This window comes from Saccopteryx leptura, chromosome 4, assembly GCF_036850995.1.
Source record: "Saccopteryx leptura isolate mSacLep1 chromosome 4, mSacLep1_pri_phased_curated, whole genome shotgun sequence".
NCBI lineage: Eukaryota > Metazoa > Chordata > Mammalia > Chiroptera > Emballonuridae > Saccopteryx > Saccopteryx leptura.
Window position 1 is genome coordinate 100,598,019 of NC_089506.1, and position 144,179 is coordinate 100,742,197.

General features: G+C 40.9%; 1 protein-coding gene and 1 pseudogene across 1 annotated transcript; both read left to right on the top strand.

Annotated features, from left to right (window-relative positions):
* Positions 1–17,704: 17,704 nt before the first annotated feature.
* Positions 17,705–86,270, top strand: DNAJC15 (DnaJ heat shock protein family (Hsp40) member C15). Its single transcript, XM_066380844.1, has 6 exons — positions 17,705–18,096; positions 44,239–44,290; positions 46,874–46,947; positions 63,189–63,265; positions 69,406–69,476; positions 86,051–86,270. The coding sequence occupies exons 1-6, from the start codon at positions 17,992–17,994 to the stop codon at positions 86,119–86,121; spliced, it is 450 nt and encodes a 149-aa protein (XP_066236941.1). The 5' UTR covers positions 17,705–17,991; the 3' UTR covers positions 86,122–86,270.
* Positions 86,271–123,756: 37,486 nt separating this feature from the next.
* Positions 123,757–125,687, top strand: LOC136404205 (Y-box-binding protein 1 pseudogene; annotated as a pseudogene).
* Positions 125,688–144,179: the final 18,492 nt, after the last annotated feature.

Sequence of the window (144,179 nt, forward strand, 5' to 3'; positions counted from 1 at the left end):
CAGAATTGGTTTGGTTGTAATGAATTCGTTCAGTTTTTGTTTTGTTTTGTTTTGTTTTTTTGTCTGGGAAGCTTTTTATTTCTCCTTCAATTTTAAATGATAGCCTTGCGAGATAAAGTAGTCTTGGTTTTAGGTTCTTGTTCTGCATTACTTTGAATATTTCTTGCCATTTTCTTCTGGCCTTAAGTGTTTCTGTTGAGAAGTCGGATGTCATTCTTATGGGGCTCCTTTGTAGGTGATAGCCTTTTTTTCTCTAACAGCTTTTAATATTTTCTCTTAATCACTTAGCTTTGGTATTGCTATTATGATGTATCTTGGTGTAGATTTCTTTGGGTTTCTTTTTAAGGGAATTCTCTGTGCTTCTTGAACTTGTGAGAGTTTTTCTGCATTAATTTAAGGAAGCATTCAGCTATCATATGATTGAACAAAGTCTCTATCCTTTGTTCTTTCTCTTCTTCTTCAGGAACCCCTATGATGCAGATGTTATTTCTCTTCATATTTTCACAGAGCTCTCTTGGAGTTTCCTCAGACTTTTTGAGTCTCTTTTCTTTTTACTACTCTGCTTCCATGGCTTTGTTCAACTTGTCCTCCAACTCGCTGATTTGATCCTTAGCTTCATCCATCCTGTTTTGAATTCCTTCCATTGTGATCTTCATTTCTGATATTGTATTTGTCATATGCGACTGATTCTTTTTTAATATTTCAATGTCCTTTTTTATACTTGCTATTTCTTTATTTAGGTGTTCATAATGACCATCCATTGTTGTTCTAAGATCCCTAAGCATCCTAACAATCATTATTTTAAACTCTGAGTCCAGAAGTTTGGTTATTTCCATATCACTCAGTTCATTTTCTGGAGATTTCTCTTGTGGTTTTATTTGGATTGCAATTCTCTGTCTTCTCATTATGTCTGTGTGTTTGGGTGTATTGTTTGTAGAGCTGGTTGAGTCTAGGCTTGGTGTTGTCTACCTCCAATTTTTAGTTGTGTTATTTCTAGGTCTTCTTGGGTTGGCCTCAGCTGTTATTTGTAATCCACTGTCGGATTTGGCTTTTCTAGTAGAGCTGCTTTGAAGTCTTGATTTGTTTGTTTTCTTCTCAGATTTCTTAACCAGTGGTAGTCTTGTTTACTGATCTCAGCAGGGGGCTTATTTGAAACTGTATCCAGGGATGCAGTGGGTGTAACCTGAGACTCTGAAGGCCTGATCTGCCAGTTCCTCTCTTCGGGGGCGTGGTGTTTTCTCCACTTCAGTAGGAGGAGGTGTATCTCAGATCTCCATGGAGACCTGAGTTACTTCCCCTTCTCCCCATTTCTTGTTTTCAGCTGTGTCTTGTTGCACTGTTTGGAGCTGGAGAGATGTCTGGAGATGGGTCACCTGGAACTACTTTAGTCTTGTATTGTATGGAAGGATCAACCCCTCTCCCAGCTATGGCCACCTCCAGCACTGGATGAGTCAGCTTCTCAGGTCATCCTATGTATTTCTTTGCCCCTCACTGTCTGTCTCTTTCTGTCCCCTTTCCTTTTGGAACAATAGCCAGCCCTTTCAATACACTTCATTCCCAGGTCCACAGGCAAGTGGCTGTGAGCGATATTTTCTGCTCTTTTTTTTGGTGTGAGAGCCCTTCTGTGCTCTCAGCCTCACCCCCCACTCCATTCCTGTAAGTAGGGAAGACCCACCACTCCTTGGAGCTCCCTACCAGGCTTGGTGTTGCTTCTTCTTTGCTCCTTGGTTTTTGAGAGCTGTTTTTGTAGTCCACAGTTGGTTTTTCATGCTGATTATTCCTAAATTAATTTGTAATCCAGTTTGGTGGTGTGAGCTGGGAGTCCGTGCATCTGCCTACTCCCCTGCCATCTTCCAAATGTCTGTTGTGGTGTCTTTATGAGGAAGATGGCTTGGTGGTTCTGATCTCCAGGCCATCTGAGTTGCTTGCTTTAGGAATGCTTCTTGACAGTGGTATTTGCCCTCCTGTTGTATGTGAGTATTGAATGAGTTTGGTCCTTTCATGGGTATGGTTATCCCTTCTGAGTGGCTGGTTCTACAGGTCAACCTTGATCATGTGTACTAGACACTGTGCAGTCTATTCTGTTGGGCATATTTATTCTCCACAGTGTCTGGTGCCTGCTGGATTCCTCCTTTGTTGGACATTTTCTCAAGATTCAACTAAAGCTATGCATTTTGGCAGAAATATCACAGCAGAGATGCTCTGGTTTTCTCAGTGCAGTATATTGGGGAGCATATGATAGCAGTTTGTCCCATCATTGGCAATACTGATTATTATCACTTGGTTAAGATGGTACATGCTGAGTTTCTCCACTGCAGAGTTAATGAATAATTAATAAGCAACCGATATGCAATATGTGGGGAGATACTTTGAAGCTATATAAATATTCTCATTTTCATCAAACTTTTACCCACTGGATTTAGAATTCATTGATGTTCTTTTCCTGAATCATTTATGATTGCAAAATAGTGATTTCTAACTCCATCAATCCTTCGACATTTATTAGCTGACATTATGCTTTAAGGAAGAACTTTCCCTTTTTTCTTATGTATTCAGCTATACAAATAAGACTCGTGGATATTTATTTTATTCAGAGGGTTCTAATCCAATACTTTCAGTATTTATTTTGGTTGTCACATCTGGCCAGTGAGAGCCCCTTCATGCTAGCCCCTGTATCCTTTTTGGCATGTCTTCATCATTTTTTGAGCACTTCCTTACATTCTGGTTGTAAAGCCAGTGTCCAGGGCCACCATCATAGCAGCCGCCTGGCCCATGCAGGTTCGCATTGGATTCTGTAAAACCAGTAGCCAGGGCTGCCACTATCAAAGCAGCCCGGCTCATGCAGGTTCGCATTGGATTCAGAGAGTCGGTAAAGAAACAAGGGAGCCAAAAACTGATGCACCATCTTCTTTAATCCTAGCTTGCACCCGGTGGGCAAGTAAAAACACACACTGGGCTCTAAAACCCACTCACATTCAGTTCTTACAAAGCTACTGACTTATCCGAGTTTCCTAAAATCAAAGGTTTGTACCTCACCAGCCTTATTCACCTCTGTTCCCCATCTCCTTCCTTCTCCCTGCACAAACTCTGCACAAACTGACTTCTCACTCAACACTCCACCATCTTGTCTGCTTCTCCTGGCCTCCTCCATGTGGCCTTTCTCTGCTCTCTGCTCTCTCCTGTCTAATGCTAATCTCAGGAACTAAGAGCTCAAGCTCCTGTTCTGCCCTCATTTTATAGTGTAGAAATCAAAACCTTTAATCCAATATACAAAATAAGGAAGTCTCTAATACAAAGTCACCCATCAGAGACATGATGGGATTGTACCACCCCACATCAAAAAGGGTGGGAAAGGCTTAATCCCAAAACCAAGCCCCAGGCTACAAGGATTCTGCCTGTCCACAGCCTGCCCCCAACACACATTAATATCACCTGGGTGATGCCTCCACATGGGCAGTGCCATCTTTAACAAAGGGAGCATAATACATTTTATCTGCCCAACATTTCATCTGCCCAACAGATTCGAACAGTCAGTAAAGAAACAACAGAGCCAAAAACTGATGGGCCGTCATCTTTAATCCTAGCTTGCACCTGGCGGGCAAGTAAACACAAACACTGGGCTCCAAAACCCACTCACATTCAGTGCTCACAAAGCTACTGACTTATCCGAGTTTCCTAGAATCAAAGGTTTCTAGCTCACCAGACTTAATCACCTCTGTTCCCCATCTCTTTCCTTCTCCCTGGACAAACTGCACAAACTGGCTCCTCACTCAACACTCCGCCATCTTGGCCGCTTCTCCTGGCCTCCTCCACGTTGCCTTTCTCTGCTCTCTGCTTTCTGCTGTCTCCTCTAATGCTAATCTCAGGAACCAAGAGAGCAAGCTCCCGTTCTGCCCCCATTTTATAGTGTAGAAATCAAAACCTTTAATCCAATATACAAAATAGGGAAGTCTCTAATACAAAGTCAGTAATCTAGGGCATGATGGGATTGTACCACCCCACATCAAAAAGGGTGGGAAAGGCTTAGTCCTAAAACCAAGCCCCAGGGTACAAGGATCCTATCTGCCCACAACCTGCCCCCAACACCCTGGGCGATGGCTTCCATGTGGGCAGTGCCATCTTTAACAAAGTGAGCATAATATATTTTATCTGCCCAACACTGGTACAACAAGATGTTCCAGGCTTATCTTGTAGGTTTCCTGCTTCACCCATGGACTTGTCCATTTCTCTAAAAAGCCTTGTTTCATTTTAGTGGGGACTGGTATTTACAAATCAACATTTGGGTATGAGATATGCTCATTTTTACTGAGATATCACTGCTTCTAAGCTTTCTAAAAACACATATAAGAAATATATACAGATACATACTTCTATTTCTATCTTTATTCAGGTAGATATCTATTAATCCACTGATAAATAAATAGCATAGTGAACAGAATTCTGAAAGTAGCTTCCTTAAGATGCTTGGTTCTCTTTTAGTCAATCAAATATTAATGTATGTACTGCTGTGAAGGGATTTTGCAGATGTAATTAAAGTTCTAAATCATTTGACCTAAAAATAAGATTATTCATGTAAGCCTAGCTTACCTGAGTCATTTAAGAGCAGAGTTTTCTCCAGCTGGAAGCAGAAGGGAAGTCCGAGATGTGAAACACCACATTTGACATGCTCTGACTGACTTGGAGATGGAAGGGCAGTATGTTGAAAAAATGTAGGTGGGCTCAAGTAGCTAAGGATGACCAGGCTAACAGCCAGAAAGGAAACAGGGACTTCAGCCATGCATTGCAAGCAACCTAAACTAAACAGATTCTTTCCCGGAACCTCCAGATAAAAAGCCCAGGCTGACCAACACCTTGATTTGTGAGACGGTGAGGGTAGAACCCAGATTAGCTCTCCTGGGATTTATTTGCTTATCTATTTTAAGTGAGAGAGAAACAGACTGACAGGAAGAGAGATAAGAAGCATCAGTTCTTTGCTGCATCACTTTAATTGTTCATTGATTGCTTTCTCATATGTGCCTTGACAGGGGAGAGGCTGGAGGGGGATTCTAACAGAGCAAGTGACTCCTTGCTCAAGCCAGCAACCTTGGGCTTCAAGTCAGCAACCTTTGGCCTCCAGCCAGCGACCATGAGGTCCTGTCTATGACCCCATGCATAAGCTGGTGACCCCACACTCAAGCTTGTGAACCTGCATTCAAGCTGAATGAGCCCATGCTCAATCCAGTGACCTCAGGGTTTTGAACCTGGATCCTCAGCATCTCAGACTGATGCTCTATCCACTAAAGTGCCATATGGTCAGGCTTGTTATTATTTTTTAAATATGACCCATTTACTTCCCATTGGAAGTTATTAAGAATAGTTTCTATAACAGCCAGCTAAACTATTGAGAGTTTTAGTTTAATGTTTAGCTGGGGTGCCTGAGCTTTAAAATACAGTGTCCTAAGTTACATTTTCTATCTAAAAGTTTCCAAAGCTCAGGTGGATCATAAGAGTCTCATAGGTGTTTGGCCTGGGCTTCTGCACCTATTAAAGTTGCTATTTGTTTTATAGCAATCTCAGGTTCCACTTATATTAACATGGGTAGCAGACCTGTTGAATTAAGGTACAGGCATTAATTAGGAAATCAAATGTAGTTGGTAAAAGGCAATCAGACTTAGACTACGTCATCTTGTTCCAAATGGATATGCAAGCAATTTATGGGTAGCAGAAAAAGAGTTCAAATCATTCTGAATTGAAAGGAGGTAGGGACTGATAGATCACTTCAGTTCTTTGTGCCACCATAATTTTAGTACAAGCAGCTGATTCAAGCAGTGGGAAAGACAATAGACTATGATTTTGAACGCTAGAAAAAAAAGTCAGCAAACCTACCAATGACATGATAAATAATCCCTAACAGATGAAAACAAAATTCCTAATCCTGAACAAATCATGCAGTGGTTCATCATTTCTTAATTCTTGTAGCCATTCAGCTTGTTGAGTGACCTTTTCTAATTGAGTCTCTCTACTCCTGAGGTGCTTAAATATGTGCAACAAATAGGTAGTGTGAGGAAAATATAAGCTCCACCTTGCTCCAACCTTCTAATCACTTAGTTTTTGTAGCCCACAGCCCCATCCCGAGGCTACCTAGAGACCCTGCTCTAAAGCACTAATGGGCATAAACACAGACTGTGCTCAGGAGTATTTATGAATAACAAAAGACACTCATATCACTCTGGAAATTCCAAGGATTTCAGGACCTTTGTGCCAAGAACCAGGGGCAAAAACCAAATATATTTCTTATTATACTATGATTAGGAACATATCTTTGACACATTTTCATCCTTTGGGGACAGGGAGAGAAAGGGGAGGACAGGATTTGGGAAATTATAAAATATAAATTTTAATTATATTAAGCAGGTAGCATACAGAACTTACTTTGCTATCTAGTGAACAGGCCTTCTTTCAACTGTAAAGTTGGCTGCGAAACAAGGACAAAATCATTACATATTCGCCTCAGTCTTTCAATAAAGGCAGAGAGAGCTTTCCATTTCAAATTTGTTTTGTTTTGTACCACATGTGGGTTAATTAGATAAAACCATGTCATGTGCCAGATTCAATCAGGCTGAAAATAATCAGAAAACCGGGTTTGGCGTTGTTTATGCTGTTTTGGCTCAGAGAGACAAAAGCGCAAAATGTAAATTGGCTCCGGAAAATCACACGTGTGTACCGGTGCCAGCTTTCCTTTCATGGGATTATCTCTAGCTGGCACCCTGGCAGCCGACACTGCTCTGGATGACCATTAGACAGATCTACATAATGTAGAGACCCACTTTCCATGACAACCTCATGAATGGCACTCATTCGACTGCCTTTGACACGGACCAAAGCCGGCTTGCCAGCTATTGGCAGTCAGGCAACTGCAACTGCAAATACATGTTGATGTTAAACTTGAAAACACTTTTTTTTTTTGGCTTATCCCCTAGTAACTTCCTTTCAGTTCCTTTCTTTGTCTATTAATTCCCCTGTAAGATTAGAAGTAAGTCCTGCCTGAAACTACTCCTCAGCTGTATTTCCTTATTGGAGGTAGTGTAGTGACATATTAAGGGAAAAAAGTCTGAGCACATTGCTACTATCTTTCTATTTTAAGTTCCAAGGGCTGAATGAACATTTTACTGAATATCCAACAGGGATGTCAGAGTAAGAAATTTTTATGAGTTTAGCTGAGCTAAACTGACGATAGCTGCTGGGGAGCAAAATCTCAGTGGATTGAGAAAATGCTCCAGAGAACAGCAGTTTTACACCTTATTTTATACATTATGTCAAAGAAGGAGGCATAAAGGGCTACATGAAACCCATTGGTGGTAGATTAGGGAGGCTGGAGAAAGCAAAGTAGGTAAATTTCTGGGGTTAGATAAAAAGTAGACACATACTTCTTTTACACTGGTGGGTATAGGATAGTTACTATTAACAACATGGTAACAACAAAGAGGAGTTTTGTGCTCTCTGCTGTGGCGCAGTGAGGGCTGGGGGTGGGGAAAAGGAAATTAATCTGACATTCCAAAAGTATGTTCTCATAGCTGCAAAAAGATAGACTTAGTCAACGTAAAGATTAACCTTTATCAGGAAAGAAAGCCTAGGACAGGCATGGCCAACATGAGGCCCACGATTAAATTTTTAATATTCTCCGCTACTTTAAAATCTCAGCTACACAGAAGCAGAAGCGTCTTTGATTATTGGAAATTGAGATATTTAAGAAGATAGTGATACGTGGAAAAGAATTCCACGTGTGACTAATCTAGAGTTAACTTCCAATAATTGGTCGAATGGATTTGTGATACTTTGTATTTTTTAAAAAATTCCATTATAAGGATTTACAACTTTTGTACTCGTCTGTACTCGATATGAACTGTTTGATGTTTAGCGACGATGTGAAACCCACATTCTTTTAGGCAGAGTTTGCTAGTGTGCACCCAAGGTCAAACAATTCGTTATTTTTGTGGTCAAGTGTGCTGAATCAAGTGGCATTGTAGCATAGACAATAGCTGCAGTTGATAACTGAAAACGTGTCCAGCTGTTTGTAAAACAAAATAATTGTTTTATTTGCGATATAACCCCTTCAAGCTCATTCTAATGATTAAATATTGTTTCAATTGATTGTGATACAGTTTGGATATTTATATGGTATGTAATTATATTTTTATTAAAATAATATTGTATATTAAAATGTTTTTCACTCACATTTATTCATAAACAAATTACATAATAAAATTTTGTTTACTTAAACAAATCATTTTTGTATTTAACATTTTTTAATTTTAATATTTCATCCGGCCCGTGAAAAAAGTTTTCTTTCTAATCTGGCCCAGGGGCAAAAACTTGGCCACACCTGGCCTAGGACATCGCTAACTGTCATGACTCACTTTTGGCTACAGGGTTTTAATATCAGACCTTCCTATGTGGTTACTTTAGGTCTCTGAATGCAGGCCTTCTACTAAAGTATCTGGCCCCATTTTCATTCACAGTGAGAAATAGTCATTTTCAAAATCTAATTGTTAGTGTAGGCAACTAGGAGTTAACAAAAGAGAAGGGAACTAGACTGGTTGGGCCTGACTGAGTCTGGAAGTTACAGTTTTTAGCACTCCCAGGGGACAGCCCAATCCCCACCTAGGGATTAACACCTGTCCATTCCCTAAGTAGGAAGAAAGGACTGGCTTGTCCATCTCCCCAGGGGCCTGAAAGGAGGAATAAACAATAAAGGGGAAATTCTTTTGCTAGGCATATGTGCAATGGAAGCCAAGATGATTCATGAAGAGGCCCTTCTACTTTGAGGCAAGCATAGTAAGAGCCAAGACGGTGACATAAAGGGGCAGAGTCTAGCGTGGAAAACCTGGAGAAAAAGACCAGATTGGGTAGGTGGAGAACCCGAACCCAGCACAAGCCTGGGAAGTATCAGGAAAGAGATTGGCTAGTTTGAAAGAAAGCTTACTGCTTCCCAAGGCAATGTAATCAAAAGCTTATTAAAGTTTCTCTGGGTAGTATGCACCATTCATTTGTTTGCTTGTTCATTCATCTGTTCTCTTCCTATTGCAGCTGTGAGGGCACAAGTTTGGGTGGGTTCCAAACCCGGGCCTGGGTGCAGTGTTGTAAGGTACCAGAAAGCTGAAAAATTAACATTGATATTCTAGGGGGAAATATTAATATTTTGTCTGGCACGTGATTTGGGCTTCCAGAGTGCCCCATGAAAGCTATATGCGGCCGGCATATTTAATAAATCTCCTCCTTTAATAAAACTCTTCAAAATTCATCTGAACTTGGTGTCTCTAAGTAAACCCACAGAAGTGAGGAGCGGGTACTTTACAACAGCAGCAGTGCAGTATCAGAGTACAGCCAGAAGCAGAAACTCAACTAGCCAGTCAGGGTCAGAGACTGAGCTGGACTAAGCTTTGGCATGGACTAAACTGGACAACGGCAGCTTCAGATGCCCTGCCAATGCTGGGTAATGCACAGCATCTCTGGACCCTGGCCCTTCTTCTGGGCTTGGTGAAGACAAGATTGGACTTCTTCCACAGCAGTATGGACATAGGCCACCTGGTCATGGATGAGACACCAGGCACTTGGAGACAGCCTTTTGTTTTTACTTCAATAAATCTCACCACTATACCACATTCTCCCATGAGTGGATCCCCAAAATGTTTATCACACGACTCTCTGGAAGAGTCCTATTTCCACCAGCAATGTAATCATCTGATAGATGATAAAATCAAATTCAACTAGTTTTTCCTTCTCTGCCTGCTACATAAACTCTCTCATATCTATACATGGAGAAACAGAAGTACATATTGCTCTCTTAATATGTTTTTAAAAAGGACATATTCTAGAATGTGGATTGAGTGAGGATCAATATGTCCCTAGTATTTTGTTTTGTTTTTTTATTTTTCTTTGTTTTTTCCTTTTTTCTCTTTCCTTTGTTTTTAAACTCTTTTAAATTAATTAATTAATTAGTTTGGTATTTTTGTTCTTCTCTTGCTGGTTTGTTTGTTTTTTTCTGTTTCCCTAGTATTGATGAAACTCCTTTTGCTCAGGTTACCAGTGATCACCTACTTGCCAAATTCAGTGAGAATATCCTATCCTTATCTTATTTGATTTATTTGAAAATTTCCAGGTATTTGGCATTTTTCACTATTCTGTTTTTCTTGAATTTCCTTGGTTTTCATGACCACACTCTCCTGACTTCTATCTCTTCTCTGTCTCTAGAATGCTTTGTTTGCAAATACAGAAAACCCAACTAAAACCTAGCTTAAATATCGGGTGGCAGTTTCTTCAACAAGTCAGTGGCATGAAAAAGTGTGAGATTTTTGTGATTAAATGAGACTGCTGTCACATAAATATCAACTACTATTGTGGACTTTAGATCCTTATGTGAACAAACCAGCTATTTAAGTGTTTCTTTGTTTTTGTTTTTTGTAACAATCAGGAAAATTTGCATAAGAACTGAATATTAGAAGAAACAAAAAGTTATTAATAATTTTTGTAAGATGTGTTACAAAGAAAACCCACAGGCCCAAATGGCATCATTTGTCCTAAAAGCCCATGATATCAAAACCTACCTGCAGTTTCTGCCTCTCCCAGGAGTGGAACTTTAAACCAGCCAGTCTGTAATTTCCTGATGCATGAAAATGAAGTAACTAACCTGCCTGATAAGACCCCCTGCCTTCTCCTAATGGAAGGTGTTCTTACCAGAAATAATTCACGTTTTTAGCTTCAATCACCTCTGTCTACAAAACCTTCCTTTTTGTTGTTGTTGTTTTTATGTTTTTCTTTTTCTTTTTTCTTTCTTTCTTTTTCAAACCTCCCATTTTGTATGCCCTTTCAGCACACCCACCTAGTTTCAGACGGGATGCTTCCCAATTCATTAACCATTTAATAATGCCAGTTAGATCTTCACATTTACTCAGTTGAATTTTTTTTGTTTTATTTTTATATTTTTTGTTTTTATTGAATTTATTGGGGGACATTGGTTAATAATATTATATGTCTCAGTTGTACAATCCTACCATACATCAATGTATACTGTATTGCATGTCCACCAGCTGAAGTGCAGTCTCCTTCCTTCTGCATTTATCCAACCCTTTTACCCTCATCTACCTCCCTGCACCCCTCTCTCCCTCTGGTAATCATAACACTGTTGTCTGTGTCTGTACTTTTTTATTTTTTTGGCTTAATCCCTTCACCTTTTTCACCAAGCCTTATAATATCCCCTCTAAATTTTGTATTTTACTTGTTCGTTTCTTCTTTGGTTTTGAATTTTTTTCATAGGTGTATCACAGTGCTGTAATATGTTAGAAAATGTACATATTTAGTAGGAACACATTCTGAAATATTCAGAGTGAAATGACATTGTTACCACGAACAGTCAGGGAGCACCAGGGAGTCTTCTCCATTGGCCAAAATACTGCAGGGGGTGGTTCTTACACTGAGCATACCAAAGACTAGAAAGATGAATGGGCCCTAGCATGCCAAGAGCTAGCAAGATAATTGGATAGAGAAAAAGGGCCTCCCCTCCTTATTGCTCTAAGGACCTCAGACAGGGAGATGGTCTTTCAGACCGGAGTCCGTTATTTTCTCAGTTTGCGGCACCTGAATAAACTTTGCACCAGCACTTGTCTCATGAGTCTTTTTGTTGTTGTTGTTGCAGCAAGCAGCCAAACCCATTTGTGTGGTTACAACATAGTATCTTTTTAAAAATTATTATTATTGATTTTAGAGAGAGAGGAAAGGAACAAGAGTGAAAGAGAGAGAAAAACATCAATTTGTTGTTCCACTTATTTATGCATTTAATGGTTACTTTTGGTATGTGTGTGTTTGTGTGGGGATCAAACCTGAAACCTTGGTGTATCAGCATAGTGCTCCAACCAACTGAGCTACCTGGTCAGGACACAGCATATCTTGATTTGTTTTAAAATACTCATTGAAAAACAGGAAATAGTAGAATTACGAGTAGAAACTCGACAATTGTTGAATCTGGATTTTGGCGTGTGAGGATTCATTATATTATTCTTTCTACTTTTAAAATGCTTCCAGTTTTAAATGTAAAATTAAAGAGAAATTAAAATAAAGTGAAGTTTTACCTCATAGTTTCTTTTTTAATCTCTTCATGACTTTCCATAGTGTTTGCTTCATCTGAGGCCATTTTCTCTACTGGCAGAGCCCCACATATCCTGGTTTGCTAAGGCAGTCCCAGTCACATCTTTTGCCCTAATATTATTTATAGCTCCATTTCATTTAAATGTGTCCTAGCTGTGGATAATAAATTATATAGTCACTTTAGCTCATGGTTGTCAGATGATTGCCAACCACAATTAGGGCTTCACACTTCTCTGTTCATGTTCAGCTTTCCCAGGAGACATAGAAAACCTCCCCTAGCCTGACCTGTGGTGGCGCAGTGGATAAAGCATCGACCTGGAAATGCTGAGATCGCTGGTTCGAAACCCTGGGCTTGCCTGGTCAAGGCACATATGGGAGTTGATGCTTCCAGCTCCTCCCCCCTTCTCTCTCTCTGTTTCTCTCTCTCCTCTCTAAAAATGAATAAATAAAAAAATTAAAAAAAAAATAAATTAAAAAAAACCAAAAAAAAACCTCCCCTAGACACCCAGTTCTCCAGAGGGCTATGTGCCCATCCATAAAACAAACGCCATGGCTGGAATGATGGGATGTATTGGTTGGCTTGTATCAACTTGTGCTTACCTTGAGAGTAGGGGACAAAGTCAATCCTTGGTTCCTTGTTGGGTGAGCCAAGAGAAATCGAAGGTGGCGAGGAAACCAATAAAGGTGACTACACCCCTCTTGGCCATGCCCCTGCCACTGCCCTAGTTTAGGCCTCAGCACCTCTTACTCAGATGTAATGTGCAGAAATCTTATTTTATTTAATCTGGCCTTTTATTTTTACTTTTTTCCCCTTTGACTCAAACTGGCCTCACCCAGAGTCCTGACTTACTCACTTCCCTCTCCCTTGCTTAATCATGAAGTCCTCCAGACCAAGAGGTTCTGGTCACTTTCCAGTAGTCTTAGGAATACAGTCCTGGGTGTATTGACTACAGAGACAAAGTTTTCAATCAAACTGAAGATAACATCTTGGCCTTAGCTGTGTTTTAGCTCCAAATCCAAGAAGGCATTAACAATCCCACAGAACAAATCCTTGAGAACTTGAGCAGAAAGACTACATGGCTGACATCAGGGCCAGATGCAATGATCAATTACTCCCTACCTTAGCACCAACCAATCAGTAGAGACCACGACCCTAACTTCTTTAGTCACTTGATTTAATGATTTTTTCCGCTATGTAATCCAGCCCCTAGAAGCCACTGGGGAACCAGGTCTTTGAGCATCAGTTCAACTTCAACCTAGGAATGGTACCATCTCTTCAATTAAGTCCTTATCTTTTGGCTGGAAACTCCTGTTTATTTGGACTTTGCAACATGCAGGTAAACTGACCCCTTCAGTTTGTTAACACAGAGAACTGCAATAACTTTCTTACTGATCCTCTTTTGATGCATTGTTCCCATTTCACTACTGCAATGACCTTTCTAGCATGTAGATCTGATCAAGTCACCACCACATTCAACATTTTTTTATGTCTTACCTTCATCTATAAGATAAATTGTAAATATCTTTGCTTATTAAATAAAGCTGTTCAATATCTGGCCTTTGTCTGATTAATGTATACTCTTACCCATCTTCATTGTCTTTTTTATATATATTTTTTTAATTTTATTTTTTTATTTTGACAGAGACAGAGAGAGAGAGGGATAGACAGGGACAGACAGACAGGAATGGAGACAGATGAGAAGCATCAATCACTAGTTTTTTGTTGTGCGTTGCAACTTCTTAGTTGTTCATTGATTGCTTTCTCATATGTGCCTTGACTGCGGGCTTTCAGCAGACTGAGTAACCCCTTGCTGGAGCCAGCGACCCTGGATCCAAGCTGGTAAGTTTTTGCTCAAGCCAGATGAGCCAATGCTCAAGCTGGCGACCTCGGGGTCTTGAACCTGGGTCTTTCAACATCCCAGTCCAACGCTCTATCCACTGCGCTACCGCCTGTTCAGGCCTTTTTTATATTTTAAGCTTTAGCAAAACTGAGTTGCTTATAGTACTGTTTGTGTACAATGACTTCTCATACCTCGTTCCCCTCAGCCTACCTCACTCTTACCGATCCAGCAAGTTTGTATTCATCCTTCCACGGTCAGCCTGAGTACTGTCTTCTCTGACTCCTTCCTTGGCCTCTTCAGGACCCTCCTCCTTTGTGTCCTCTGCACTGTGTCATACAGTAGAGCTCTCTTTTCTGACCAAAGATAGTGGTTGATGAATTGATTGAAAAAAATTAAATCTGGGATCAAAACAATACAATAATACATACTTTAAACATTATTTTTTAAAACATCACTTAAAAACTTCTGTTTTTCAATCTGTTCTTTATTTTCTTCCCTAGGAAGCTTTGTTAGACTTTTTCTTTTCTTCTAATGACACCATCTCTCTCACCCTTTATGAAATTTTAATACCACAACAGACATACATGACGGCTATTCATGGACTCTCTGCATGTCTGCAGGGCCAAGGGCCTTTTATGTGGGTATGGGTCTTCTGATTCATTCCGCCTCGATTATTTCCACACTAATAATCTATCCTTTATGATGCCTAATTTGGGTTTGTTTAAAATAAAGGGGAAACAAAATATTTTAAAAGCAAATTGAGGCCCTGGCTGGTTGGCTCAGTGGTAGAGCGCCGGCCCGGCATGTGGATGTCCCAGTTTTGATTCCAGGTCAGAGCATACAGCAGTGACCATCTGCTTCTCCACCCCTCCCCTTCTCCCTCTGTCTCTCCATCTCTCTCTTCCTCTCTGCAGCCATGGCTCAGTGAGAGCAAGTTGGCCCTGGGCACTGAAAATGGCTCCATGGCCTCCCCTCAGCCACTAAAATAGGTCGGTTGCTCAGCAACCCAGCAATGGCCCCAGATGAGCAGAGTATCCCCAGGTAGGGAGCTTATGGGGTAGATCCTGGTCGCACATATGCGGGAGTCTGTCTCTCTGTCTCCCTGCTTCTCACTTAAGAAAAATTAAAAAATAAATATATAAAAAAGTAAAAGCAAATAGTATAGAATCACACTGAATTTTTACGATTCTTTTCCCATGCCCATCATTTGACAGCTCTTTTTTAGACTTGCTTTAGTTCTTTCCAAAGCATTTAATTTAATTTTTATAAAACAACTCTTTTCTCCCACACTTATACTTTATTACTATCTAATAAATTTAACTATTATCATTTCAAAGATAAGTCAACCACATAACTATTAGGGGAGAAGCAAGAAGAAACATACATGGAAACAAATAAGTGAAAGATCTAATATAAAGACAATAGTAACTAACACTTTTGTAGAACTTACTGGGCATCCAGCCCTGTTCTAACCTGTTCTAAGAGCCCTGCAAAAATCAACTCATTTAGGCCCTGGCCGGTTGGCTCAGTGGTAGAGCATCGGCCTGGCGTGCGGGGGTCCCGGGTTCAATTCCCGGCCAGGGCACACAGGAGAGGCGCCCATCTGCTTCTCCAACCCCCCCCCCCCTCTCTGTCTTTCTCTTCCCCTCCCGCAGCCGAGGCTCCATTGGAGCAAAGATAGCCCGGGCGCTGGGGATGGCTCCTTGGCCTCTGCCCCAGGCGCTAGAGTGGCTCTGGTTGTGACAGAGCGATGCCCCGGAGGGGCAGAGCATCACCCCCTGGTGGGCAGAGCATCGCCCCCTGATGGGCGTGCCGGGTGGATCCCGGTCGGGCGCATGCGGGAGTCTGTCTGACTGTCTCTCCCCGTTCCTAGCTTCAGAAAAATACAAAATAAATAAATAAATAAATAAGCTCATTTAATTCTCACAAGGGAGGGGCTATTGTTACTGCCAACCTCACTGATGAAGAAACTGAAGCACAAAGAGGTTGATTTCTTTTTTTCTGCCAAAAGTCTTTCTTAAACAAATGTTTAAAACTTTTTTTTTTTTACTGAGATATTTCAGGTAACTTTACAATGTCTGCTTTTCTTTTACAAACTCTATTAAACATAATGTAATCAGTCTTTGAAGTAGTATAACTAAAAAATGGAAACCAGTGAAAATGTATTGTGACCTCCCTTTTGGATTTCTCAAAAAGCATTTCTCTTCTTTCTCAGGGAAGCCAGGGAGGTGAATATAATTAATTCGGGAAGAGATCCTATGGGGAGATGTAGGACTTAACTGCTCTTGTTTCTGTCCTTTCTTTCCTGGTGAGGGTGACCTTTGCAAAGAACCAAAGGTTGAGAACTAAGTAGTCTTTGTTGAAGATTTTTCTTTAAAACCAGCTACTGCTATAGGAGTAGGGGCCCAAAGCAGCGGTAGAACAGGGATCAAGTCTACCAGGAGCCAGCACACTGCTCTGAATAGGTTGGGGTCTAAGCCGAGGAGCAACCCTGCTGAGCCTAGCTCCCCTCCAACTTGCTATCCTCTCCCTGGCCCAGTTCTCCTTCCTCCCCTTTGTGTGACTTCTGCTCCAGAAGCTTCCTTTCTTGCTCAGGCACATCAGCTGCTGTAGAAGGAGGTGCAGCTGACTTGGGTCTTGCTGTAGTTGCTCCAGACTTTTAGCCTGTACCTGTGAGGGCCCAGCTGCTAGGTAGAGTACACTGTAGCCAATGCATAGACTGTGAACTCCAAAGACTCTGAGATCTTATTTGTTTTCCTGAAACTTTAAGCCCTCCTAGTTCAGTTCTCTCTATACCGCTGTACAATGCATGCCGGTGTTCTGGCATGGACTGTTACCACTCTATGTCAGTGTGATCTCCCCTACCAAACTAAATTCTTAGAGACCCTAAGTTCTTGGGCTTGCTAATCACAGTAACTAAATTAATAAGTTAATAGACCCTCAAAACTTGAAATTCAGGGGAAAAAAAGAAAAACTTCTCTTCTTCTAAGCTGCTTTTGCAATTGGTATAAAGGGCAAAAATGCTGCCAAGTTGCTATACAGGAGTTGAAAAGCACTATGCAGGCTTCATTTGCTGGTAATTTTTGCTCTAAAAGGCTTGACTTAAAAAAATAATAATAAAGCTGGTCTTCCTATATCCAAATTAGCAGAGACAGAGACCTTTGCAATTTCATCTTAAATATAGCCATATAGCTTGACCAGGCGGTGGCGCAGTGGATAGAGCATCGGACCGGGACGCAGAGGACGCAGGTTCAAAACCCCCAGGTCGCAGCTTGAGCACAGGCTCACCAGCTGGAGTCTCTGGCTTGAGAGTGGGATCATAGACATGACCCCATGGTCACTGGCTTGAAGCCCAAGGTCGCTGGCTTGAGCAAGTGGTCACTCACTCTGCTGTAGCTACCCCCTCCCCTCAAGGCATATATGAGGAAGCAATCAATGAACAAGGAAGGTGCCACAATGAACAATTGATGCTTCTCATCTCTCTTACTTCCTGTCTGTCCTTCTCTCTGTCTCTCTCTCTGTCACAAATATATATATAGTCATACTGGGAGATCAGAAAATTGCTAGTAACATTTCTTTTATGGATGGGAGAAATGTGGCATTAAAAAGAAGTCTGATCAGAGGTCGGGGTTACGGAGAAAGGTCTGGTGTGGAACCTTCAGGCACTGCAGTGTGAAGAGACCAACATCAGACTTTAGGCTTAAACCCAGGCCCTTGGGCTAGTTGGGGAGCTGCCCAGGTCCACCTTACATTGCCCCAGGAGGCTAGTGTTGGCTTTGGACCCACGTATCTGAAACAAACAATACACCTTCCACGTCCCAGGGGGCTCAGCTGCGAATCTGACCCTTGGCTTTAGCGTAAGAAGTTGGCCTAAGTCTGCGTGAGACGATCTCCCGGTGACCCGCCCTATACCAGCGCAGTAGCTGCGACCTTGGGAGAACCCGCGAAGCAATCCGCCGTAACTAGTTTGTCCCCGCGGCCGTCTCGTAGGCCGCGCGAGGAGCACGGCGTCTCCCTCGGCCGTATTGCCATGGCTGCCTTTGGCGGCGTGGCCCCCTCGGGTGAGGGCCTGCGCTACGCGGAGTACTCGCGGCCGGCGACCAAACGGCCAGACGCGGAGATCGACCAGGGTCTGGTGAGTCCTGCCGGCGCTGCAGCTCTTGGCGGTTCGGGTCTGCTTGTTTGCAGCCCCCGGGACCCCCTCGGCCCTGCCTTCCCGATGTCTACCCCTTTCCCCCTCGAACCCTGGCTCCGCCATTCATTCACTGTCTTTGCCCCACGGTGAATTCGTGCAGCCCCAATGCTGTGCTGTACCTGGAGTTGAAACCAGGCGAGTTTAGAGACTTTTTGTCCCCCCAGAGAGCTTCTGGGTGTGTCGAAGACACAGACCAGAGAACAGGCAATTGAAGATCAATCTTACAGGGTGGATTCTGCTTATCCCATAGGAGACTCCAGTTCGGTTTGGGGCTGGGAGCGAGGTGAGAAAAGTCTCTTTAGGGAACGCGGTAGTTCAGAACTAGGATTGAAGAATGAGTAGCAGTTAGCTCTGCGAACAGAAAAGGAAAAAGTGTCTCAGGCGCGACCAGTGGAGCTCACAAGGGTGTAGGCCAGAGAAGGTGTCCGGTGGGAAGCGGCCCCGGTTTATTCAGGCTGAAATGTCGATCTGGGAAAAGGAATCGCCCCAGAGAAACATAGTGCGAGTCACAAGTGTCTTTTTTCAGTTTTCTGTAGCCATATTAAATAAGTAAAAGAAATAGGTGACTTTAATTTTAACAGTCTATTTTCTTTAATCTACTGTATCCACAGTAATATTTCAACGTGTATTAACATAGAAATTGTTACCTATATATGCTGTTTTTGAAACCCAGTGTGTATCTTACACTAACAGGACACCTTAATTTAGAATAGCCACATTTCAAGTGCTCAGTAGCCATGTGTATACTGGCGACCTTATTAATATTGAGATAATTAGGGGCCACTAGAATATATGAGGTATCTGGTAAACCACATGGAAGAGCTGGGATATTATGAGGGCAGAAGTGCCATTTCGATGAGTTTTAAGCAAAAGAGTGATAAGTAGGGCCATTGTAAAGTTCTCTCAGGCTATGTGTGAGAAGAAGGAATTACTATAGATGGGGAAAGTCAAGAAACATCTCTGGTTTATCCCTTTTCTACACCACATTCCCTGGTATTCCAACCTGTAGTGATATATATATTTTGCCTACTTAATGTCCAGTAGAGTTTTACAGTGCAGACAGTTCTTTGTCCTACAGGCTTGTTTCACACATATTAGGACTTCTAAGATCAATAGTCCCCCATCCACCGAGTATCTTCCCTTCTACCCAAATTATTGTGACAAGCAAAAGGCCTGCGATTTTCAAAATGTCCCTAAAGGCCTGTTTTGCTTCTTTTGGGAACCATTTGTCCAAGTATTGACCAGTGATGATGTAGAAAATAAGAAAGTTGATAGTATTAACTTTGGGGAACTTGGAAATACTGAAAGTGATTGGAAATTGAGAAATGGTAAGTATTAAGAAAGAATAAATAAGTAGATGTGGGGCATATTCAATAATCTTTCTGAAAATAATAGAAAATAAAATGTTTTTCAGAGAGTGTAAGAAAAAAAAATTTTATACCATTTTTTTTAGAAAAGAATCAATTTAAAGTTTTTAAATATATATCTGCTGTAGTAGATGTTAAATAACTTTTTCTCAAGTAAACTTCCCCTTAGGAACTAAGAATCAATATTTATTAGCCTGTTTAAGAGATTAAAAAGATAAAAATATAGGCAAAAATACCTATGTAGTACCTTGAATAAAATAGGAACTTACAATCAATTGTTTAATAATTAGAGGTCATGGTAAAACTTTGCTTTCACAATGCTGGTTCTCATAGAAAAGAAACTTGAAGGTTAAAAAAAGGAATATCGTCAGTTTTTTAATCTCATTTTGGCGTATCAGTGTAAAGCTGACGATATTCTGTTGAGATCCTCCCCTAAGACTTCCCTTGAACTCCCAGCTTTTAAAACCCTCAAGCTATCCTAATCCCTTTCTTGTTTCACTGTCCCCAGTTTTAATAAACACACTCTCAAAATTATCTGGACTGGTGGTGTGAAATCTTTCCTGCACAAAGACAAGAACCCACACAGTACCGGCTGGCCCCAGGCAGACCCACTCCGGGCTGGTTCCTGTCCCGTTTATTAGGGTACTGCAGTGATTTTCAACTGGTGCTTCACAAGAGGCACACTGGTCTGCTGTAAGAATTTTTAAAACATGCAATACCTGACTTTTTAGTCTGGGGCACTGACCTTTTCCTCTTTAGATTGTCAAATTAAAAAAAAAAAATGACAGCGGCCAACACAATAGCCAGTTGTTTGGTGTGAATGAATCAAAATTAGAACTATTTTTTTTTTTGCCAGATCAGCAAAAAAATCAAAACAAAACACTTATTTTGGAGTGCTGCAGAATTTTAATAATTAATATATGTGTCATGAGATTAAAAAAAAAAGGTTGAAAATCACTAGTGTAACATAATTACCCACACGTTTCAGTAGGAGCAAACCTGATACATCTATCAAACCTGATACCTATCAACCACATAAATTTCAAGTGTTCATTACTGAAGAAAAGAGGGCACTTCTATTTTTCAGCTCCAGTTGGATTCAAAACATGTTTTAACATACCTAGTAGCTTCCATTTGAAGAAATCACATGGCTTATATAGTGTCTATTTATATATTTTAACTCGGTCTGATTTTTTCCTTCCTGGTTTTTATATCATAAGGGAAGGCTAAAATGTAAGCCCCATAAATAGGAACTTTGCTGTCTGATGTCTAGCATTAATGATGGTGCTTGATATGTTGTCATGAATAAATGTTATTCTGGAATGGGAAGAAATGAAAACTATGCTTTCAGTAAATGGAGTTAATCAATTCAAAATACAAAGTTCAGCTTATCTAATATGTAACTCATTATCCCAGTAGTTAGTTCTCAAACTTTCTGAAGTTGGGGTGCACTTAAAATCCTCCAAATAATTAATTGTAGGCGCACTATATACAAATTTCTGAGAAATATGTTATAATAATTAAGTCAAATATTAAAGAAAAAATATAAAGTTCAAGTGTGCTTTTATGGTAATTAAACAAAATAAATACGACAAAATTAAATTTATTCTGACATTAAAAAACATTTTTATGTTACATTGTGTGAGTTATGCTTTTCAGAATTTGTAAAAGGGTTAAAATATAAAAAAATGACAAAAAGTTATCTTTTTATATATATAATATGGATACATTCTTAGTAAGATTTAGTAAATTTGGCAGGTCCCAGCGTGAATGTGTCAAGTTTTTTCATTCTTGTGTTTATGAGAAACATGAACCTGATGTGTCCTAGTGATTTCTTCAAAGTTTGGGCATATATTTGAAAGGGAAACTCTTATTTCCTTGTCAATACATTGAAGAATTCCTCTTTTTTTACTCTTAATTGTGTTGAGTGGAGAAAACCCCCACCATACATATCATCTTAACTTTTCACCAAACAAGGGATAGAAGAAACTTGCCTCCAGTCTTTCCGAGGAACATGGGGGTAGTGTAAACAATCCAGCACCATAGCTGAACAGCCTTTTGCAACCTAATCAGGCAAGTGAGGTGGGAGGTTGGGCAGACTGTCAGCTTACAGCCAATTCCCCATACCTCTGTCCCCCAAAAATCTAAACTCCCAAAACCCTGTTGGTTTTTGGTCCCCAACAGGCACATATTTCTCTGGAATACCATAGGGCGCACCTGGAAATCTTCTAGGGAGCACCAGTGCGCCCTGGCGCACACTTTGAGAACCACTGCGTTATTCTCTTGCCAAACATGCTGATTCTCTTTCTCTTATCTTGAGTAACGCCATACTCAATTCCACTTCTCTTTTACCTCCAACATTCAGTGCATCGGCCACGTATCCTGGTCTTGGTAATTCCCATCTGCTTCTCTTCCTCCTGTTGTTCTGGTAGTCTTTATTATCTCTTCCCTGGCCTGCTGTAGTAGACTTTAAAGACTAATCTGTTTGCTCTGGCACTTTACCATTTTTTTGTTGTTGTTGTTGTTGTTTTTTTGTTTTTGTTTTTGTATTTTTCTGAAGCTGGAAACGGGGAGAGACAGTCAGACAGACTCCCGCATGCGCCTGACCGGGATCCACCCGGCACGCCCACCAGGGGGCGACGCTCTGCCCACCAGGGGGCGATGCTCTGCCCCTCCGGGCGTCGAGCCACTCTAGCGCCTGGGGCAGAGGCCAAGGAGCCATCCCCAGCGCCCGGGCCATCTTTGCTCCAATGGAGCCTTGGCTGCGGGAGGGGAAGAGAGAGACAGAGAGGAAGGAGGGGGTGGGGGTGGAGAAGCAAATGGGCGCTTCTCCTATGTGCCCTGGCCGGGAATCGAACCCGGGTCCCCCGCATGCCAGGCCGACGCTCTACCGCTGAGCCAACCGGCCAGGGCCCACTTTACCATTTTTAATCTCCGCAGTGCCATCAGTTATTTTTATATAGTGCAAACCTGATAAAGGTACCAAATTTACTATGGTGCACACTTTTTCTTGGGCCAGTATACTGGACTCTTCATGAACTGATCCCCAAATGAATTACCCAGCCCCATTTTCCATCCTCTAATGTATTATATCCTGTGTTGTGGTTTACAGTTTTCCCCTCCGTTTGGAACATTGCCTAGCAAACTCCTATTTATTTTTTTTAATCTTTAAAAATTTTTTATTTTATTTTATTTATTATTTATTTTCTATTCATTTTTTAAGGTTCAGCTTACTGATGCAAACAAAGCCTTCCTTGACTCCAGTTTGCCTAGTAAAATTGTTGTTTTATTCTATGTTTCCTTAGAAAGTCACACAATTTTTTATTACAGTATTTCTTGTAATGTGTCAATATTTGCATAAGAACCTAGGTGTGAAGTCTGCTGTGATTGACATTGTAATTGACATATGGTAGTGAGTTGTTTATTAAATAGTTTTTAACTTTTATTACTATTAAGAATAGAAAAAACATGGATGTTTGGTTTTATCATGTTGATGCACTTACTATTTTATGTATGGTTTCTCCATTATGTTAGCCTTTAAGGGAGAACAGTAATCTGTGTCTTGCTCACTGCTCCATAGAATTTAGCACAAGGTCTGGTTAAGCTAAATAATGTGTGTATATTTATATGGAGAATGTTATAAATGTTTCTTTTTTTTTTTTTTTTGGTATTTTTCTGAAGTTGGAAACGGGGAGGCAGTCAGACAGACTCCCGCATGCGCCCGACCGGGATTCACCCGGCATGCCCACCAGGGGGCGATGCTCTGCCCATCAGGGGCGTTGCTCTGTTGTAACCAGAGCCATTCTAGCGCCTTAAGCAGAGGCCACAGAGCCATCCTCAGCGCCCTGGCCAACTTTGCTCCAATGGAGCCTTGGCTGCGGGAGGGGAAAAGAGAGACAGAGAGGAAGGAGAGGGGGAGAGGTGGAGAAGCAGATGGGTGCTTCTCCTGTGTGCCCTGGCCGGGAATCGAACCTGGGACTCCTGCACGCCAGGCCGATGCTCTACCAGTTAGCCAACCAGCCAGGGCCAATAAATGTTTCTTGAGTGAGTGAACAGTCTCTGTCTTTCCTCTCCATAACAATTACCCCTTTCCTTTTTGAGGCAAAAGAAGAATTCTTTTCCGTGTTAATTTCCCTCTGGTATTAATGTTGTCTAGCTTGAACTTTAATGCTGCAGTCTCAAGATAGAAGTTTTAGCACTTTAACACTTTCAGGCAATTTATATTTATCTAGAAAGTTATTTACTGCTTATACTGTTTTGGAAGAGTAAAATGCCTTAGGGAATTTGTAAACAATTTTGATGCCTTTTTGCCTTTTTTCCTCCACAGCTATGATGGAGTAGACTGTTTTACCACTTTTCAGAAATTTTTTGATTCATGGTAGTAGACCATTTAAAGTAATTTTTTTTTCTGCTGGATATTTGAAACTAGGTGGCAGTTAACATATCGGATTTGCTGGCATTAGTTAAATAACACTCCTTTTCTTATTTGAAATACATGTCTTAAGCTAAAATTAGATATTCTTTATAGGCAGGGGCCAAGTTTTAAGGATCTTCATTCTCAGCTCCCAACATGGTTGTCGCCCCATAAGTTTTTGTTCAATGATTAAATTAATGGGTGAATGAAACAGCTGGATGGGGGAAAATGGAGGATTAGAGAAATGGTTTCTAGAATGGAATGTAGAACTGATCGCCTTAAGGAATGAAAATAATAAGATAAATGAGACTCTCTTCTTTGACTTTTTTAAAGAGGCCTAAAATATAAGTATGTTGTATGTAGTCAGAGTACACGTGATAACTGACTTCTGATGTATATTTCCAAGTTTTGGTTATTTTATTGCTTAATACCTCCAATAACACAGGTATTCTTCACTTATAAATGAATAAATTGAGACTTAAAGCAATGAAATAATTTGCCTAAGGCCACACAGTTGGTACATGGTTGAACCCCACGGTGCTCTGCTTTCTTGCCTCTGTGTTCTTACTCAGAATATATTCTCTGTTTCTCTTTTTCCTTCAATTTTTCTGTGAGTGTCAAAGTCTAACCAGGAAAACAGAGATAACTTGAGTTATATGAAACAAATGTGATACAGAGAATTGATTTTATAGGTAATGAAGTTGTTCAGAAGCCAAACGGGATTGTGAGGCAGTCTAGAGTTTGAGAACAGCAAGAAACCACTACTATTACTAGGACTGGAGGGTTCAAAACCACTCCTAGGTAATTGGGTTCTTCTGTCCAGAGGGAGCTGGAGCCACAGAGGTACTATTGCTTCTGGCGCTGCTGCTCAAGACAGGGGAAAAGGGGGCATTGCATCTCATTTGGTCAGACTCTGCTGGAGCCGGCTGACACAGAAGGCTGCAGGACTCGGTCTCCTTCCTACTAATCAGAGGAGGGAAAAACCAGGGAATGGATCAGTGGGTACAGACAGTCTGGGTCCAACACACTCACTTTGTTTTCAGCTATAAGGTGAATTCCATAGATACTGAAAAATTTGAAAACAGGCTTTTAAAAGCAGTGTTACAGAACACTGCTATAATTATAAATGGTGGGTATTCCCTTAGCCCACAGAAGTCTCTTTAGACCACAGAGTAAGAGAAAGTATTATTTCGATGAACTATGTTTTAATTGTCCTTTGCTCATTGAATATTATTTCAGTGCTGTTAGGGATTAAGTAAGCATTGTTAGCTCTCATGAAAATCTAAGCACCATGTGTAATAAGTTTTCCTTTTAAATAGACCTTTTTTTCTTTTTACAACAGTTTTAGATTTTCAGGAAAAGTGAGGGAACCCATAGTCCTCACAGAGCCCACGCTCAGTTTCCCCTACTAACATCTGTGTTAGTATGGTATATTTGTTATAATTAAGGAACTGATATTGATGCATTATTATTAACCAAAGGCTATACTTTATTCAGATTCTTGGTTTTTACCTAATGTCCTTTTAACGTTCCAGGATCCCACCCAGGATACCACTTTCTGTTTAGTTTTCCTGTTTCCTTCGGCTCCTCTTGACTGTGACAGTTTCTCAGACTTGCCTGGTTTTTGATGACTTTGACAGATTTGAGGAATACTCAGAATTCCACCCAAGTTGGAAATGCCCTTCTATTGAAATTTATCATCTATTTTTCTCACAGTTCCACAGGTTACGGATTTTGGAAAGGAAGACTAGAGAGTAAAGTGTCATTTTCCTCACATCATATATAGAGTAGATTATAAACATGATTTATGACTGACTGTGTTGACCTTGAGCCAGTCTGATAAAGTGTTTGTCAGGTTTCTCCACTGTAGGGGCACTCGCTTTTCCCCTTTCCATACTGCTACTTCTGAAAGGAAGTCAGTATGTGTGGTCCGCATTTAAGGAATGAGGAATTATGCTCCTGCTTCTTGAGGGAGAGTAATAGGTAAAATTACTTGGAATTCTGCACAGAAGATTATCTCTTCTCCTTCATTTACTTATTTATATCAATCTAGACACATGATATTTTATACTTTGGGTTATAATCCAATACTACTATTATGTTGCTCAAATTGTTTCAGCTTTGGCCATTGAGATCTCGATCTCTTTTAGTTGGTGTCTCTGTACCCTTGACATGCCACCATTATTGTAGAATTTTCTGAACACTTACTTTCAGCACTTAGAAGATGCTATGGCTCATTTTCTGTATTTCTTGTGCCCAGTTCAAGAATCAGCCATTTCTTTAAGAAGCCTTGTGTGTATATTTTATCTCATGGGAAACTTCATTCTGGGTCACAACTCTGGATCCTAATAATCCCATTTTTATCCACCTATCCAACTCTTCCCTGTTCTTCTCTTCCCCCTGTATAGCTAATGAGGTAGGAGAGTAAAAGGCTTCCTGTCCGGGAGTCAGTGATTGCTGCGTTCAGTCCACCGGGGAAAGTGGAATTATACCTGTAGCTTCAGCGAAGCTCTTTTTTGGTTGATTAGTTTTGGCTTTATTTCTGTTTTTTAATATCTGGTGTTAGGGACTGCTAATGGAAGGTGCTAAGGGATTGTGAAAAGAAGGAAGAGACATCAATCTTTCTGTACAGGCACTCCTCAGAGATAGTGGGAGGTCAGGACCAGACCACTGCAATAGAGCAAGTGTCTCAATACAGCAGGTCATACTCTTTTTGCTGGTGGAGGGTCTTGCCTTCAGTTTGTTAAAGAAGCATAACACCCAAGAAGTACAGTAAAGCAAAGCAAAGTAAAATGAGGTATGCCTGTATTCATACTTTCAAGTTTGTTGTGGGATCTCAGTATGGGCAGTGAACAGAAGAGCTTGTCTCCAGGTATAAGGTGAAATAAAGTGTGTCCGTAAAGTCAGGGTGCACTTTTGACTGGTCACAGGAAAGCAACAAAAGACGATAGAAATGTATATTATTGCATATTCCTCTGAATGTTAAATATGATCTTCCAGAGAATAATTTTTACTTCTGTTAGTAATACCAAGAATTTAACAACCACTACCACCACAACTGAAAAACATAGTTTTGTGCAGCAGCTGTATAGAACGAAAGGAAGAGTATTAGACCAACAGTGAAAACCAGTTATAGAATGGTGCTATCAACAGCACTCCCTCACCCCCAAATATTGCCTAGTTACAATAATGGTAAAGTTTTATTCACTAAGAACTTATTACTGTATACAACTTAAAACATTTCTAAATGTATTGTATGGTTTTTATAAATATTTTAAGTAGAAGTTTTAATGAAGTGCCATGAATTGATGACTAATTTGTATATTCCCTTTAACTGATTTGGGATAACCTATTTCAACATTTCTTTCTAGTCTAGAAAATTTGTGATATTCTATTTAGGAACAGTTGGAATATCACATAGTTTAGAATTGTTGACTTATTCATTCTTATTTTTAAGTGTCAATAGATCTATTTCTGACACTAAATTTATTTTCTATATTTGAACAGTGTGATAAGATTTTTTGACTGGGAGACTTTGTAAGGATCATTTGGTTTCTTGTAGTAAAAATTTTCTTTTGACCAGTAAGAGTGTTTTTCTGTTTTGCCCTAAAAACAGTTTCCCATTCTTTTCAAATATATATATTTTTACATATATCATATAAGTTGTTTTATAAGGTAAACATTTTCATAATTGCTCCTGACCCATAATATCAGTATTATTTTCCTTTTTAAAAAATTTCTTATTGATTGATCAATTTTTGAAAGACAGAGGGAAGGGGGGGCATTAATTTGTTGTTCAATTGAGTTGTGTGTTCATTACATTGGTCACTTCCTATTTGTGCCTTGACTGGGGATCAAACCCGCAACCTTGGTGTTCTAGGATGATGCTCTAACCAACTGAGCTAACTGGCCAGGACATATCAGTAGCATTTTCTATTTTTATTCATGGAATATATAAAAATAAGATAAAAATTAGTGATACGCATGAATGTGTTGAGTTCATGATGAGCAAGCAAATGGAGCAGAAAGGAGGAAATGACCCAGCACTGAGTGAATGTTTGTATTTACCAGGCACTATGATTATCATATATTTGCTCATTTGATTATACTTTTCGCCATTTTACATATAAGAAGACTGAGGACCAAAGAGGTTAAACTGTCTCAACGTCATATAGCTAGTAAGTGGCAGGACACAGATATGAAATCAATTTTGACTCCAAAAGTTCATAACTTTTTAATTGGACCATACTGCTGCTCCATCATTTAGATATCAGAAATTGATGAATCCCAATGTAAAGAAATGATATACAATCTTAGTTTTTTGGTAATTTTCAGAGTCTTCAGATGCTTCAAATTATGTTTAAAAATTCTGAAACTTCAAAGCAGAGTTACTGTTATTTTACCTTAACTCAATAAGGAAGGGAAAAATACTGTGTAATGAAATTTAAGCTGTAAGCATTACCATTCTAAGAAATTGCTACCTCGAAGTAAAATAGGCCTTTTTCTATATATTTATAAAAGCAGCGTTCAGAAAATGGGATGATTTCCCAAGCAAGAAGAATTAAGGAAAGCTACAAAGTGCTGCAGGGAAGGTAGGTAGGTGTACATCAGACATAGGCCACGAGAGTTTAAGGGGTACCTCCCTTCTAAGAGCTTCCAAGTTGCTGTGATAAAAGTGTGTAGAGGACAGGACAGGGAGGACGCTAGCTAGAGATATAGAGGGGAATACCAAGGATCAGTGCAGTTGCTTTTATTGAAGGGTGCCGGGAAGAATTTGTTTTTAAAGTTAAATTTGAGTAAATGGGTCAGAAGTTTTTCTGACTGAAGAAATTAAAAGTTATTAAACCGTTTTGACCAGGTAGGATCTTCCCAAGATCTTTTCTAATAACTTTTATTTTTCTCTTGATTTTAAAAGAAACAGTTACATAATAATATCATATGGTAACTATAATAACTACAATTTACTGAATGTTTAGCACATGAAAAATATTAGGTAATGTGTATGAACTAGGACATCAATAAAACTTAGGAAATTTATAAAAATTCATACCAATCTGAGGAAGTAGGTATCTTAAAGTTAAGTAACTTAGCCAAGGTTAAGGAGTGGACATGCAGAGAGCCACATTTCAAGCTTGTATTACTTTGATATGTAATCCAAAGAAGTCCTAATGATAAAAGGCATAAAGAATATGTAACTATGGTTAACATTTCGGTTTATATCATTTTTTAATTTTTCTGTGTGCATATGTTGTGCATTTCATTATAATCTGCTTTCATGCTTTCATTATATAACATTTATTGTCTGTAAACATTCTTCAGTATACATATTATTTCATTGTCGATGCATCTTTCAAATATGTCCTACTTTATTTATTTATTCCCCTACTTTCAGGTATTCAAATTGTTTCCAGTTTTTATTTTATAAATAATGTAGTGTGGATAAATCTGTGCACTTTTCTGATTATTTTTCTAGGATAATTTTTTTACATTGTAGTTATATATATCGGTGGGTCATTAAATAAATGCAAAACAGTACTTAAAAGATTATTTTTAAGAAATCATTGTGTATAGCAAGGATTGAAGTTTGGAGAATTTTTGTTAATTATATTAGAGAGTGGAAAAGTACTCCTTTGTCATAAGCCTAAGAGTTTTGTTTCTTATTATGTTTGGCTTTTCGTTTTGTTTTCTGCCTGTTTTTGTTTTGCCCTCCTATTTACTCTTTAGTCTTGCTGTAGAAATTAATGCTTGCCTGCAGTTTAAAATAAATTAAGTGACTTTGAAGTGGAGCAAATACAAGTTAGTTAGCTTTGCCTTTTCTTTTTACTTAATTTAAGGTTTTCATGGGAATTGGTATTTTAAGACAAGTTCAAATGTATTTGTTTTTGGCAATGTAATAATAATGGTAAGGGCCAGGTAGATTAATGTGGTTGGTCCAATTTAGATAGGAAAATCTGTGAAAGTCGTATCAGCTTGTCTTGGAAATTTTAGAGAAGGATAATTATAAAATTTCTCTTGCTAAAGTCATTTTATCATTTCTGACACTTTTTCTTCGGTATAAATTCCCCTCTTGTCCTTCTTCCAAATTCTGCTGATTTGCCTACAGTCTTTCTTGTTAGTTTTCTCTTCTCTCTTCCTCTTGCTGTTGTTTAAATTCAAAGAGCTTTCTTTCTAGAAATTGAGCCAAATAATAAGGCAGCATAAAACACTGAGTTCAGCAGAAAGTGATTTGCTTGTGATTAACCCTTGAGAATTGAGTCACTGCAAAATAAAGAAAGTGCTTTTTGAGACAACCTGCTCATTCTTCTTTTCCGCTAGTAGATGAAATCATCATATACAGTGTGTCCGTAAAGTCATGGTGCACTTTTGACCGGTCACAGGAAAGCAACAAAAGACGATAGAAATGTGAAATCTGCACCAAATAAAAGGAAAACCCTCCCAGTTTCTGTAGGATGATGTGGCAGCATGTGCGCATGTGCAGATGATGATGTAACACCGTTTATACAGCGGAGCAACCCACGGCCATGCCAGTTGAGATGTGGATGGTACAGAGGAAAGTTCAGTGTGTTCTGTGGCTCGCTAAATTTGGATCCGTGACCAAAGTGCAACGTGAATATTGGCGCGTTTATAACAAAGCGCCACCACATAGGAATAACATTACTCAGTGGGATAAGCAGTTGAAGGAAACTGGCAGTTTGGTGGAGAAACCCCGTTCTGGCATCAGTCAGTGACTAGTCTGTAGAGGCTATACGGGATAGCTACCTAAGGAGCCCTAAAAAATCTGTGCATGAGCCCACATCGAACTGCACTGAATAGGTATGAAACTGTATATATAAAATGCTGTGCTTGGACTTTTACTTGTCATCTCATAATGGCATGTTTTTAGAAAAAGAAGTCCACAAGAGTCTTATGACCTCCCTTCTCCAGTGCCTCAGCCCCCAGTCCTCTCATAGTCTTTCCTTTCAGGAAAACGCAACTCCATTAAGGCAGTGACCTTGGCATCCATCCCTCACACCGCAGGCTTACATTTTATTTATTTTTATTGATTTAGGGAGAAACATTTATCTGTGGTTCCACTTACTCATGCACTCATTGGTTGATTCTTGTATGTACCCTGACCAGGGCTTGAACCCGCAACCTTGGCATGTCAGGATGATGCTCTATCCAGCTGAGCTACCCAGGCTTTATGGAGCTATAATTGACAAATAAACATTGTACATATTTAAGGTGTACAATATGAATTGATATAGATACACATTATTAAATGATACCATGGTCAAGCTAATTAACACATTCTTCACCTCATAGTTACCTTGTGTGTATGTTGCTGTTTGTGTGTGGTAAGATCACTTAAGATATATTCTCTAAGAAAATTTGAAATACAAAACTTTATTTTCTTATAACAAAATTTGACCAACATCATCCCATTTCCCCTACTCCCAGCTTCTGGCAACCATCTTTCTAATCTCTGCTTCTGTGAATTTCATTATATTTTACATTTTCTTTATTCATCTGTTAATGAACACCAATTTTTCTCTTTCTCTCATACTTCCTATCTCATCTCTCAACAAATCTTGTTGGCTTTATTTTCAGAGCCAGATTTGATCACTTTTCCCCATCTCCATCAGTAATGACTAGTCCAAACATTATCTCTTGGATTATTTTAATAGATTTCTTTTTTTTTTAAAAGATTTTATTTATTCATTTTAGAGAGAGACAGAGAAGAGAAGAGGGGAGGAGCAGGAAGCATCAACTTCCATTTGTGCCTTGACCAGGCAAGCCTGGGGTTTCAAAGTGGCAACCTCAGCATTCCAGGTTGAATCTTTATTCACTGCACCAGCACAGGTCAGGCCAATTTAATAGATCCTAACACACGTTCATGCCTCTGCCTCTGACATGTCTATTTTCAACACGACAACTAGTGATCATTTTAGAATTCAAAATAAGGCCATCTTAAACCTCTGCCCAAACAGTAATGTGTCATTCCTATACTAACCCCTAAGGTCTGACATGGCCTGCGCCCCATGTTACCTTTCTTTCCTACTTTCCTAATCATTTTTCCCCCTTCTTATATTCTGCTCTGTGCACGCCAGCCTCCTAGTTATGTCCAAGTATACTAGGTTCAAACTTGTTCTTTTTTCTCCCCCTGCAGTGTCTATATGTATGTGTTTTCCTTAGATGTTGGGCTGGCTTCTTCATTTTCTTGTTTGATTGTTTTTTTGCTTTTTGTGATAGAGACAGAGAGAGGGACAGATAGGGATAGACAGACAGGAAGGGAGACATGAGAACCGTCGATTCTTTGTTGCAGCTCCTTAGTCTCCTTAGTTGTTCATTGATTGCTTCTCTTATGTGCCTTGACCAGGGGGCTACAGCAAAGCAAGTGACCCCTTGCTCAAGCCAGCAACCTTGGGCTTCAAGCCAGTGACCTTTGGGCTCTAGCCAGTGACCATGGGGTCATGTCTGTGAGCCTGCACTCAAGATAGTGAGCCCGTGCTCAATCCTGTGACCTCTGGGCTTCAAACCTGGGTCCTCCATGTTCCCGTCTGACGCTCTATCCACTGTGCCACCGCCTTGTCAGGCATGTTTGTTTTTTTCCAAAAAGGACCTTTACAGTGAAGCTTTCCCTGCCCGCTGTGTCTGAATTTGCCCACTCTCACAGTACTTCCTTTGCTTGCTTAATTTTTCTCTATAGCTCATTCTCTAGCGTATATTTTCCTTACTTATTATTTGCTTTCAATTTCAGGTTAAAAGTCATTTCACAAGGATAGGGATTTTGTCTGATATATCCCTAGGACTTACAGTTGTGATTGGCACATAGATACTCACTAAGTGTTTATTGAAATCAGTCAGCCAATCAGTGATAGGCTATAGCCTCCAAATGGCTACTTGATAAATTACCATTTTTTTTTATTCTTTTTTTTTTTTTTAAGAGAGGAGAGGGAGAGAAAGAGAGAGAGAGAGGAGAGACAGAGAGAGAGAAGGGGGGGGGGAGAGGAGCTGGAAGCATCAACTCCCATATGTGCCTTGACCTGGCAAGCTCAGGGTTTTGAACCGGCGACCTCAGCATTTCCAGGTCTACGCTTTATCCACTGCGCCACCACAGGTCAGACTAAATTACCATTTTTTATTGGGAGTTTATTGTTTAGCAAATCAGTTATTCCTTTATACTTTTGTACTGTGGATTGTCTTTGTTTCATTTTTATAATAAATTTACCTGACACGAGGCCCTTAACATCATTTTCTTTGTCTTCCTTGAGACTTTTGCATATATTTATCTGGTCCAGGATACTTTGAGATACGATTACACGTTAGTATATTAATTAAGATTGACTATCATTGTTCATTACATTTTTTCATTTCTAAACATAATTCCAGTCACAGGCAGACACCACTATAGGACGCAGAGGCATCTGAATGGTAGGGAAGCTTTTTAAGACCATTTTTATTCTATGACACAAACTTTTTTGAAATGCCCTCTGTGCCAGGTACTATTTTGGAAATCCAAAGATCTGAAATCCACAGTCTACTTCCAGAAGCTCACATTTTATAAGGGATTTGAAATAGGTAAACCATTATTAAATAATATACTGTATATTATGATGGAGAATACTGCTTAGTGCTGTGGGACACTGAAGAGTTTTACCTTGGGGCAGGGGTCCCCAAACTACGGCCCCGCGGGCCACATGCGGCCCCCTGAGGCCATTTATCCGGCCCCCACCGCACTTCTGGAAGGGGCACCTGTTTCATTGGTGGTCAGTGAGAGGAGCATAGTTCCCATTGAAATACTGGTCAGTTTGTTGATTTAAATTTACTTCTTCTTTATTTTAAATATTGTATTTGTTCCCGTTTTGTTTTCTTACTTAAAAATAAGATATGTGCAGTGTGCATAGGGATTTGTTCATAGTTTTTTTTATACTCCGGCCCTCCAACAGTCTGAGGGACAGAGAACTGGCCCCCTATGTAAAAAGTTTGGGGACCCCTGCCTTGGGGAGTAGGTGGGCAAGGAAAGCTTTACTGAGAATTGACCTTGAAGCTGTTTCTTGATGAGAAAGTAGGATTTTTCAGGAGGAACCAGCAGAACAAACAGAAAGGAGTGAGAGTATGAAGATGTGTGAGTGAAGAAAGGACTAACAGACTATGTGCCACATTGGTCAGTGTGCTGGTTATTTTTATAACCTTACCTCATAAATCATTATAAGCATTCTACAGCATAGATATTCATATTGCCAATTTATAGATGGTAACTCTGCCACCATTCTGAAACCAACCAATGATTTTACTGAGAATTTACCCTTTGCTATTGCTGTACTAGTGCTATCATGCATATGCCTAGACCATTAGCTTGTCTTCATCTGTGTCTGATGACGAATCACTGTCTTCAACAATGAGCACAAAAAGAAGCGCGAAAAAGCTGGACATGCAAGTTAAAACTACAATCACTGTATAAGATGCACCCAGTTTTTAGACCCCAAATTTTTTGAAAAATGTGCATCTTATACATGAGGAAATATGGTAAATTATTCATGCATTGTGATAGCTGGATGAAGGGAATACAGTGAGAACTATGCTTTATGGTAGTTTTGACAAATATAAATGCATGCATTTTAAAAAACTTAAATATCATGGATCTATATCACATGAATTTGTTATGTACATATATATCATCTTTGTTTTCCATGGGGACCATAATGAGATTGTTAGAAACTGAATTTACGTATTTGGTATAAACACGATGTTTTCTATTTTCCTTATGTAGACCACTTACCAAACTCCAATCTGGACCAACTATAAAAGAATTTGGAAGTAGAATGTACCTGATTAGTAACTGATCCATTTTTTAAGTATATATGTGCAACATACTTCAGAAAGATCAGCTTGTTCTAAGTATGTGCTAGTCTAATTTTGTACTATATGATATATATAATTATATATATATGAATTTATTTCCATCTTCTGCAGACCTAGAAAATGTTAGCTATTTTTCTAACCTATATACATCTGAATCTTCAAAGAAAATGTTTCAAAACTATAATTTGCCCAAGGCAATCTTGTAAATATTAAAAAAAGAAAAAGAAAAACACCATGTCTAGCACTGACATTTATCATTCACTGTCTCCTACATATGCGTGACACCTGTGGCTTTTAGCTTGGGCCCGTGTGAGGGTAAACAACATACTTTTCTTTTTAAATCATTGTATGGCCAGGGCCGTCACCATCATGGCCCTGCAGGTTCTCATTGAATTCGGGCAGATGGTAAAGAAACAGTGGAGCCAAAAAATGGTGGGCCATTCCTTTATTAAAGTCTTGCACTGGCCGACCAGCAAACACACAGGGAAAACACTTCCCTTTCACTCAGGGCTCCCAAAGCCACTGACGCACTTTCCGGTTCCACAACCAGGAGAATCCTCTCCGGTTCCTCCTAGAATCAAAGGCCCCCACAAGCCTCAGTAGGGCTCCCAAAGCCCCTCAGCTCTGGTTCCCCATCTGCACACCTTCTCTCTCTCTGCCAACATGGCTTCTCTTCAGCACTCTGCATTCTCTCCCCTCTCTCTCTGCAAATATGGCTTCTTTTTGCCTCTTCTCTCTCTCTCCAAAACTTTCTCATGCTAAAACCTCTCCTCCAGCAAACATTAGCAAAAACAATGGCCCTTCTCAAGCCAGAAGATAATGTGTAATTTCACAGACCACATATATCTGGTTCTGCCCAGTGCCATTTTCTAACAATAAAAGTGAGCAAACTAAAAAAATACAAATTTTACAAACTCATTTACCCAAAAATCATATTGCCTAATTTTATTTCAGCACATATTCTAATTTTTCTAAGTCAAAGAAATTACAGCATTTCTCTACTTTCTGTATATTCACAAATGTACCAGGATGTCAGTCTAGTTGCTGGAGCAATTTTAGACATTTACCTTGGTTGTGGTCTAGAAAATGACTGTACTTGTGGTACTAACACTGTGCCTGATTCACCATTTTGTATTTAAATTGCCTTTCCAATGTCATTTTTGTCATCCTCTTACTGGCAATTTAGTTTTAAAGCATCGTGTTTAAAAACATTCTAACTAAAAATCGAAGTACATTTTTGTGCTTACCACTCAGTCAAATACTATGTTGCATATGTAAAAGAAATGAAACAGAGCCTGTAGCTTGAGAATACAATACTGGAGTTTAAGTGTAGCATATGGGAAAATTTCTTTCACAGAAGTAAAATAGAAAAGATGTTGATGATCTAATCTATTAACACAATTAGACCAAAGTTATTTAAAAGCTCCATTATGTCTTAGACGTTATTTTACTTTTAAAAATTCAGATAAAGGTTAGGTCAAGAGCTCTGTGTGAACTGCCTGCTCAGGTTTCAGACTGACTGTTTTGTACTGCCAGTTTCTACATCTGCAGTTAGTTTCTCTTCTCTGCTTGGGTCATTCACATATGTGAGGGTTGGAGGAACTTACTGTTTTAGAACTTTCTAAATTTGTGCCTGAAAAATATAAACACAAACCAATGACTTTCATGAGTGAAAAAATGTTAGGTAGTATGTACACATTTTTTTCTTTCTGGGAAACAAATTATATTCCTATTCTGTGACAGTTAAGTGTAAAGTTTTAGCTTAATTGCTTATATGTAACAGCCTTAGTGTTTTCATGGAAAACTTTAGGAGGACCTTTATTCTCATTTCCGAGTACAAAGTCTGTTTGTGTAGAACAGATTGTATTTTTTTCTTAATTTCAAGTTGGGTTCAGCTTCTAAATAATATATTTTTGTTTGTTATCAATTGTTTATGCTAAAAAATATGAACTATTTTAATATCAAGTTAATTAAAAATACATTAAAAGAAATAGTTCAGGTACAATACCCTTCCAATAAGGAATTTCAATTCCAGCAAGGAAATGAGTTTTTGATTAGCTGTGCTATACTTTGTTTTCTCAGTGTGGATAACAAAGGTTTTGATTGCATAGTTTTTAGTCATTTATCGAACTTCCTTTTTTGCTCCAGTGGTCCACCTAATTTGGGTTTTTGTTTGTTTTTAAAGGTGGCAGGGCCTTCTGTATCCTTCTATATAGTCTTTAGAAATACAGGTTAGTTCTGGAATCGACATTACTTTTCTTGTATTGCTGGAAGAATTAAGAATGAATATATATGTCAGGTCTTGCTCTAGGAGCGCAAAGGTGAATAAGATGCTGTGAGGCCAGTAGTCCTGGCCATGCACATGCAGGTTCTCATTGGATTCGGGCAGACAGTAAAGGAACAGTGGAGCCAGAAATGGTGGGCCATTCCTTTATTAAAGTCTCGCACCGGCCGACGAGCAAACACTCACGGAAAATACTTCCTTTTCACTCGGCTCCCAAAGCCACCTTCACCTCCCCTGTTCCACAACCAAGAGAGTCCTGCTTCTCTCCCTCATCTCCTTCTTTTTCACTTTTCAAAACTTTTCTGTTGTGAAAACCTTTCCTTCAGCAGACATTAGCAAAATAATGGCCCTTCTGAAGCAGGAAGGTAATTTGCAATTCCACAGACCAGCCCCAATGCAAACTATAAGCGAGCAAACATAAAAATCATATTTTACAAACTTATTTGACCAACAGATGCCCTCTTAGACTTGCTTGCTTGTTTACATTTATTTCAGGGGTTCTTATGTTGGGGCTTATGGATTGAAGGGCTTTCAGGATATATTTGTGGTTTTCTGTGGTGATGGTCTAGAGATGTCATCTTTAAAAAGCTCTTGAAATCTAGAAAAACTAAAGGAGACAACCCTGAACTATTAGTGCAATAAATGTTATAATAAGGATAAAAGTAAAGGTCTTTGGGAGATTAGTGTAAACATTGGAGGCCCACTATGTTGGAGGTCCTACAAAGGACTCATCTGATGTTAGCCTTCCCTTGTCCCCTGCTCCTGCATGTCTTGTACACAGTATAGTGACCGGTGTATAGTGTGATGTTTGTATCAGTGAGGGGCCTGGTAGTAACAATCGGATGATGTTGGTCAAGTAAGTTTGTAAAATATGATGTATATGTTTGCTCACTTATACTTTGCATTGGGGGCTGGGCAGTGCCAGGTATATGTGGTCTGTGTAATTGCAGATTACCTTCCTGCTTTGGAAGGGCCATTGTTTTGCTAATGTTTGCTGGAGGAGAGGTTTTCACACTAGAAAGTTTTGAAGAAGAGAGAAAGAGGAAGGGAAAGAGACAGAAGGAAGCCATGTTTGCAGAGTGAGAGCGGAGAGAGTGCAGGGTGCTGAAGAAGCAGCCAATTTTTCAGAAGGAGAAGGAGAAAGAGGCAGGGAAAGAGAAGGTGTGCAGATGGGGAACCAGAGCTGAGGGGCTTTGCGAGCTCCAATAAGACTGGTGGGGCCTTTGATTCTAGGAGAACCCAGAGAAGATTCTCCTGGTTGTAGAACCGGAGAATGCGTCACTGGCTTTGGGAGCCCTGTGTGTTTGCTCTTTGGCTGGTGCGAGACTTGAATAAAGAAATAGCCCACCATTTTTTGGTTCCACTGTTTCTTTACCATCTGCCCGAATTTAGTGAGAACCTGCATGTGAATGGCAGTGGCAATCGTGACTACTGGCCGTACAGATGACTTTTTTTTTTTAAGATAGTTTAATGAAAGTGACGCCAGTGGAGATGAGGCTCTTTCATGGAATTGGAAGGAAAGCATTCCAGAGACCCACCTATGGGGGTTCTAGTAAGATTTACTTGGAGTTGAGTGTGTGTATTTTTTTTTTTCTGAAGCTGGAAACGGGGAGAGACAGTCAGACAGACTCCCGCATGCGCCCGACCAGGATCCACCCGGCACGCCCACTAGGGGCGATGCTCTGCCCACCAGGGGGCGATGCTCTGCCCCTCCGGGGCGTAGCTCTGCCGCGACCAGAGCCACTCTAGCGCCTGGGGCAGAGGCCAAGGAGCCATCCCCAGCGCCTGGGCCATCTTTGCTCCAATGGATCCTTGGCTGTGGGAGGGGAAGAGAGAGACAGGGAGGAAAGCGCGGCGGAGGGGTGGAGAAGCAAATGGGCGCTTCTCCTGTGTGCCCTGGCCGGGTATCGAACCCGGGTCCCCCGCATGCCAGGCCGACGCTCTTACCTCTGAGCCAACTGGCCGGGGCAATTTACTTGGAGTTGAAATGCAAGGCTGCTCACAGGTTTCCAATGTGCCATTATCTCATGGTTGGGGAAGACTAGGCTCTTTTCAAACTAATCAGTCAACTTTCCAGTCTTTCCTGGTTTCTGCTGTTCCTCCTCCTAATCAATTCATCCTTTCCCCAGGTCCGACAGACGGCTCTGTGGTCACCATCTTAGCTCCTACTGCACAGGTGCCCAGCAGAGGAATTTCTCCTTTATTGTTTTTTCCTCCCCTGGTAATGACCAGACCGCCCTGCCTGCTTGGAGGGGTTGGTTACAGGTGCAGCAGCATATGCCATGGGGAGTGTGTGAAGTTGTAACTTCCTAGTGAAGTATCAGTCTTTTTAATGTCTGACTTCCTTTGCTCCCTTCCCTAATATCTAGCTATCTATGCTAACAGAAGGACTATTTGCAGAGGTGTGGGCATGGTTTAGGTAATCAGAAAGGGATGATGAGTAATACATCAGGGACTAGCAACACTCAGGCAAAGGGGAAAGAGGATGGGAATTTGGTTCCAGAACTCAAGAGTTGTAGACATGGAAGAGGAGCCACTAAACCAGGGGTCCCCAAACTTTTTACACAGGGGGCCAGTTCACTGTCCCTCAGACTGTTGGAGGGCCGGACTATAAAAAAAAACAACTATGAACAAATCCCTATGCACACTGCACATATCTTATTTTAAAGTAAAAAAACAAAACAGGAACAAATACAGTATTTAAAATAAAGAAGAAGTAAATTTAAATCAACAAACTGACCAGTATTTCAATGGGAACTATGCTCCTCTCACTGACCACCAATGAAAGAGGTGCCCCTTCTGGAAGTGCGGCGGGGGCCAAATAAATGGCCTCAGGGGCCACATGTGGCCCACAGGCTGTAGTTTGGGGACCCCTGCACTAAACAGAAGCTGTGGCTAAAGAGGACACATAGCAGAGAATAAATTGTGCCATTATTTCTTTCTCCTTCCACCCTTTGCTTTTCTGTTGACACTTTCTCTTGGGAAAGGCAGTGTTCCTTACTAACAGATGAGGAGCCACACTGACTGTGCTGGGCTTATTACCTTTGTGGGACTGTCATTCCCTGTTTCAGGCTCTGTGAGTGGTCTTGTTCTGCTTAAGGCATAGTTATTGGGTCTCAGGCATGCCCTAGCTTTCAGCATTTTACACTCAGAGATAATGTGGAGTGGAGGGGAGAGGGGTAGGGTCTTTCTGCTGCAGCACTAGAGCATGCTCCCAGACCTGTTTCCTTTAGTCCACTGCCGGGGCACCCACTAGCTATAAGGGACCCATGCAATCGATTGGAGTTGATCTTCCTGTCTCTTCTCTGTGTGAGTAAAGCATGATTCTGTCCAGTACTTGACTGTGTTGTGTTTTGCATGGCAACCTCAACACCAAGATGCAATGGGCAGAAGTGTTTGGTCTCCTCCCCTGGGATTGGTAGCTTGAGTATTGTGTTCTGTTCCACACTTCCTCTGATGGCAAAACCCAACCAGAAGCAAGAGAGCAAGTAAAGGCAGGATAATGTTATCCTTAAAGACAAGGGGAGGCAGAGGTGCAGGACAAGTCAAAGAAGGGTGGAGAATGTATCTGGAGGAGCAGATGGAGAATAATCAGCAGTGTTTAATGCTTACTTGTTGATTTTAACAGAATTTTCAGGTTAAACTTGATTTAGCCTTAGATACTGTTAGATTAAAATGAAAAATGAGCAAATGCCTCATAGTTTAATGTTTCTGATATAAATACCTTAAAATAAAAATCCCTTTGGAATTATAGAGGCAATTATTGATACAATAATTGTTAAAGGATAACTCAACTTTTTAAGACTTTATATTTTTGAAATGCATTTTTTATAATGTAGAAATTTGGATTATTTAATCTAGAGAAAACCAATTCATTTTCTAAAGTCTACTTCAAAAACCACTTCTATGAATTTTCTTAGGCAAATTTAATGGTATACATTATTCATATTCATGCCTCTTATATTTAATAATAGCTAGTTGTTTTTACCATGTGCCAAGCCACTGTGCTAAGTCCCTTACACATATTGTTACATTTTATCCTCAGAGTAATGCTAGGAAGTGGAAATATGGTTGCTTAACACCTAAGATTCACCCATGGACTAGACAAGTTCCATAAAGACCAGAGATCTTTGTATTCTGTCACGAAAACTTCTACACCATTTTGTTTTTGTTGTTGTGATTGTTGGTAGCCCCTACTTACTTTTGAAGTTGAGCACCTTTTCATATGTTTATTAGTCATTTAAGTTTTTTTGTTGTTGTTGGTTGTTTGTTTTTAATGAAGTCCCTGACTTAGTCTTTGCCCATTTTTAAATCTGGTTGTCTGTCTTATTTTTAATATTGAGGAATTCCATATATTCTTGATATATGCTCATTTTTTCATATTGTTGATGACTTCTCCTAATCTGTGGCAGATTCAAGCTGAAAATCTAAAAATAGGTTAGAGCTGGGAGACAAAGGTCAATATTTCTAGTCAGATGAAAAACTAAACAAGTTTGTTAGGAAGGTGAGTAAATTCACACATGAAACAGTTGAGTAGTTTGGTTAGACTTAGAGTCCTTACCATGAACCAACTGAAGGTAACACTGGAGAATTCAAAATATATACAGCTAGTGCTCGACTTATGACCACGATTGGTTTAGTCAGACTGGTCGTAACACGATTTGGTCGTAAGTTGAGTAGGCTATATGTATAGTACTGTGAAATGATGTTATAAAAATCTTTAAGTCCAAGACAAAGATAATTTCCTTTTGGTAGACATCTTGGGAAGGGTTAGATGTAAAATATCCAAGACACAAAACACAAATTGCTGTACCGAGACTGGGATAACAGTTGAAATGGTGCACGCGGAGATGGTAGTGCTGCCGGAAGCTGATCCGCACTGTTGTACGCCCCACTGGGCAACGCTTGGGCTGCCAGACGGGGAGCAGTCATGGTTAGCGATTGTGGTCATAAAGTTGAATGGTCGTAAGTTGCATGGGTCGTAAGTTGATCAATATCTGTAGTGTTAGAATCCATGGGAGTCCGAAAAGACCAGAGTAACAGGCATTATAGAAAGGAAGAAAGGAACCCGGCCGGGCTGACTCACATGGGTGAGTCAAGTGCCAGGCACAGCCTGGGACCTGGGTTTTAAGGGTTTTGGGGGAGGGGGAGTGGGAAGGGCTGTGGGGTTTTCAGTCATCCAGGACTTCTCGGCTTTGTGACATTAGACATTCCTTTGTGGTTGGTCATTTGCTGCGAGCCCTGAAACAGCCTTACTGGCAGGGTTAAAGAGATGAAACCTAAGATATAGCACCAAGAAAGCTCTAGAAAATGACAAAAAGCCCTAGCCTGTAGCTCAGTTGGTTGGAGCATCGTCCCAATAAACCAGGTTTTCAAGTATGACCCCCAGTCAGTGCTCATACAAGAAGCAACCAGTGAATGCGTGTATAAGTGGAATAACAAATTTTTGTTTTTCTCTCTCTCCCCCATTTCTCTCCCTCCCTCTCTTTCTCTCTCTCTCTAAAAATCAGTTAGAAAAGAAAATGGCAAAAATATACCTCAACAGAAAATCTTCTCTATGTCAGTAGCCACCTCCTTACTGAATAGTAAAGTTAGAGCACCATCATACGTGTCCTTTGTCACCTGATGTTTCTCATTAAGGAGTGTTCCCTTAAAGATTTGGGACTTAGACTTGTATTCCGCTGCAGAACTCGAAGACTGATGGCTGAAGGGCTTTTTGGTTTTGGTGATTCATTCAGTCTCAGCCCTTCCATCTTAGAACTTCTGCAACAGTGTGAAATGATACATTCTGTCTCCTATGGAGATTATTCTAGCTTAAAAATTTTTATTTGTTGGCTTTTATCAATTTACCTGTCACACCACTAATCATACAGAAACATTTCTATGGATTCTCTACTTACTTCTGTATCCATATGTAAGTCTGAGGGAGGTCTGGAAATGCATGTCTGACTAAAAATGGAATTCTTGACCCCATAGAAGAAAGGGAGGATGGATTCCGGGGGCAGCCATTGGTCTCTACTGCATAAGCCTTTTTCTGTTGTGACTTACATATTTCCCTGGAGTGATGAGTGTGGGGTGAGATGTAAGCCCATACGCCACAGCAGAAGTTTTTTTAGAGCTAGAGTAATCTCACTAGGGAAGGAAATGGATTTGTTTCACGTTGTTGCAGAAGCTCTAAGATGGAGGCCTCAGACTGAAATGCTTATAATAATATGAGTATATACCAATTTAAAGTAGGTATTTATCAGAATGAGCTCATAACTGTAGATTCTGAATTCTCAGCTCTCGTTTTAAATTTTTACATTGTTCTAGAAAGGTAGAAATAGACTAGCTTTTCAATTATTTATCACAGGAGTAGTCAACCTTTTTATACCTACCGCCCACTTTTGTATCTCTGTTAGTAGTAAAATTTTCTAACCACCCACCGGTTTCACAGTAGTGGTGATTTATAAAGTAGGGAAGTAACTTTACTTTATAAAATTTATAAAGCAGAGTTATAGCAAGTTAAAGCATATAATAATAATTACTTACCAAGTACTTTATGTTAGATTTTTGCTAAGTTTGGCAGAATAAATCTTTAAACAACTTACTATAGTTAAATCTGTCTTTTTATTTATACTTTGGTTGCTCTGCTACCTCCCACCATGAAAGCTGGAATGCCCACTAGTGGGCAGTAGGGACCAGGTTGACTACCACTGATTTATCATTTTTAATAGTTTTTGGAAGTTTGATATGTTTACTAAGCATGATATGTTTTTCTAAATTTTTAAATATAGCAAATGCCACCGAGTATTGCAAGTATAATGGAGGAAGAAATATGTTTTATCTTTTATCTTTTATCTTTATAGAAGATAAATATATTACATCCTATACTAAAGGAATAGTTTATAGAAAACATTTTAGCAATAGGCAATATAAAAGCTCTAAGTTAGTATGAATTCAAATATACGGAAAATAAATGAAAATCTAGAATCCTTTTATAAAGTTCACTGTTAACTGATACAGTGCACAGCAGATACAGTGCCATAGACACGGCAGATTTTTAAGTTCTATTCACAGCACAGTTTAAAGAAAATGTAGTATTTAACATAATTATTCACATTATTAAAAATGATTTACTTTTAAAGCCCAGAGTATGACACTACAAGTGATTATCATTTTTTCCTCCATAGGCAAGAAGCCTGATAGCTGTAGGACTGGGTGTTGCAGCGATTGCATTTGCAGGTAAGACCAATAAAGGATATATACCCATAAATGTTATAGAAGAAATATGTGCATGTTGCTCCTATAGTGATTCATAAGCACTCTTAGTATTCCGAGGTTTTTGGTTTTAAAGACGTACATTCCCATTCTCTGCACCATTTATAGTCACTGAACATTTGTCAGTATAGCAAGATCTAAATAAACTTTGTGGTGAAGAAAGTAACAATTCAAAAGCTAGGAAAACTAGGCTTGATGATAGTGGCTCTTTCTGGCAATTTTTAAATCTGAGCTATAGAGTATTATAAATAAAAAAACCTTTAACATGAAGCAGAATAATTGGTATGGGGTTCCTTTATTCTCCCATATTTAATCTTCTTGCAGGTGGGGTTACACACTTCCCGAGCTGTCAGTTATTTCTGATGAGCACTTTTCTTAGCTGTGTTGTATTTATTGCTTCATTTTTCACATATTGGTTAAACTGCTAAAATCACTTTTTCAAAAAGAATAGTTATGAAGATTTAAAGCAAAATTGCTCTCTCTTGTACTTACAGTTTTAAATTGCATAGCTGTTTTCTAATTAATGCTAGTAATCTTAGAGCATTTCCTTGTCGATAATGACTTACATATTTTTGTGTTTTTAGCATTTGTGTCTCTTAAGTTCCATGGATTTGGTCTTACTAATTGGATCTTCTTTTTGAATGAAGCTACTTTCCATTGTGGTTATATGGAGTTTAGTAAGATGTAATAGAAAAATGATCAAAAAACGATTTTTGTCTTATTTTGTATAGTATTTAATTTTGTACAAGTCTTGTTTAAAGCATCTTAATAAGAAGAATTTTAAAATCAAGAAGATCAATGGTTCAGCTTCTCTTGGTCTTTATGCCATTGAAGTCTTGTGTCTCATTACATAAATTATAGTTAACTGATTACTGATTGTTTCTGAGAAGAATATCATGTCTAAATAGGAATTCTAATAAACTTGCCCCATAACCATAAGACAATTTCAGTGTTAATTATTATAGCAAAATAGGCACAGTTATTTCAGATTCAAATATAAGATTTTTATTTGCAATTAGAGAAAGATGTACTTTTGCCAGAGTCTTTCTAAAACGAGAAGAATTAGAGTTTGTATTCTGAATAGACCACGCTGATGCCAAGTTCACATTGCTACCTAGAACAGGAAATAACAGGCAGCTCTCCTCCAGAGCCAAGTAAAACCGCATAACAGAATTTAGGAGGAAGTACATTTAGACTTTTTGGAACTAGGTTTCCTGATATATGGTTAAAGTAAACATCCAAGTGCCACTCCTATGTTGTGTAGATTCTAAACAGTATTTGTTTACTATACATTCAAAGCGATCACTGTGAAAAGCAATACAAAGAAATCATTTTAGATTCATGAATATTTTTATGCTCAAGGACTTCATCTACGGTTTATTATGGAACTACTAGTTCTTATTTTTAATTTATTGTGTTGACATGGTTTCAAGTGTCCCACTCAAGATAACACCCTCAACCCCCAGCGTTGTGCCCCCAAACCCCATGCAAATCTCTTTCCACTCCCGTTTCACCCTCTGTGCCCCCCACCCCCACCTCCATCCCTCCTTTCCCGCTGGGACTTGCTATCCTGTTGTCCATGTCTATATATTATTTGGCCAATCCCTTTACCTTCTTTGATCCTATAACCTGTCTCCCCCCTTCCCTCTGACATCTGTCCATCTGTTCCCTGTGAGCCTGCCCTGTGGACTACTAAGATTTATTTTTGTGACTTATAACATTGTTTAAAAATGACCCAGCTATCTCACTTTTAGGAATATATCCTAAGGATCCCAAAACAAAGAAGATATGCACCCCCCCCATGTTTATTAAGCAGCATTGTTTACAATAGCCAAGATCTGGAAACAGCACAAGTGTCCATCAATGGACAAGCGGATAAAAAAGTTGTGGTACATTTACACAATGAAATACTATACAACCGTGAAAAAGAAGAGAATCTTACCTTTTGTGACAGCATGGATGGACCTGAAGACTATTATGCTAAGTGAAATAAACCAGGCAGAGAAAGACAAATGTCATATGATTTCACGTACATTATATGTGGAATTGAATGAACACAATAAACTGAGGAACAAAATAGAAACAGGGACAGGCTCACATAGACAACAGGATAGCAAGTCCCAGAGGGAAAGGAGGGATGGAGGTGGGTGGAGGTGGGGGGGGGGGGGGAGAGGGTGAAACGGGAGTGGAAAGAGACTTTGCCTAGGCTTTGGGTGCACGATGCAGGGGGTTGAGGGTGTTATCTTGAGTGGGACACTTGAAACCATGTCAACACAATAAATTAAAAATAAGAACTAAAAAGAAATGTAAGGTATTATATGTAACACATTTTTTTACTTTATAATTATGAACTAGAACTTGATAAATTTAATAGCTATGATAATGGTATTCAATAAATTAGAAGTTTGAAAAATATGACTGACAAATTTTGAAATAGTTCTTAAAATAACATAGAAAATAAATGTTTAATAAATACTGTGGTAAGCACCTTCTGGGTATTGACTTTGACTAGAAAATATATTTGTTTCTATTCTTGTTACTGTTTAGGTCGCTATATATTTCAGGTCTGGAAACCTCTAGAACAAGTAATCACAGAGGCTGCAAAGAAGATTTCAACTTCTGTGAGTTAAAGATGGTTTTTGTTAGAAAGCTCATTTGATTTTTGTTTAAGTATTATATTTGATAATAATTCATAAACTGTCTTGAATTTTCCAGCTTTGTAGAACTTTTACTTCTTTTGTTATGTCATCAGAGAGTTGGTCTCATTTATTGATTTAGAATCTTTTAAGCTTCTTGGCCACATTATTTTTATATCTAACTTTTTTCCTGGTTTTGACATCTAATTATTTCTTACTATTACATTTCTTCACTAGTATTAAATCAACTTTGAGGTAATTTATTTTGCTTGTTTAATTAATATTCATTTATTCACTTAGTGATTGTTCGCTATAAACCAGTCCCTATGCCAGGAGCTGAGTACGGCCAGTTAGCTCAGGGATTTTATTTGATGAGACATCTTTCTGTTCTACTTTGTCACCTCTTGGCTTGCTCTTTCTCTAGCTAAAGAAAGGAACTGAACGTGGTCCAGTTGCCCAGTGCGTAGACCACGGCCAGTGCGTAGACCAGTACCAGTATATGGCCTGGGCTGGGTGCATGGCCTAATTATTCATCTTGGTTCTATTTTCATACCCCAGTGTTGGATTTGTTCAAATGTTTGATGATCCTTGGTTGTTGATTTATTTTAAATACTTATTTTAGTGACTTTAGGAAGAGGGCAAAGGTGTGTGTGTGTGTGTGTGTGTGTGTGTGTGAGAGAGAGAGAGAGAGAGAGAGAGAGAGAGAGAGAGAAACATCGATTTGTTCCTGTGACCAGCAACTTCTGTGCTTCTGGATGATGCTCTAACCAGCCAGCCACGCTCTCCAGCCAGGGTGATTGTTGGTTTACTTTTATGAGGACCAAGTTGATTAACATGTGTCCTTCCTTAGCAGTTTGGTAGGCCTGCTTCGGTAATTGAATGAGAGCATTGACAGTGGTCTGTGGATACAGAGGTGGGCTATATCAGTAGTTATGTGTCCCAAAGCAAGGAGCCCATTGGCAGGCTTGGGACCTCCAGAGTCCAGGAGCAGAGTACTTGGTATAGCTGTCCCTCTCTCTAGCCTTCTTAGTGCTCTGGGATCTGTTGTGATCTGTGATCTGTTCGTACTCTCCTTTGTTTCTCTCAAGACCTACCACCCACAGTAATATGCATCACATATAATTTGCTGTTTTACCCTGAGGACTAGAGCAGCAAGTGGCAGGCTCCTTCTGATCGGTATTAATGCAGTTAGGAATGGTGTCTCTGCTGTTCTGGTTTAATTAAATACCCGATATTACTTTTTGTATTTGTTGACTCTGATTTCAATGTTTTTTCTTAATCTCTGAGAAGTATTTCTCTCCTCTGGTGATGGGGACTGCTCTGATATTTTTGTAGGTGTAATCTTATCTGTTCTCAATTCTCCAGAATTTCTTTAAACTTTCTGTTTTTTACTTGACCATTTCTAGGTCTATTATAGATTTTTATTGCTTAAATTAACTCTTTTCTTATTTCAAGGTCACTTTGGAAAGCTGATGACCTATATTATTCAGTCTGCTGTTTGAACCAGTACTGTTTGCTTGCTTTTTAAAGTATCAATGTATATTTGTGACTCAGCTAATGTCTAATTACCCCTATTTTTTTCCTTGGGGATAAAACCAAGTCATTTATCTTCCTTTGAGTCTTTTATTTTCCTACATGTGAATTTGTCCTTTTACTTGAATACAATTTTTAAAAATTGAACTTCTATTGTTTATGGTTAAGTAGAATTCATGGAAATAACACTAATTAAAATCATCCTTATGTGGCTTTATAAATCAAATAGATTACTGTACATAATTAAAGTTTTTAGTTTATGGTAAATGTATTTCTTCTCTTAAGACTATGGAATGATATAATTCTTCCCTGGTTGTCTGGAGGGACTTTTGTATTTTAGGCTGACTGACTGAGTAAATTAGCTAGTGACTTGTGTAACTTGGTTCAATTCATACACGTATCCTTTGATAATATATGGCATTACAACATTTAATGCTAATTTTAGAAGGAAAATTATTTTGATTTCTGTTGTTTATATGAATAGAAAATACAAAATAATACGTGGCCCTGGCCTGGTAGCTCAGTTGGTTAGAGCATCGTCCCGATACGCCAAGCTGTAGGTTTGACCCCTGGTCAGGGCACATACAAGAACCAACTGATGAATACATAATTAAATGGAACAAACAATTGATGTTTGCTTCTTTCTTTTCCTCTCTCTCTCTAAAATCAATAAAAAATGATAACAATATAATGTTACCATTATATTGTTCAGATTGTATATCAAATAGCATAATAAAACTAATGGAATTCTATTCTTTCTGTTCTTAGAAACTCTATTAGAAAAATATAACCACTTTGTCTTTTGAAGATATAGTTGTTTCTTATTACAATAATCTCATTTTTGTGGATCTAAACATTTCCTTGGCCAACTAGTGTTGTCAAAAATGGGTCTGGGAGACAAAAAGATGGCAGCAGAGTAGGCGGACGCACAGACGCCCAGATCTCACCACCAAACTGGAATACAAGTCAATTTAGGTTAGGAAAAATCAGCATAAAAAACCAACTCTGAACTACAAGAACAGCTCTCAAAAACCAAGGAGCAAAGAAGAAGCCACAACAAACCTGGTAGGGAGCGCCTGAATCTCCCCTGCTTACAGGAACGGAGGGGGGGCGGTAAGGCTGAGAGCCCAGAGGGGATCTCACACAAGGGAAAAGAGCAGAAACTACTGCTCACAGCCACTTGCCTGGCGACCAGGGAGCAAAGTGTGTTGAAAAGACTAGCTTATCTCCCAAGTGGAAAAGAAAGAGAGAGGGACAGGCTGTGAGGGGCTAAGGAATGAAGGAGACAACCTAGAAAAGCTGACTCATCCGTGCTGGAGGCGGCCATAGCTGGGGGAGGGACTGAACCTTTCACAAAACAGAGCTGAATTGCTTCCGGATCAGAGATCTTGGGACATTTATCCAGCTCCAATCAGCGCAACAAGACACAGCTGAAAACAAGAAGTGGGGAGGAGAGGCAGTAACTCAGGTCTCCATGGAGATCTGAGATACACCTCCCCCTACTGAAGCTGAGAAAACACCCTGCCCCCAGAGGGATTAGTTGCCTAAAGAGGCCTTCAGAGACTCAGGTTACACCCATCGCATTCCTGGATACAGTTTCAAGGAAGCCCCCTGCTGAGATCAGTAAACAAGACTATCACCTGTTAAGAAAACAAACAAATCAAGACTTCAAAGCTGCCCAAATCCGAAAGTGGATTACAGGTAACAGCTGATACCAACCCAAGTAGACCTAGAAATAACACAACTGAAAACTGGAGGCAGACAACACCAAGCCTAGACTCAACCAACTCTACAAATAAAACACCCCAAAACAGACAATGATAAGACAAAAAAATGCAATCTAAATGAAACCACAAGAGACACCTTCAGGAGATGAACTGAGTGATATGGAAATAATCAAACTTCCAGATGCGGAGTTCAAAATAAAGATTGTAAGGATGCTTAGGGAACTTAGAACAACAATGGATGGTCATGATGAACACCTAAATAAAGAAATAGCAAGTATAAAAAAGTATCAGTCGGAGATGACAAATACAATATTAGAAATAAAGACCACAATGGAAGGAATTAAAAACAGGATAGATAGAGCTGAGGATCGAATTAGTGAGTTGGAGGACAACTGGAATAAAGGCATGAAAGCAGAGAAGAAAAGAGAAAAGAGACTCAAAAAGTCAGAGGAAACTCTTTGAGATCTCTGTGACAACATGAAGAGAAATAACATCCGCATCATAGGGGTTCCTGAAGAAGAAGAAAAAGAACAAGGGATAGAGACTTTTCCATCATATCATAGCTGAAAACTTCCCTAAATTAATGCAAGAGAAACTCTCACAAGTCCAAGAAGCACAAAGGACTCCATTAAAGAGAAACCCAAAGAAACCAACACCAGGACACATCATAATTAAAATACCAAAGCTAAGCGATAAAGAGAAAATATTAAAAGATGCAAGAGAAAAAAAAGTTATCACCTACAAAGGAGCCCCCATAAGGATGACATCCGACTTCTCAACAGAAACACTTGAGGCCAGAAGGGAATGGCAAGAAATATTCAAAGTAATGCAGAACAAGAACCTACAACCAAGACTACTTTATCCAGCAAGGCTATCGTTTAAAATCGAAGGAGAAATAAAAAGCTTCCTAGACAAAAAACAACTCAAGGAATTCATTACAACCAAACCAATGCTGCAGGAAATGTTAAGGGGCCTGTTGTAAACAGATCAAAGTGGGAAAAGAATATAGCAAAAAAGGAATACACCTTTAAAGAAGAAAATGGCAATAAACAACTACATATCAATAATAATCCTAAATGTAAATGGATTAAATGATCCAATCAAAAGACATAGGGTAGCTGCATGGATAAGAAAACAGGACCCATACATATGCTGTCTACAAGAGACACACCTTAGCACAAAAGATACACATAGGTTGAAGGTAAAAGGATGGAAAAAAACATTTCATGCAAATGGAAATGAAAAAAAAGCTGGGGTAGCAATACTTATTTCAGACAAATTGGACTTTAAAACAAAGGATATAGTAAGAGATAAAGAAGGCCACTACATAATGATAAAGGGAGCATTCCAACAGGAGATATAACTATTATAAATATCTATGCACCTAATATAGGAGCACCCAAATATATAAAGCAGACTTTGATGGATTTAAAGGGCAAGATCAACAGCAATACTATAATAGTAGGGGATTTCAATACCCCACTAACATCATTAGATAGATCCTCAAGAAAGAAAATTAACAAAGAAACAGACTTATTGGAAACACTAGATCAACTCGATTTAATAGATAGCTTCAGAACCTTTCACCCTAAAGCAGCAGAATATACATTCTTTTCAAGTACTCATGGTACATTCTCTAGGATAGACCACATGTTAGGACACAAAAGTGCTCTCAACAAATTTAAGAAGATTGAAATCATATCAAGCACTTTCTCTGATCACAACGGCATGAAACTAGAAATCAACCACAACAGAAAAGCTCAAAAATTCTCAAACACATGGAAACTAAATAGCAGGTTGTTAAATAACGAATGGATTAAAAATGAGATCAAAGAAGAAATAAAAAATTCCTTGAAACAAATGACAATGAGCATACAACAACTCAAAATTTATGGGACACAGCAAAAGCAGTACTGAGAGGGAAGTTCATAGCACTACAGGCACACTTTAAGAAGCTAGAAAAAGCTCAAATAAACAACCCTGCATCTAAAAGAAATAGAAAAGAACAGCAAGTAAAGCCCAAATGTAGTAGAAGGAAGAAAATAATAAAGGTCAGAGCAGAAATAAATGACATAGAGGCTAAAGAAACAATATAGAGGATCAATGAAACTAGGAGCTGGTTCTTTAAAAAGGTAAACAAGATTGATGAACCTTTAACTAGACTCACCAAGAAAAAGAGAGAGAGGACTCAAATAAAATAAGAAATGAGAGAGGATAAATAACAACTGACAGAAAAGAAATACAAAATATTGTAAGAAAATACTATGAAGAACTGTATGCCAAAAAACTAGACAACCTAGATGAAATGGACAAATTCCTTGAAACATACAATCTTCCAAAAATCAATCTGGAAGAATCAGAAAACCTAAACAGACCCATTACAACAAATGAGATCAAAACAGTTATCAAAAAACTCCCAACAAAGAAAAGTCCGGGGCCCGATGGCTTCACAAGTGAATTCTACCAAATATTCAAAGAAGAACTAACTCCTATCCTTCTCAAACTATTTCAAGAAATTCAAGAGGAAGGAAGACTTCCAAGCTCCTTTTATGAGGCAAGCATAATTCTGATTCCAAAACCAGGCAAAGACAACACAAAGAAAGAAAATTATAGGCCAATATCTTTGATGAATATAGATGCTAAAATCCTCAACAAAATATTAGCAAACCGGATCCAACAATATATGGAAAAAATCATACAACATGATCAAGTGGGATTTATTCTGGGGAGGCAAGGCTGGTACAATATTCGCAAATCAATCAATGTGATTCATCACATAAACAAAAAGAAGGAGAAAAACGATATGATAATTTCAATAGATGCAGAAAAAGCATTTGATAAAATCCAGCACCCATTCATGATCAAAACTCTCAGCAGAGTGGGAATACAGGGAACATACCTCAACATGATAAAAGCCATCTATGACAAACCCACAGCCAACATCATACTCAATGGGCAAAAATTAAAAGCAATACCCTTAAGATCAGGAACAAAGCAGGGGTGCCCCCTTTCACCACTCTTATTTAACATAGTCCTGGAAGTCCTAGCCACAGCAATCAGACAAGAAGAAGATATAAAAGGCATTGAAGTTGGAAAAGAAGAAGTAAAACTATCATTATTTACAGATGATATGATATTGTATATAGAAAACCCTAAAGTCTCAGTCAAAAAGCTACTGGACCTGATAAATGAATTCAGCAAAGTGGCAGGATATAAAATCAATACTCACAAATCAGAGGCATTTTTATACACCAACAATGAACAGTCAGAAAGAGAAATTAAGGAAACAATCCCCTTCACAATTACAACCAAAAAAATAAAGTACCTAGGAGTAAACTTAACCAAGGAGACTAAAGACTTGTACTTGGAAAATTACAAAGCATTGATAAAAGAAATGAAGGAAGATACAAACAAGTGGAAGCATATACCATGCTGATGGTTAGGAAGAATAAACATCATTAAAATGTCTATATTACCCAAAGCAATCTATAAATTCAGTGCAATACCAATTAAAATACCAATGACATACTACAAAGATATAAACCACATATTCCAAAAATTTATATGGAACCAAAAGAGAACACGAATAACCTCAGCAATCTTAAAAAAGAAGAATAAAGTGGGAGGTATCACACTTCCTGATATCAAGTTATACTACAAGGCCATTGTACTCAAAACAACCTGGTACTGGCATAAGAACAGGCATATAGATCAATGGAACAGAACAGAGAACCGCAGAAATAAACCCACAGCTCTATGGACAACTGATATTTGACAAGGGAGGTAAGGAAATACAATGGAGTAAAGACAGCCTCTTTAACAAATGATGTTGGGAAATTGGACAGCTACCTGCAAAAAAATGAAACTAGATCACCAGCTTACACCACTCACAAAAATAAACTCAAAATGGATAAAAGACTTAAATGTAGGCCATGAAACCATAAGCATCTTAGGAGAAAACATAGGCAGTAAGCTCTCCGACATCTCTCGGAGCAATATATTGTATTTGCTGATTTAGCTCCACGGGGAAGTGAAGTAAAAGACAGGATAAACAAATGGGACTATATCAAACTAAAAAGCTTTTGCACAGCTAAAGACAACAAGAACAGAATAAAAAGACAAACTACACAATGGGAGAACATATTTGACAATACGTCTGATAAGGGGTTAATAACCAAAATTTATAAAGAACTTGTAAATCTCAACACCAGGAAGACAAACAATCCAATCCAAAAATGGGCAAATGAGATGAATAGACACTTCTCCAAAGAGGACATACAGATGGCCAATAGGCATATGAAAAAATGCTCAACATTACTAATCATTAGAGAAATGCAAATTAAAACCACAATGAGATATCACCTCACACCAGCCAGAATGGCACTATCAACAAAACAACACAGAGTAAGTGCTGGCAAGGATGTGGAGAAAAGGGAACCCTCCTGCACTGCTGGTGGGAATGCAGACTGGTGCAGCCACTGTGGAAAACAGTATGGAGATTCCTCAGAAACCTGAAAATCGAACTGCCTTTTGACCCAGCTATCCCACTTTTAGGAATATACCCCAAGGACACCATAGAACGGCTCCAAAAGGAGAAATGCTGCCATTGTTAGCTATTGTGAACAATGGCAGCATTGTTCACAATAGCGAAGGTCTGGAAACAGCCCAAGTGTCCGTCAGAGGACGAGTGGATTAAAAAGCTTTGGTACATATATACTATGGAATACTACTCAGCCATAAGAAATGATGACATCGGATCATTACAGGCATCCCCAAACTATGGTCCGCGGGCCGCATGCAGCCCCCTGAGGCCATTTATCCGGTCCCCCACCGCACTTCCGGAAGGGCCACCTCTTTCATTGGTGGTCAGTGAGAGGAGCACTGTATGTGGCGGCCCTCCAACGGTCTGAGGGACAGTGAACTGGCCCTCTGTGTAAAAAGTTTGGGGACCCCTGATTTACAATAACATGGATGGACCTTGATAACATTATGCGGAGTGAAATAAGTAAATCAGAAAAAAAACTAAGAACTATATGAATCCATACATAGAGGGGACATAAAAATGAGACTCAGAGACATGAACAAGAATGTGATGGCAATAGGGGAGGGGGTGGGGGGAGGGGGGAGGGGACGAAGAAGGAGAGAGGGGTTGGGGGAGGGGAGGGGCACAAAGAAAACCAGATAGAAGGTGACAGAAGACAATTTAACTTTGGGGGAGGGGTATACAGCACAATCAGATGTCAAAATAATCTAGAGATGTTTTCTCTCAACATATGTACCCTGATTTACCAATGTCACTGCATTAAATTTAATAAATAAATTTTAAAAAAAGAATAAAAAAATGGGTCTGCATTCCACTACATCTATATATTCTAATATAATGCAATATTGTTATATTATTTCTAAGTTTGAAAGGGCCTTTTATTTAATGTTTTATGAGGGGAGGTCAAGGAGTTAAGAGCTACAATTTTTTGCTTGCTCATGATACAGATACTAATTTAAACAGAATAATATATTTTAAAAACTGATAATTTTTTTATTTTATTTAAACTTATGAAATAGAAAAGCTAAATTTCATGAGTTTAGGAGGATGATTTTCTCTGAGGAAATGTGTTGCGTAACTTGAGCACAGTTTTCCTGTTTGCTTTTCTATATAAGCCCCCAATTGTTAAACTTTTATCCTCAGAATGACCTAGTTCTTTTAAAAGGGTTGTAATGATTGTAGATGTACAGATTGACTTATAAGTGATTTGTGTTTTAGGATATGAGCCTCATCCAGATACTGAGTTTCCATTTCCCGCTGAGCAAAAAGTAAAAAACATTGCTCAGATACAATACTTTTTTCAGGGTTAATAAGCTTTGTGATCATCCCCTTAATCATTATGAAATGACCATTTTTGTCTCTGAGTACTTTTGCTGTCTTGTAGGCAGCATTATCAGATATGAGTATTGCTACGCCTGCTTTTTTTTTTTATGTTATTTGCTTGGAGTATTGTTTTCCAGCCTTTCACTTTGAATTTGTTTTTATCGTTGTTGCTTAAATGAGTTTCTTGTAGGCAGCATACAGTTGGATTTTCTTTTTTAATCCATTCTGCTATTCTGTGTCTTTTTATTGGTGAGTTTAATCCATTTACAATTAATGTAATTATTGACACTTGTGGGTTCCCTATTGCCATTTTATACATTGCTTTCTATTAGTTTCATGTCTTGTTTGATTCATCTCTTTTGTTTTTCAATCCTTTGTTTTTGTTTGGTTGTATTCCATAGTTCTTTCCTCTGTTGCTATCTTTTTTAAGTCATGTGCTTCTGTGGTGGTTTTTTCAAGGGTGGTTACCATTAAGTAATGAAAAGGGTTCCTACCCTGTTCATTGTAGTACACTATCTTGTGAGTACTTTTGCACTCCATCGTCCTTTGCTACTGTTAATCTCCGTCCTCTCCCCTTTTTTTGTTTTTGTTTTTGTTGTCACAGTTTAAATTTGGTTTTATTGTGTTCTTGGTGGAGCTTTTACTTGCAGTTTTGTTTTGTTTTGTTCTTTGTATCTGGTTGGAAAACCCCCTTTAGTAATTCCTGGAGTCCCCACTTTCTGATGATAAATTCCCTCATCTTTTCTGTATCTGTGAATGTTTTATTTCTCCTTCGTATTTGAAGGATAGCTTTGATGGGTATAGTATTCTTGGCTGAAAGTTCCTGTCTTTCATGACTTTAAATATTGGGGTCCACTCTCTTCTAGCTTGGAGAGTTTCTGTTGAGAAATCTGATGATAATCTAATAGGCCTTCCTTTATATGTTGTATTCTTCTTTTCCCTGGCTGCCTTGAGAATTTTTTCTTTGTCATTGGTTTGTGCCATTTTCATTATGATATGCCTTGGAGTAGGTTTGTTGGGGTTAAGAAAACTCGGTGTTCTGTTTGCTTCTTGAATTTGAGGCTTTAGTTCTTTCCACAGACTTTGGAAGTTCTCATCTATTATTTGTTTGAATATGTTCTCCATTCCATTTTCTCTCTCTTCTCCCTCTGATATACCTATTATTCTTATGTTATTCTTTTTGATGGGGTCAGACAATTTCTGTAGGGCTTTCTCATTTTTTTTAATTTTTGAGTCTCTTTCTTCTTCTCTCTTTTGTGCCTCAAGTTGCTTATCTTCTGTTTCACTAATCCTCTCTTCTATCTGGCCTGTTCTATTAGCTAAGCTTGTTACCTCGTTTTTTAGCTCGTGAATTGTTTTTCATGTCTGTTTGAATTGTTTTTATATTTTCAATTTCCTAGGTGATATATTCTTTGTGTTCATTGAGTTGTTTTCTGAGCTCCCTAAATTGCCTTTCTGTGTTTTCTTGTATATCTCTGAGTATTTTTAGGATTTCTATTTTAAATTCTCTGTCATTTAGCTCCAAGTTTTCCAATATATTAAATTTTTTCTCTATAGATTTTTCCTCATCTATCTGTGCTACCTCTCTGTCTTTTGTATCCATGATAGTCTATTTCCTTTTCCTTAATGGCATCTGAGGGTGGTTTTGTTTATAGTACTAATGAGAATTAATAAAGAATAAAAAGTTGAAAATATTATTATTTCCCCCCTTTATTTTCCTCTCCTCTCCTCTCCTCCTTGAGAAAAAAATTATGGGGAACTATGGATTATATTCTGCTAAATAGAACAAAAACTACCTATAATGGAGGTCCTGAGTTGGGGAGAAGTGATAAAGGGGCAAAAAAATGGGAAGATGGACCCACAAAATGCAGAAAAGAAAAAAATTTGGGTCAAGAATAAAATGATTTGCTTTTAGGGGATGGTTGACTAAGAGATATAATGAGAGGAATAAGAGGGAAATAGGAAAAAGGGAAAAAATTAAAAAAAAGAATTAAAAAGTTACTATTGTATTTAGTGGAGCAAAATCTAGATAAAATGGAGACCCAGGGTTGGGAGCACTGTTAATGAGTTAAAAAAAAAAGCGAAGTAAAAAAACACCCAAAGTGCCACAAAGAAAAATTTGAGTCTCAATTAAAATAATTTGTTCATGATTGAGGATTGAATTAGAGGAAAAGTAAAGGAGAAAAGATGAAACTAATATAGAGGGAGAAAAACAGAAAGAGGAAAACACAAAAAGAAGAAAAAAGAACAAAAGGAGAGAGAGAAAGAGTTAAAGGTTTTGGAGTGCAACTCAAATAGGAAGAAAGTAAAGATAATGAGAGATGTAACACTTATGGGTAGTATAGTTCAAGGAGAGGAGAGAGTAAAACTGGCATAAAATTAAACGACTGAATTGGAAGAAGAAGAAAATAATCAAGACAAGAAGAGAAACAAACGAACAAAGATAATAAAATGGGATAGGTTATAAAGTCTGTGGATTATTCTTGATTTTGAGAGCTTATCTTCTTGCTTTTTCTTTTCTCTCCCTCTTCCTGGTCGTTGACTCTGTACCCCGGGTTCTGCCCCTGTGGCACGCTCAGGTAGAGGTTTGCAGTTGATAAGTCTCTATGGCGATGTCATGTATTAGGCTTCAGTCTCATTGGCAGTCGAGGCTCATTAGCATTTGCAGGCTCCGACAATGAAAGAGTCCGTGTTCCCGGAGCCTCTCTCCTAGTCTTTCCTTCCTGAATTAGTAGCCTGAGGATCCAGCTATGGGGTTGCTGCTGCCTCTGCCTGGAGAGTAAGAGGCTCAAAGAGCTGGCAAATCCCCACTCTATTCCCACTCAGTGCAGGGCTCTGGGTAAGGCTCAATCAAAGCCACTAGCATAATCAGGCGGGGCTGGGAGCCAATTGTTTTCAAGGTGCCTTTCTATGCGCCTCTAGGCATGTCCCGAACGCCTCAGCACTCTGTGGGACCCCTTTCCCCAGGCTTTTGGCACTTTGTAACCTGTTTTGGCTGGGTAGAAGATGCCCTTGTTACTGTTTGCAAAGCAGGAGGACTTACAAGCTGCCAAATCCCTCTTTTTAACATATAGCCCTGAGTATGAAAGCTCTGCCAATCAGAAGTTGCCCCACCCCTATGTGCATAGCATAACAAGAGGTACTAAAAAATATCATGCCTCTTGTCTTAGATTGCTGACTTGAGAGAGATCTTGTCAGTTAGGGTCGCATAGGTCAGTTGGGAGGTGAGCAGACTGTGGGTTAAGCTAATCCTTCACGGGTCTGTTAGCTTGTATGGCTGGGTGAGGTGCCCCACCCGCCCGGAGAAGTTTGAGCGTAGGGAATCTCGTTTTTGCGTGCCGCTCTTCAGGGTATGGGTGACACTGAGACTGCGGTCACAGCCCACGCAAAGGCCTCTGACTCTGCCCCTCTGTCCGAGAACACGGGCACCCACTCCCAGGGCGCTCGGAGGAATCTCTCGCTCACTATCCGCGCTCCCGCTCCCCGACCAGGATATCACGCTGGCCGCCTCTCACTCTGGGTGAGGCACCCCACCCGCCCTAAGAAGTTCCAGCCTAGGGAATTTCGCTCCGGCACTCCCCGTGCGCCTTTTCAAGGCACGGGTGACCCCGAGACTCAGGTTTCAGTCCACACAAAGGCCTCTGTCTCTGCCCCTGTCTGGTAACACGGGCTCCCACTCCCAAGGCTCTAGGAGGAATCTCTTGCACACTTTCCTTGCGCACCAACCAGGATATCACACTGACTGCCTCTTGCCCTGGGTGAGGCGCCCTGCCCGCCCTGAGAAGTTTCAGCGTAGGGAATTTTGCTCCTGCGCACTCCCTGTGCACCGCTTTTCAGGGTACAGGGGCGGCACCGAGACTCTGATTACAGCCCATGCAAAGGCCTCTGACTCTGCCCCTCTGTCCGGGAACACAGGCGCCCACTCCCGGGGCACTTGGAGGAATCTCTCGCCCACTATCTGCGCGCACTGACCAGGACATCGGGGCCAATGGCTGCCTCACTTGCCTTTCTTTGTCTGGATTTGGCGCTAGCGTTAGCTTGTGTTGACTGGGTTGCCACAGCACAGTTTTCCTCGGCTTGGCTGTCTGTGCCACAGCCTGGTTCGGAGGTTTGTGCCACAGCCTGGCTCTATTCACACCCTATGTCCGCCTCAGTTCCTATACTCTCAGTTTCCAGTGAAAGCAGCTGGTTAGTGAGGAAGGGAGAGTGTTCCCTTCTTTGTCTTTTCCTTCGGGGTTGATTATATATTCAGTCAATTTTTCGCTCGATCATACCTTTGCATTCAGTGCGGGACTTCTGGAGGCTCTAAGGATAGATTTTTCTGTCTCTGGTTGAAGATCTTGTTGAAATTTTGGGGAGATTTATCGGTATCGCTCCTTACGGCGCCATTTCTCTGACGTCACTCTCAGGAGAAACCTTTAAACCAGCTATTCTTTCTTTTTTTAAAGCCCCTATCTATCTATATATATATATAAATATGTTTATATATATGTAAAACATACTTTCCTATACATTTCTTATTCCTTAATATATTGCCAGTGTGTGTGCATATATGTATATATATTTATATGTATAAGTTTGTCCATGTTAGTATGTGTATTTAAATCATTTGATTCCCTTTTTCCTTCCAAAACTGGAAGAAGTGGTTTTTTTTTCTTACTAAATTCTAAATTACCTGAAACTTGGAATAGTACATCTTATTCTTCACAGTATTAGTACATTGATAGATTAGCATCTACATGGTAAAGGACAGAATTATCCTGTCTTATTTAAAAAGTTCCTGGCACATAATTAAATAAGTGCTAGAATGTTTGAGTGAATTATTACCAGGTAGAAATTTATAACACGATATTCAAAGAGAGCATTTTATATACTAAATGAATAGATCTGGCATCCTGGGACTTATTTTTTTAAAGCTCTGATTAGTTCCTTGGTTTCTTTTATTTAGTCCCTTAAAAAAATTACAAGTAGCCTTTGTTCACTGTTGAACATTTAAAAAGCAAAAATAAACATAAAGAAGAAAAAAGAATTATTCATAAAATTCTACTACCCCAAAACAACATTTTGGTGTATATACATGCAGATTTTGTTTTACGTAAGTATACACTTTATTTTTTCTTAAAAAAATATGGGTTCATATTTTAAAAACATGATATGTGTAGTTAGAATCATATGATACATCTTTTCCTTTTAAAAAATGAGTTTATGAGTCTCGTTTCTCTGTGAAGACGTCCTGAAGACTTGTCTTTACTTGCTGTCTCCCTTTCCCTTCCTTCTGTTTTCTCATAAAATCTGTCTAATCAGAGTTTGACTCCCACTCCCATCCCAGTTTTTGACTCTGCTAAATCCAATAGTCAGTTCTCAGCTCAAATCTTACTTGACCTACCAGAATCATTTGAAAGTATTTTTCACTTCCTCACTCTTTGGCATCTGCTTTTCCTCCTACCCCACTGCTGGGTCTTCTCAGTTTCCTGTACTGATTCCTTTCCGTATTTGTGCCACTAAACATCATAGTCTCTAGGATTCAGTTCTTGTCTATGCTCACTCTGGAGAGTGATCTCGTTCAGCCTCATGGCTTTGAAAACTGTCTGTACACTCATGGCTCTCAGTGTTATCTCCTGCTCAGACTTCTCTACTCAGGTATTTAATAGACATTTCAAACTTAATATAACCAAAAACCATCTCCTGGTATCTACTACCCACAACAAACAACTGCTCCTCTAAGTCATTAAGTGGCAGTTTGGCAGTTTAAGCCGAAGACCTTAAAGTCATAGTTCAAGTTCTCTGGAAGGCAGACTGAGACAGATTAGCAAGCTGTTAGTTTTTAGGGAATGCTATTATGATCAACAGCTCTAGAAAGGAAAGGAAGGACAAAGAATGGAGGGACAGTTTAGGTGGCAGTGCAGTCTTAACACAGTCCTCAGACTGCCACAGGGCACTGTGAAGTGCAGATGGCTCAGTGTGGTTGTCCCAAGTTAGGGCAAGGAGCCGTGAGCTAAATGACAACGCTTGGGAAGTGAGTATAGATGAGAGGTCCGAGGACTGAGCCCTAGCTAAGTACACTGGTTATACCCACATGTCAAGCACTTGTAAGAGATTGCCCTGGGAAGGGGCCATGAGTTTGACTCTCTTCAGCCAAGGAAATTCTTGAATAGTTTGACCTTGAGTGCTATCTGCCAGAGACAGCTCCAGAGTCTAAGGAGTAAGTCCTTCACTTCTGAAGGGGGTCTGCACAGTCCATAATAGTGGTATTTACTGCATCATCTTTCGTTCCTCTCCTTTTCTTGTATCCCACATCTAGACCACCGAGCAAGTGTTAGTTCTGTTTCACAATACATTCAGATTCTGACCACCTTTCACTTCCTCCTTTCCTACCACGCTGGTCCATACCACCATCCTTTCTTTGCTAGGTTATTGTGCCCTCTAAACTGGTCTCCTGCTTCCACTGTTGCCATTTTCTTTCTATTTTCTGCATAGCAATTAGAGTAATTCTTTCCCAAAAAAAGTCAAATTATATTACTCCAGTGCTCTGGCTTCTGAGAGTAAAACTCTAAATTATTTCAATTGTTTACAAGGCCCTCCACAATCTGGCCCAAACTTCCTCTCTAATAACACTCTCCTTGCTCATGCCTCTCCAGCCACAGTGACCTTCAGTGCAGTCTCCTGGTCCCTCTTGGCCTGCCTGTCTGCTATCCTGACATCCTATCCACTTTGTCGATTCCTCCTCCTTTTTCTCTGTTAGGCAGTCTAGTAGGTTAAACAGTGTTGGTCCTATCACATTAAAGGACTTGGTCAAGTAATGAGAGAATTACTGCAGGACTTTGAAAAAGCTAAAGCCTTTTTCTTCTTCCAGTCTTTTATTCTCCCAGTTATATGTCAGTGTAGAAAAATTATTATATTTGAAAGTAAAAAGAATTAACTTTTTTTAAATGCTCAACTTGATATTAGTAAAGGATCATCGTCTAGTGCCCCCTCCCTGCATAATTTCAAGAGACTTCTAGAAAAATGTATTACTTTTATTGCCCTTATGTGATGAGATTGAGGTCATGCCACCTCATACATGGAACTAATTATTTCTTGCCCTTTTTTTCCCTGTACAGAGCCTTTCATCCTACTATAAAGGAGGATTTGAACAGAAAATGAGTAGGCGAGAAGCTAGTCTTATTTTGGGTGTAAGGTAGGTGTGTATTGTTTTGTTCTGTGTCCACGCTTGAAAAAGAAGAAAGTATTACAGTAAAGTTACTCTTATATTTTAAATTATGACTAGGAGACAGAGGAGAAGATAACTAGTTTTTACATTTTAAAACCTGCAATAGAAGAGACTATTGCAACACTCCTTAAAAAAATCAGGCAAAGTTATGTGTCTTTATTCTTTATCAAGAAGTTATTATATTTCAGTTCTAAGTTTCAAAGCTATTATCATAATATCCCTTATTGTGACACTGAATTCTTTCTGATTTCAGTTTTATAATTTGATAGGTATCATTTTTTATTATAATATGAGTTCTTTTTCTCACAGTTCTTTTCTAGTTCTGCAGTTCAACATCTAGCATATTTTGTTATACTGGCTTCACTTTAGTATCCATTTATTGTCTGACTTTGGGCAGTATAGGAAGACGTTAATAATATTGTTATATGATTGCTCTGTGATATCATTTAACACTTAAAGTTAAGAATACTTTCCCTGCCATAGATTTACCTATAGCTGCATTCAAATTTTTACCTGAGGTTCCTTTAGAATCCATTTAAATTTTTATGGGAATTGGTTATAGTATAGTATGTCATCTACAACAAATCTAGTAGTGATTTAATGAACATAATTAAGCAAATAGATCATAAAGTTCTATATTGGCATAATTTTTAAAAAGCTTTTATAGACAAGCAGATTTTTAAGACCAAAACATTTTATTTCTTATTACTTAGCAGGAAAACCAAAGCAGTAGGAAGAGGAAAAAATAGCTCAATTTAGCTCAGTGCTTTATTTATTTACTTATTTATTTTTAAAGATTTTACTTTTTTGATTTTTACAGAGATCGGGGGAACAAGAAATATCAACTCCTAATTGTTTCACTTTAGTTGCTCATTGATTGCCTGTTGTACATGCGTGACCGAGCAAGCCGTGGGTTTTGAGCCGGCTGTGTCAGCAGTCAGGTCGATACCCTACCCGCTGCGCCACCACAGACCAGGCGCTTGGTGCTTTCTTTTAATAGAAGAAGAGATCAGATCTCTTCTTAACTGAGAATAGTAAAATAAAAATGATTTTAAGTGGGGAAACCAGATTAGCAAGTTATTTACATTGTTATTTAGTCCTTTAATATTATTCAGAATAGCACTGTTATTTTTCTTGTACTCTAACATCCCATCTATAGTTGTGAAATGTGAATATGAAACACATTATAAAACCAAACACAAAGTTTTTTCAGAATATTTCGTATCATTCAGAGCACTCCTATTATGTAAGAACAGATAATTAGAAGTTGACTTAGGTGCATTAGGTACGTGGTTATAACCTTTTATCTATTGAACTGAAAGTTTTACAAAATTTCACAAGGAACATTCAGTGGTTAAGAGCACACACTTTGATAACAAGTGAATCTGGGTTTGAATACCAGTTTTACCACACACTAGCTGTGTTACCTCAGTTTTATTTGTAAATTAGAAGTAGTATTAGTTTCCGCAGCCTACGGTTGTGAATATTAACACACGAAATTCTTAACATATGCGTGGCACTTAGTAACTACTCAGTAAATGCTAACTAGGCAAAACGATTCTTGTCCTGATTCTGTCTCTGACACACTGTATCATATGATCTTGGTCAAAGTATTTTTTGCTTTTTGGTACTTCAGTCTCTTCATTTTTCAATTAGAATTAATAATATCTAGCCTTGTTGGAATAATATAAGCTGATATGATGATACCTTTTTATAAAAATACCTAAATAACAGGTGTTGAATAAATATTGGCTCCTCTTCCCATCTCCATCATGAATGCAGAAGCTAAATATTTGCTCTTAATCTGTTTTAAAAAAGGGTAAAAATTGTTTGCTTTCCTCCCTTTCTTTCATTCAGGCAATGTTGATTTTGAGAAGATTCTTTAAGATGTGAATACAGTGCTGTGATTTCATTTTCTGAGCTCAGTGAATCTAGACTATATAAGAAGTAGGTAAAGGCAAAATGGAGACAACTGTTGATTTATTTTAAAAATACCATGTGCTACTAAGTGATTCTGTACATTCTTTACCTTTTTTATAAGACTTTATTCATTTGAGAGAGAGAGAGAGAGAGAGTGCAGGTATGCGCGCGCTCACGCGAGAGAGAGAGAGAGAGAGAGAGAGAGAGAGAGAAAGAGAGAGAGAAGGGAGGAAGGGGGGAAGAGCAGAAAGCATCAACTCCCATATGTGCCTTGACTGGGCAAGCCCAGGGTTTTGAACCGGTGACCTCAGAGTTCCAGGTCAATGTTGTTATCCACTGTGCCACCACAGGTCAGGCGATTCTGTACATTCTTACAAAGCCTAAAATATTTTACTGTCCAGGAAAACCTTATTATACCCGATATTTTCTGAAATGATACACATTTATGATTTTCAGACTTTCTAAAAGCTTCTGTGGAACTCTGTTAAATGTTACTCAAAAAACCAATAGTAAAAAAGATGACACCAGCCCTGCTCCGTTTGCCGCAGGATTGGGGAACACTGCTCCGTTCCACGCATCCCTCTGCCTCACTCCAGTGAAATGGGTCCAGGGAGCAGTTTGAAATGGCTGATCTAGGCAACATGCTATTTAAAGCTATATTCTCAGTTTCACAGTGACATTGTCTACACTGGAGGTATATCAGATCTACATTTAATTTTTATACTATGTTTAAGGATTAGGGTTCTCCCATCTTTTTACTACAACAGCAGACCGAGGTATTAAAATACATTGAGATCTTGAGGACTTAAAGAAAAGGGAATAAACCCTTCAGGCAAAGTATAACACTTACTTGATCCCCAAAAGCTCACCACTAGGAATCTGATAATTATTTTCTTAAAGGTAGAATGTTTTAAATGGTCATACTTGTGCATATGAACTTTCCACTGACTTCAATCTGTTCAATAATTGGAAGGCCTCAGTGTATATGATGCTTATAGAGTTTCATATACAAACCCTCGTGCATGTTATTTATAGGCAATGCAAGTGATATTCAAGGATAATTTTGACTGAAGTGCTAAATTAAAGCTTTATATAGAGAATAAGATGCAACTTACCATATATACTCCCTTCCAAAAACTTATACAGTGGAAATTTAGATGAGTGATCTGCATTTGATTAGCTTTATAAAATAAGATTTGTTTTGTTTTGTTTGTTTTAAAATTTATTTCGAAAATTAAATTTAATGAGGTGACATTGATCCATAAGAGTACATAGGTTTCAGGTAAACATCTCTATAGCATTTGAACTGTTGATTATGTTGTGTATCCATCACCCAAAGTCAAATCGCTTTCCGTCACTATATATTTGTCCCTTTTTAAAATAAAGTCTTTAAGCCCTGGCCACATAGCTCGGTTAGAGCATTGTCCTTAAGCACAGAGGTTGTTGGCTCGATCCTCGGTCAGAGCACATACAGGAACAGGTCAATGTTCCTGTCTCTCCCTTCCTCTCTCACTAAAATCATTAAATAAAAATTAAAAATAAATAAAAATAAAGTTTTTAAAACTCCCCCCTTTTAAAAATTTTCTACAATACAATAATCTTTTAAATTTTTAGTATTTATTAACACAGCCTTTATTATTTTAAGGGATTTAACTTTTTACAGCTGTTTATTTACATTTGTAGGATAGTGTAAAATGCATTAGGCATCTATTTTATATTTAATACGGTACAAGATAATAATTTAAGTATCTAAATCATAGCTTCTACTCTTAAGTAGTTTAGTATCTATCTAAGGAGTCATGTCAAATACATACACAAAACTAGAAAACATAACTAATAAAGGAAAGAAGTGTTAGCACCAAAAAGGGGGTGGGTAATGTAGATTAGCTACAGGAAACTAAATCATATTGGAATTCTTATGATTCTTTGTATTTCTTTGATATTAATGTCTCTTCTTATTTCTGATTTTATTTCTTTGAGTTCTCTATTTTTTTGTTGTTGAGTCTAGCTAATGGTTTGTCTATTTTGTTTATCTTTTCAATAAAAAAGCTCTTCATTTCACTGGTCTTTTCTATTGTCTCTTTAGTGTCTATTTCATATACTCTGATTTTTTTACTTCCCTCTTTCTACTAACTTTGGACTTAGATTGTTCTTTTTTTTTATTTTTTATTTCCCTGGTATGTAAAGTTAGGTTGTGTGAGCTCTTTCTTTTTTCTTAATGTAGTAGTTTACTGCTATAAATTTTCCTCATAGAATTGCTTTGGCTATATTTCATAAGTTTTGCTATATTATATTTCCATTTTCACTGGTCTGACGGTATTTTTTATTTCTGGTTTGATTTCTTCTTTAACACAAGACTTATTTATTTTATTCATAGAAGAATATTTTACATGCTTGTTGCTATTGTTACTTAATCTTGGGAGATTAGAAGTAGAAAGTAACTGGCAAGTGACTGAAACACTGGCAGAATTGAGGATTGACAGTAACAGCAAGAGATGCAGTATTCAAAAGAGATGGAAAGACTTAAATGAATAGCATTGTATAACCATAATGTTATTTATACTTCATTTTAAAAGTAGGAACTAAATAGTAATTTTTATTAGCATCCTTTATATTCATAATAATTACAATTCTCTGAACACTAACTGTATACTATTACTAATTCTTTAACTTATGTTATCTAATTTATCTTTAAAATAGTCCTAGGAAGTTGTTTTATTATTTCATTTTATATATGAGGAAATTACAACCCAGAGTTTAATAAAGTAAGCAAAACAATTTGTATAGCTAATGAGTGGTGGGATCAGGATATACTATATCTGAATATCTCTATAAGTAACTGCTTTTATCTACTACAATGTAAATCATCCATACAAATTAAGTTATTTTGAGCTTCACAATTGCCACCCTGTACGGGTACTATTATTCCCATCTGAGGCCCAGATAAGCTAAGTACCTTAGATAAGATCAAAGTAGTAATACCACAATTTTGTTAGTAGTTGGTGTTATTTTTTTTAATTTATTTTATGTTATTTTCTTATTCAGTGAGAGGAGGGGTAGCAGAGAGACTCCCATATGTGCCCCACCTGGAATCCACTAGGCAAGCCCACTAGGGGGTGATGTTCTGCCCATCTGGGGCATTGCTCTATTGCTCAACAACTGAGCTCTTCTTAGGACCTGAAGTGGAGGCCATGAAGCCATCCTCAGTGCCCAAGGCCAACTTGTTCCAATCGAGTCATGGCTGTGGGAGGGGAAGAGAGAGAGAGAGAGAAGCAAGAGGGGAAAGGGTGGAGAAACAGATGGTCACTTCTCCTGTATGCCCTGACCAGGAATCGAACCTGGGACATCCACATGCCAGGCTGATGCTCTACCACTGAGCCAACTGGCCAGGGCTGTTAGAGTTATTTTTATTTTTTGTCTAGAAAATGTACTAATGAGAAACGCTTCTAATACTAGATAAATTAAGTTTTAGGTTTATTTAACTTTCTTTAATATTTGTTTAGAGCATAGATTCTAGCAGCCACGCTTTTCTCATAGGGCTTTCACAAAGTTAAATAAATTATGAGCTAGGAAATGTTGAAATATTCTGTTGAAACATAATAATAAAGCTAACTCTTATAGAAGACTTGTTACCCAGCAGGCACTGTCTTAGCACTTTGTTGGCATTAACTAATTTTTTCCTTACAGTTGCTCTACTAGGAATATGTTTTTCCTCACTGTGTTTTACAGTGAGGAAGCTGAAGCTTGGGGAGGATAACAGACTGACCAAGGTTATCCCATTCGAAACGGCAAGAGATTAAAATCCAGCAGTGTAGTAGCTCTGAAGGCCAAATACCTGCCTGTTACACACTGTGTACTGCTTTTTCCCCAGATAATTTGAAGCATAGGTTTTCAAACTTAGAGTATAGTCAATTGACTTTCCTGCGCTCTGTATTGTGTTTTATATTTTAAATGGATTAAAAATAAAGACTGATATTACAAAAGACTAAAGAAAAATACAAGCAGCATTGAATCAATGATTTCATTTTGGTGGTTACTGGAATTAAGTGACAGGCTGTAATTTCATATTTATCCACAAGATGGTGAAATTCTCATTAGTTTTTAATTTCTTAAAACCCATATAAACCGTTAATTTATAATCTGCATTTGACACCATTTATTATAAGCACTTCAATTTCTTTTTACAGCCCATCTGCTGGCAAGGCCAAGATTAGAACAGCTCACAGGAGAATAATGATTTTGAATCACCCCGATAAAGGTAAGTAAAAATTCTTATTTTTCATAATATGTGGGTCAGAATCTACTGAAATCCTTTCAGTTTACTTAAGCTCATTATAAATGATCTACAGTTGAAATGGAAGTTTATATACCCAATGTGTTGTGATTTTTCTTATAGTAAATGAGGCTTTAGATTGAAATTCAATGACCCACAAAAGTGGTGGTTTTATATTATCAGCTTTTAAGAACTTAGTTACCAATTTTTGTATAGGAGTACCTCACCCCTATTTGAGGTTGCTAATGGTTTGAATGAGAAAGAGAAACCTTGAGTTGTGGACTTTCTGATTATATAAACTGATTTGTGCATCATGAATTCTATTTGTTTGACCTTAAATGTAAAAGCACAAAATTTAGAGGATGTCCTCTAAATCTCCGGGTGTAGCATGTCGTAGATGATTCTGGATGTCTTAATTTTATTCTGAAAGGCTCTGAGGCTAAGCCATTTATTTTAAACTGGCCAGGTTTTTAATGTAAATTTATCTTACAGAAAGACAATTATTATAACTTTAACTACACTACAGCTGCTTGAGAGAGAAAGCCCATATGTTCATCACTGTTTCCGCTCTAAAATAACAGATGGTAGAAAGTTGCAATATATTTCAGAAGTCAAGGTGGGGGGTGGGGGGAGGAGAGGGAAGTGTTTTTTGGATGTTTATTTGTAGACTTTCAGTTTATAATTATTTTGAAAGAAAAAAACCACCAAATTTTGGATTTATACCCATCTTAAGTGACAACAAAATAAGACATTTCTTTTTCCAGCTTTCTCTCTTAATTACTTACTATAAGATTTCTTTTTTACTGAACATTATCTCCTTTGGTTTTTGTACTTGCTGTTTTTTAATGTGAATAAACAAGGAAATAAACTTTCAAATGTGGTTTTTCTTAAAATTTCTGAACAGTTTTAACAATTACTAAAAGATCCACTCACATAATTAACTTTATCCTGTGCTTTTAGAGTAATTGCCTCAGAAAGGCCTCTAAGCCTTCTCTCTTCCAAACATCCTTTATCACCTCCAGCTCTAGTGTCTGACCTTTTATTGATTGCAGTTGGATCAAGCACTCACGTCTTTTATTTTAGATGATTGACAGGTTATTGATTGTGCCTACAGGCAAGGAAGCAAATTCTAAAATGTGTCTAAGAAACTAGGTATTTTTAGATCTCTTCAGTACCATAGAATATGTTTATATATATCTTATGAGCCAGTAGTGTTTAAAGAGTTAGTAATATGATTTATTCTGAGGTTGTTTACTTATCGGAGGTGGATTGTTGACTGCCTGTAGTGTGCTTACTGACACCCTCCTGTCCGTGCCCGTGGGGAGCAGGGTGGAGAGTGGCCCTGGGTGCCTGAGGACCAGCATTCTTCTCTGGCTTCTCCTTTCTAGCTAGCAAATGTCCATTTTATCATCTACAAAGTGAAGGGATTTATTTCTAAAGCCTTTTTGATTATATGCTAGAATGTAATAAATAGCTTTATATTCTGGTTTAATTAATGAAGAACCTATGCCCTGTATTTCTATTCAGATCTTATTTTTAATGTAACAAAGATGCTTTTTATCTTTTTGGATTATTGTTCCCTCTAAGAATGTATTGAATACTGTGGACTTTTTGTCCAAATGATTGCTTCTTTACCCTAAATTTTAAAATATCTGGATTTTCATAGAGTTCATAAGCTTCTGAAACCTATTCATATATTCATACTTAAGAATTCTATTCTAGTAAGTGTATGGTGAACTGAGGAGTATTGAAGCTACTTGTAGGGAAAGAACTCGTGTATGATGGAGTTGGGAGATGATAGCTTATAAATCTATAAATTGTTTCTTGAGAAGGAGGGTTGTTCTATTTTGTTTTGTTTTTAATGTTAAGGTAATCGATTTTAAATAAAAATGTCTGATTTTCCTTGTAGAGAAAGCCAGTATTGTTTGGGGAAGTATGAGAATGGCCAACTCTTATTTTTAAAAAATTGCTTCAAAGTTTACAATTACAGTTAGCATTCAATATTATGTTAGTTTCAGGCATACAACAGAGTGATCAGATATTTATATAACTTATGAAGTTAAGTCCAGTACCCCCCTGGCATCATCCATAGTTATTACAGTTTATTTTCTATGTTCCCCATGCTGTACTTGACATCCTGCGGCTGTTTTATAACTGCCAATTTGTACTTAATTCCTTCATCTTTCTCATCCAGCTCCCCAACCCCCTCCCCACTATGGCAACCTTTACTTTGTTCTCTGCATCTAGGAGTCTGTTTCTATTTTGTTTGTTTATTTTGTTCCTTAGATTCCACAAATAAGTGAAATCAGATGGTATTTGTCTCTCTGTGTCTGAGTTATTTCACTTAGCTTAATATTCTGTAGGTCCAAGAGAATGGGCACCTTTTAATTTTTTCTCCTCTCTTTACACTTCTTCACCATGTTTGCTTTGGCCAAATCAGCACTGAGCATTATAGGTGGTTGCAAAAACTTAAATCCTCAACACCATGCTTCTGAAATTCGTGACTGCTCCCCTACCTACCTCAACCCCTCCCCCACCCCAAGGAGCTTTATTGTTGGTTTTGCTATCTGCTGGTAAAATAAAGTTAGAACTTCAAATGTGTGATCAACTATAATTTTACACATTTCATTATCAGCTAGTGCAAAGAAAGTGACACCAAAAAATTGAATGTGAGAAATGGCCAAAAATAAATTTTTTGTAACCAGTTTTAAATGAACATTCAGATGTGTTTTGGTAAAAAAAAAAAAAAGGGAGATTTAGCTATTTTAATTTAATGAGATTAAAGATTTAGGCAGTAAAAAAATTCAGATCTAATAATGCTTTTAGGCTAATATCTTTTAGATCATGCTTTTTTTTAATTGCTGAAGAAAGAGGTTAGTTATGAAATTAAGAGCTTGTTATGAAATGAATAGTTTGATATTAATGCCCAATGACTATAGAAAGGACAGACTAGATAAATTTGAAAAACTGTAGAACCTCAGAGATCTCTTATAGGCTATGTAATTCATTCAACATGTAGTTCACCAATTTATGCCAGGACACACTTTGTTACCTATATGTACCAAGTTAAAAATCGGAAATCAAAAGTAAACATTTAGAACAGTGATTTTCAACCGGTGTGCCGCAAGAATTTTAAAAACATGCAGTACATGACTAGTCAGGGGCACAGGTGTCTTTTCTCTTAAATTGTCATGTCTTGAAACATAAATATAGGTCATATAAATAGAGTTGCATCTTGGTTGCATTACATAATAAGGTTGTGTCTGGTTAGTTAATTCTTGGTACCAGAAATTTTTATATACAAGTATAGGCACCTGATAATTTAAAAAGTCACATTGTAGCAAAAAGAGTAGGTAATTTTTGTGTGTGTGTGACAGAGACAGAGAGGGACAGATAGGGACAGACAGGAAGGGAGAGAGATGAGAAGCATCAATTCTTTGTTGTGGCACCTTAGTTGTTCATTGATTGCTTTCTCACATGTGCCTTGAAGGGGGGGCTACAGCAAAGCAAGTGGCCCCTTTCTCAAGTCAGTGACCTTGGGGTCATATCTATGATTCCACGCTCAAGCCAGCTACCTTGTGCTCAAGCTGGTGAGCCCATGATCAAGCCAGATGAGTCTGCCCTCAAACCTGCAACCTCAGGGTTTTGAACCTGGGTCCTCTGCTTCCCAGTCCAGCACTCAATCCACTGTACCACCGCCTGGTCAGGCAGGTAGGTAGTTTTTTTAAAAAAAATAAATCAAAATTATACTTATTTTTGTTGTCATATCAGCAAAAATGACATAGTTTTTGGTGCACTGAATTTTAGTAATTAATTCATGTGTGCCATGAGATGAAAGAAGTTGAAAATCGCTGATTTAGAAACCTTTATAGCAATTTGACATTGTCATCCAAATGTATCATACTTTTGTATTTTGTAAAAGTAGTGGTCCACCATAGAGTGGAAATTTTTTTTTAAAGTGCTTCTTTTCCATAGTTTTTGAGACACTGATCTAAATCAGTGCTGCTTCCTAAATCAAGATTGTTTCTGTTTTCCTGGGGAAAATGGCCTGATAGCTTTCCTCAAAGATTTCAGTGATGGATAGCTTTCTGTTTTGCAAGGCAGCCCATTGGTGAGCAGCTCTAACTACTGGAAAGTTCTTCCTTACATTCAGCTAGTGTCTGCATGCCTGCAGCAGGGACATTCTCAATCTTTCACCATTTATGTCTTTTTTTCAATAAACAAAATATTTATACTCTTCTTTAGCCCTTTGAGTAGTGGGTTTTTTCATGCTCGCTGACCCCCGAGTGGGGTGCTTTTCAAAAAATGAAATTAGTTCCAGTTAGTTTTAACTTAAAATCATGTTTGTTTGATAACCAATTTATGGAAACAAGAAGAACATACATTTGCCTTTTTTTAATGTTGCCTTACACATTTTTAAAATAAATTTTGTTACGATCGTACTCTGGATGGTCAGGAGGCACGAGTACGTACAGGAATGTTTCTACTACTCAAAGGGTTAATAGTATTTAAATCAAAATTAGTTTGAATATTGGGACTAAAAATAAATCAAAAGTAATTATACTGTTGAATAGAGTTTCTCTGATGATTACTGTCTTTGTAAAAGAAGCTAAATTTGACAGGAAGCCCTGGTATTACAATTTATTACAGTATATGACACTTAAAAGGTAAATTGTAAACATTTAGAAGAAGAAAGATGATCACCAAGAGTCACCATAGGTTCACTAAGAAAAAGTGATGCCTAGCTCCGGTTTCTCTTTTGATAGCTGTACTAGACTATTTGTCAGAGGGTTCATCTTTCCCGTCCCTTCATTTCTACATGTTAATTAGATTGCAGGCATTGTGCTTGAGTTCTTTTTTTTTTTTTTTTTTTTGGTAAAAAGATTGTTATTTTATCACATTTATTTTCCTTAATAAATGGTGAGATCTTTAAAAGTAAAGAACATAACTTACTCAATTTATAATCTGTATGGCTGACATTTTAAGAGTGAATGAATAAATAAATGGTTAAAAAGAAAGCATACAAATAAAATTTATAGACAAAAGAATTGTGATAGATAATACATAATGATCTTATCAAAAATATAAAAGACTCATTGGATTGATGTGAAATGACTTGAAACTATGCTTTCATTTATTCAGAAATTTATTCAACTTCTATAGTGTGCTAGACATTATACTAAATCTTGGGACTTTAATTGTAAAATAAGATAACTAGACCCTTGTCCTTTGAACATACACATTCTAATGGGGGCACAAACAAACCTGTTTGAGGTTGTAGGAAGTGCAATAAAAGGTCCAATGGACTGAGATGTAGAATATGGGAGAGAGGCAGTTTTACATAGGTGATTTTGGGAAGGCTTCTCTGAGAAACCCGAAAGGATGAAAAGAAGCTAGTTTTGTTGTATGTCAGTGGTTGGAAAGTCAAGGAACTAGCATGTATGAAGGCTTTAACGGAGGAAAGAATTTAGTGTGCTCAAAGACTTGAAAGGAGAATAGTGGGTAGGGGTTTAACAGGCAAGGAAAGACAGCATAACATGCAGTGGTGCCCAGATTGTGAAAACTATAGGTATACCTTATGATGATGAAACCCTGTAGGTTCTGTATAATATTTGAACTGTATTCTAAGAAGTTACTGCTTTTAAGCAGTAATATAATTCAATTTAATTTCATAGAGAGAAATTGCACAAATCATAAGTATGTGTCTAAGTAAATTTTTTCAAACACACCCATATAATCAGCTCCCAGATCAAAAACTAGAACATCGCCATATTTCTGGAACCCCCTCATAACCCCCTCCCAATCTACCTCACCCTTAAAAGGAACCACTATCTTAATTTGTATCATTAAAAAAAAAAGACTAGGTTTGTGTCTTGAATTTATGTAGTTGTTTGCATCTGGCTCCTCTTCGTCAGTATTGTTCTTGTGTGATTCTACCATATCGTAATGTAGAACAATAGTCGATTCATTCTCATTGATATATAGAGGCCATAGCAAAGTGTGCTCTGGACAACCAGTGGTTCCTGAGACCCTTTCAGGAACTCTGAGGTGAAAACTATTTTGCTTTTACTGTGTTGACATTTGCACTGATGGTGCAAAAACATCAGGGAGTAAAACTGCTGGTGTTTTTGTACTATTAAAGGCAATGGCACCAATGCATTCATAAAATCATGTAAAAACAAATCTTGACCTTATCTCACACTACAGTGTGTCCGTAAAGTCATGGTGCACTTTTGACCAGTCACAGGAAAGCAACAAAAGACAATAGAAATATGAAATCTGCACCAAATAAAAGGAAAACTCTCAGTTTCATACCTATTCAGTGCAGTTCGATGTGGGCTCACACACAGATTTTTTAGGGCTCCTTAGGTAGCTATCCCGTATAGCCTCTACAGACTTGTCACTGACTGATGGCCTACCAGAACGGGGTTTCTCCACCAAACTACCGGTTTCCTTCAACTGCTTATCCCACCAAGTAATGTTATTCCTATGTGGTGGCGCTTCATTATAAACGTGCCAATATTCTCGTTGCACTTTGGTCACAGATTCGAATTTAGCGAGCCACAGAACACACAACTTTCCTCTGTACCATCCACATCTCGACTGGCATGGCCGTGGGCTGCTCCGCTATATACATGGTGTTATGTCATCATCTGCGTATGCGCACATGCTGCCACATCATCCTACAGAAACTGGGAGGGTTTTCCTTTTATTTGGTGCAGATTTCACATTTCTATTGTCTTTTGTTGCTTTCCTGTGACCGGTCAAAAGTGCACCATGACTTTACGGACACACTGTATATGGAAAATTAATTCTTAATGGATTTTAACCTAAACGGGAAAGGTAAAATAATAATGTTTTCAAAACAAAACATAGAGTAGGCAGAGATTTCTGAAACAGGGCATAAAAAGTGCTTACTATTTATTTAAAGCAGAGGTCGGGAACCTATGGCTCGTGAGCCAGATGAGGCTCTTTTGATGGCTGCATCTGGCTTGCAGACACATCTTTAATAAAAAAAAAAAAATGTTAAAAATATAAAACATTCTCATGCATTACAATCCATTCATTTCCTACCGCTCATGTTCATGGTTGCGGGTGGCTGGAGCCAATTACAGCTGTCCTCCGGGACAACGCCAATTTTTTATTGGATAATGCATAACGTACACAGGTCGTTGTATGGCTCTCACGGAATTACATTTTAAAATATGTGGCGTTCATGGCTCTCTCAGCCAAAAAGGTTCCCAAACCCTGATTTAAAGGAATAACAATGTGTCTCTGTTTACAAAAAGAAATTAGCCTATAATTTTATTCTTTTGGAAAGTTAGTAGATTTTTCTATCAAGGTTACCCTAGCCTCTTAAAAGGAATTGGACAGTGTCTTCCTTTATTTTCTAAATGAATTTTTATAACATGTTCTTTTTTCTCTTAATATTTGTAAGAAGCCATCTGGTCTTGGAGACTTCTTTATAGGAAAGTTTAAAAGTATAGATTTAATTTATTTAAAAGATATACATCTTGTCAAATTTTTTTTTAACTTTAGTTTTGGTTAGTTTTTTTTCCTCTGGGAATTTGTCCATTTTACATTTCAGATTAATGGACATACAGTTGTTGATAATGTCCTCTTACTACTTTTTAATTTTTTTTTTTTTTTCATTTTTCTGAAGCTGGAAACAGGGAGAGACAGTCTGACAGACTCCCGCATGCGCCCGACCGGGATCCACCCGGCACGCCCACCAGGGGCGACGCTCTGCCCACCAGGGGGCGATGCTCTGCCCATCCTAGGGGTCGCCATGTTGCGACCAGAGCCACTCTAGCGCCTGAGGCAGAGGCCACAGAGCCATCCCCAGCGCCCGGGCCATTTTTGCTCCAATGGAGCCTTGGCTGCGGGAGGGGAAGAGAGAGACAGAGAGGAAAGCGCGGTGGAGGGGTGGAGAAGCAAATGGGCGCTTCTCCTGTGTGCCCTGGCCGGGAATCGAACCCGGGTCCTCCACACGCTAGGCCGACGCTCTACCGCTGAGCCAACCGGCCAGGGCCTCTTACTACTTTTTAAATGTTTCTAATAGTGGTAATATTCACTAGTTTTTCATTCCTAATGTTGGTAATTTATTAATTTTTATTCTCTTTTTTCTTGGCAAATCTTGCTAGAGGTCAGTGTATTTTTATAATATATTTAATCTATTTTGTTATTCTCCATTTGTAAATTAGTTTTCTATGTCATCATTAATTATCTCTTCTATCTTTGGGTTTAAGTGATTGCTTTAGCATTTACCATATGCAACTTAATTTATCAGAATCAGCTTCAGATTTATTCTATACTAGCTTAATTAGTAAATATAGAAACATATCTCCTACGTAGCTTTATTCTCATTTCCCCATTTTATGGTACTATTATTATACATACGTTAGAAACCCAATAAAGCACATTGTTAGAATTACTATTTTACCATTTCCTGTTTCCTTAGTTCATAGCAGCCTCACTCACCCACCTCCTTTATGTTGTTCCTAGGAAATATAATATATTATACATATATTTCTGTATGCCCAACAAAATATTCTGTACATATTATTTGATATAATTGCTTCTTCTATCAGTCAGGACAAGAAAGGAGAAAACTGCATTTATATTGTCTTTTATAATTACACTGTGGCCTTTACCAGTTCTCTTTGTGTGTATGGATTTCAATTACCATCTGAGGTTATTTGCTTGCTAAATAAAAAATTTCCTTTAGTATTTCTTCTGAAGTGGGTCTGCTAACAACAAATCCTTTCAGGTTTTATTTATCTGGGATAGTATTTGTTTCACTTTTTTTCTGAATGACAGATGTGCTGATACAGGGTTCTTGGTTGACAGTTTTTTCTTTGAGGACTTTGTATATGTTATCCCATTGTTTAATGGCCTTCATTGTTTCTACTCAGTAAGCTGTTACTTGTATTGGGGTTCTTTTATAAGTGACACATTGTTTTTCTCTTTCTTCTGTCAAAAGACTGAGGCATATTAAAATTTTTTTAGTTTGTTGGAGCAAAAATTTATTCAAATTGGGTAGCATCAAATTAGAAATTGTTAGGGACGCTCCACTGACAGGTGCTGGGGAAAAGACTTGTAGAGAAGAGGCAGAGGCAAAGCAAGAAAATCGTTTGATAGGCTATAGCTTTAGCATTTGCCTTATTTGGAAAAGCCTAGTTGTCTGTTGTAATTAGTTTTTCTCAGGTTTCAATTTTGCAAATGTTGAGGGATTTCTAGGCTTAGGTTTTGGTTTGGTTACCTAGACAACTAAGGCATTCAAGTCACATAAATCTAATGGCCTCCTTATTTAATTAATACTACTTTCCAGATTTTCTCCTACATATATATAGATAGATATATCTATATCTATCTATATATATTTAAACATTTACTCTGATGTGTCTATTCTTAGATCTCTTTTTATACATCTTATTTGGAACTTGTTAAGCTTCTTGGATGTGAAAAAGTTCCTGTTTTTTAGTAAACTTGGGAAGTTTTTAGCCATTATTTCTTAATTTTTCTTCTCCTTTCTTTCCTCTCCTTTGGTACTCCCATTACACATGTATTGGTAGATTTAATGATATCTCACATTACTCTGAGGCTTTTTTCTTTTTTCTCTGATCATTGGCTTGCATAATCTCAATCACTGTGTCTTCAGGTTTACTAATTCTTTGTTATGCCAGTTCAGATCTACTCTTGAGCCCCATTAGTGATTTTTTTTTCTATGAATGAGTTTATAATAGCTACTTTGAAATCGTTTTCTATAAATCTAATACCTGATCACTCACAGGTAGTTTCAGTTGTTACTTTTTTAAAGATGTATATATGGGTCATACTGTCATCCTTTCCTGGTCTTTGCTCCTTGTAATATTTGTTGGAAACTAGCTGGATTATTTAGTGAAGCCTGTACTTTGTACTGTCACCCCATAATGCTAACCCTCTTACGCTGTTCCTCAAGGATGCACAGCTTTGGGTATACCGTCAGTCACCCTGGGATGAAGTGGTACTGGGAGGACTCGCTCTTATTTCTTGATCACACCCAACTGATAAACTCCAGTAACTGCTGACCAGTTGCTTGATTGTTTTTAACAATGCCCTGGGACATAGATTTCTTTACAAACTAATAAAATCAAAGTGTAGCTTTTTTTGAGGGAATAGTGTCTAAGGTCAGTGTTTGGTATTTGTTCTGACTCTAGGAAGGCTCCTTTCTGCTCCCTTCTTCCCTGGTTCTCTTCTGTGAACTGGCTCACAGTCTAAACTGTCTCTTCATTACATTTATGAATCTCTTTTCAATTGCCTTTTTACCAAAACCTCCACTGTTCTCATATTGTCTGTGAGAACACCCTTCACGCTGTTTCAAATGAAGTCAGTTCCTTTAGGAAGAGATTAGGAGCTCTTGGCTTTATGGTCTGTTTACTCCACAGGCAAATCTCTGTGTCAGGGCTTTAGAGTTGGGGGTGGAAATTATGGCAAGCTTCTCCTGAGTGAAATCCCCACTGTAGGAGCTAAGTGTGTGATAGGGGGTCTTCTTGGCTTGTTTGTCTCTCTTCATATGGAATCAGCACGCTTTATGTACTGCGAGAAGGGCTGTTGAGCTGCTAGACTAAGGGAGCCAGATCCAAGACTGAGCCTCCGTTTCATTTTTGGGACATAGCCTCAGCCTCAGGAAGCTGGGCAGGAAAGAAATATGGAGGTTTTGTTCCTCCTAGAAAAAAAGTCCTTTTTCCAGGAGCTGGGGAGAAAGGGAGACCTGTGTTTATGGCTACATCAGTCCAGTTTAGAGTCTCTGTCTTGCTGAGCTGGGAAGGGAAAGGGGTGAACCATTTTGGTTCAAATACCACAGATTAATGCTTTTCTTACTGAATTTTTGTAGATTTTCTTGAGTAGATATTTCTTTTTTATTTTTATTTTAAGATCATTTCCAGAGGCTTTATATGGCTGAGGCTTTTTAATAGTTTTCAGCAGTTCCACTGAGGAACAGATCAGTTGAACTCCTCCTGCCAGAAGTCAAACTCCTATCTGTTTCCACATGATTCTAACATCTTTCATTTTAGAAAAAGTGGTGGCCTTGAAGAACCCTTCAAATCAGCAGATGGTAATACTTCTTACTTCCCTTTTACAGATATAGAATGTAGGCATTCATAAGTTTTGATGAGGGTTAAGGAATATGGAAAAATCAGTGATAAGATCTGCCTAAGAAGGACCCAAGGATAAAAGGGAACTTGTATAGTCTTAATCCTTAGATTGACGTGTTAATTATAAAATGTGCTTAAGAAATAAATTATATATAACATTGAAATACTTGTGCAAAATATTTGCATTTTTTTCTATTGGTCTGGTTAGGATTCCTTATATAGGTATTTTGTAGACATTTATTTCTAAAGCACCTACTCCTTACATACTTGTTTACCTGTTTTCTGTATCTCTGGAGTGGTCTTACTTCTGTAAAGCTGGAAAATACATCATTACTTCACTTAATGCTAGAGAATAACTTTCCTTCATCAAAAATATGTGTCTTGAGTCTCATTTGTGTACTCAGAGCTATGTTGATAATACAGAGAAATCTCACGATATGATTGCTCTTAAAGGTATTGTCAAATGGGTAGGCAGACATATATTTTAAAATATAAATCACAATTTATATATAATTTTTATTGATATAATTTGATATAGTTTATCAAACGTTTCGATCCTTTCAAGAACAAAGAGGATCTGGGGTGGGATACAGGCTTAAAAAAAGAGAAAAGGTTCACAATAACTACAAAGCCTGGCAACAAAATGAGAAGTTGTATGGTGTTGTGATCAGAAGTAGGCAGGCTCAGGAGCCAAGCTTCCTGGCAAGTTGCTAACTTTTTCGTGATTTAGTCTGTAACTAATGAAAAGAGGAATGGAGCAACTGCAAAGCATGGTTGGAAGAACCAAATGAAATAATAATATATTAGGGCAATGCCTGGTCACTGTCTTCATTCTCATGGTCTCTTCATCATAGGTTTGTTGATCCCAGTGATTTTTAGATGGTGTGGGTTTGTAGTGTCTTCAAATTGCAAGGAGGTCATCATATCTCTAGTATTTGTTTTCCAGTAAACTCCAAAAAATTGAAATAAAAGTACACAGATCATAAGTATACGACTCTGAATTGTCACAAAGTGATCCTACTTAGGTAGCCAGTACCCAGATTGATAAATAAAACCAAACCAAAGCTCTGCTCATGTACTTTTCCAGTCTCTCCCCATGCCCCAAAGGTGACCACTGTCCTGCCTTTTATCTTCAGAGATTAGCTTACCTCTTTTTTCTGTTGTGTTGTCTCTTTTTCTTCTTCACTTTCAGGAGAACATGCATGGTGGGGTAAAAGCAGGCTTACAGTTGTTCATATGGAAAATAAAGCACTAATTAATAAATAATAATACAAGAATAAACTATTTCATGAACTCACAACTATAAACCTACTTTGTCCCCACCCTGTATTTTCTGTTATGCAAATATCTTTTTTTGTGGCTTGCACATTCTTAATAGTGTCCATTCATTCATGAACAGAAAATTTTCATTTTGATATAATTTAGTTTATCAAACATTTCCCATATAGTTAGTGCTTTTTCATTTGCTTAGGAAATTTTAGCCTTTCTCAAGGTTATGAAAATCTCCAGGTCATAAAGATAATTTCTGGAACCTTTATCTTACATAGTTTTATCTGTAATAAACTGGAATCAATTTTTGTATATTATGTAAGATAAGGGTAAAGCTTCTGTTATGTATAAATATCCAAGTGACCCAGCATTATTTATCAAAAAGGACATTCTTTCCCCAGTGATCCACAGTGTTACCCTGTTACAAATAACCAGATATTTATGAAAATTTTTTTCTCTTATTTCATTGATTCTTTATGATTGTGCCAGTACCACACTGTTTTAATTTGTATGGCTTCATAACAAGTATTATTTAAGATTTTTTGGCTGTGCTTGGTTCTTCACATTTTAACATAAGTTAGGAATTTTCTCTTCAATTTTCATGTGCAGATGCCCAAGCACACACATTCACACACAGACCTCCTGGGAGTATGATTGGCATTACTGTGAATCAGTAGATCTATTTGGAGAGCATTGACGTTCTTGCAATATTGAATTTTCTAATCCATGAAGAAGACATACCCTTTCATTTATTTGGGTTACTAGTTTATTTCAATAAGGGTTTTCAGTTTTTTGGGTTATGCTCATTTACATAATTTGTTAAATTTATTCCTAGGTATTTATTTTTTATTTTTTAATGTGAATTTATGTTGTTTTTAAATTTATATTGTATAGTTGCTTATTTCTAGAACATAAAAAATGTTATTTTGTATTTATTACTATTGTATCCAGCAACTCTTAAATTCATTTATTGATTCTTTGATTATTGTCTCTAGATCCTTTTGAATTTTCTACAAACTCAGTCCTGACATTTATGAAGAATGATAATTTCTTTATTGCTAGTCCTTATGTCTCTTCTTTTTCTTTAAATTGCAGATGGAAGGTGGCATTTATTATAACGGCTAGAACCTCCTTTATAGTGTTAAATAGAAATGATATTAGGGTTCCTTTTCTTGTTGCTGATCTCAGAGCCAAAGATTTCAACATTTTATTACTAAGTATGATGTTTGCTATTTTTCCATATCTTCTATCACATGAAAGAAGTTTCTTTTAGTTTACTAAAAGCTTTTATTATGAATTTGCATTTAGTTTTCTGTGTCTATTGAGCTGATTATATGATATTTATTCTTTATTTTGTTAAAGTGATGAATTACATTGATAAACCTACTAAGGTTAAAGCCAATTTTGGATTCCTGGTGTAAGCCTAATTATGTTATAAAACAATAAACATCTAGGGGATGTTTCCCCATGTTTGGAAATTTATCCATATACTTCTAAATAACCCCTGCATCATAGAAAATATCACTATGAAAAAGAAAATCCATTCTTTTTTTTTGAGGATAGCATATCTTTGATAATAAGCCCTGATGAAGCAAGATTTCACAAGATAATACATAGATGCAAAAACAAACAAAATATTAGCTTATCAAAACTCAAAAGTTCCATGGTAGTCCTTCCCACTTCTGGTCCTTACCCCAAATTGGGCGATTATTGTTCTATTACTTTCTGCCATTGTAGATTAGATATCTCTTTTCTAGCATTTCCTATAAGTGGAATTGTATAGTACATACTGTCTGGTGTTTGGCTTCTTTAAAGGGAAAAAGCAGAGCAGAATGTCAGGCTCATCACAATTTTCCTTATATCCCAGATCTTAACCCTCAAGATTTAGCTGACTTGAGACCTCCTATTCTTTCGTTTTGATCTGTTTATATTTTATTCAACTCTTCTAGTTGGTGTTAAGAGGAGGGTGGGTCTAAAATATGATAGTACATGATAGCCGAAAGCAGAAGAGCTCCAGCAGTGCGTGTACAAAGGCAGTAGAATCAAGGGTAAGAGTGAGTATTCTATCGATAATGAAAGGGAATCTAGATGACTCACCCGAGAAATGTGATCAGGATTGAAAGAATCAAGAGGATGTTGTTCCCATTAATTATAAGCTATGTATCCTATATTGTTATATCAGTCAAGATTCAGTGCCAGAAACTAGATGCTGTAAGTAGGAGGGCATTTATCACAGGGAATTAGTGGTGACAAATTGTTGGAAGGTCTGAAGGAGTAAATTCCAGGCTAGGTCTAGAAGAATGGCTCCCCAGACAAGCCGCTCTCTCGGGGCAGCTACTCCCTCGTAGTCTGTCCCTAGAACTGTACAAAGGCACAGTGGCTGTCTCTGCTGCCCCACAGCTCACTTGCTAGCAGCAGTGACAAGGAGCCAGCAAGAAAGCCTTCCTCTCACTTCAACTTTTGATATTTCACATTGAATTAAACACTACTGAAGGGAATATAGGAATTGTTGTTTTTGGCTTAGGAACTTTTCCAAATCTTAGGAGGGGAGAATGAGAGCCAAGCCAAGGCTTCTGCCATACACATAAATTAAAAGTCCAGCATTCCTCCAACATTGCCATCAATAAATGAGACTTTTGATCTTCTGTACCTTTGATTTTTTTTTCTGTCTGCTAAGTGAGTGTGTATGGCCTGTGATTTAAATATCCAGAATGCATATCAATCAGTTAAAGGTTGTGTTTCAGTTAAGTTAATATTATTGAGGACATACAAGATGCCTGGCATTAGCTCTAAAAATTTAAATGGCTTACTGAGATTGACATTACTTAATTCCAAGATTATTTTCAAATATAATCATGAAACCAGTTTGTTTCATAACCAAGTTTGTATGTAAAGACTTACAACTTAATGTAGAAATTCTTATTGTATATTCAAAAATACTCTATGATATCTTCCTTAAGTATAGCGATTCAGATCTTGATATGAAACTGCCATCGGTATACTCAAGGGCAAAAAGCTAATAAATATAGCACCTCCCATATTGCCTTTTTTGCTGCAACACCCTGTTGATCTGTTTTCCCTGCTTTCTTTTTCTTTAATCAATAACAGTTTGGATAAATTCAGGACAATTTACAGCAGTACTTATCTGTGTGTTTTTTGGTTTGTTGTAAGCTACTGAGATCTTATGCTTTTTCAATAGCAATAGATGGTTTATACTCAAGAGGAGTATAAAAGAATAAAAACAAACACAAAGAAACTGGTGAACTATAATATGATTATTGGTTTAACTGTTAAGCAATGAAAGTGTTCAGGACTAGAAGTCAGAAGGCATATGATGCTTACATAGGTGTAATGTGACAATGTGGGGCTAGTCTTTTTTTGGTATGTCAGATAGGTTCTGTGTGTGGTATATGATGATTCTGAATATGAAATTCACCTCAATTTTTTTCTTGCTATTTGCATTAGAAAGAATTCATTTCAAAGAACTCTAAGAAAAAACTGACTTAATTTTATTTTAGGGTTCAGTGAATGTTAGACTCTATTTTTAAAGTATTCTAACAGGATCATTTCAGAGAACAGGCAGCATTTCTTTTGACATTTTATAATCACTCATTTATTAGTGTGTTCATCTGTATTAGTAAATATGAGTTGTAGAACTGGGTAGTCCAGAGTTGCCTTTCTAGCTTGCTTTTTTTTTTTTCCCCGAAATCATAAGGTTTGATTAAACTCTGAAAGAACCCTTGTATTTTTTTACTTCTTTCAGAAAGATGTCCTTCAAAGATAAATAGTCTCCTCTCTTTAAAAAAAAGTTCTGGAGAAGGACCATTATTTTATTTACCTAATCATCCACTTAATTTCAGAAAATTCTCTGGTTAAATATTTGAATGGTAATGTCTAATCAGTGAAATGTTGGAGTGTTTTTCAAATTATTTCTGATCGTAACTGTATTTGATTGTTGAATACCTGTAGTGATTCACTCAACAAGTTTAATTTATGCTGTTTTGATTTCTAGTCAGCTTATAAAATAATATTTCAGGATGAATGTGTGGGAAAATGTCAGAGGATTATAATTAAGAGTGTCCTTCCTTATTTGAGACTTTTAAAACAGTCACTAACAAAGTGTTTTAATCCACTTGTTTTCTGTGTCTTCAGGTGGATCTCCATACTTAGCAACCAAAATAAATGAAGCAAAAGACTTGCTAGAAGAAACCACCAAACACTGATTGATGTTCGAGGAAAAAGGGGGGGCTTTTCAACTTCATCTGCAAATTTAATCTAAACTGCCACCATCAAAATTTCCATACATGTGTTGCCCATAAACAGTAATTTACTCCACTGTTAAGCTGTATAATAATAAAGGATTAATAATCTGTGTTTTTAATGTCTTTTAAAAGAGTACCTTAAAATTCTATAACTGATCTTTTTTCTTATTTTCTTTCTCTGTGATAGTCATACATTTTAATATTTTTGTTCTGTTAGTTTTATCCCCCACATTCTCCCCCTCCCCACACACACACACAAAAGTATCCAGCAAGTGTGGTCACAGTAATATAATTGGTGTTTGTGAGCAATGAGTAGAAATGTCCTTACTGCTTATATGTGTTTATACTCCCATTGTCCTTTTTTCCACAGAGGAATTTTAGTTGTCTGCCTCTGCAAGGGGCTTTTAATGTTTTGAGACCACAGTCCGACTGCCATCCCGTGGAGAAATGAGCTGAAACTAGAGTAGTGGGGAGGACTCGTTAAAGAACTTTGCTCTCTCTGAAACCCTACAGCTAGCTTGATAACTTGAAGAACTACTAAAATAATTAAAAGATTTACAAAATGAGCCCTATGAAGAAAGGCAGAAAAGAACTGTGTGAAGTCTGAGGAGTATGTATTTCATTATAACCTTGTGGTACTATGTATTTATTCAGTTATTCCAAATAGTGACCACTTGCAATGTGTAAGATGCTGTCGTGGGCCTTTGGGAGTTACAAGTGGGACCTAGTCATGGATCATGACCCAAAGTAATGTATCTTAAGAAGAAAATCACATGACAGTGTTAGAGCCCTATAGGTGATATGCTAAAGAAGTCAAAGAGAGCATTGGGGAGCTTCAAGGACTAAGGGGCAGAGAGCTGGGCTTTAAGGACGAGAAGGCATGTACTGGCTGATTGGTGAGGCAAGTGTCTCTTCTGAGATCAGTCAGAATAGCAGAAATGGGTTATCAATACTGAGATTAGAGTGCAGGGTTTCTCGAAAGCAAAGGGTTGATACATGACATGGTCTTGAAGGGCTGGCCCTGTGGTTTACACTGCATTAAGTAATTTTCTCAAAGCAGTCCTGGTCTTCATCACTTCACTGTTGCGAAGGTGAAAAAGCAGACTCAGTCACAGAGGGGCAGCATTCTTTTCCAGGACTAAACAAATTTGGGGTTCGTCCTAGGTCAGCTGAACGGTACTTCAGCTATCTTAAAACACTTTTTATATCCTAGGTAAATCTTTTATTGCATCCTGTAGTTCGGGAGCTCTACTTTGGCAATATTATCAGTATGGAGGTAAATGATGTCTTTTTGTGGGAGATCTCCTGAGCAATGTAGATGATTGTTAACATCCGTGCCTGTACCCACTAAAGGCCAGGAGCACCCCCTCAGCTGTGACAACTAAAAGTGTTTACAGACATTGCCAACTGTCCCCTGGAGGGCAAAATTGTCCCTGGGTGATAGCCACTGATGTGAATGTTTAGTACTTTCTTGGCACATAAAATAATAAATAGCCTGACTTAAAATTGATTGAAGTTTAGAGTTAGTAAAATATCTTTCTTGCTTTGAAGTCCCCTTGCATGTTCTAATTTTATTGTGCTTTAGTGTTTTTCCATTTTTCTGCTCACTATTACCACATATTACTCATATGCCCTTCTAATCGTCATGTCCTCACAGGCTCAAAACCTAGAGCTCACTGAGGGCCAAGCTGTACTGCATCCCTCCTTTTCTGGTGCCTCCAGTAGAGGAGTATGAATCAGCTCCGTCGGAGCAGGGGCCGTGTCTGTCTTGAGTACTGCTACGCTGGCACTCAATACATATATATTTGTGGAATGAATGAATATGTTCCCATACCACTTCTCACTTTACATTCTTATATCCTGGTACCGCGAGTAACAGGCCTTATTTCTCTAATAAGGTACAAGATCCTAGAGCAAAACTATTGCCATTCATTTTTGTAACCTCTAGTGTGGAGGGCCCACACTGAGCAGATATCATAAGGTTGTAGGTACCAAGAAAATGTTTTCTGAATACTACAAAAAGTGTTACTGCTAATCTTGAAAGCTATGCTAAGCAATATTGGGGTACCTCAGGCCACACCCCTTAATTGACATATTTCCTGATTCATACTGGATCGCAAGAATTTGAGTCCTCAGTTTTGGCTTGCAGTTTCTTTTTTGTGCTTTGGAGTCAGATCTGGTTTCGAATATTATCCTAGTATATGATGTTGGGCAATGTCTATAACTGCCTCATCTGTAAAATAGAGGAAATAATCTTAATAAGGTTGTAGGGAATAAGAATGTGTTATAAAACACTTAGTCACGTGGCAAATGCTCAAAAAAATATAATTATTGGTTCACTGTTCCTTTAAACTTAAATCTTAGAATACCTTGGATTAAGGTGTCCCAGTATCATGTACTCTTGAGTCTGCACTTGGGGAAACGTGGTGGGATAGCCATCTCTAGTCCACGCAGCCTGAACTGGGGCAGAAGGAGCCACTTCGTGTTGGTACCGACTTGGCTGGAACCCGTTTCTCTGCATGGAGGCTGCTTTGGAAGCTGCTGGGGCTTCATCACGGTGGGAGCCATGCTACAAGAGAAAGTGGTCTAAGGCACTGGTCCCCAACCTTTTTTGGGCCATGGACCGGTTTAATGTCAGAAAATATTTTCACGGACTGGCCTTTAGGGTGGGACAGATAAATGTATCACGTGACCGAGACAAGCGTCAAGAGTGAGTCTTGGACGGATGTCAAAAAGGAATCTGGTCTTTTTTTAAAAATAAAACATCGTTCAGACTTAAATATAAATAAAACGGAAATAATGTATGTTGTTTATTCTTTCTCTATGGACTGATACCAAATGGCCCACGGACCGGTACTGATCCGTGGCCCGAGGCTGGGGACCACTGGTCTAAGGGACCAGAAGTGGAGCTGAAAACTCGACCTGAGACTGAACACCAGTTGTCATAGGGCCTGTCTGGATTTCACAGAGGGTTTAGGGGCTTGTGAAACTGGTCATCTTTACCGTGTAGCAGGACAGGATTTGCCCCCCACGCCCAGTCAAATCAGTTCAGGCATTGCTTTTTATAAAAAAAAAATTGTCAGGAATGTAGAGTTTACATACAACTAGTTGAAGCATTTTCAGATGATACAACTGCTTTTATAGGTAGATAGATATTCATCAGTCATTCTCTAAATGGCAGTGTCATGATAAAATTGGATTTTAAACAGCTACCCACCCTCCTTATTATCTGTAAAAGCTTATTTGAATGGTTACCTATCTTCAGTAAAGATTGCTTTTACATATTTGCTGTCATTGCATATTCTTCTTAATTAAGTTCTTTGTTGATATTATAACTTGTTTATTCTTATATCTTAGATGAAATTTGAAGGAACAGGAAAGATCTTTAAAAACAAAACAATTACTTTTCAGGTCCCAGAGAAAAGTGTAAGTCAAATGGACAGTTAATTAAAGGGGAGCCCAGAATACTGTTTAGACCAGGGGTCCCCAAACTACGGCCCCCTGAGGCCACTTATCTGGCCCCTGCCACACTTCCGGAAGGGGCACCTCTTTCATTGTTGGTCAGTGAGAGGAGCACAGGATGCATCCACATCCTGTGCTCCTGGAGTACTATATGTGGCAGCACCACAAAGCATGGCATCGCTCACGTACAGTACTACGTGGAAGCACCTCATATCACTTGTTACAGCTAGCAGTGACAAATATGGAACCAGACATTGACCATCTCATTAGCCAAAAGCAGGCCCATAGTTCCCATTCAAATACTGGTCAGTTTGTTGATTTAAATTTACTTGTTCTTTATTTTAAATATTGTATTTGTTCCGTTTTGTTTTTTTACTTTAAAATAAGATATGTGCAGTGTGTATAGGGATTTGTTCATAGTTTTTTTTTTTATAGTCCGGCCCTCCAATGGTCTGAGGGACAGTGAACTGGCCCCCATGTAAAAATTTTGGGGACCCCTGGTTTAGACTATAGTTGATGGTGCCAATCTCCAGCGTGAAGTTCAAAGTGGAAAGAAGTTACTAAGGAAAAAAGTGGGTTGATTGTGGTAGACATTGTTTTATTTAGTCTTCAAACCATTTATTTAATTTGAAATGCATTTTAGTCATTCAGCAAATATTGTACATTTACTACATCATTCAGTAAAGGTAAAGAAATACATTCTTAAAATGTAAAGTATGCTCAAACTAGACAAAAAGATTCTTAAACATAGAGAAGTGTTGTTGTTTTTTTTCTTGATACTTTCGAATTAAGAAATACATGCTTATGATTCCCAGCAGGGTCATTAGAAATAACATGTTTTGTCCAGCTACAGAAATTCTTGGGCTGTCATAAGAAACCTTGAACAGAAAAAAAAGCCTTTAATCACATAACTTTGACACATTTGGCAAATAGCTTAAGGTAGATTAATGACATTTGTGAAGGAAGGTGAGTTAGCCAGGCCCTCTGTCAAAAAATGTGAAGTTTGTCTGACTTGGCGCATTTAGGATGAACAAGCGAGACTGTCCAAGTAGGCCAGCGCCTCCTCCCCGGCGGGACCACACCCCCCGCAGGCTCTCCGCCTCGCTCAGCAGTTCCCTGGAGTAAGGCCTCTTGCCTTGCGGGGACTGACGACAGTGAGCAGATGTGTCAGATCCTACCTGCCTCCTAATGGGAAGGCAACCCAAAGACCACCCCCAGATCAGTATGTGCCTGTCAGAAACATTCCATGACTTACGAGCTGAAAGCTCAGTGATGGTGGGATTCGGCAGTTAGGAAATTAGAATTTTTGTTAGAATAATTTATTAACTAGAAAAGTTGAGAAGGTTTTCTGGACTCATTTTTTTTAGGGGGAATCGAAGTGATCTGGATTATTGCCTACCAGTGAAATTGCTGGGCATGGAAGACAAAGAAAGCGTTCCTTCTAATGATTTTTATGAGCTGAGTAGCTATTGTTCCCAGCTGAGTGCTCTTTTCCTTTTCTTATTGTTGCTGAGTAAAAGAACTTATAAAAAGCTCTTTTAAAAAAATTATTAAAAACCCTGCTCAATTGAAATGCAAATTTATTAAGCACTGTTCATTTCTCTTCCTGCCATAATAACCCTTCCCGCCTCTGCTCTGCTCACCAGCGCCTGGTAGCACTGAGTGACACTTGAAGTCTGAGCAGACTCTTCTATAGGAAGAGTATATTCTAACTACTCTTAATAGTCTCCAACATTAAGAGTAGTTTACTTTCACATCAGCAGAGTATGATCACTCAGGCTAGATGCTAGCCCAAAATTTCAAATTTGTACCTCCACGAAGAGGAAGAAAATGCCCCTGGAAAATTAAATCCAACAGTGGGAAACTTGATTCTGACAAGATGAAAATCATGTTGAGATACTGCTTCAATCGTGACATCTAAGCTATAGTGCTCAAGACCAAGAAATTAGGATCGGCTCATTTTCATAAATCCAAAATAGTTTAATAACAGCTAATACTTGTTTATTACTTTGTGCCAAACTTCCTATCTACATTCTCTCTCTTAATTTTCATAGCACCCCTAAAAAATTGGTACTATTGTTATCCCCACTTTACAGGTGAAGAAACAAAGGCTCAGAGGAGTTTAGAAACTTGGTCCAGATTACATCGTAAGTGATGGGGCGAGGATTCAAATCCAAGTTGGCTTGACTCTGAAGCATGTACTCTTTCCCATTATATTGTACAAATTCTAGACACATAGGAATCATAGTCTAATGAAGGTGCTTGCATGGCTCTTGGCTCATTCTTTAGTAGTTTGGTTATCAATCGTGAAAGTAGGTTTATGGAAGGATCCAGTGTCGTTGGCATTTTGAGCAAGGAATACCTAATGTCTTTAATTCTGCCCCCTGGAAGCTTATATCCATCCAACTGCATGTAGCAAAAGTTCAGTTGCAGCTTATCAGTGTGGGTTTTTCTGAATTAGAATGGGAATGGTAGAAACTGATGAGTTTTTATTTGAAATACTCATGGGCAGGAGCTTCTGAGGAGAACATCTAGAGCAGGTTCAGAAGACAGCTCATGAAAGTGAAGCAGCAGAGGTTGGGAGAGAAAGGAAGAAACTGTGCAGTAAAATAGCGTAGGAAGGCTGAATGTACGGAAAGGAGCAGAGAGGCAATGAAAAGTTGAGGTTAAGAAGTGAGGCTACTGAGACAAGAAGAGGTAACCTGCAGCATTTGAAAGGGAATTGCAGTGCTCAGTAGTTTTGAAAATTGCTTTCCAATATTCTCAGCTGTGAACTGGGTTATTTATTGAAGCCACACTTTTATGCCAAATTCCAGAATTATACTTCGGACAGTTATAGGGTGTCTAGTAGAACCCATAGAACTTTAGTCACCGCGTAAGAAAGTCTGAGATTATGACTTAACTTTTATGCATACAGCTACTCTAATCAAGTAGTGAAAAGATTCTAACTCGTAGAGAAGGTTTCTAATGTCTCATGACTCTAATACTCATAGTCGACTTATGAGATCCTTGAACGTTAAATAGACCTATTTAAAAAAATAAGTGCATTCCAGTATACAGATGATGTATTATAGAATTGTACACCTGAAATCTACATAATTTTATTAATCAGTGTCACCCCAATAAATTCAATAAAAAAATAAGTGCATTCCCAAGCCAACTCATCCATTCAGTTACCAACTCTTGTTGATTATCAGTACCTTTGTTCTCTTCTTCTATGAATGTGGATGATCAAGATTAGAATGAAATTGATAATGTCTGTCCTCTGCTGGTCAGATGTCAGACTATCTGCTCAGTCCACATCTCCCAGGCTGTCCTGGAAAGGTGCACAGTGCAACGTTGCAGAAAGAGCAGCATGTGCACACAGAAATGCAACCCTCCCTAACTAGCCCCACTCAGAGCTGATTTGTGCTTTGCTTCTCAGCTCCTACGTACTTAAGTATTCAGTTTGCATTCTAGTCTATGCCATTTTATACTCATATAATATATATTTGTTTGGGCTTTTCCCCCTTCTAAACATGTTTTAAAATTTAATATATGAAAATAGACAAATATTCTTGTGTTTGTTTTGCTTTAAAATTATAGAAGATAAACTGTAAGATACTTTTATCTTTTTCATTTTCCCAATGCAGTTACAATTAAGTCTGAGTTGCTAAAATTGAATTTACACTCAATTTTCCCACTCTCCAACTTACAGAGACACTAACCTTATGTAACTTCATCTGCACTGAGTTCTCCTACAGGCACTACTTTTTCTGTTGTTGTTTTTCTCCTTATGGAGTCATGAGATATTTAGCCTAGTTGTCCCTAAGCACACAGTACTTGATCAGTTGACTTCTAAAGACAACTCTCAGAAACTAAATAATAGACATGTAGAGTTCTCAGCAGAAATTAATGAAAATTGGGTTTTTTACCCCTCATACCAAAATAAGCAACAGAAAAAATGGAAATCGGCCTGACCAGGCAGTGGCACAGTGGAGAGAGCGTCAGCTTGGGATGCGGAGGACCCAGGTCGTCCACTTGAGCAAGGGCTCACCAGCTTGATTGTGGGGTAGCCGGCTTGAGCATGGGATAATAGACATAACCCCATGGTCACTGACTTGAGCCCAAAGGTTGCTGACTTGAAGCCCAAGGTCTCTGGCTTGAGCAAGGGGTCACTGGCTTAGCTGTATTCCCCAGGTCAAGGCACATATGAAAAAATAATTAATGAACAACTAAGGTGCCACACAAAGAATTGATGCTTCTCATCTCTCTCCCGTCCTATCTGTCCCTATCTGTCCCTCTCTCTGTCTCACTAAAAGAAAAAATAGAAATCACCCCAACAACACTTTAAAATTACTTTTGTATTTATAATACAAATACAAAAGGTGCCTGCTTTCTTGATTTGTTTACTTATTTCTTGCCTCAGGTATCCTCATTTCAGTTTTTGGACTGCAGCACTTTTGACTGCATAAAGAACTCTAAGCAGAGGCCTTGGTAATAGAAATGCTGATGCAACTGAACTGTCACCCCTAAAATATATTATTGAATATGTCTGCACAAATGCCTGGATCCCGTACTTTTTGTAAGTGAAGAATAAGGCCACTGCTCAGTGTGCAGCATCTAACAGGGGAGAGGACAGATGAATGTGCCCTCTGTATCTCTCCTCTCTCCCTCTCATCATCTTCCTCTCGCCCCTTCCCTCCACACCGTGCCCTGTGACATAACCACACATTACTGATCTACCAAGGCCAGTTAGTCATTTAGAGGGTACAGTGCATGTTGCAGTCCCTTGATTGGCTTAGGAGAATGTCTTTTTGACATGAGACACCATCCTGCGATCTGTTTTCAGATGGGAAGAGGAAGGAGGACTAACAGTGCTGGGCTAACATAAAGGACCCATCTGCCAGAAAACATCAGTTTGAAGTTGGATTTGTGAAGGAAGGGAGGGAAGAAGAGAGGAAGGAGGATGTTTTTCAGAGCAGTCTGGAGAATTAAGAACAATAGACAGGATCACATGGTGAAAGGTTCTCTTAGACTCTGTTGATGGGCTGTATGGAACATCACTTTTCTGTACAGAAACAATTGAGGACATATTGCGGGGATGTGAAATGGCAAGACTATGTAGGGTGTGGGGGATGTGAAATTGAACAAATGTAACAGGGGAAAAGCAAAGAAAACCTGAAAATAGGCAAAGGATAAAATTAGTCATTTGAATTTTTTGCTCACAATACATGCAAACAGCTCGCTATTCCCTACATATATGCCTTACGTAGAAATACAAAGACAGCCAAATGAGTTAAAAATGTTACCACCATTTTTTTTTTGACTGATTGATGATGTTTTTAAGAGAGCAAGAATACCTAACTAAAGGCAGGCCGCCAGGTCTGGTGTGGGGCTCAGTAATGCCCTGGGTTACAGCTTCCTCCCTTAGGGCTTGGAAGCCAGTGTCTGGTGTCTGCTGGTCAGACTGCTCTTGAATTTCTTAAAATCAAGGGACTAGGGGGTTCCTCCCAAAGCCCGGCGGACAGTCCGTTACTCTTGGGAAAGAAGAACAGCGCAGCTGACAAATTTGTCACTGGTCTAACCGACTGGAAATATCTGGAGCCGCGGACACCTCGTTAGTGGAGGTTAGCAGGAGGTCAGGCGGTAATTGTGCAGAGCCTCATCCACTGGCCGTAAATTGGCAGTGGAATTACTGTAGTATAAATTAGTTTTGGGGGGGAAAACATTGATCAACCACAGGAGGTTTCAAGAGTTTTAGTGTTCAGATTACAGCCAAGGTTTCAGTTTACTGGACTGAATGCAGAAATGCCTGGCCCTGTTCCCCTTCTAGCCACGCCCCCACCTGGCCGTGTTCCCCCTCTAGCCACGCCCCCACCCCCCACAGCAGCCGCTTCTGGCCTCGAGGCTGCTTAGCCCCAGACAGCTTTAGGCTTTTGCTGTCTCATATATATATAGTCATAAATCCACGATGGCAGGCAAAATTTTTCTTTCTCCTAATAAGCCTGCCTTTGTCCTCTCTGACTCTTGGCCTATTTTCACTTTTGTACCAGTTATACCTCTTATCAGCCTGGGGACACTCACAGCCCGGGGCGCTGGGGCGTGATTCCTGCCAGGTGGTAGGTGAGCTCTGGTCCGCAGGGCAGCAACTCTGTGGGCCTGGCCGGCTTTCTCCTGGAATACCACCCACTTTCCTGCCCACAGATTGAGAGGTGAGACTAATGAGAAAGGAGTGGGAAATAATGAGAATGCATCAAATGCTCTGGACTCCTTGAAGAAAGGTGTTTGTTCAAACCATTGCTTATATTTTTGCAAGGAACAGCAACATCAATTCTTCATCTGAGAACCATTCTGCATTTGCGCAGTCACTAGAGCATTGAACCTTTCTCTTTTCTAAATGGGGGACGTGCCTCACCCAACGACCTTATAGCACACACTTTGAAGTTGGTATTTTTTTATTTCCAGCTCTGAGCATGAATCTTTGTTGCATTTTTCAGATAGGTGCCTGGGAGAGCTTGTGTTTGTTTAAACCTATCTTGAGTAATACTTTGTTTTGTTTGCTCTCTGAGGCTGGGTGTCCGAGTCAGCCAATGTGGAGCACACACTTCATTGTGCACACAGGGCTCTGCACAGGCTCCTTGCTGCACTTACCACACCCACGGACTTAAAATCTCCTCTGCAACCCAGCCAATCAGGTATCCTATCCGACTATATCTTTAAGCCAATTAGTGTTTTTCACAAAGCCAGGTGCAAAGCTGCCGGATAACATCTGCAAATGAGTAGCATTGCTCCAATGGGATCTGCATATTTCAGCTCCATATGAAGATTTTTTTCACTGGACACAGAGTCACCTTTGGTCTTGTCCTCCACTCACGCCATGAAAGAGACACACCTACATGTGTTGCCAACCTGGTCCACTTTCAGAGGCAGATGGTGACTCGTGGCTTTCTGGTGTTAATATTTATGCAGTTGCCTCTTGGGAAACTACCCACCCATCAGTGGGTAGTGCTTTCAGTGGGGAAGGGGCAACACAGGTTGTCAAGGCATTTTCTGACAATACTGCATGTCTGACCTAAATTATCCAATAAAAATTTACTGGAGGATTTTATTTTTTTTCAACAATATGTTTAAAGAAAGATGACAATTTTCCTCAAGCGAGTTTCTGTAACTTTGAAGACTGAAGACTTGGGTTCTAAGGGCTCTGCGACTCCGGGCAGGGCACAGCCTTTTCTGTGCCACTTGCACGAGCCACTCCCACTCTCGGAAGGCCCCCTATCTGAAGAAACACACATTGCTGTGTCACCGTGTCACACAGGCCTCTGTTTAAACCTCTGATACACTTATTTTTTTTCCAGTGTGTGTGTATGTGTGTGTGTGTGGGGGGGGGGATGAGAAGCATCAACTTGTAGTTGCTTCACTTTAGTTGTTCATGATTGCTTTTCCTGCATGCCTTAACCATGGGGCTCTACTGTCCTAAGCCAGTGACCTTGGGCTTCAAGTCAGAGACCTTTGGGCTCAAGCCAGTTACCCTGGGGTCATTTCAGTCATCTCATGCTCAAGCCAGTGACCCCATGCTCAAGCCAGCGAGTTCCAACCTGGGTCCCAGCATCCTGGGTCAATGCTCTGTCCACTGAGCCACTACTGGTCAAGCTCTTATACTTTCTATCAGCAGAGTGATCTCGTGGGAGTTTTCTGACTCATAAAATGGGTACGATAACATGGCCCTCGAGGGTTCTTAGGGCAGTTTAATGGTTTCATGGATATGGATGTCCCTGCTTAGTGCTACACCTGGTAGCTTTTTTAAAATGTTCGTTTTTATTGCCTATCTCTTTGGCTCTACTGGTTGTTTTTTATTTCAAGGAAGTACAAATATTACAATAATAAATGTTTTTTAAATAAAAAACAAATTATCAATAATTTTAACATCCTAATATTAGCCATTTTCTTTTTATGGGGCACCTTTCCAGTACATCTTAATATACAGGCTTAGGAATTTGTCATAGGAGATATTTGTGGGCAAATATGCAGGTCTCTAGTTTGGAAATCAAACTATAGTATTTTACAATGACATGTAATGAAATTAGGATCTTTCTACTTAAATAACTGACCTAAAGAATATTTAGTCTTATTTATTGTTTAATGGCTGAAATATTGACCCAAGAGGAATTAAAGAAAACATAGCCTTTGGCCTGGTTTATAGCAAAGCAAGGTATGATATTAACAGCTGGCTGAAATATTGACCCAAGAGGAATTAAAGAAAACATAGCCTTTTGGCCTGGTTTATGGCAAAGCAAGGTATGATATTAACAGCTGTCAATTACTGAGTGCCTGATATTTGTGCCAGATATTCTTTATTTATATTATCTCTTTAGTCCTTACAACAGGCCAGGGAGCTAGGTATTTTTATTCCCATCTCTTCCGTGAGCTGTGGTTCCAGGTCTCGGGGCAAGAGAGTATGTCACCACTTTCACGTTCCCTCCACTGGGAATCAACAGGATCCTAAGAACTCGGGCTTTGGAGACAGACTAATATGGGTTTAAATTCTGGCTCATACACTTACTCTGTGGCTTTGGACAAGTTACTCAACCTCTTGGGCCCTCGGTTTTCTTATCTCTAAAATGGGGTCACATCACCCATTTCACAGGATTGCTGAAAGAATGAAATAAAGTGATGTGTGTAAAGCATCAGACACAGTGCCTGGTCCACAGCTGTGTTCATAAATGATTTCGTTTCACTTAGATAGTGTTCTCCACTTTGGCTGTTTCTTGGAATTGCCTGTGTAGCTTTCACAACTTATAATGTCCAGGCAATGCCCTAGAATTTTCTGGAGTGGGAGCCAGGCAATAGTATTTTTAAAAGCCCCTCTGGTATTTCCACATCCAGCCGAGGTTGAGCATCCTCGGACTAAATGCAAGCTGAATGTCCAGCACATGCACAGGCTGGGCCCATCTGCATAGGTGTGTGGGAACACAGCCCAGGAGGCAGCAGGGGCTGATGAGGCCCAGGGTGCAGTGTGGGGGAACTGTCTGCTCTTTCTAGGAGTGGTGGGCGGGGCCATCCCCAGGGCCTGATGGTCGTTAATCACCCTGGGACCTCTCCTTTGCCCACAGCATTTCTATCCAAGCGCATTGAAATGGAATTTGAGGGGAGCCTGGAGAAGATTCATGTCCAAAGCAGGCAGCTTAAGGAGGGATGGTGAGCGAAGGGGGAAGAGACAGCAGAAGGATGTGGTGAGAGCAAGCCTCTACCTGCATGTCCCGACCTCCGTGGCGCACTGACCTTCAGTATAAGATGCTCAGCGTGTCATCTCTTTCTTCCTGTAGGAGTCAAGGATTGACAGACGCATTACTTTCTATGGGGTTTTCCCAAATTATTACTGAGAAGTGCAGTGAGGTCCTTCACAGGGCCAGCAGAGGCAGTCTCACCAAGAAACTAGTCAGACACAGTATCCCAGACGCCCTTGCAAACCTACTAAGTTGGAATTGCTGGGAGTGGAACCTAGGACTATGCATTTTAACAAGATTCCCAGGTGATTAACATGCTCATTAAAGATTGAGAGGCACTGTCAGCATGGATGGACCCGGAGAGCATTATGCTGAGTGAGATAAGTCTGACAGGGAAAGACAAGTACCATTTGATCTCACTTATGTGTAGAATCTAATGAACAAAACAAATGAACGAACACATGGAAACAAACTTCACAGACAGAAAGCCAACTGGTAGTTGCCGGGGGAGAGTGGGATTGGAGAACTGGGTGAAAGAGGTGAAGAGGTTAGGAAGTACAAATTGGCAGTTACAAAATAGTCATGAGGATGTCAAGTACAGCATAGGGAACATAGCCAATACTACTGTACTAGCTCTATGTACAGTGCCAGGTGGGTGCTGGAAATGTCAGGGGGAATGCTCTGTGAAGTATACGATGGTCTGACCAGGAAGATGTACGCCTGAAACCAATACAAAATAAAATTGAAAGAAAGGGGGAAAAAGCTTGAGAAGCACTGCTATAGTGAAAATATAACAAATTTTAGGGACAATATCTTGTCCCTGGCTTTTTTACTTCCTGTTGATCTTTGAAAAGTTACTTAACTGCTCTGAATTTCTGTTTCCTTATCTATAAATTGGAGGTTAAAACATTTACCTTACTAATAGACTGCCGAGGGAATGGTGAATGGAACACAGGGGGTTTCTAGTCTTGAATAGAAAGATAATCATTGGTGTTTTTACTAATCCCTAACTAAAATTTAGCATGCTCTCCAACAAATCACTGTAGCGTTAGCCAAGTGAACCTTTGTCAGGGAAATCACAGATATTATATCATGTTACCGTCATTGCAGGTATCGCTACTGCAAAATTATAGTTTTTAGACTCACTGCCAGATCTCGATCTTTAACGTATAACATTGAGGCACATACATTCAGAGGCAGATTAAAGTCGGTTGAGTCCCCAGGCATAGAAGAAAATATTGAGCCCTTTAAAAATAAAGAGACAGGAAAAATAAAAATACATGTTAACCATATTTTTAAATAAATAAAACACATCACGTACTGTTAATGTTAAAATTGCACATATGAAACCAAACTTGGTGTCATTAGAAAAAAGTGTAAAGTGTAAAGGTGGAATTTTGCAGGGCCCTTCAGAAGTCGGGGTCCAGAGCACGCGCCTGGTGTGCTCGTCATTACATCTGCCTCTGAATATATTACTCAATCATAAATGTTTTTTAGTTTAAGAAATCCTTTTCTTGCCTTGTAAGTTGTTACGATGATTGAACAACAGAACAGCTGTGTCTAACACTTAGTAGGCAGAGATGCCCATAACGGTACCCTGAATGCCCTGCTCAACATTATCATGTTTCATGCGAAGCCTGGACCAGAGGAAGCTCCAGCCTTTGCTGGGGGTACCTCAGAATGCACAGTGTCTAGTCAACTTTACCTGCAGACATTTGTCTGGCTAGTTCTAGTTTTATTGAATGAGAGTTATTGCTTATTGAGTGCTTGCTCTGTGCCAGAGAGGTAAAGTGAGCATCTAGTATCACACAGCTAGAAGCAGGAAAGCTGAATTCAACCCCACTTCAACATCTAGATGTGGGGAGCACAGATGAAGGGCTCCTGCATCCTCCTGGTTCATGAGGGTGGACAGCATTAATATCGGCTGGCTCACCAAGCACCTACAACCTCTTAGTTCGTATATACTCAACAAATATTTAATGAGTACTTACCATAGGCTGGCCCTGTGATGGTAGGATATCCAAGTGGGTCAGTCATTGTAATGCCAATGGTTGAGGCCAGGCAGGTCCACATTAGATTCTGGCAGATGGTAGAAAAACTGTGGAGCCAGAAATCATTGGGCCATTCCCGTTTAATAAAGTCTCACAATGGTGGACAAGCCATCAGGCAGGGGAAAACTGCTTCTCAGGCAAACGAACAGCAAAGATGGCCCCTCACAGTGGTGGGCAGGGTAATCCACAATCTGCCATCCACCCTGAGGGCAAGCGCGGGCGTAGCCTTACAGAGACTATGCACACGTGGCGCTGCCGCGTGCTCACACACTAATCAGGCAAAGTACAAGCGAGCAAGGTTAACACAGCTGTTTTCCCAACAGTCATGATCCCTGCCTCTAAGAAAACACTATGTGCTCTAGAAGTGCAGGAAGAAAAACCCTAGTGCAGCAAGGACCAGAGGTTGAACTAGAAATGAGGGCCCCTGAGCACTTTGGACATAGTGCAAAGTCTGTAATTGTTAATTTTATGTGTCAACTTGGCTGGGCCACAGTACTCAAATATTTGGTGATACATTATTCTGAATGTTTCTGTGAGGGTGTTTTAGCTGAGTCTAACATTTAAACTGATGTACTTTGAGTATAGCAGATTGTTCTTCATATGTGGTTGGGCTTTGTCTAATCAATTGAAAAATTAGTCCAAAGATTGATTTCCCCCGAGCAAGAAGGAATTCTTTCAGCAGTCAGTTTTCAAACTTGAACTGCAACATGGACTCTTCCCTGGGTCTCCAGCTTGATGGTCTATTCATCAGATTTTTACTTGCCAGTCTCCATAATCATGTGAGCCATATCTAAAATAAATTTCTTTGTATACATATACATCCTATTGGTTCTGGTTTTTAGGACAAACATGACTAATACAAAATCCAACTGGATCAGGACAGCCAAATAAGATGTCCCTCAATTATGTCTTCCCCTACAACAACAACAACAATTTAGCATCCACCCATGAACAAAAGTGCCTTTGTAGGAAGTGTGGAATCCAGCATCATACACCAAGGGTCTCAGGAAGATCTTGCCCAAGCCATGCACTGGGTGAAAGGTATATAAACATTGGTCCCAACTGCAGACCCAGAAAAGGCCCATGGACTGGCGAGAGGTCCTCTTAGCCACCATCCAGAAACCCCTGGAGAACACTGATTTAGAAAATATTCCACAGGCAAGAGAGCTTTGGTGGAGGTCCGGAGATGTTTCAGGACACTACTGGAGAAAAGTAATCCGAGATTGGGTGCATTAGAGAAATTAAAAGGAACAGTTTTTACCCTTGTCAACCACAACCATTCTCTCACCCACACCAGGGCAGCACAACTCAGGGCCAAGAGAGCATGTGAAGGAGTACCTGGCTTCCCCAGCTGTGTAAGATGTTGCTAATGAGGCTCAATGCTGTCTCACTACATCTAGAGAACTGAGTTGTAAGATTCATGACTGGACAGTGAGCAACTGGGAGGACAACGGCCAGGGCTTGGAATGGAACATATCAAAGGGATATGGATCGTACTAACCATGTTAGACTCCATTGACAGGCCCACCCTTTAGCTGCTGGAAAGCTTAGCCCACAGACCCCCCCCAACTGGCCTATTGGCACCTCCATGACTCTGGATATCACACACACACACACACACACACACACACACACACGTGCACACGCGCACACACACATGCATAATCTGTGGCTAGCTTCCTATGTGCACCCCCAATGACAAAGTGTGAGCTTTGGCAGATGACTAGTAACCATGTGCAGAAAGCCAGCCTGAATCTACAGGTATGGGAAATTCCACAAACAGTTATTTAGCACCACCCTTGGGGAAGCAAAAGGGAAACTTTCAGTACTTGGTCAGATATATTGCAGGATCAAGAGAAGATGTATAAGTTTAAGAGATCTGCCACAAGAGGGAGCAAGAAGTGTGGAGTCGGCAAATCCATAAAAGGTCTGAGATTGCCTCAGAATCCCTAGCAGGGCTGATTGACAAAAGGTATTTTTCTCCCAAAGTCAGTCAGTAAAGCTAGAGGAGGTGATGCCACCTCAAATGCAAAGACAGCAACGAAAGACTTCAAGGAGCATGAAATATCAAGAAGCATGACACCATCAAAGAACCACAGTAATCTTCTAGTAACTGACCCCAATCATATGGAGATTTGTGATTTACCTAATTAAAAAAAAAAAGCAGAATAGCTTTTAAGGAAACTCAGTAATCTATAACAAAACACAGTAAGACAATTAAATGGAATCAGGAAAACAATATACAAACAAAATGAGAAGTCTAAAACAGAGATAGAAATCGTAAAATAGAACCAAGTAGAAATCCTGGAGCTGAAAAATACCATACATAAAATGAAAAAAAAAAAGAATAAATAAATAAATGAATAAATAAATAAATAAATAAATGTCAGTAGAGACATCCATAACAGAATGGATTAAACAGAAGAATCTAGAGACATCTACAACAGAATGGATTAAGCAGAAGAATCTATGAAGTAGAAGATAGGACCTTCAATATTATCCAGTCAGTAAAGAACAAAGAAAGAAGAATGAAAGAGTGAATGAATGAAAGCCTGTGTGAACTATGGGATGGCATCGAGAGGAGCAATCTGTGAACTACTGATGTTTCAGAAGGAGAAGAGAGGCAGAACGAGACAGAAAACTACTTAAAGAATAAATGACTGAGAACTTCCCAAATCTGGGAGATATTTGACCATTTAAGTTCATGAAGCTTGTGGGCCTCCAAATAAATTCAACTAAAAAAGATATTTTTCAAGACACATTATAATAAAACTATTAAAAATCAGACAGAAGCTTAAAAGCAGCAAGAGAAAAGAAACTTGTCATTTACAAGGAAACCTCTCAAAGGCATCAATGATTTTCACAGAAGAAATCTTACAGAGCAGGAGATAGTGGGATAATATATTCAAAGTGCTGAAAGAAAAAAAAACCCTGCCAACCAAGAATATTTTATCTGGCAAAGTTGTCCTTCAGAAATGAAGGAGAGATAAAAATGTTGTTAGACAACCAAGAGCTAAGAGTTCATCACCACCAGACCTACCTTACAAAATTGCAGAAATTTCTTCAATCTGAACTAAAAGGGTGCTAATTAGTAACATGAAAAGATGCAACAGACTGGCAAAAGTAAGTATACCATATATAGTCAAATTCATAATATTGTAAAACTGTAATTTAATAGTGTGTTAAGCACTTTAGTAGAAACATTAGTAGGAACACTTTAGTAGGAACAAAAGCATTAAATGATAACTGAAAAAATTTTAAATTATATAAAAATGTTTTTTAAAAAATAGAGCTATTTTTAAATAAGAGAGAAAAAATTAATAGAGCTACAATTATTTGTTAATGAATACACAATATAAAAACAGGTAAATTGTGACATCAAAAACATAAAAGAGGAAGTAAAAAAGTGGAGTTTTTATATGAGACTAAAGTTAAGTTATCAGTGTAAAATAGACTTATACCTACAAGATGTTTTACATAAGCTTCATTATAACCACAAAACAAAAAACCATAATAGATACACAAAAAATAAAGAGAAAGGAATCCATGGAAAATCATCAATTCACAAAGGACAACAGCAAAAGAGGAAGAAAGTAACAAGGGAATTATAAAACAGCCATTATTTCTTTTTAAAATAATTAAAAAGAAAACATTATTAAGTATTCACTTACTGGTAATTACTCTAAATGTAAATGGATTAAATTCCCCAATCAAAAGGCAAAAAATGATTGAATGAATAAAAAATCCAAGACCCAGCTTTATGTGCCTATGAGAGATTCACTTCAGCTTCAAGGACACACATGTGCTCCAAATGAGGGGTTGGGAAAAGATGTGTCATGCAGATGAAAACCAGAAGAGAGCAGAAAACAGCTATACTTGTATCAGACAAAGTAAATCTTAACTCAAAAACAGTAACCGCACACACACAAAAAGGTCATTATATAATGAAAAATCGTTCAATTCATCAAGAGAATATGACAATATATGCACCAACATTGGAGTACCTAAATGTATTAAGCAAATACTAACAGATCAGAAAGGAGAAATGACAATTCAATAACAGTAGGAAACTTAGATACCCTGATTTAACAATGAATAGATCGTCCAGACAATAAACCTTATATATATGATGAACTAGTGTTTGACAAGGCAGTGAAGAATACTCAGTGGGGAAATGATAGTCTTCAGTAAATCATGCCGGGAAAACTAAATAATGACGTACAGAAGAGCAAAGTTGGTCTCCTATTTTACCCAACTCACAAAAATTAACTAAAAGTGGATTAAAGACTTCAAATAAGACCTGAACTTATAAAAACTCCTAGAAAAAAACATAGCGAGAAATCTCCTTGACATTGGTTTTGGCAATAATTTTTTGTTGCAAAGGCAAAAAAAGCAAAAATAAGTAAGTAGGACTACACCAAACAAAAACACTGCTGCATAGTAAACAATCAGCCTAATGAAAAGGAAACCTACCATATGGGAGAAAATACTTGCAACTCCTATGTCTGATACAGGGTTAATGTCTAAAATAGATAAAGAACTCATGTGTCTCAATAGCAAAAAAAACCAAAAAACTCAGACAATCTGATTTAACAGGGGCAAAGGATCTGAATACACATTTTTTCCAAAGAAGACATACAGATGGTTAACAGGTTCCTCAGAGGAATGCAAATCAAAACCACAATGAGATATGACCTCACACCTGTTAGAATACTCATCTGAAAAAGATAAGAGATAATGTGTTGGCAAGAATATAGAGAAAATAAAATCCTGTGCACTGTTGGTGGGATTATAAATTAATTCAGCAACTCAGGAAAACAATATGGACCTTCCTCAAAAAATTAGAAATAGAACTACCATAAGATCTAGCAATCACATTGCTGGGTAAATACCCAAAGGAAATGGAATCAGGATAGTAAATTGAGAACTCACTCGTGTTTAGTGAGGCGTTATTCGCAATAGCCAAAAAATAGAAACAACTTGCATGCCCATCAATGGATGACTGAATGAAGAAGATGTGGTACACATACACAATGGAATATTATTCAGCCCCAAGAAAGAAGGAAATCATGCCATTCACAGCATGGATGGACCCTGAGGGCACTATGCTAAGTGAAATAAGTCCAACAGAGAATACTGTATGATCAACAGATACTGTATGATCTTACTTAGATGTGGAATCTAAAAAAGCTGATCTCATAGTAAGAGAGAGTAGAATGGTGGTTGCCAGGGGCACGAAATAAATGAGGAGATGTTAGTCAAAAAGTACAAACTTTTAGTTATAGACAAAGAAGTTGTGGGCATCTAATGTTCAGCATGGTAAGCGTAGTTAACAATGTTGTGTTGTAAACTTGAAAGTGGTTAAGAGAGTGGACCTTTAATGTTCTCAGCACAAAAATTAAGAAAAGGTAATTATATGGGGTGTTGGAGGTGAAAACTAACTCCACTGTGAAAATTATTTTGCAATGATTACATATGTGTATCAAATTATCGTGTTGTACATTTTAAAGATATTAAATGTCATATGTCAGCTATATTTCAATAAGGCTAAAACAAAAAAAAAATTAAAGCATAAATAAACAAAAAATAAAGTGCGTCTGGCTCTATTCATTGGTGATTACGCCCTGTGTGCTTTCCTGTCTGTTGATTATGTCTCAGGTTACACGGCTCCTGGCCTGCGTTCTGGGCCTTGAACCCTTTTGTGGAAGGAGTGTTTCTAGGCTGGTGCAAGTGGGGCTGGTTCACTGGGCACAGACCATCTGGGCAGCACTGGGGAAAAGGAAATAACGTTTATTGAGTGCTACTGAGTGTGGCACGGTGCATTCTGCATTCATTTTAACTTTTAATTATTAGTTCAAAAACAGTAAGTACACTTGTGCTGTATCGCAGACAAGGAAACTTGTCTGGAGAGAGTCTGCGATCGCTCATCTAGCAAGAAGGAACAGAGGTGGAATCCGAACCCAAGTCTTCCCTCCTGACACCCTAGACAACCACGCAGCCTCTTTGAACCACAGGGTCACCTACAGAAGGTTCTAGGCCCAGGAAAGAAGAACACTTTCTCTGTAGAGCCATTGATCCCTGGCTCAGACCAGCATCCGACCACCACTGGGCCGCTGCAGACACACCACCCCCTCAAGTGAGAGATTACTCTGTACCCCCTTGAAGAACATGAGGATGACGTCAAATTGTTAAATAAAGACTGTCTCTGGAGCCCTTGAAATGTCCTACTTAGATCTGGGTCCCAGAGGTTGGGTTTCCCCCAGAACTCTCAGGACCTCAGGCATGTGGGTCATCAAGTGCGACGTGACCCGTCCCTCCAGTGTTTGCTCCACCATGATCCTGCCATTCTGTTCTGCTGATGAGACTATCACCAGGGCAGAGTGAAAAGCTCCCCGGCAGGCCTAGGAGATTGCATCTATTGCCTGTTTCCTTATCAGTGTGCTCTTTCATTCTATCAAACAAGGAAATTAAATTGGTCTGGCACCACTTGCTCTCCAGAAAGCTACCTTGGCTGCTAAAGCTACTAAAAAGGGTGGATTTATTTGGGTGCTGCTCTCTGAAATGAGTGAGCAGGCTTTTTCAGAGTCACCCACAATTAGCTGTGAGGCTTGAGCTGCCATGCCAGGCCCACCTGTCAAGAGGATGGCAGCCAAATGGGGCAGATGGGATCCGGCAGGGCCAGGAGACTGGCTCTCAATTTAACCTCAGAGTTCTCTCCTGCTCTGCTCCAGGCCCCTTGGAAATAAAAAAACCAGGGAAGGCAAGAACACAAGTCAGAGACACCATCCAGGGGTATGTGCACTAAAAACTCACCTTCAGACTGCAATAGTGATTGTTTGGAATAAAAGCTCTGAGAATCAAATTAAATATTGGTTCATTTCATGCTGCCCTAGAGGGTCTCCCTTGTGCTGTTCTTTTTGTGAATAAATGTCTATATTCCCACCCTCTCAGAAGATTTCCCCTGCACTGCCACCCCCTGCACACCCTCCCCTGCACACTCTCCCCCTGCACACCCTCCCCTGCACACCCTCCCCTGCACTGCCTCCTCCTGTATATCCTCCCCCTGCACACCCTCCCCAGCACTGCCTCCCCCTGCACACCCTCCCCCTGCACACCCTCCCCCTGCACACCCTCCCCAGCACTGCCTCCCCCTGCACACCCTCCCCCTGCACTGCCTCCTCCTGTATATCCTCCCCCTGCACATCCTCCCCAGCACTGCCTCCTCCTGCACACCTTCCCCCAGCACTGCCTCCTCCTGTATACCCTCCCTCTGCACTGCTTCCTCCTGCACACCCTCCCCCTTCACCCTCTCCACCAGCACTACCTCCTCCTATATACCCTCCCCCTGCACACCCTCCCCCTGCACTGCCTCCCCCTGCACACTCTCCCCCTGCACACTCTCCCCCTGCACACCCTCCCCCTGCACACCCTCCCCCTGCACTGCCTCCCCCTGCACACTCTCCCTCTGCACACCCTCCCCTGCACACTCTCCCCCTGCACACTCTCCCCCTGCACACTCTCCCCCTGCACAACCTCCCCCTGCACACTCTCCCCCTGCACACTCTCCCCCTGCACACTCTCCCCATGCACACCCTCCCCTGCACACTCTCCCCCTGCACACCCTCCCCCTGCACACCCTCCCCCTGCACACCCTCCCCTGAACACCCTCCCCCTGCACACTCTCCCCCTGCACACCCTCCCCTGCACACCCTCCCCCTGCACACCCTCCCCCTGCACACCCTCCCCTGCACACCCTCCCCTGAACACCCTCCCCCTGCACACTCTCCCCCTGCACACCCTCCCCTGCACACCCTCCCCCTGCACACTCTCCCCCTGCACACCCTCCCCTGCACACCCTCCCCCTGCACACCCTCCCCCTGCACACCCTCCCCCTGCACACCTTCCAGGTAGAGCCTGCCGGCCTTTCTTGTGCATCCTTAGCACATTTGAATAACTTTGTGGCATAATTTGGGGTTCATATTATTATATATTTTTATTTTTACATGCTCCAACAGGGAGGTAGGATAGATTGCAAATGTACAATTAAAATGTAAAATAAGCCACTTACTTTGAAGGAGGTGACAAAATCAGGGCAAGGAAAATAAAGTTAGAAAGATAAGAAAAAACAAAAGATAAGGTTTATGCATAAAATACGTACTTTGGGGTCTTTAACTCAAATTCAGATGGGCCATGGTTTTGGCCCTAAGCTTTCTGGTTGCCAACCCAACTCTGTGAGAGATCACAAACAATATCCCCAACAATATCCTTACAATGCACATAACACATTTCATGGGGCTGTGTCATGTAACACCATGTACCATCCACCTATGCCATCACACCTCATTGCCCTCCAGGGAAGCAATTCTGCAAGGCAGCAAATACAATGGAATTTGGCTGCATAGACTCCTAATGGCCCGGCTAGATCACAGAGAGGCTTTGTACTGAACCAGAGGAATTGCTGATCCTGCTGACCTCCACGAAGATTTGTATAAGAGTAACATAGTGGTCATGAAGGAATATTTATTCTTTTCATCACTGGGCATCTGAGCCCCCTTTCTAGCCTCATGGAATTCTCTGATCTAAGGTGCATCCTGCCTTCCATTATAGAAGCTGAAAGCCACAGCTTCTTGCTTTGCTAGACTCCTTTGCAGCTAGCAGGTAGACAGAGGACCCAGGCACCACCAACCTGTTCCAGATAGGTATGACAATGACAATGGTGCTGGCAGTGACTGCAGAAAGATAACCTTCTAATTATTATTTTTTTCCAAGTGAGAGGAGGGAAGATAGACAGATTCCTGCATGCTCCTGGACCGGGATCCATCTGGCAACCCCCATTTGGGGCCAATGCTCTGCTTACTGGGGCCATGCTCACAACAGAGCTATTTTTAGTGACTGAGGCAGAGGCTCTATGGAGCCATCCTCAGTGTCTGGACCAATGTGCTCAAACCAATTGAGTCATGGCTGCAGGAGGGGAAGAGAGAGAGAGAGAGAAAGAAAAAGAGAGAGCACGAAGGGGGAAGGGGAAGTGTGGAGAAGCAGATGGGCGCTTCTCCTGTGTGCCTTGACCAGGAATCAAACCCAGGACATTCACATGCTGGGCTGATGCTCTGCCACCGAGCCAACTGGCCCGGGCCAAGAAGACCTTTTGAGGGAAGCACTGGCAACTGCCTTGACTGCTGGCATCTAGTGATTGATGTTAGCAGTATCAGTTATGTAGACGGTGACCAGAGGTGGATTTAATGGCAGGCGCACATCCTGGGCCTTGACTTCTGAAGGGCCTACAAAACCCCAACTTTACACTTTTTTCTAATGTAAGGGGCCCAATATTTTCTTCTGCGCCCGGGGCCTCAACCAACCTTAATCCGCCTCTGACTGTAAGCATTCAACCCAGCCACTGTCCTGGCCGCAGCACCCTGAACCTGGCTCTTCCATCTTCTTGGTGATGCAGCAGGCCTCTCAACATCCTTGTAATGAGTTTACTTTCTGCTTATATCAACTTGAGTTGGTTTTAGTTGCTTGCAAGAAAGAACCTGCTTGATGCATGCAGCTCTTCTACTCTGCTTTCTGCCACCTACACACAGAGCAAAGGAAAGTCAACTGCTATGAAAGTCAGGACTGTAAGAGGACACAAGGACATAAACAGGTCTGCCCACAGAGAATCCCTGAGGCACATGAACAGAAAAATTGAACAGTGAGAGAGAGACTGTGCCCGTTTGGGCCTACCTGGAATCTAGAAACCTAGATTTGCATTGTCCAATATGGTAGCCAGGAACCACGTGTGGCTGTTTAAAAATGAATTTAAGTTAGTTAAAATTAAACACAATTTAAATTATTTTCTCAGGCATACTAGCCACATAGCAAGTGTTCGATAGCCACGTGCACCTACTTGCTACCATTTCGTACAGTGAAGGTCTAGAACAATCTCATCATTGCAGAAAGTTCCGTTGGATCACAGTGGCCTAGAACCTTGCAACTCCAGGTTGAGTAGCAGGATGACCAGCCTTGTTTGGTCATGCTCATTATTTCTGGTGGCTGATAAGGCTCAGAGAACAAAGGCAGTGAGGCAGCAGGTCTCTGCTTCTCCACCCTGGTAGACCTTCCAACCCCACCAGCGGGCAGGACCAGGAAACACTGGGTGGGCCCTGTGGGAAACGTTGGAGGCACAGGGAGCCCGTTTACCCTCCTGCATCTTCTTGTCTCTGTCTCTTATATTGCTTGTTGTGGCTGCCGCAGGGAAAGCAAAGTAAAGACACACTCCAATCTAATCCTCACTATGACTCTCATTGTCTTAGGACTGTGACAGGGCTCTGTAGCCTGCGCTAGTGCCGATGCTGCCTTAGGGAGGATGTGTGTTAGCGGCGGGGCTCTGTGCTTACTAGGAACACGGAACAACACCTGGCACATTAAAAGCACCTAGCAAACATTTATTGGGTTGACATACATCTAATGTAGACCCTAAGGGACGTGATGTAGGACAGTCAGATAATTTTCATGCTAAATATTTCTTATTCAAGGGATGAGAAAGACACTATAGTAATGGAACATGAATGAAAAAAAATGGGAGTATAAGTTCATTATAATTGGAATTATGCAAAAAGTAGGTTACATATGTGAACATGTTTGGAGTTACAGGTATTTAAAAAATTCCTTAAATATTTTTATATAAATCAAAGAGGTAAGAATATGCTCAGACAGATGTGATCTCTTCTGTGAAAAGGAAGCAATACTTACTACTTAAGTTGTATAAGGAATACATGAAATAAGGCATAAAAAATGTAGAATGGTCTTTAGCACATAATAAATGTTACGGTAACAATTTCTGTTATTTTTGCACTAGAAATCTTCAGGATAATGAAAGATCAAGGTTTCTTGATCTTTTTTATCATGTAGTGGCTTCGGTCCTCTCACCTGTGGGCAGGGGTGGGAAGAGTCTGGGCCAGGGGTGGGTTTCTCATCCTGACAGCCCTAGCTCTCTGCCACTGGCTGCTGTGCTGTCTCCACCAGGTGTGCCCTTCACAAGGATGCTGCCAACCTTTATTTCTCATTCGATGTGTCTTGGTTTAAGCCAGGGGTAGTCAACCTTTTTATACCTACCGCCCACTTTTGTATCTCTGTTAGTAGTAAAATTTTCTAACCGCCCACTGGTTCCACAGTAATGGTGATTTATAAAGTAGGGAAGTAACTTTACTTTATAAAATTTATAAAGCAGAGTTACAGCAAGTTAAAGCATATAATAATAATTACTTATCAAGTACTTTATGTTGGATTTTTGCTAAGTTTGGCAGAATAAATCTTTATAAAACAACTTACTATAGTTAAATCTATCTTTTTATCTATACTTTGGTTGCTCCGCTACCGCCCACCATGAAAGTTGGAATGCCCACTAGTGGGCGGCAGGGACTAGGTTGACTACCACTGGTTTAAGCCATGGTAGGGGTGGGAAAAAAATTTTAAATTTCATGCCTGCCATCTTTGCAAAGGATTTTTGCCCTTTATAACAATTTCACCCCAAACAAAGACACTCTCTAGGTTTCCTTCTGTTGCCTTCTCTCTTTTTTTCTGTTCACAACCTGTAGCTCCTAATGAGGGAACTGGGTCAAGTCACTGGGAGGACAGCTGCCATTTCCTCTCTGTCTCTACATCTGTCTATCTACCTATCTATGTATCATCTATCTATCTCTCTCTCTCTCTATCTATCTATCTATCTATCTATCATCTACCTATCATCCAATCATCTATCTCTATCTCTGCATTTTTTTTAATTTAAATTTTTTTTAATTATTTATTTATTTACTCATTTTAGAGAGGGCGAGAGAGAGAGATAAAGAGAGAGAGTGAGTGAGAAGGCAGGGGAAGGAGGAGGAAATATCAACTCCCATATGTGCCTTGACCAGGCAAGCCCAAGGTTTTGAACCAGACACCTCAGCATTCCAGGTCGACGCTTTATCCACTGCGTCACCACAGGTCAGGCTTTTTTTTTTTTTTAATTTTTAATTGAATTTATTGTTGTGACATTGGTTAATAAGATTACACTGCTCACAAAAATTAGGGGATATTTTATCGCTTCCTATTCGTTTTGAAATAGCCCCTAATTTTTGTGAGCAGTGTATGTAGGTTTCAGGTGTATGATTTCCATAATATATCTGTATGTTGTCCTGTGTGTTCACCACCCAAAATCAAGTCTCCTCCCATCACTCTTTATCTCCCATTACCTTCTCCTACCTACCTCCGTTCCTGTCGCCCCTCTGGTAATCACCATACTGTTGGCTGTATGTATAGGGCTTTTTTGTTTTATTTTTTTTTTTTTTGCTTAATCCCTTCATCTGTTTTACCCAGCCCCACAATCCCCATTCCTGTGACAGGAGGAATCTGTGTGGCTTTGGTGCACGTGGTATCTTCTATTAATCATAGTCCATGGCTGCACATGTTTATTGGGCCTCCAGGCTGAACGGCCCCTCAGAGATCTAATCACCATCCTGGTCTTAGTCCTCCAAAGTGAGTGTTAGAGCAAAGTTGCAAGTGCTAGAGAAGAGACCCTGGTGACAGAAAGAGCTTTCTGAGGGTTCGGAGCAATAAATTCCTTAAAACACTCGGGTTTCTCTGAGAGCAGTACAATTTAATTCCTGGTATGATGCTGAGATAAACAAATTGTAGTCTACAGCATTCGCTCATCCAAATCATATCTTCTTTTTCCATGTAAGTAATTGAAACAAAACATTGCAGAGACCTTCTGGAGCATTATCTTATTTGGACCGATCTCAAACAGAACACTGAGTGTTTCATACTGAAGGCAAGTGCGCAGGAGCTGTGAGTGCAGGCGAATGGGAAGGTAAAGTCGCGCCCCTGGACGGTCACACATGCAAATGTTTAAAGTACTCAACAATTTCCCCTTGCAGCTGCCCATTTTTATCTCTTGCAAAACTAGTAATGATACAAGCAGTTGATTATGGTTTACAATAGCAATAAACCTCTCACAATTGGTTGTTTCCAAAATAAATAGCCATTCTGTTAAATGTTAAATAACAAGTCATAAACTGCTGAAAACAACCAATTTCTTGTGGGTTATTGCCTGAATAAATTTCAGGAGGAATGGCAGATCATTAAGCTGCGAACGCCACAGATCAAAACCATTGAATTAAAAAAAAAATCAATCAATTAACTAATCCATCAAAAAGAACTTCCATTTACAAACCAGTCACACCACATTTTGTGTTGTATGTACTCTTTGGATCTTTTTCTTTGTTGGTCATGGTTAGCTGTGGTCTTGCCCAAGTCCTTCCACACTTTCAGAGATTCAAGAAGACCTATTCTGGTGGATGAATCGGCCCATTCTGAGAGCATGTGATTTTTCACTCAGCTGTGTTCCGTAGGCACAGTAGTCCACAGTACTCCAATTAACAAAACACAGACCTGTCCACTAGGTTAAACATTTGAGTCAAAGCTCAGTGGCAAATATATCCAAACTGTAGCTCTAATAGAGGCTGTTCTAGCAAGAGAAGCCAACTTTACTGGGGTGATTGACAGAAGATTCCTCACCATAGCAACCAGGGTTATCTCTCTGCAATAACAGCATTAACCTCCTTTATAACCAGTTTTTCATTCATAAGTATAAAAGGCAGTTGCATGCATCTTGTATGGGCTTTTATTTTTATTTTTGAATGAAGAGTTAACACTTAGCTAAAAATAGGACAAGATGCAGGGAAACCAAATTAATTTTGAATTCCTCCTGAAAAAAAGCATTGCCATGTGTCTCATAGGCAGAACAGTTAAAGGGCAGGAAAGGTCCCGTCTCTTGTGAGCACAGGGTGATGGCAGAGATTTCTATTCAGATGCTGCCTCGGGAATAGCCCGCTGCATCAATTTGCTTTGTGCTGACACGGGGCCAGAGTGAAGAGTTTATTCAGATTTTATTCCTAGGTTATTCTTTGACCTCAAACTCCTAATACCTGCACACACACTCACGCACACCCCTTAGCTGTGCTCGAGTCCAAAGTAACAAATGATGTGTAGAGAGAAGAGTGGGAAAATGCATATTCTAGCTGGAAAAGCATGCATTTCCCATCACCTTTTTGAAAGAAACTGCTGAATGGACCTCAAGCTACCTCCTCTGCCTCCAGCCTAATGTTCTTTGGAAACATTGACATCGTTATCCTGACGTGTCACTGAAGCGTCTCCCCAGCCCCTGGCAGAGATGCCGAAGTGCCACTCTGGGCCTGACTTGGCATGCCAGTCTCTGCCCATGAGCAGTGTGGTGCTCAGCCTCGAGGAGCATGGAGACTGAGACAGAAAGACAAACTGTAGGCCTGGCCGGGCCACCACCGAGGTCTGTTCTCTCTGACCCTGAGCTCACGGAGATCCATTTCCCTTTGGGTCTTCTCAACTGAATAGCAGTTGCTACCTTGAGAGGCTGAGCAATCTTTCTTGAGGCTTGTGTATCATCAAAGTCACAATCTTACAGCCTCAGGCCTCAGTTGTAACCTCAGAGAACTCCAGTCTTCTTCTGGGGAAAGAGGCTAGGTGGGAAAGACTACAGCTGCCACTTGGCCCAAAGAAAGAGGAATCTGGAAATATGCTATTTAAACGGAGCAAAATGATGTGCGGCTGAAGCAGGGGAGGTAGCAATCCAGCAGTGTTGTTCCTGGTGAGTCTGACCTGATTTGGATTTAAGCAAACAAACTAGCCAAAAAGCATGCCAAATGGATTTTGAAAGACATTCTGTGAAGCAACTTTATACTAAGTCTGGGAATAGGAAGAACTAGGAAGAACACTTTGAGATTCCCTAGTGTATCAAACACAAACATTGGAGGCCTCCTAATAGTCCCTCTATGACCACCTTATTTCTTCAGAGGCTGCCCACCCCCACCCCCCACCCAGAGCTTTGCTGCTTTGCCAAGTTCTGGAACTGCCTGGACTCTAGCTGAGGCCCTGGCCTCACAGCCTCAAGCCAAGAATGCTCATCCCAAGCTGCTCTTCATTCCAGAGCTTGGATACAATGAACACCATGGCCACAGGCGTGGGCCCTTGCTTCCTGAGTGGCTCCTGAGGGACCAGATGACACCCAGAAGGGCAGGGTGCTGCTTCCCTGAGAGTGAGCCTGGACCAAGTTACCTGAGAATTCCTTGTCTTCATCCCTAGGTACAGTTTCCAGAAACACTTTCTGCAGAAGCCCGCCGGGCTGAGGGACACACCGCAGAGCAGCCTGTGTCTGTGGCAGCTCTGAGGGACACACCGCAGAGCAGCCTATGTCTGTGGCAGCTCTGAGGGACACACCGCAGAGCAGCCTATGTCGGTGGCAGCTCTGAGGGACACACCGCAGAGCAGCCTATGTCGGTGGCAGCTCTGAGGGACACACCGCAGAGCAGCCTATGTCGGTGGCAGCTCTGAGGGACACACCGCAGAGCAGCCTGTGTCTGCGACAGCTCTGAGGGACACACCGCAGAGCAGCCTATGTCGGTGGCAGCTCTGAGGGACACACCGCAGAGCAGCCTATGTCGGTGGCAGCTCTGAGGGACACACCGCAGAGCAGCCTGTGTCTGCGACAGCTCTGAGGGACACACCGCAGAGCAGCCTATGTCTGCGGCAGCTCACAGAGAAGGACTGTCCAGGGCAGCACCACTGTGTCCCATCGCTCCTTGTCTTCCCTGTCCCTCGCCCCCTTCCCTGCCTCGTCCTCCTCCCCAGTTTTACTTCCCAAATAAAGATGCTGCACTGTCGTTCTTGCCCCGGCTCTGCCCGGAGACTCAGCCCTGGGAAAACTAGGTAGAGCAGTCACACTCAGGGCGGTGGCAATGTTCAAAGCCTTTTCGGCTATGGACTGGTGGTGAACAGCATGGCCCTTCTCTCTGGATGTCCAAGGCTCTCCTCTTCACTTGCTAGACGATTCTCTTTCCACTGCAGCCACCTCTGGATGCAGCAACTTTGCAGAAGGCTCAGGTTTGAAGAAGGATTGGTTCCTCATCTCTAAGCAGTAGCACAATGGGCCTTTTTTATTCATCAACAAAGGGTTAAACTTAGAGAAAATTAAGCCACCTGGTAGCCAAGGTATTTGTGATTAGTTTTCTCTTAAAACAGAAAGAAATTTATTTGAATAGTCAAAAACATATTATTTTATTGCAGCACTAATTACCATAGCCAAGATATAGAAGCAACCCATCAGTAGATGAGTGGATAAAAAAGCTGTGGTACATACACACAATGGAAGTTTACTCAGCCGCAAATAAGAAAGAAATCTTACCTTTCCCGACAGTACGGATGGACCCAGAGGATATTATGTTAAGGGAAGTAAGTCAGTCAGAGAAAGACAAACACCGTATGCTTTCCTTTATATGTCGCAAACCAGTGCAACTCATAATTTTGCAGGTCTTGGATGGGAATGGCAGAGGATTAGAAAATAAACACTGAAAAAGAAAGGAAGAATTCTCCCAAGTGTAGAACACCCCCCTCCCCATGTATAACATTTTAACTTCACAAAACAAAGGGTAAAAAGAAAACTGCCTCCAGTCTCTTTGAGGGGCACGGGGGATGGGAGAGTAGAAACCCTCAGCATCACAGCTGACAGGGAGGTGTGGGGCAGGGCATGCAAATTGCCTTCACCAACTTAATCAAACAATCAGAGGTTGTGAGGAAGAGCTTTGCCTTTAGCAACTTAATCAAGCAAATGAGGTGGGGGGATGGGCAGCAAGGACCCTGTCAGCTTACTGCCAGTCCCCCACACCTCTGTCCCCCACAAATCTAAACCGCAAGGACCCTGTCAGCTTGCAGTCTCCCACATTTAGCTGCAGAATCTAAAGAATAAAATAAAAGAACAAACAAAATGGGAGCAGACTCAGACGCAGAGAGCAGACCGATGGTTGCCAGATGGGAGGGGTCTAGGGGATTGGATATGAAAGGTAAAGATATTAAGATATTAAGAAGTACAGATTGGCAGTCACAAAATAGTCATGGGGATGTAAAGTACAGCACAGGGAGTATAGTCAATAATATTGTAATAACTATGTGTGGTTCCGGGTGGGTATTGGAAACATCAGGGAGAACACTTTATCAAGTACGTGATTGTCTAACCACTACGCTGTACACTTGAAACAAAAACAAAATAATAGTGAATGTAAACTGTAATTGAAATATAAAATTTAAAGAACTTTTATAAAAATAAAATAAAAGAACTATAGCAATAGCTGCAAAACCCGAGTCACAAATTGCTGGTGTTGTCAGTCTAGGGAGAACGACTGAGTACCTTAACAGCACACAGAAGTGGCATTGCCTTCCCTGGCCTGGAGGAGAGAGAGCTGCTGCTACTCCTTTTCCACTCAGTGCCCTCCGCACAAAGTCCTGCTAGACCCTGTACCTCCTGTGAACATTTCATTATTTACAGGTGTGTTGGTTTATTCATGAGCCTGGCCCAGCCATCCTGGGATCGCTCTCTGTTTTGAGGTATGCGTCTGTGACTGCTTCCTTGCAGCTGGTGCTAATGAGGCCAAAGTCTGGGTTCAATCCCCACAGGGGCCAGTTAACTTCATTGTGCTCCACCGCCAGAGGCTGCCCCCAACCTCTCTGGCTGGGGCTTGTATGTGTCCCACAGGGCCAAGCACATGAAGGGGGTCAGGCTGTCCCCCACCTCCACTGAGGAAATAGCTACTTCCTGCAGCGCCTCCACCCCCTGCAAAGGTCAGCCCTGGTGTTCTCCAAGATTACCGGCTTTATCCTCTCTGAGGTGTTTGTGAGAGTGTTTTTAGAATTTTTTCTTTTCATTCAATCGCATGTTTTTATCAAGCACCTGCTATGAATCACGGGCTGGGACAAACTGCCTTTTCCCTAATTCCCGGGCTTGTTCATTGTGCATTAACCAGAACTCAGTCTCCAGGGGTGAAGGTGGGGTGGACATCAGAAGATAGAGCATGTGGAGTTACAGATTTTTATATAGTGGTCTTTGAAAACATACAAGAAAAAAAATCATTCATTTATTATTCACTCAACAAATATTTATTGACCATCACGTTTGGGCATTGGGGTTACAGCCATGAAACAAAACAGATTGAAAACTCCTTGCTGTTGCGGAGTTTATGTCCCAGCATGGGGCTGATGGACAATAAATAAGAAAAGCTAGTAAAAAGTATGTATGTTACCTGATGATAAGGACCAAGGAGAACAATAAAGCAGGAATGGGGATGGAGATTCCAGGGAAGGAAGCTATAGTTATGAATATGCCAGCCAGAGCAGACCTTGCTGAAAGCGACCAGTGTCGCTTGCTGTGTTCAGCAAGGACCTGAGTAGGGAGAGAGAACTGTGAGGAGGGGGAACACCTCAGGCAGAGGGACCAGCGAAGGCCCAGACCAAGCGGAGGGAGTGTGCTTGGCATGTTCCAGAAACGGCAAGGCCAGTGGGGCTGCGCAGTGAGCCCAGGGGAGGCAGTGGGCCATGCAGCCAAGAAGTGGGGGGCAGGGGTGGGGGGGGCTGCGCAGTGAGCCCAGGGGAGGGAGTGGGCCATGCAGCCAAGAAGTGGGGGGCGGGGGGGGGGGCTGCGCAGTGAGTCCAGGGGAGGCAGTGGGCCATGCAGCCAAGAAGCGGGGGTAGGGGGGTGGGGCTGCGCAGTGAGCCCAGGGGAAGCAGTGGGCCATGCAGCCAAGAAGCAGGGGCGGGGGGCTGCGCAGTGAGTCCAGGGGAAGCAGTGGGCCATGCAGCCAAGAAGCGGAGGGGGGGGGGGCTGCGCAGTGAGTCCAGGGGAAGCAGTGGGCCATGCAGCCAAGAAGCGGGGGGGGGGGGGGGGGGCTGCGCAGTGAGCCCAGGGGAAGCGTGGGCCATGCAGCCAAGAAGCGGGGGGCGGGGGGGGGGGGGGGCTGCGCAGTGAGTCCAGGGGAAGCAGTGGGCCATGCAGCCAAGAAGCGGGGGTGGGGGGTGGGGGTGGGGCTGCGCAGTGAGTCCAGGGGAAGCAGTGGGCGATGCCAAGAAGCGGGGGTGGGGGGTGGGGGTGGGGCTGCGCAGTGAGTCCAGGGGAAGCAGTGGGCGATGCCAAGAAGCGGGGGGGGGGGGGGGGGGGGGGGCTGCGCAGTGAGTCCAGGGGAAGCAGTGGGCGATGCCAAGAAGCGGGGGTGGGGGGGCGGGGGGGGGGGGGGGGGAGGCTGCGCAGTGAGCCCAGGGGAGGCAGTGGGCCATGCAGCCAAGAAGCGGGGGTGGGTGGTGGGGGTGGGGCTGCGCAGTGAGCCCAGGGGAGGCAGTGGGCCATGCAGCCAAGAAGCCGGGGTGGGGGGTGGGGGTGAGGGGTTGGGGCTGCGCAGTGAGCCCAGGGGAAGCAGTGGGCCATGCAGCCAAGAAGCGGGGGTGGGGGTGGGGCTGCGCGGTGAGCTCAGGGGAAGCAGTGGGCCATGCAGCCAAGAAGCGGGGGGGGGGGGGGGGGGGGCGGGGGGGGCGGGGGGGGGGGCGGGGGGGGCGGGGGGGGGCGGGGGAGGGGTCAGGGGAGGTCTGCAGGCCCTTGTTAGGGTTTGGCTCTTTTCCACAGGAGTCAGGAGAGATTTCATCAAAAACCTGGCTTTGGAGCTAGACCTCGAAGGCTGAGTGGTGCTAATTCATTCGTCTGTACTCCCACGGAAGGAGGCTCTGCACACCTACCGTTGGGGAGATGACACGTGCAGGGGCCAGGGTGTATCTCAGACTTGAAGGCTGAGTGGGTTAGCATCTGCTCCCCGCCCCACCCTCCACCCCACCCTGTCCCCCTGCGCACACGCGCTACAAGCCCAGCAGTCATGTCTGACCACATGGTGGGAGCCTGCCTGATGGCTGGGATTATTTCAGCCACCACTCAGGCAGGTGGCTGCTCAGAAGAGATGCAGAGAAATAAAAATCTGAGGTCATGTCTTCCCCAGTAATTTATGGTCATCTGTTCATGTTGCCGAAGAAGCATATGGAAACAAGCAAGGCAGCCCAAAGCCAAGTGAGTCAGGGAGAAAGGAGACTTTGCCTGAGCTCCGAGCAGGAAGGGGCCCCCTCAGGACTAGCAGGGGCCCTAGGGGTGGGGTAACACTGAACACACGGAGGAGGGCAGAGGTGTGCGGTCTTGAAGCTTGGGGAGATGTGAGCCCATGAACAGGAGGAGGGAGAGCACTGCAAGTCTATGTCCCTGTGTGAGGGACAGTAGGCTATGTGGACATGCTCAGGGGTCAGGCAGAGGGTTTCCCAGGCTATGGTGGGGTGACGAGGAGCAGGGCAGACTGCAGCAGTCCTGGCACAGCCAGCTGGGAAGTCTCGACTTCCCCGAAGGCGACTCTCTGCTCCGTGGCAGGCAGAGCCACGTCTGTGTGCTCTCTACATGTGTAAGTGGTGCTCCCCCAGGGGTAGAATGCAGGGGACCCAGTTCAGTTTGAAGTTCAGATAAATAAAGGATAATCTTCCAGTGTAACGATGTTCTATGAAATACTTGAAACAAATACAAGACACTCAGGCAAATTTGAATGTCAGATAAACAATAGATCAATTCTTTAAAATATAAGTTTGACCCATGTAATATTTGGAACATATACTAAAAAAAAAAAAAAAAAAAATCCATTGTTTGTATGAAGCTCACGTTCCACTGAACATCGGGTAGTTTATGTGCTAAGTCTGACCACCTAGTATGTGATGCTTAATGAATGGTACTTTCTGAGGCTGTGGATTCCAGAGCAGAACCCCCCTCCTTTCACACTAGCTGGCCCTGACAGGTTTCCCGCCCCCCTGGCTCGCTGGTGGCTTCAGTCTGAGTTCCTGGTGAGAACAGCCAGCCCACAGCTCCTTCCCGAGGGTCAGCCACACAGCTCCCCAAACCTGCCTCTCAGAGCACAGAACAGGAGCCCTGCCTTCAGCCAGCAGAGCCGCTGCCGTTCTTGAAATGAACAGGCAGTTCTGGTGTACAGGGTAGGCGGGCATCCAACTGGCCACCCTGAGCCAGTATTGATTATGCAAGGGGGCTGTCGTAAACCAAGCAGGCATGCTGAGAGGGACCCTGTCACAGCCTCCCTGCCGTGGGATGACTCCTCACACAGACCTCAAAGTCCGACAGGTTCTGAGGCAGAACCAGCGTGTTTCTCCTGCTCACTAATGCAGTGCCTTGGGGAGCTGCATTATATTATTTTCCCCCTAAATGCAAAGTCAAGGGGTTAAAAACTCACCTTTTCTTTTGGAACATTTTTCTCTTCAGTGTGGTTCATCATTCAATTTAAGAACCAAAGCACAAAACAGAAAAGCTAATAGAATTTGCATTGAAAGCCTAGTACGTGCTGAGCACCCTAGTAAGTATTTTGTGTGTTGTGGGGTTTTATCATCATAAGACTTTTATGAAATAGATATATTCCTCATTTTACAGGTTCAAAAACGGAGACTCACTACGGCTGTCTGCTCAGTAGCCTGCCAGCTTGGTTCACACCCAGGTCAGCGTGACCCGGAGCACCACTGCCTGCTCCAGGGCGGGGTGTGCCTTGCTGCTGGGTCTGGCTAGCCTGTCCTTTAAATCCTGAACTGATAAACATCCTCTGACAAACTACTTCGATTGTTCTCCAAAAGATCAAGTTCTTCTCTTTGCTCTCAGATGACCTCCTCCCTTGTTGTGCTGTAAGACACTCGCCTTTCTGCATCCCCATTTACTCCTGAGAGCCTCAAAGTCAGCATAAAAGGCTTTTATTTAGAAGAGTGTCCCTCTCTACCTACAAAGCCTAGGATACTGCTTGGCACACTGAAGACTCTCAATAAATATCTATTATTGGATGTTATTATTTCTAATTCTATTTCCCATTTGTTTAGGGAGCTCTAAGGACGCTGTCATGTCAATGTGCTTTATTGTCACTGCTGGCCTGCAATCTGAACTATTTTTCTCCACTGAGCTTTACATTTATCTGTTTTCACTGAGCACTCATCTGTTCAATAACAATACTGATAGAAGGTTCTTTCCTGACTGAATGATTGGACAAGCATGGTTGCCAAAACAGCTATATGTGTAGAAGCCCAAGCTGATCTTCTCAATTGTTCTTCTCTGTGATTTTATGGAAAAATTTGGGGGAAGCAAATCCAATAGGAGGCCTAACTTCCTGGACTTAGGATCTTAAGACCAATGTATTTTGAGTCACAGTGACATATGGATGGAATGAATACCATGAGAAGGAGCTCATGGACACCCATGAAAGAGAATGACAGATTGGTTCTGATCCTACCTTCTCACAAAAGCTTCTTAGAAAATGTCACCTCATTATTGAAAAGAGCACATGCTTCCACAAAACCTTCCAGGAAGTAGATAGGCAAAAATTTCCCATGATTCTGCTTCTAGGAGAAAATGTGGGTCCAACGAGAAACATGTGAGCCCCCGTGAACTCTGGCCCTCAGGGACAGCTGGGCTGTGGAGCTGAGAGTCAAGCTCATGGACAGGCGCTGGCTGAGAGGGCTGCGCAGACGGCGAGGCCAGCTACCCGAGACTCAGGCTCCAAGGAAGTCTGTAAATAGAGATTACAGCAGCGGTTCTCAATCTGTGGGTCGCGACCCCGGCGGGGTCACCTAGAGCCATCGGAAAATGCATAATGCATATCAGGTATTTACATTCCGAATCATAACTGTAGCAAAATTACAGTTATGAAGTAGCCACCAAAATTATTTTTTGGTTTGGGGTCACCACAACATGAGGAACTGTATTGCGGGGTCACGGCATTAGAAAGGTTGAGAACCACTGGATTACAGCATTTAAACATTTTCAATCTCTGTGTCCTCATGCAGGTTTGAGGTCCTTCACGGGGTTCTATAATTAACAGTGATTGCCCTGTCACGTGAATTCATTTCACACTGGCTGTTTTTCTCGTAGGTCCTATCTGGGGTGAAGATGACCGTGATGGAAATCTGGGTTCGTTCTTGCTGACAGGTCATTGTGGTCCATGTTTCTCCTGCACAACAAGGAAGCCTGGACTGCCCTAAACAACCCTCTCGAGAACTGGTCCGCAGCTGAGTCTGTCCCTCTCATCTTTATCCTGTTACTGGTTTTGTTACTGTACATACTTCAGAAATGTCAGTGTTTCTTTAACGCCCCACCTTGGGAGAAGCTGGAGAAATGGTCTGTGTTAGCCTTGGTGAGGGCGAGACAGCTTCATGCATATGAGCCTGGCTCTTTATTGATTTCCTGGAATAAGAAACCATATGTAATATGCTGGCTGTGCAAAATGTAACCCTTGACCAGCCAAAGCCATTCGTCCACCTCTCCTGTTGGGAGAAGCACATCGAAAATTCCCCACCTGGGAGGAACTTCTTCAAAAGAATATTTCACGCTAATGAATATGCTTCTTGGACTCGAATCTCAATTTAGATTTGAAAAATGAGCTGATTATGTCTGGGCCGACATTTTGTTGGAGACCATCTTGAGAATAAGAATTTAGATTATGCAGGGGGTTCTTGTATGTGATCCATCTTAGAGTAGGTTTTGGGTGTATTTTGCTCCACATCCCACACAAGGGTTTGGAGTTTGGACTGCTGACCCTCTTGATTTAATGCTGTATGTTGCTAGGGAGGACACCCCGACAGAGTTCAGCATTTTAAAATAAAATGTTAAAATATTCTGGGAGGAAAGGGAGAATAGTTCTCAGTTCCCACTGTGAGCATTTTATAGATAGTTACTGGGAAAAAAACCACACATCCAAACCTTAAAGTCAAAGATTAATATTTTGTACACATGTTGAATTTGTGAGAATGCGACACTTTCCTCTAAATGTTTGGTTTTGTCTTTTAAACTTGCCAGGTTCTCTGAAATGCATTCTCTAAGGAATGTTAAAAAATTTTCAATCAAGATTTTAAGTTTCAAGCAAACCCCAGAGAGCCCTGAGCAGCCTACCACTGCCACCAGCCCTGTTCCCAGCACACCCTGGGAGGACCCGCTGCTGCGGCGAGCGCGGTCACCGTCACCCCAACCACGAGCAAGCGGGCGGGACCCCGCAGCCACCCACCGGCCCCACTCTGAGCGCTGCTGACAACAAGCCTGGTGGCCCCAGCGGTCTCACATCAGTGGCACCTGTGGATGAGGACAGGAAGGTCATTGCAAGGAAGGTTTTGGGAACAGTAGAATGATTCAATGTAAGAAACAGATATGGTTTCATCAGCAGGAATGACACCAAGGAGAATGTAGCTGTACACCAGACCGCCCTAAGGAAGAATAACCCTGGGAGGTACCTTTTAATCTAGAAGAGGAGAGACTGTAGAGCTCGGTGTTGTTGAAGAATAAGGTGTGCGGAAGCAGCAACCACTACAGGCCCTGGTACAGTCCTCGGTGCAACGCGGGAAGCATGCAGCGGGCCATGACCTCTAGGGTTCTCCACATGGCAGGGGGCCTCCACGCAGGGACCAGCGGAATTACCAGAATAGTGAGAGTGGTAAAGGGAATGAGGGGTCAGTGAGTGCTCCCAACAGCCAACAGGGCCTGCCCTACCGCAGGCGACCATTCCCACCTTACTACATGCGGAGACCCTATGGTGTGCGGAGACCCTATGGTGTGGACACAGCATTCCAGCCCTCCTGTGCAGGGAGAAGGGGTGGGGTTGCTGACAACCATGGTGCCGGACAACGAGGTAGCCCAGTGAGGTAATATGTATCAGGGCTGTAGACCATGATTCCCCAGGGGCCCTCCTTGTCAGAGACAGCTGGAGAGGATGGCAATGAAGAAGATAAGGCAAATCAAGGAAATGAGGCCCAAGGTCAGCACCACCTCAGGTTGGTACCCCACAACTTCCACGACCAATACAGATGCCAGAAAACTCTAAGCTACAAGATCACAGACACAAAAGGAGCCAACCCACCAGCTGAGAATTTGTCTTCCCTCTAGGCTGAGTGGGGGGGGGGGGGGGCTTCTCTACCATCATCTGGTTTAGTCAGTCAACAATAAGAAATTAATATCAAACCCCAGCAATAAGAAATGAACAAAAGATTGGAGCTGATGTTAAGGGCTTGCTTTTTGCCTGTTGACCAGATTAAAGAGAGCTACCTGCATTTTCTATGCAGCATGGGTCTTGGTTTTTATTTGTCTGTTTGTTTTTAGATGTCTCTGTCGGTAATGACAAATGTGGTTTCGTTTCATTTCATTTTGTTTTTTAAAAGCCTTGCTTTTCTCAATACACCTTTAAAGTTTTTAAAAAATCGTTTCATATCTGGGCAAGCTGAGACTTTTAAGAACTTTTTAAAAATTTTAAGAACTTTTAATTTGCAGTAAAAGTTTACAACTTGATTTTTTTCCAAGAAAGTCGACACACTGCAAGCACTTGTTAATAAAAGTATTAAATAATAATAATAATTTAAAAAATGATTTAAAGTTTCCATTGCTTTGGGGGCACCAACCATGCCCAAAAATTTCTTTCTCACAGTGTGGAAATTCTGAGCTGAGAAGGCAGCTGACCGAGTGGTGTTTGAGTGCCTTGCTAAAGAATGGATTTTGTCGGGCTGCTCTGAGGTAATGTGGGTTGTGAGCCCATGCAGGGTCTTGGTTACATTTCTGGTACAGCCCAAGATACATAAGGGCACATGATTACAGAAACCTTAGAAATTAAAAAATAAAAAAATGAGAGGAAGAAGTTGTGATTCAGAGAATGACCCAGAGAGACAAAACTATATATTTTGAATGCACAGGCTCACCCTCAGCATACGGGCTGTAGGCAGTGGGGTCTGGCGAGGTGCCCCTCTCCTAATGTTCTGGGCATCATCCCATCTGCTCTAAACCAGACGTCAGCACTTTCTTGACTTTGGCTTCTCCAGTGCGAATGTGCATATGAATCCCCCTCAGGATCTTGTGAGAATGCAGATTTGGGTTCAGTGAGTTTAGGTGAGACCCAAGAATCTTCCTTCCCAGCAGGCTCCCAGTTGATGCTTCCACTGCAGGTGCAAGCTCACCTTCTCCCTCACACCCAGGAAGAGAGCGCCAACTTCTGTTTCTGGTATCAACAGGGCTGAGCGAGCATCTCCTTTAGGATGTGGCTGAAACTTGGGTACTCAAGTTTGCAACACAAGAGACCAAGGAGTTGAAATTCCATTGGGGAGGGATGGAGTTTTTGGAGGTAAGAATGGGGGAGGTATTGGGGTTGGGAAACTTTAAAGAGGCAACTGTGGGGACCACCTGGAGAGCAAGGATCAAGAGGGAGAAAGGAAGACAGGGAGGAAGCATCTCCATGGAAACCCCTTTATCGCCACTACTTCACAGGCCCAAGTTGGTAAGTCTCTCCTTCCATGAGTGAACTTGGTGGTCAAATGAAGTCCACTTAGAACTTCTGTTTCTCTCTCAAGGTAATGTTATTTTAAGTTACATCTGACCTAAGGTATTTCCCTGCATGGTGACCAGATGGCCCTTAGTTCACATAGGTATCTTCTTTGTCCTACAGTCACCTGTCAAAGAAGTCTGCTTACAAGAAGGCTTTTGCTCAAAATATGTAGACAATTGGCAGCTAGTGAAACTGAAAAATTTCAAGGCCCCCTGGTTAGAGTTGGTTGTATAATGTCTAGAAAATACTTTCTAAGGTTCAGAATAGAGTTTACACACAGAGGAAGAGTTAAACCTGAATGCTTTGCTATCATTCACAAGAGGGCATCAAGTTTTAAAGATCCCTCTGTATGGGTTGAATTGCCAGCCCCTCCCTCTCAAAAGATATGTTGAAGTCCTAACTCCCATACCTCAGATATGAGCTTATTTGCAAACAGGGTCATTGCAGATGTCATCCGTTCAGTGAGGTCACACTGGAGTAGGGTGGGCCCCTAATCCAATATGACTCGTGCCTTTGTAAGAAAAAGGCTGCATATGCACAGAAACACACAGGGGGAACACCATGTGGTGATCAAGGCAGAGCTTGCAGTGACGCACTGACAAGCGAAGGAGTGTCAAGGGTGGCTGACGGCAGGAAGAAACAGGAAGAGAAGAAGCAGGACCCTCCCAGAGAGTCTTCAGAGGTGCAGCCACCTTGATTTTGGACTTCTAGCCTCCTGAATTGTAAGAAAATAAATTTCTGTTGTTTTGGGTTTTCCAATTTCTGGTACTTGGCTTCTGAAGCTATAGCAAATGAACACACCCTCTTATGGCCCTTACAGCAGGATTGTAATTGCATTTACTTGTGAGTATATCTGACCCCGCTCTGTGGACTAGGAGCTCCCAAGGTTCCCTAGACCCAACACAGACCTCAGTACATGGTGGGATATATTGGCTAAATGAACACATTTTAGGAGTTCAGATCTTAATAGTATAGTTAAAATGCAAATAATAAGAAGAATCAGCAAGGGAGAAATGCTTGCTTAGATTAGTGCATGTATTTTATTCATGACAGCATTTATTTAATTTCATTTATGATTATTTATTTTGCTGTGATTTGAAACCCAAATCAGTGATGTCTCACTGCAACATAAATGAAACAAAAACCAAATTGTTCATCTTCTCTCTGGATGTTAAAGATGATCGTCATGTTAGTCAAATGACAGACCATGATCTTTACCACCATTTAACTTCTCAGCATCTTTGCTGGTTTCTCGCTGGAGCTGGAATGGCTGCTAAGGGACTCTTCCTGCCTGTGAGATTTATATTATTGGAGATTTAAAGCAAACACTATTTCAAAACTGGCAGTAACTTCAATAATTGACTGAAGTTAATGCCCCAAGGCGGAATTTCAGATCATCAATTTAATTTACCTGGTTCTTAATCCCTGGGGAAAAGCTGGCATGTGGAGGAATGCTGTGGGTTTAAGATGTCACTACAGGAGGGACCTAGGGATTTAGAAGAGATTTGGGATGTTAATCTCATTGGGTCTCTATTCCGAGATTTGGGATGTTAATCTCATTGGGTCTCTATCCCTTTAGAATTCCTTTCTGAATAGCAATTTAGTGGATACTGAATTGAGAGGGACGACTGAATGTAGGTGTCCATGCACGAACTAGAAGCAGCAGAGGGAAGGACTGGGGAGGAGCCATGTTGCAATCACTTATGGAGGATATATAGTAGTTCCTTCCTTATCTGGAGTTTTGCTTTTCAGAGTTTCAGCTATTGCCATCACCCTCAGTTCAAAACTATGAAATATAAAGTTTCAGAAATAAACAACTCACAAATTTTAAACTGTGCCCTATTCTGAGTCACGAGATGAACTCCCGCTGTCCCACTCTGTCCTGGCTGGGACAGGGTCGCCCCTTTGTCCAGCACATTCATGCTGTGTGTGTTCCCACCTGTTAGGCATTTAGTATTACAGTGTCTGTGTGCAAGCAACTCTTACTTTACTTAAAAATAGCCCCAAAGTGTACGACGCAAGAGTAGTGATGCTGACAATTCTGGTAGCCAAAGGGAAACTGTGAAGGGCTCCTTTAAGCAAAAAGGTAAAAGTTCAGTACTCTCCGTGGTTTCAGGCACCCATGGGGGTGTGTGTATCTTAGGGCTTATCCCCCATGAATAAAGGGGGGCTACTGCATGTGCCTCCGCACTGTGTCCCTCCCCCAGAATTAAAGTTAAGAAGCTCCTGGTGAACTCCATCCTGACCTCACGCTGATGGAGGAGAGGAAGGGACTTAGGGGGCAGCACCTGGCTGGGCCTTCCAGGAGTTTGGGAAACACCCCCTCACCAGCCCCACGGAGCCTGGAAACACGGAACCGTCAGCCCCAGCACAGCTGGGCCATGAAAGCAGAGAGGGGCTGAGTCTGTTCCCCAGTTTCACGGCCGAGCGGCCCTCCCCACTGGCATTGGGATGTGGTCCCAGGAGTTTCCTCCAGGCTTCTCAGAAGCATGAAGAGAGGGTGAGAGAGGGACCACAGCCTGCCTTCCAATCCTTCTTTCTCACCTTGGAGTCAAGTCCCCTTTCCTCCTGACGATGTGTATGTGACTGGGGAAGAGAGGTAGGCGAGACTGCCCCCGGAAATGACACAAGACAAACCGCTGCCGTACACAATGTCCACGCAGCGTTTCCAAGTCTTCAGGGAGGACTGAAGCTGGAGTTCTAGGTGAGCATTTCCTTCTCCCACGCCTCCCAGACTTGGGCCTGCATGAGGAGGGCGTCTCCTCCCGCACCCCTCATTGCTGGTCTAAATTTCTTCCCTCCAGTCATACACCCTCTACCTAGCTCTCCAGATCCTGGTACAGGGACCCCAAAGCCACTCTGTGGAAATGTTCTGCCTTTCTAGAACCCTGTAAGCTGGAGCTCTGCCCTCCCGTGCAATCGTATTTCCTGCTCAGTCATCAGAGCTGTGCATTGGGGCGGGCTGAGGACTCGTGACTGTGGCCCAGGGAAAGCGGTGGGTGGGCTGACCATCTTACTGCTATGAAGTTGCTACTAGCAAGACAAGTACAAAACTTCCCTCAAGTACCACCCAGCCCAATCCGAGAATCCTACAAGGGGAAAGGGTGTGTTTCCAATTTGCCTACATTGGGCCTTCCCTTCTAGGACAGGGATGCCTCACTGTGCCACCCTCCTGGGCGCTGCTGCCTTTATAAGGGCACCAAGAGATGCTCGTTGTTGAGGACAAAGGCGTGGCAGCAGTCCTGATGCACTGCTTCACATGAAACTGTTTGACCCGGGTCTTCTGCTAAAAGCAGACGGCAAGAAGGAAGGGTCTGGTGTTCACTCCCATACAGACACGTAGACAAACAAGAATGCTCAGGTGAAGGAAGGGCCAGGCCTCCGTGGCGGGTGCTGCGAACCCTTTGAAGCTGTGACAGCCGGGAAGGCTCAGCCTCTGGTGTTCAGGCGCCAGAGGACGTGCCCCAGAGGCGGCCCTGGGGAGGCAGGTGCGGCCAGGGAGACTGTGAGGGGCCGGAGGTGAAAAAGCGAACTGAGCACGTGTTCAGGAGAAGTGAGGGTCGCCATTGGCTCTGGTGGAGGAAATAGTGAGGGAGGTGGGAAAGTGGAGCAGAGCACGGGACTGAAAACCAGGCTCTGGGGTTCATACTTCATGTGAGAGGCATCCTGCAGTTACTGAAGGAGTCTGGAGATCAAAGCTGCACTTCAGGAAGATTAATCCCAGAATGCTATGTAGAATGAGCTGGCGGAGAGCAGGACAGGAAGAGGGGACCAGTTAGGAGGAGGAGGAGGAGGAGGATGACGATGATAGTGGTGATGAAAAAGGTAATATCAAGTAAGACTTATAATGACATTCACTGTTTTATGTACTTTACCTCTATTATCACATTACTATGAGAGGCTACTGTTTTCACCATTTTACAGACAACAAAACTAAGGAACAGAGAAGTAACTTGTAAGTGTCCCTCAGCGAATAAGTGAAAGACCCAGGGTCCAACCATCTATCCAACCAGGCAAAACACACTGAGCCAACGTGGGACCGTGGCTCTAGACAGGGAGGTGGGTTGTGATGTCATGAAAACAGAGCCCCCCTGATCTTATGTGAAAGCAGGGTTACGGAGGGATTGGGAGAGGGGATTGTAGAGGTACTGTTGTTCCACTTGGAAGTCACGGTTGGTGCCACTAAGTGGGTTCTTGCTGCAAAGGATTCGCGGACGTTCTCCTCCTCCATTTCCTGGACATCAAAGGCTCTGGACATTGTGAGAGTTTCCCTTTAAGGTATGTGGGACCGAGTCCAATGCCATAATGGCCCCTCTCTGGGTATTATAGAAAAGGTTGCTCCACTTCAGTCTTCAAGACCAACATCTCTCTGCTCCATCTTCCCATCACTTTCTCCTCAGTGAGACTGTGTCAAAATATCCCTCTGCTTCCTTTTTAGAAAAATAATCTTCCCATGTCAAGGCCCTTAACTTAATCACATCTACAAAGACCCTCTCTCTGAGGAAGGTGACATTTACCGGTTCCAGGGATTGGGACATCTGTATCTGTCGGGGGGCATTATCTAGCCTCCTACAATTTCTGTCCCCCTCCCATGCTCATGGAGGAGAGCTGCTGCCCCTCAGGTGCTCAGAGCTCAGTGGAAGTTCCGCTGGTATTTATGAAATTAGTAAAAAATTCATATAGCCGAGTGTATTGTATTCGAAAAAGTCTTTTTCTTTATGTGTTCATAATTTAATAATAATACACTATACTGTTTTAACTTCTATAACAGTAAAATAGCTTTGATATGACAGTCATCCTACATAAAGGAAAACATGATTTAATAAAATGGTACTTCATGAGCTTTAGGCAAAGTAAACGTTTGAATTATCTTGTTTAAATTAAATGGCTCTTTTGTGGTTGGTTGTAGACATCACTAAGCATGTCTATTTTGCTAATACAGCAGCACGATTATAGTCTAAATCATACCATTTAATTACATGTAACTTGGATTTAAACTGAAATCTTGTTGAGGTACAAGCATGACCTTTATATCCACTCAGTATTTGTTTTTACAAGTGATATAACACTTGGAAAATAGTTTAAAATCTTATATTTTCAACAAGCTGAATAAACTGTAAGAAATGCAAATCTGATTGCAACCCTTGCTTTGCCGCCTATTACCTGGGTAATGCTGGGCAAGATGTTTGAGCGACACAGCCCTCCCTGTATGAAATGCAGTTCTTCGGAAGAGTGAGGCGAGGTGAAATGCATACCTCTCAGCTGGCAGCCGCTGTGAGCTCCCTCTTTGTCCTTCCTTTCCCACAAACATGCCAGGAAGAGATGCATCTCCCTTAGAGCTGATAAAATCCCCTAAAAACCATACATACTGTATATCAGGGGTCCCCAAACTACGGCCCGTGGGCCACATGCGGCCCCCTGAGGCCATTTATCCGGCCCCCGCTGCACTTCTGGAAGGGTACCTCTTTCATTGGTGATCAGTGAGAGGAGCATAGTTCCCATTGAAATATTGGTCAGTTTGTTGATTTAAATTTACTTGTTTATTTTAAATATTGTATTTGTTCCCGTTTTGTTTTTTTACTTTAAAATAAGATATGTGCAGTGTGCATAGGAATTTGTTCATAGTTTTTTTTTATAGTCCGGCCCTCCAACGGTCTGAGGGACAGTGAACTGGCCCCCTGTGTAAAAAGTTTGGGGACCCCTGCTGTATATGATCATATTGGCCTAAGATATGAACACAGTGTGGCATGAAGTGCTACCCCTTTAGAGTGACCCATGCTTGCTGTCTTTCCCGTTGTCCTGTGTGCGAGAAGCTGCCCCAGATGCATTGTGGAATTTGACGCTTTTGCCAGCGGGGAAAGGGGGAGAGGAATGAGGAGTTGAGCCCTGTTCAGAAATGGTGGTCTCCTTTGAGCCACACCACGATTCAGGCTGTGTAGGCTGGCAGAAGGAAGGAAGGAGGAAAGGGAGGAGTTGCCATCAGAACTGTTCAAGAGACAGAGAGAGAGAAAGAGAGAGAGAGAGAGAGGAGAGACTGAAATATGGAGGTAAGTAGGTTTTCTTCAAGGAAAAAGAAATTACTACACACAGGGTGAGTTTTTATGGAAAGTGAAAAGGGGCCAGTTTACCAACCTGAGGCTGGCATTGGTGCCAGAAGTCACAGGGTGTATGTTGGAGGAAAACATATGTCACATCCCCACCATTTAAAAGAGTGTTTTCTCATTTCCCCCTTGTACTTCCTTTTATTACAGCTCACTCTTTGTTTCACAGAATTTGATATTCAGAGGAGTTCTTAGAGATAATCTGTCTCAACTTCCTTTCAGAAATCTCTTTTACAACATTCAAAACAGATGGCCAGCCATTGTGGTGTTGCTGTTGTTATAACTTATTTTCTTTAATAATCAACTTTTATACAACACCATTAAGAAAGAGGGTTTCTTTTTCAAGTTCCCATTGAAATGACTCTCTACGTGTGTGTGTGTGTGTGTGTGTGTGTGTGTGTGTGTGTGTGTGATATATATGAAATTAGACCCTGGGACTTTCTGTTGTCCCCCAGTGGCTCCACCTATTAGTGGAGGCAGAAAAGGCAAAAGGACTTCCTCATTTGGCAACATTCATGGGAAGAGTCAGTGCCAGGGAATGGGGAGGGAAGGGTAAGAATGATTAAGAGAAAAACTCTTAGCTTGGAAAAGGTCCTTCTGACCTTTAGGGTTGTTTTTCCAAAAAATGCCAATTGAGATTTTCTTCTTATACAAGTAACCTAGATTTGAAGAAATTTTAGCAATATCAAAAAAAAAAAAAAAAAGCAAACAGAAGTAATAACCATTTGAAGGTTCTGAGACTACAATGTTTCTTTGGTTTTCATATTCTACTCTTTTCTCATTATATTGTGGACACTTTCCGTGTTGTTACATGATCTTCTACACTGTAATTCCTAATTGGGCATCACATGCGATTGTGCATTCTGTGGTACAGCTGTGGAGTTATTTACTGAGCCAGCCCCTTCCAGTTTCTCTCACCTTGTGTCTCCTCAAGCTGGTCAGGGAAGCTGCCCTGGCATAAGCACTTGTTAAGCTGCCTTGACTTTCATCCAGACACATAAACACTTGTCCCAGTGCATTTGGAGGGGATGATACAATTAGCGCGCGTTCCCTGGGAGTAATCACAGTGGTGCTGCCGAGTCCATCATTGGGTTTTATGTAGATGATGTGTTAATTATACCCTGTCAAACCACAACGTTCTATTCCCCAAGCCTTTCTCAGCAAATACAATCATTTGTGTTTCATGCCGCAAGTGAGACTAAGCCTGAATGGTCTCTTTAAACCAGCCTTGGCTGCTAACTTTGGCTCCATTGAGATGCCATAGTCAAGGCTCAGGCAAAGGCAGGGCCAGCAGTGTCAGCCTTACTGGACCAGACAGGCTGTGCAGAACGCCAGCCTCACATTCTGCGACAGCTGACCCGGCCAGAGGGCGGTGCCAGGGCTCCCGCTCCAGGAGCAGGCAGGAGCTCACGCACCTGCACTGTCAACCCCCTGGCTCCCGCTGTCCCTAACCCACTGGGGCCTCATGCTGTCCTGTTGGTGCTGATCAGAAGTGGCAATGGGGCCTGGAAGCAGAAGGCCAATGCATGCAGTGGGATGCCAGGGGACACTCCCTGACCTGCTGCTTTGTGAAGGACACAGAGTCAGGGCATCTAAAATGATAGAATCCTGAATCTGTTTAGAGCTGATGGCTTATTCACTTGGGTTATTTGGCCCTGTCAGGACACACACACACACACACACAACCTTTTAAAAGAAATAATAAGACTCACCTGCTGGTTTGATCTCTGAGTTTTCAACTTTCAATCTTACTTGGTGCTAACTGAGCAGCTGTCCATAAGGCCGACTTGGCACACACTCCTTGACCTTCCTGATTCTAATAACTTTCACCCTCTCTTCACCTAGATCCACACTCTGGTTATTGTCACTATCCTACTTCACCTGACCTCTCACAGCCTGTGCCAGCTATAGCTGCTGGCTTCACTAGGGGTCTTTGGTATAAGACGATGCATTTTCACCTTAGGAAATGTCCTTCTTCCCTTCTCGGTGATGCACTTTTTCACTTGGGCTTTAAAAGGTGCTACTGTGCTATCTCACGATAGCATTGGCAGGGACAAATTTTTACCATGTGGCTTTGGAGGCAGTGGGCAGGGACACAGGAAAGAACAACAGAGAAAGACACATGTCAGGGCCTGTGGCAACCATTGATTTTGGCTGCCAGTCACTTTCTCTTAGTAACAAACTTTGTCTCCTAGCAGCAGAAACGGGCACATGAAGCAACCCCAGCTCGTCACAGCACCCTCTTTTCCTGGATGCCGTGATCCACCCCAGGCGTGGGCATGAGACCCACACAGAGTTCATCCAAGGCAGCCTGGGCTTGATTTAGGTAGACATGTTCTACACTATGTGGACAAGGAGAAAAGGAGAAGCCAGAGCATAAAGAAGAGCAGAGTCAGCAGAAAGGAGAGACAGGAGGAAAGAGAAGTGGCAGCATTGAGCACTGGCTCAGTCCTTGAGACCCTGTCCCTGCCACCGCTACTTCAGTTACATGAAAATCTTCAGCCTCCCCCTCAAAAATGGGAGCCAGTTAGTCTCTTGTCTTGCATAAGCTGGTTTGTGTGGCCTCTGAGCACACATGGCCAGAGCGGCCCTGACAAATGCACACTCTGATGCCAGCAGGTGCCAGTTTGATTTGTGAATACAGATGAGACATCCCTCTAGGAACTTCTGGAAATAACACAAAGACACTTTAAGAAAGACCCGTTCCCTGCAGGCAAGCAGAATGAGGTCTCCTGCCATAACAATTTGGATTATAAAAGGGCAGTATGCCCTTGTTCTGCAGTCATAGGCTGGTGAAACCAGTCTTATGCAGGTTATGCTCTCAGAAATTCATGCAAGTCTCTTCATCAAATCTGGCTCTGGGCTGGACCTCCCCACTTTCCCGATGCCCGAGTCTGAAACCCAGCTGCAGTAATCAGTTGGCTTTAGCTGGACACACCCTGAACTTCACCCAACACTCTACAGAGAGAGGTTTCTAAGAGAGAATTGTGGAGGCTTTAACTGGAAGATTAATGTAGAAAGAGAAAGAAGGGGACATCAAGATTTAAGGTTGGGAAGGAAGGTTTTTGTGATGCCAATAACAGATAAAAAATTCTTGCAGGGAGAGCAGGTATGTAGAAGAGATACACTCAGAGTTGAGGATATTACACAGACAGCACATGGAGGACACTAAGACCCACTGTCCCTGTTGTTTTAGCAGGTGTTTATAAACACAGATTTAGAACTTAGAAGACAGCTCCCAGCTAGCACCTAAGAACAAGGTGTCACAGGCATGTAGATGGAATTGAAACCATGTGAATAAAATAAAATTACTTAAGAAGATAGTGTATTTATTTTTCTAGAACTGTTATAACAAATTATCACAAACTAAACTGGGGGTGGGGTGGGTCATAAAACAGCAGAAATGCATTCACTCGCAGTTTAGGAGGCTAGACACCCAAAATCAAGGTGTCATCAGGACCACACTCCCTCGGAAAACTCTGCAGAAGAATTCTTCCTTGCCTCTTCCGACCTTCTGATAGTTGCTGGCTATTGTTGGAGTTTCGTGGCTTGCAGCTATGTATCTCCAGTGGCTGCTTCTGCTGTCACATGGCCTTTTCCCTTCTGTCCCTGTCTATCTTAGTGTGTCCTCTCCTTTTCTTAGAAAGACACCAGTCATGTTGGATTTAGGGCACACCCTAATCTAGTACAACCTCATCTCAACTAATTACATCTTTCAAGACCTTAGTTCTAAAAATAAAGTCATATCCTGCGGTTCCAAGTAGACATGAATTTTGGGGCACACTAAGGATAAAGGTGAAGAAAGAAAGAAAAGAAAGCTAAGGACAGAGCCCTGGCAGGTTGGCTCAGTGGTAGAGCATCGGCCCGGTGAGTAGATGTCCCGGTTCGATTCCAGGTCAGGGCACAGAGGAAAAGTGCCCACCTGCTTCTCCACCCCTCTCCCTCCCCCCTCACTTCTCTCTCTCTCTCTCTCTCTCTCTCTCTCTTTCTTTTCCTCCCCTCCTGCAGCCAAGGCTCAATTAGAGCGAGTTGGCCCAGGTACTGGGGATGGCTCATGACCTCCTCCTCAGCGCTAGAATGGCTCCAGTTGCAATGAAGCAAGGGCCCCAGATGGGTAGAGCATCGCCCCCTAGTGGGCTTTCTGGGTGGATCCTGGTCGGGCGCATGCAGGAGTCTGTCTCTGCCTCCCCTCCTCTCATTGAATAAAATAAAATATAATAATAATAAAAATAAAAGAAAGCTAATGACAGAATCATTAGAAGCAGTGACCATATTGTTACAAGGGAAGCGTCAGCAATGAGATGAGAGATAGTAGGAGAGATGAGAGAGGGAGCAGGAGGAAAAAGCCAAGAGAATGCAGAGTCTTCTGAAAGTGTGGTAGGCATTTAGTCAGGCATGAGCAGAACAAGGACAATGGGTCAGGTACAGAAGGTTACCAGAGCAAGCCACGGCTGACCTCAGGACAAGCTGTATTGACTAATGATCCCCCCAGCACTGACCAATCAGTGGAGACCATGGTTGTGAAAGGACACACATTGAAAGCTGATAAATATTTTATTGGGATCCCCCCTGGGACTTCTCTTAAAATCTGCACCCTTGAAAGTGCTTAGATGGGAGGACTCAGAGAGCTCTCCTTCCTGAGAGCTTGCTTACACTTTCTTCTCCCCCCTTTACAACCCCCCCCCCAAATCCAGTGAATTACCTCTACCCTCCTCTTGCCTAAGCTCCAAGGGCCCCTCCTTTTGCCTCTGTAACTTGTTTCCTAAAGTCCATTTCTTCTACTGCTGTGACTTTCTAAATAAACTTTCTCTTATAGGTTGAGTCTTGGCTCTGAATTCTTTCCTAGCCAGAACTCAAGTACCAAAGTTGCTGAAGCAAGGGCTGGTCTGACCTCAACGGTTTAACACCTGGTGTCATTTTCCTTCTCACCACCACCAACAGCAGCACAGGAGCTGTCCCACATCCACAACTGCTGAGAGGTAAGTGTGAGGGATGCAAACAGGTCACTCACTGCATGTGTTCATCAGCGTGTGCTGGTCACCTTGGTAGGGTAACCAAACAACCCAGTTTGCCTGAGGCTGCAGGGGGAGGAGCTGGCCTTGCAGGCAGGACTTCCACTGCTAAAACCGGGACAGTAGCAGACCCAGCCTGCCGCAGCTTCAGCAGTGGTTTAGAGCCAGGGGTGGAGAGAAGGCAGGGATGAAGCTCAATGGTTTGGGGGAGTGAGTGGGACCTAAGAAATGTACCTGCCTGGGGCATGATTGTGGCCCTTCTGACAGTTTCACCACATTGGAAGTTTTCTAGGTAGAATGTGGTCTTGGGCTTTCAGTCCAAAGTAAAGTCTTCAGGTAAGGCCAGCTCAGTCCCTAACCACCAGACATCGTGAAACAATCAAATGATTGGAGATTAAAGTGCCCTCCAATGCAGTGAAAGCCACTGTGACCCTCGTCCTGTCTAAGGCATGCTATTTAAATGAAGCCAATTTTGGAAATTCACTTATCTCCACTGAATGTGACAGCTGCCTTGCTCTGCCTTCAGAGCACTTATCTTCAAAGTGTTCAACACTAGGTAAACGCCTTGATTTTTTTCTTAAAAAGAAATCGTCAGAATTTCTGACTCCGCCCAGACTTTCAGATGTGTGATTTCATTATTCATGGTCGGCGTGCCTCTTCTGGCTTTTGATCTGTCGTTTACAGAATATGTGCAGAAGAAGGCTCTCTTTTCCATAAACTGATCGCTTTACCCTCTCAGAATAACATTCCAAGTATTGCTCTAATAAAGCGTTGATGCCATCAGCCAGCATAATCTACCGTTATACAAACACAGTGCTAGACTTTTATCCAGCCCGAATCAGCAACTTGGCCATTGTCAGCGCTCCTCGAGTGTTTGTTGATGATGCACACTAAGGAATTTTTCATGACCATCAAATCTGGAGAAGGAATCTCTTCTGAGAACAATTCAAAATTCTACTGCCAGTCTCCCAATTCTATTAGTTGCTTATCAAGGTGGTTCAATAACTAATGTCAGGTTTAACTCACTAATAAGCATTTAAAACACGCATGAAAACAGGACTTAAATAAAATACTTCAGTGGCTTTCCACCTCTTTTCTGGTGAAGAGTTTGGGGCCCTGGGCTCTGATTTTGGGGGTCTCATCTCCTGCTACGTCTGCCCTTCCCTGCTTCGGGTTCAGCAGGTCTCCAACGTTTGGAACTCTCAGTCAATTCAGATGGCTGGTTACCAGCAGAGAGCATCTCAGAGAAGCTCTTTTTATAGTCTCCCTACTGACAGATCTTCGCTAACCTACTTTATCTTTTTCACATAGGGCCTTGCCAGAAGCTTCAAAAATTAGCCAACACCCTGCAGGTTTCCCACGAGTTCCCTTAACCCTATAGCCCCCATTAGGCGCGTGATTCGCACTTCCAGGCATGAAAAGCAAGAGTCTGAAATGAATGTCTTGCCTCCCCTTAATTAGAATGACCAGTAAGTATCCCAGCCTTTAATAGATGTCCTCACTGCCCTCTGCCCTGCCACCGTGACTCAGCCCTTTGGTATTTTCAGGGACATTATATGTGCTGCTCTATTTACTGTGATTAAATCCAAAAAGAATGTATTTAGCTACAAGTAACAGAGAAACTCAATAAATAAATTTTATTTATCATCTTTATTTACTCAAGAAGAAGTCTGGATGTGGTTTCCGGGTAAGTTTAGCATTCCTATGACATCAAGACCCCACGCTATCATCTCATTTGGTTTATGGCCTTCTTCACGTGGTCACAGAATGGCTACCACAGCCCCAGGCTCTATATCCTCACCTCACCATGTCCAAACAACAGCAAGAAGGGTCACATGAGAGTGCTCTACCGTCTGCCTCTTTTCTTCCATCAGAGAGGAGCAATTCTTCCCAAAGGCCGCTCAGCGTAGCTCTGTTAGCACCACCTTCAGTCGCTAAGGAGGCCTGGAAGGTGAGTCTTGCGCATTTCATTCCTCCTCGTGGGAGGAAGGGGCAGGGAAGGGGGAAGTGAAGTGCGTGCAGTCAGACAGCAGTGTTTGCCATGGGACCATGCCTATTGATCATCATCCTTCAACCTCTAACTTGGAAACAGGTAAATCATGTCTTCTCTTCCTGGGAAGGAAAAGTTAGGAATAAATTATGCTTCCAGAGCCTACAGAGTCCTTAAAACAAGTACTCTCAATTCAAGGTCCTCATTTCATTAAGCCTATATTAGTTTCTACTGCTCATTTGACGGCATCTGATTGTTTCCTAGGATAGGAAGTATTGGAAGGATGAGAGAATGGGAGAAAATTAGCTCAAATCTACCCTACCACCCCCTTTTCTCTGGTGTGAAATAATCATGAGACTCCCCCACCCCCAAGAACTTTACTCATTTTGGGGTAGCTTGTGTGCTGAGGCTACAGATAGAGAGGTTGATAAATTCCAGAAATCTCTGTGCTAGAACTTTGAATAAGGCCATTGGGAAGAGAATAGTTGATTGATGGAGCAGATGGAGCCACCAGCGAGGAACTGGAAGTGTGGAGAGAGGCACCGTGCCTTCACATGACCCTGACCCATCCTCCTGCCCACAACACTATTCTCATCTCACTAGAATTTCATCTTCCCAATTATCTTAATCTCAGCATTTTTAAAAGGTTTTGAGCAAATTTCCTTTTATTGTCCAAAGAAGACATTTCCTTTGGAAGCATGGCTGGCTGATGGCTGATTGTGAACCCATAGGGATAATCTAGAAAGCTTGAGCATATGAGAAACTGGGCAAAGGAGGGGGCCTTGCAGAACCAAATGTAGCCATGTAATAATTATTGTTACTTCTGGTCTGAGTCCTTTAAGTTGGCCCCGCCTTCCTGTGCCAAAGGCTGGGAACACAAGCACAGACTCCGGCTTGAACCTCTGTGTCCCCCACACCTCTCTCTTACATCTCTCACCCACAACTTTGCTTTTCCTCTTCCTTTTATTTCCTGGATCCTCATTGCATTGCCAGCCTGGCTCACATCTCTGGCACAATTTGTTTCTTCGCTCCCTGACACGTGGTGGGGGGCACACACACAGAGGACCCAAGGACCACTCCAGGCTCCTAGTGACCATACTGTTCGCTTGGTCTGCGCAAGTTTCCCAGATCCATCATTCTGAGTACAGAAAATGGTCCTAACTATGAACACTTTCTGGATCTTAGTTAGATGTTGCTCTAAATTTGAATTGGTTTCTGTGGGAATTTTCTGGATCTGGCTTTCACCTTTCCTGGACCATGGTCAGTTCTTTTGTTTCCCCCTCACACCCTGGCCAGTGCTGTCTGGCTTTCAGAAATAGAAATGATGTACGCTTTTCACAACAAGGCTGTCCCAATGGGCTCTCACCTCCATGGGCTGCCAAGGTTTGCTTGTGAGCCCAACTTGACATCTGGTTTCCAAGATTGCCAATAGACTCACAATACATCAAAACTTGGCCCAACCCTGAAGCCATTAGTTTGAGACTATAAATCAGAAAAATTTGTAGCCCAATGTCATGTGGGATTTTTTGTTTTTAACTTTTGAGATTCAAATGACATTGGCTTCACAGCATGTGAACATTTATAAGGGGCTCTGGAGTCTATTAGCCCAGATCCCACATCTGAGTACTCATTTTGCTCACTGCATAATAATGTGCAGGTGACTTAACCTCTCTGTTCCTTTGTCTGTAAAGTGGTCATAAAAACATCTTTAAAAAATTTAGGGTAATGAGTTAAAGAACTATTGCAATGAAAGCAATAAGAACAGGGCCAGGCACACAGTGTCACCATGAGCCTGCCCCTGAGGAGGAAAGACCCTGTGGAGTGAGTTCACATTTCATCTAGTAACTATTGGCTCTGAATTGCCACTTCAGCTAAAAGAGGCCAGTTCCTGGACTGTCTTACCATCTCGTGCTTTCTGATCCTTTTCTCTCCTGCCACCCCATGCCCGTGCCACCCTGATTTCTCCACTCCCCCAAGTACCTCTGATCTATAAGGCTAGGTATGCAGAGTGCTTCCTGAAGTTTTAGGGCAATGAGGGGGATTTATAATGTAGTGCTTTAAAAATTGAGATTTAAATATAAAATATCCAGTTCTTAAAAGTTCTTTGAACTCCACAGTTCCCAGCCTTCATACCTGCCTCCATCTCTCCTTTCTGATTATTTATTTCCTTACCTCTGTTTCTTTGTGGGCAAAGTCCTTGGGGCACCATCTTCTGCACCAAAATTCTCCATGAGGTATTTTTGAACAAAGACAGGTTTCTTGTTTTAAGAGAAACATTTTAAATAATAAAAATTCTCCTTTTTATATGTTGATCATGTAACTAATTGTGTCAAGTGAAGATTTAAATGGGGACTAATAATAAAATGGCAACTAACAACTATTATAATCATGTGTTTTATCATCTACAAAGCATTTTCAAATTCCTTCTTATCTTATTTGAATAAATTTTCTTTTCTGCTTATGCCCTAAGGGTCTACAAGTAAGGGCTTCATACCAGAGGAGGGACACCCAGAAGTACACACATGTACCCATATGTACATAGCTTCCTGCTCTGCATGGGGCTCACAGAAAGTTCTACGAGGGACAAGGGATCAATGCATGGACAAAGCCATTGGTGTGGCGGCTATTGATCCTAAGTCCTAGGTTGGAAACCCTGACACCATGGGCCACCATGGGGACCTATTACATTCTTGCTCTTGTAGTGGATACACATGTTTGGTTTCTGAAAATTCAGAGAATAGATGGGCTCATCTTGCTCATCTTCCTCTTGGATTATTGGGTCATTTTTCAGCATGTCTGAAGCATGAACAAGAGCAAGGCCCTGATGAATCACACTCAGCATTCACAGTTCAAACCAGAGAAATCTGAAATTTGAACAAAGATTTAAGTACTGGCAAGCACACAACATTTCATCTTTAAGGACTAATTTACAGTGTGCATTTTATATGTCTTCATAAGGTCATAGTGCCATTCCTGGACCTTTATTTCTTAGCAAATGGTGGGGGGTGGGAGGGAGTGACACTTCTAAGTGAATGCTTTCAGGGGAAAAGCTTGCTTTGACACACAGTGCACTGGGAGAGGTCATAAATATTTTCTGCACCTGTGTCTGTATATCCACATGATGCTTCAGTTTGGAAAGCAACAAAAACAACTGCGCCATTAAGCAACACAGAGGCTAATGTGTCAGCTGGCATGATGGGAAGACAGACAATGATTGCTTTGTCACGTCATAAAATACACTGGGCTTTGGCACAAGCTGCCTGCTGGTTTCTAGGTTCCACAGTTCAAGGACTCGAATTTATTAACCTGTGCTTATAACTTAGGGTATGATCATGATCTCAGGAAACTTCCTAGCTTCTTTCTGCTCTCCAGGGTCCCTGGCATGACTGGAAAGGGAAGTTGCTGGAAGCCCATACTGAGGCCAGTCATTTCCCAGGCTTTTCAAAGTGTCCCTGAATAGCTGCAAAAATGGAGCACGCTAACTTAGCAGGCGTGTCCCTAAGGTGCTTTGCCACCTTTTGACACACTGCATTGTAACTGGTTTGTCACTTTCCAATTTTCATCATTAGATTAAAATTTCCATTAAGGCAGAGGCTGTGTCCCATATATTTCCATATATCCAGCATCTAACACTATGCCTAGCATATGGTAATTAATTAATAGTTTTGTTAATTAAATAAATTGCCCTGTCCCAACAAGACAAAGTAATTTAATTTTTGTATTCTGAACTGATTGATTTCTCTGTGACAATGTTCACTTCCCCTAATTCCATTTGGATTATTTTATGTCTCATGTTATATGTAGATAATGAATATTGAGAATATTTATACTTTATTTATTCACTTTTCCTTCCACTAATATGGCAATAGATATGGCAATAAATAATCTGATCATAGAATTAGATAAAAGGTTAAAGGGAGATATAACAGTTGGCAACGTAGAAGGAGGAATGTCTAAGTTTGTCCT

Excerpts from the sequence above, each read along its gene's own strand:
- DNAJC15 (XM_066380844.1), top strand. The coding sequence starts at position 17,992 with ATGGCTGCCTTTGGCGGCGTGGCCCCCTCGGGTGAGGGCCTGCGCTAC. Across the intron at positions 44,291-46,873 it reads TGCAGCGATTGCATTTGCAG|GTCGCTATATATTTCAGGTC; the intron begins GTAAGACCAATA and ends GTTACTGTTTAG. Across the intron at positions 69,477-86,050 it reads TTTGAATCACCCCGATAAAG|GTGGATCTCCATACTTAGCA; the intron begins GTAAGTAAAAAT and ends CTGTGTCTTCAG.